This window comes from Anopheles marshallii, chromosome X (assembly GCF_943734725.1).
Source record: "Anopheles marshallii chromosome X, idAnoMarsDA_429_01, whole genome shotgun sequence".
Taxonomy (NCBI): domain Eukaryota; kingdom Metazoa; phylum Arthropoda; class Insecta; order Diptera; family Culicidae; genus Anopheles; species Anopheles marshallii.
The window spans coordinates 10979971-11119934 of record NC_071325.1 but is presented as its reverse complement, the minus strand read 5'-3'; the positions used below and the strand labels follow the sequence as shown (position 1 = coordinate 11119934).

The following is a 139964-nucleotide window of genomic DNA, read 5'->3' as shown; positions in this document are numbered from 1 at the left end:
CCCTTTTTCTGTTTAATATACCTTAAAGAAAGATTATATAAAAGTATATATCCTTCAAAAGTTCAAGATTAATTTAATTCTTGAGAACAATCAAAAACATCCCGATCAGCTGTTACTAATTGAAATGAATATTCCGAAGTCATTTTCTTCCCTTGATACTATTAAACTTCCATTTTATTTAAATGTGCTCTTGTACATTTTCATCTGCACAGTGTGGCAGAATAAATCATCTTTCTACAATCATCACTTGACGTTCCATCCCAGAACCATTTCCCCGCAATGACACAGAGAACGACAAATATTTATATAACTTGTGCTCTGCTAATTTTGTAAGCAACCCTCCCCATTGGTACTCTCTGCTTAGGCGTAGGATGGATTCATATTTCACATTCCGTGCCCGGTTTCAAGTGAATAATGGAGTAATGATGAGCAATATCTCATAATAAAAGCATATCACGGCAAGGAGTACCCGGATGACACCGACGGGACGGCACCGTTGACATTCATTTCGGTCGCTGTTGTGTTTTTTCGTACTTGCGTCTTCATTGTCTCCTTTTGTTTGTGGAATGTAAATGGGTTCCCTTCGGTTTCCTCTATTCTTTTCCAAACCCTTCAACCTTGTCAACCGGAGAAATTTGTTAATAAAAACGTTATGAGAATTGCATTCTCGACACTCACCCGTTTAATCCTCTGCATTCTCATGCTCTGCTGCTGCTTCCAGTGATGGTTGCTCCGCGAAGGATGTGCGTCATTCGCGATTGAGCTTATTAATAGCAGGATGGTTAGATAGTCATACCGGAGCTACTTGCCAGAGCTGCTTTTGCAATGCGCTTTGCTAACAGCACAATGTTGGGCAAGATTTGTTCTGCGAAAAAACACAACAAAAATAAACCAACAAGAATGTCCCCGTTCCAACAGCGTGGCTGTGAAATCGAAAAGTAGTTAAGCTAGCAATAAAACCTTCAATCATGAATGTTAAATGTTTTGTTTCTTCTTAAATATTTTTAACTAAATTTGAGAAGCATGTTAGTTGACTGACATTAGAAAAAATATTGGAACGTAATGTCCAAGGTTCCATAAAATACCTTCAAATTTCGGAACTTTGATCAGTTTCTTAGACAATCATAATTTTCAGTTATTGTTTATGTAGCAATCATCCACCAAGAATTCCGCAACTTAGAGAAGACAAAGACATGTCTTCATTATTATTATTCATTAATTATTTCTCTATTAATTATAATGACAACTTACAACAAATATTCAGAGCTCCAACTTCAATATCTGTAATGTTACACTTGAAGAATGGACACCTAATGACAGCAGAAAAATATGAACTAAACAAGAGTTCCAAATGCTACTGTTGCCAAGTTTAAAGTGGATCACAAACTGGCGACACACTACACATTTTCCAAACCCTACCGCACACAAGCGCACTTGCCAATTGTCATCAGCGTCACAATCAGCGTTCCACAATTGCATACAAAAAAAAAGGAAGAACAAAACAAACCCCTACTCGAAAACTGTTGCAAATCTTGATGCTGGAATTGGTGTTGTTTTTGTGCAGATTGTTTTAAAACCTTCGAGAGTGTAGTGTTTTTTTTTCGTTTTTGTGTGTGGTAGAACTATATTCACATTTCCCTGCGCCTTCACCGACTTTGTGCGCTATTGTACGCTAAATTAATTCACAGCCATTGCTTTACCTTTCCACCACTCGGTAGCATAAGCTGTGCTTCAAGACAATAGTGCACCGATTTGGTGCGTTATTGTATTTGCTTTGTTATCGAAGCGACGCCACTGCCCTTATCCATTTCGAACTCTTTCACCGACTCTTATCTTACTGCAAAATGCTGCTCACAGGTCGTGCCGCTTTTGCTAATTTTTGCCGTACTGCCCTCATTATGCGGCCATGCCCTGCAAACAACATATTAACTAGCGGAGCAACAATCGGTTAGCCACATACCTGCGACAGTGAACTAGTGCGACGAAGAGAAAAAAAAACACACACACACAAGTTCCGAGAGAAAAACGCTTTCCGAACAACTTCAATCGAACACAATAGCCTGGCCGAGGTCGAGTCGTGTGACGATTGTGACCCTTTTTGTAGATTGGTTTTTGCTCCGTCACATTAGAACCTCCCCGGTACGGCAGTGCCGTGGCGGTTAGGATACACTCTCGAGGCGCATTGGAGTCCTTCAGAAATCCGCGAAGGACTTACTGACGCAACGTTTCCCCTTGCTTATTTTTTAAACCACGGCTCCGTCAATCTGCACCGCGTCGCAAATAATTGCTCGAGTACCCACTGGAAAATGTATAAAAATGTTGATACATCTCAAGAGGATGCTCTCGATACGGGGCTTCGGGTTGGCACCGAATCGCTATTTTAGGGCAAACCACATTCCGTCAGCAGGTGGCGCGATTGGGTAAACCTGCGCTAAGATGCTGCACAAAACCCCGTTGCCCCGTAAAGAAAATCTTCCCAATGTGTGTCTTTGCGTGCGGCAATTCCGGTGGCATTTCTCACGCTTCATCAATTTTCCAGCTGGTGGTGTTGGTACGATGAAGACTAATGGGCACTGGGAAGCTGCTACACTCGATGTAAAATGTTAAAGTAATATTAAAGGACATTTTTGCCCATTGCGGCAACGACTTGGTCAGCTTTAAGCATCGAAGGCTATTAACAGCATTTGAAGATTCATGAGTTCTTATGAAACCCTCGCTTTTAGCTAATTGTAAATTGGAATGATAAAATTGCTCAAGTATTTCGATTCGATTTTATATAATTATAAAAAATCAGTATTTTTTTTATTTTAGGAATAACTACGCAAAACTCGTCATTCTTTCATATTCTAATATGTTATATTAATTATGTCACCATCATCAAAATAAATAAAATATTTCAATACTTGCAACATTAATTAGCGATACAATTGTGCTAATAACATAATGGATAGATAGATCCATCTATACAAGAGTAATAGTCACGAATACTCTTCATCATCTTCAATGTCTCTAACCATCATAAATTTAATCCACCTCTCAAACTCACCTATTGTCATCAGTACAACTCCCGCTTGTGATATTTTAGTTTGGTTTTAGCAGCTCATAATAGAACGCATCCTGCTGGTCCCACCAAATACTTGCTTATCCGGCGCTACAACTGCTTCGCGGTATTAGCCTGCTGCAGTAGTCTTCTAAACCGCTCACGGTCGAGCGGCTTGGTCAGCCAATACATTATCCCGGCCTTTCTGGTGGACGCATCAGCGCCATCATTCCATTTCAATTTGAGCCGACAATGCCTCCTCTGTTCATGTGGACGACCTAAAAGGACTTTACGGGCTGGGTTGTCCGGTGTCATTCTCATGACGTGACCAGCCCACCGGAGCCTGGCGACCAAATACACTGCATGATTATTCTGGGCCAGAACATTTTGTTTCTTCGTCCATAGTAAGGCATTTCTCAGATACTCCAAGTGTCCTTGAGAGTTCTTCTTACGTTCCTTTTGCAAAAGAGTTCTCATTGTGCTAATAGTCTATGAAGTATACAGTCCAAGAGTTAATGAAACGGACATTCAGTTAATCTAACGTTCCATAAAAAGAGTTAAGAGTTCCATTAAACTACCATTAAACTCTTTTGAATAAGCAAAAGCCTAAAAAATAATGCACATCTTCCCTTTCCATAGGCTTACAGCAACAATTCCCAAATCCGATGTATATTTAACACTTTTATTTGCCACATTTGATCTCTTTTTTTCGTTCCATAGAGTAGAAAAAAGAACACATAATAATTAAACAAACCCTGCGTTGACAGTAATTCTTTCCGAATATGCTCACCTCGGAACACGCATAAAACGATTCCTACAACACAAAATTAACACATCATTTCCTGCCTGGCTGTCCCTGCCACACACACACACCACAAACCAGCACCGAACCAATCGCAAAACGTGTCGTTTGTCGGTTAGCTGCGGGCCGAAACCGAAAGCCAGCCGCTCGTTTGCAATTACACTTAGCGACCAAAATCTCGGCCGACTTAATCCTCGCATTTGGTCGCTTGCAATCCAACCGTCGGCAGCGTTCCGCATCGCCCGTTGCCCGTCGACCGATTTTTCCTCGGCACTACCATAGCATATGAGCCCGTTACGTTCAAGTGCACGGCATTTCGAAAGAGTGGCTGCGCCCGGTCCCTTCATTATTGCACGGGGGAAAAAAAAGCTTCCCGAAAACAGGCTCAGTGTCAATCGGCAGACGAGGAGAAGGAGAGCAAGTGATGTATGGTATGAACAATGCAAAAGGGAGAGAGCGATGGAATAAGTGAAGCGTAACATTCCGCAATCGAGTAATAAACGAAACACCGTGGAGTATTAAGAACTCATCACGTCATACTTTGTCAGTTTTTATTGTTTGTTGTTGTCCCGACCCGCTCCTCGAGCAGAATGCGTTGCAGCACCACCTCTACGAATTATTCGCCGTGGCGTGGTAATATAATTCCCGGTGTAAATGCAACGCGCACAGATAGACTTGCCGGGATGCTATCGCGATGGAAAACACAACCCCGCCCGATGAGATCTGCTTTGACAGTTATCTCTCCTCGGTTTTTCGGTCTCATCCTTCCGGGTTGCGGACCCCTCCGGCCGGCACGTTTAAACGGTTTTGTGAACTATGGGAAAATATTGCCTATCCGACTCGCAGCAACAAGCCACGACTTCACACATGACGAGGGCAGCGACGCGTTACAAACGATAGACCTTTCCCTTTATATCGCTCCCGTTGTTTCGAGCTTCCCAGGTGTCAATCGTACTGCTGCATGGCAGTTGCACCTACAAGCAATTGATTCCCGATAGTGGCAGTCCCCGGCTGGGGGCCACGGGATGAGTCACGATGTGCTTCCGGCTGATATCCCGAGTGTCCTCCTGTCCGGCTAATTATATCGCCCAAACGGATGTGTGTGTGTGTGGGTGTGTACACCCCACGCCAAAAAGTCGTTGCGGCGCTGACCGAACGCGAAGGGTCACCGGTGAATGAACGACGCATGAATGACACGCAACACGCAAGGAAGCGCCGAGTGTAGCCTTCAAACTCGTCTCACCTACAAACAAACCAAAAAAAAAACACCTGACGGACGGGTATGCGGACGTTGAACAGGTCGAGGTTTGCGTGGTTTGCCTTATGCTGTGTCGGCCACAACTTGTGCTTGATGTTTGGGAAGAATTTCATTCAAGAACATCGACAAACACATATTGAAATAGGATACTTTAGAATTTGAGGGATATCTTGTTCAAATTACCTCGTTGCCACTACTTTTTCGACATGTTTCAACATTTTTCCTTAGACTTCCAGGTCCAGATGACCTTGAAGTATTGGAGAGTGGTCCTTTCGCTTCCAGCCCAGGAAGACGACAAGTTTAGGCAAATTTGGAGAAGCGACTTTAGATAATTGAAAATAATTACTGAGCTTCAGTATTAATCTAAATTCTAGTAATTGCATTAACAGATATTAATTTGTTGGCATTTGGACGTGGGAAAAATGAACCAAACTGTGATGTTCATGTCGAAATTTGTTGGTGCTCTACGATGTTCTAAATTTACTGGTACTGTTGACTCCATCGGGGCGGCCCAGTGGCTTGATGGTAGCGGCGCCGGTCTTTACTCGAACGAGCCGGATCAAAATCCCATCCAGACCAATCCCTCGTACGCAGGTCTGACTATCCAGCTACGAGTAAAGTTACAAAGAGCCAGAAATGGCAGGCCTTGGACCTCTTGAGGTAATTGTGCCGATAAAGAAGGATAGAATTGTCTCCATACTCTTGTATAGTACTCGATATATTCTAACGTATAGAAGCTGTTAAAGATTCTGAAGTATAATCTCTAGCCACCTTCCTCTGTGTAACCATTATTATGATACTATTCTTGGACAAGATTATTTGACCTTCAAGAACAATTGTGCTGTTGAAAATTAGCACTACCTTTACACTTATTCCCACTAGTGTATGTCTGGACGGTCGCGCACCAAAAGAACCTCTCTTCTCATTTTGCACAACGACCCACTTATGCAAATCCACTTGCCCGTCTTACAAAGCCCCACTACACTTTAGTTGGGCACTTCACTATTGGAAGAAAAAAAGTTGATTAACCAAAGATTAGATTCGAACCAACAAACTGCGGTGCCTTGACAACACACATTCTGCCAGGCACTTGGATCCAATCGATTAAATTAACGTTATTTTCATGCTGCACCCTTTCGAATCGGCTTACCACTTTTCTCGCCGACCAAAACCGTCCAACCAACAGTCAATTAATGCCGCGGAAAGCGAGAGTAAAACAAGCTCCCACTGTTCCCACCCACTGGTCCGCAACTCCCGCCACAGAGAGAAAAAAAAAACACATGGTACCAGTATCCGCATTGCAGAGAATTGTTCAACGTTGCAGAAAAACGAGACAGCAGACACATCCACGTACCGATCGAAACTCGCTAGCCGAGACAGATTGTGGGCTCAAGGTTGTGGAGCGCTGCAAAGTGATGGTGCGTGCTTAAGGAAGGAGAACTTATTTAGCTAATTATTAATTATTATCATCGTAATTAAATGGCGCATTTTCCAACAGAGGACGGAGCGTACTCACCGTCACATAGCATTGTGGAGGAATGTTCCTGTCGTTCTACCACTCCAACTTGTTTAACTATCGCTAAACCATGCATAATCCGCTCATGACCGAAACCAAACGAACAGGGAAACCAACCATAAGGAAAAGAGAACAGAACAAATCGATACGCAAGCCAATTCGCAAGCACATTATACATACACACACAAAACAGACAGCATACACCGTGACCGCAACGAAATAATGGTGCACGGTGTAAACAGGTTTCTCGCTTAAGGGTGCACACAAGTCACCGGTACCAAGCCACCGCCTGCCCGCGTTCGATAGCAAATGTGTACGGTTTTTGCAGCGTGTATTTAATTCGTTACGATTCAAACACCTTCGAGTTGGTCAAGACAAGTTTCGGCAGTCGAGGCAATTCACTTCCGCCTCTCACACCCTTCGCTTGAAAGGGTGGGGTTGTATCGATGGATGCGGGGAGGGGGTGGTGAGGAAGAGCAGGTTAGTACACGGTACCCGTGATGACCTTATAAAGAACTCCACCGAGCGATTTTATTGCACGGAAAGGCCTTGATCTCGTACCGGATTATTCTCCCTTCTCGGCTCTCTTTTAGAATGCCACCAACTCAACCACTCCTCGTTGGCTAACAAGACAAAAATGTGGTAATTGAAACTGAAAGTTTAATCGCTATTGGTACACATCGGTTTCGATTTCGGGAGGAAGACATCCGTCCGAACAGGGCGGTTTAACTTGGCGACGTTGTTTCGTGGTCGTATACTCATACTTGAAGACACTTTCAAGACCCATGTGTGTATCAATTTTCAACATCAGCATAAAATCAATTAATGAATGTAGACCTTGTTGGTTGTTTTTTTTTTTTGGGATAGTGTGAATTCTTGTCTATTTCGTGGAAATTCAGTTTTGTTCTTTTTTATGATTTTCTTTTCTCTATCTACCTATCTCCCTGTCATCTTGGAACTGTTGCCACGGTTATCACCCGCTGCGTCTCTAACAAATACTTGGTTTGTTAGCTCCCTACTGTTTAGACGTAGATTGTCCAGAATTTTTTTTCCCCTCCAGCAACGCTCCGCCAACACCTGCAGATGGTGGGGAACCGTCACCAAAACGAAAAATATAAAATTCCAGACAATCCCGGCCAAAACGAAACTTTACTCTCTGTACAAACATCTACGCGGGCCCGCTACTACAGGCGTGGGGGGAGAGTGTCTGATCCGCCACCCGAAAACTGTCACGAAAGGTGACCGGACAGGGTCGGGCCGCGGGCCAGAACCCCTGAGGAAGTGAGTTAGGACGTGCGGGAGGTAAAGGGGGTAGGGGTGGAGGAGAAAGGACACCTACATTTACAAACGCTTACATATCACAACAGGCAAAGTAACGCTTACTTCGGCTAACGGCTAAATAACACACGCTGCTACTGCTTGCAACGGGAACAAGAAATTAGGGGCATAGAACGGTTTCGACCGTACGCGATCGACAGGACACACCAAGTTCAAGGGAAGGACTAGGACACGGCTTCATCTTCAATGTCGGAAAATGCGGGGACAAAGGGAAGATAGACACGGGACGCAGTGTTGCGGGAAGGATCAAAAGATTGGGGTTTTGGCAAAAATGGGAAGTCTTCCACCACACCTAACAGATGGTAAATGGAAGCCACGACACTTTGCTGTACGGTGTGCCCATCAGTGGATGCGCACGGTTACTAGCGCCATCCGGACCATCCTAGACCTTGTTGAAGGTGTAGCTGTAGCCGTCGGGGGTTCGGTTCAGCTGCAGCTTGCCTGGTGGCTGGAAGCGGTGCGGAGCGGGTGTAGTGGTCCAGGCCGGGGCCTGCTGTGGCTGCGGGGCGTAGTTGTGCTGGTTGTACTGTGGCGCGGGAGCGACTGGAGCCGGTGCGGCATGATAGTTGTGTACCGGGGCCGGTGCCGGAGCAGGAGCCGGAGCCGAGTACTGGTTCTGGCCGAAGTTGGGATCGTTCCAGCGCGGATCGTACTGGCCATCGTCATCGTAGCTACGGCCATCGTTGTACTGCGGCTGGGGCTGGTACTGCGGCTGCGGCTGGTACTGTGGCTGCGGGGCAGGCTGTGGTGGTGCCGGCGGGGCTACTGGAAGATGGTCGCCGGAAGCCTGGAAGCTACACGCGCGTCACAGCGCCACAACATCGTGAGCATCATTCGGCATCAACTACCGCGCGGAATCGCGTGAGACTTACCCATTCTTGCCCGCAACGTAGGAGATGGTGCGTCGTTGGCCGGTCGGATCGACGTAGCTGTACGAACCGCGACGGTTACCCTGGGCATCCGTTTCCTCCTTAAAGTCGGTACCATCCTCCTGCGTATAGGCGGCACCAAACTTACCATCACCGGACAGATACCGCTGCTCGCTGAGGATGGCGGCCGTCTTGGGGTCGCGGTGGTAGCCACCGTTGTACTGCGCCGAAGCGGCGACCAGCAACGTTGATAGAAGAATCTGCACGACATCCAGATGAAACATGGAAGAACGGGAAGTTGGTTGTTACAAATCAATCTCTTCAAACTCCCATCCGAGACACTTTTGCAAAAATATGGACAAATGCAGCCTGGCGCACAGCAAATCATCAGCCACAGGTGGCACGCGCTTCAGCTTAAAACACTGCCGGGTATCTAAGCACTTCTACCCCGAAACGGGTGACGCCTCTCAGGGCGTTGCATGTGTTTGATTGAGGTGTTTTTGACATTCGGAAGATTGGTTGGCGTGCCAGCGCTGTGTCTGATGCTCTGCTGTTTGCCCCCCCCTTCCCGCCCCCATGTTGTATACTTTGTAATGTACGAAAACTCACAAATCTGAACATGTTGAACAACGGTTACTATGGTTACTGTTCACTTAAGCACAGCTTTTGCGGTAAACTGCTTCTCGGAGCCTTTACACACTCACAAAACACGCACTTGTTCTCGAGGGAAAGATCGGGAGGAGGGTTATCGGGAAGTTGGATGCGACCAGATCCTTTCCAGCACGTACTGCGGAAGCGATCAGAGTCGATTGAATGCGAAGAAAGAACTGACTTTGCCGGGCACGGGCCGGTACCTTATATACGGCCCCCGAGCGAATGCGAGTTGCGTGCAAAAAACCTTGGGAAACGTCATCGAACGGGGCACCCGAAGACGTGAGCGTGGTGAAGTGTGAAAGACAGAATGAGAGACAAAAACAAACACGGGGAGGAAGTTGTGGAGGTGGGCCCACCACCCCACGACAATGGGAGCTCGGCTGGACCAAGCGGTCCACAACCGGCACTCGTTGCGCACGAATACCGGTCAGGCTCACCGCACGAGCGAGACGGCACAGCCGAACCGCGGTAGCCTATTCGAAGGGTCTACTGCTGCTGTACCCAAACCACCCGACCAACCTCCTCGACGTACATGTTTCTTTCCTCATCCTTCCCTAATAGCAGCAATAGCAGAAGGCACAAATATCCAAACCATCGCCCCAGTTGGCATGGAAAGCGAACACAAATTATGAAGCATAAAAAAACACACACACACACACAAATCTTTTACACCTACTCCTACTCCCTGGATGCAAAACACCCGTGAGGGGCAGCTTGCGGACAGACGACGTCCGTACGATCAATAGCGCAGTCGTCGATCACCGAGAGGCTTCCTGCTTATCGGGCGTCGATCGGGCGTCTCGGTTGTTGCAGAACACCAAACCACCAGAGGCCTTTCCGCTTCGTGCTTGTAGATTTGGTTTTGGGGAGAAGGCACACCCAGGCCACTTATAGGACGCCCAAGAAGCAATGTTCTGCAATCATCTACCGGCCATCAATCAACTTCTGTGAAGCGATACGCGACCTTTGCTCCAATCAACGTTTTACCTTTGGTTGCTGTGATGTTCATCGTTGGTGCAGCACTGTTCCAAGTGCAGTATCTTTTTAAATTGAAGATATTCTTGAAGAGTAGGATACATTCAATCACATCTAATACCTTGGCGCAGCAAATTAGGTGAGTTCCAAAAAATTCTCCCTTTTTGGACTACAAATCCTCTAGAGGGACTCTTTCAAGATTTCAAGATTCCTTGAAATATGTTGACAGTAAGTTTAGAACTCTGTTGTAAATATCCGACCATAACCCAACAGAATGAAGTTATCAGTTGCAAAAGTTGTTTTTTTTTCCTCCAAGCAACATGGCACCTTCATCTTACTCTCCAATTACAGTCCGTGGCTGGCGTGAAGCGGAAAGAAGTGGCATCAAGGTCATGCAGAGCAAAAGACCGTACCTGATCCCAGACGTAGATGCTGCTGTCGGTAGAATAATGCAACGTCAAAACCGTGTGCCGCAAGACGGCGATTGCGGCGAGCCCCGAAATGTCAGCAAGCCAGCAAACCAGAACGGTACCGAAAGGACCGGGCGCACACTCGGTGCCCTCGACGCTTGTCGTGTCTTTTCTTCGGATGAGACACAAAAAGCACGCGGAAAATGAAACCCCCCGTCAGCGGGAGGAGAGTAGAGGAAATAAAAAAAAAAACACTTGGAAACGTACATCAACCCGACGGTTGTACGCAGAAGGCCACGCAAAACGTCTGGAGTCGCTCCCCCCCACGTCAGAACTTGTCCAACGGCTGAAGATTCGGATCGATTTCCGGAAACATTTCTTGTTTGGCCACGTAAAACAAGAGCAGTGGAAGCTGGAGTAAGCAGAGCATGTTTCTAGTGACGCTGGCGTGATGTTGCCATTGCTGGCAGGTGTGCTGGAATCGATCAACGCACTGTGTTAGAATAGGTAACCGCGCCCATACGATTTCGCTGCGCTCGTAGGAATTGCCTAATCGCGAGTTCCTCGTACCGGGCTGTACGCATGCCTGCACACGTTCGAGTGTCGCGAGTGACACCAAAGGCGGATGACATTGAAAGTTTGCCGCCACGCATAATATTGGAACGGCATCAATCTGGTTTGGTTGGTTCCGCCGATACTGCCTCGAGCGTGCGCATTTCCTGGCTAAAACGCTAAGTACCTGATATGAAAGTGCGCTTGCAAGAAGTAATTCCTTGTTTGATTGTCTTCCTTTAAGCAGTTCCAGTGCTGCCAAAGCGGCAAGATGTCGCATAGTCGAGCAGATTGAAAGAATTTCAATAATACGACGCAGCGGGTTAGGACACTCGGTTCCATGGACATCACAAAACAAGCATTCAATTCCACAGAACGATCATATTCATATGCATTTAGTGTTGGGAAATTCAGATTAAGATTCATGAATCTGAATGAATCTTTGAACTGAATGAATGAATCTGAATCTCAATTCCAAAGATTCATGAATCCTCAGAGATTCATTAATCCCTCCGGAAACATAATAAACTGTTTTTCATTATTTTTTCGTAAGAAATAAGAAATTTTATACACATGAAGTTATTATTAATACTGCTAGCATTAACGCTAACTTGTTTAAACTAATCGAGCTGAATTTTATTCCAGAGACCTCTGTGTTGCTCTTAGATTAATCTCAATTAATCTAATATTCTACTAAATTTACTATTAACTTCCATACTCCTAATAGGAATTTAAGACCAAGCCAATTTTTAGGGCATCGCAAAGTTACGGCCAATAGAATAAAATTCAGCTCGATTAGTTTAAGCAATTTAGCTTACGGAATGCTGCTAATAATAGTGCAGTGCTTATAACAACTTCATCTGTATACAATTTCTTATTTCGGACGAAAAAATAATAAAAAAAAAAGCTCAAAATTATGTTTCTGAAGGGATTCATGAATCTCTGAGAATTCATGAATCTCTGAGGATTCATGAATCTCGAGGATTCATGAATCTTTGAGGATTCATGAATCTCTGAGGATTCATAAATCTTTGAAGATTCATGATTCTTTGAGGATTGATGAATCTTGAGTATTAATGAATCTCTGAGGATTCATGAATCCTTAGAGAGTCGACTCCTAATTTGAATGACTCCTCGTTAAAGATTCATATGAATGACCCTTCGCAAAACATTCATTAAGCATAGCACTAATATGCACAATGCAACATATCACCAATGGCACAGAGAGCAGAGGAGTTGCTGCGTGCACTCCCGCCTTGAATACGGAAGTCTCCAACAGATGTTCCCCGAAGCCACTCAATCAAACGCATCATTGGTCGAATTACCCCACAATCGATAGTTATGTCACCGGTAGTTTAATAACGCATCGACATTATGCTACCGGAAAAAAAACGACGATCCATGATTGCATCACTCGCTGTGACGATGACACACATGTAAGGAAGACGCACCCACGAGATGGATGCATGGCCTTACCGTCCACTGCTAAAAGTTGGATAAATTTTCGTCGCCCAACAGCATTTACCTCCACGTGCAGTCCACCTATTCCGACCGAACCTGTCCCTGTATCGATCACCGTTCGGTTATCATACCGTTCCATCGGTTAGCCCACGGTGGTAAGAACTCGGTGGGGGTATAAGGCAGTACTCGTCATCGTGACAGTAATAAGCGGCATTTTCGCTCCACACCAACAGTGCAACCGCCTGGAATGGACGGTGCAGGAAAAGCCGCATAGTTTTGCCTTGCACCGCACGTGCAGCTACGGGGGTGCGGGCGTGACGGAGGTTCTTGTCAAATCTGGGACAAGCGACAATTCACCTACATTGCACACAAACGGGGGCGACACGGACCGCGCCGTGTAAGATATTTCCGTGTTTCATGCGAGGTCGGTGAAGGACTAAGCGCTGTTACTGTCCCCCCCCCCCCCCCCACTATCCCACTACTCGCGCAGATTCTTAGCGCTGGTGCCCGTAGGCGAACCAACGTTGCAACACCGCAGATTGACCGCGACTGCAACTGGGGACGGGCACGGGAGAGGGATAATCGATCGCCCGGGCCACGGCAAAAGGTGAGAGCCGAAACTTTCGCGGCAATAGTGCACGCGCGCGACTTCGCTGGTGCTTTGGGTCTCTGCGGAGCAAAACCTCGCTTGGCAAAGCAACGATCGTGGCTAGCGTGCGGGCCTGGGAACGTTTAGGTCGCGTGTAACCAATGCCTATCCCAGCGCCGGTAAGCACCTTCACCGAAGCTCCAAAACCCAACTTCCATTCGGCGAACAGTTCGATCGACGTCTCCGTACCGTACCCACTCATGCATTACGTCCACTGTGTGCCTTTGTTAGCCGCACGGGGCAGTGAAGCGTGGGCGCACGATACCTTCCACCTAGTGGGTTTCGCAGCCCCACCACGCCAAAGCTCGTCCGAAAATTTGAAAAAAAAAACCCCTGATCACTTCAAGTCTTAAATAGCTCAACCAGCTCATTCCAGACATACCACAGCTCGATGCATTCCGTACGCAGCGGATCCTGTTTTGTCTAATTACTTTAATTGCCATTTAACGTGGCCAAAAAGGTTGCCACCACGAGCAGGATAACAGTGGAACACCAGCCAGTCGCCGCTACGAATGACGTAATGCACCCGCCCGGGAAAGGGAAAACTAGCGCCCCCGGTTCTAAGTGACTTGAGCGGGGTCTCGTGGCCGTTTGGATTAATTCGACAACAACAAAAAAAAAACAGACCAACACTCCGACAAATCAGCGGCTTAGCTCCATTTACCGCCTGACGTTCCATTCCTGAAAGGGTACTCGTTCGTGCTGGCAGTTGGAAATAGTTGTTCCGCGATCCAGTTTCCGCCTTGCTGACCTTGAATCGAGCTGGTTGAGATGGCTAGAAAACCGTTCGCGTTTTCCTTTCCCCAAAACCACGACAACTTGCCCGGCCGACCAGGTCGGAACAAGGGATCCATGGCACACGGTAGCTGGGGATACGCCCGCCAGATTCCAGCCAGTTGCACTTCGGATGCGTGCGGGTCCCATGCGAACCAACCGCCGCTCACCGCGGGTCGGGCTATATATTCGGTCCATATAAATGGCCTTCAACTCCATAACGCACAGGGCACCGGGCGAGACGTTGTGCAGTCACCGCACGCCACCAAGGACAACCGGTTCCAGGATGTGTCGGGTCGCTCCGGAGACAATGCCAAACAACAACGTTGGGTGAATCTTAACCCAACCAACGTGAATAGCGGACCGACACGATCTAAGCGTACCGCCGATGATTTGACTTTGCAGCCGAACGGAAAGTCACACACCATTTTGAACGATGTTGGTGTCCTGTTTTCTGTGCTGCTTTCCTGGTTCCATCCCTTTCGCACCGCCGCAAAACGTCTGCGATGTAGCAGGCCACGACAATCCCTGCCGTTATTGTGCGCCATTTGCACGAAAACATACAAACACACCCAAGGTTGTGCCGTCTGATGTTGGGCAGGGATTTTTGTGTTTTTTTGTTTACTAAAGATCCGAGGGTTTCTTCCTTTCCGGGCCCTTCACCCGGATTTTGGATTCCTCGCACACCGATCCCATTCAATCATTCACTCAGTCAGTCAGTCAGTCACGCAGTCAGCTCAGTTCATTATCCCTCGTTCCTTTTTTTTTTTTGGTTTGTGTCGCTTCCTTCCCGTAAATCCCCGTTCGCCATTCGCCGTGCATTTGCCTGATGTGATGGACAATCCCTTCCAGTACCGGCTTTCCCCCTTTTTCATTTCGGCTGTCCCCGTGTGTGTAACAAGGACCGGCTTCCTCCCGGGTGACTACCGGCAGCCAGCATCAATGGCAGCCGTTAATCCATAGCCGTTTGCCAATAATGGGTAGCCGAAGAAGAAATGCTCGCTCGGTCTATCAGCCCAGCAGATCGCAACGAGGCCCCTTTCTGTCCGTCATTGGCAAACGCATGGTGACATTCTAGTGCCGAATGGTACTGCAGTTCGTATGCCCAACTTTCTACGGTACCGATTTTTTTTTTTTCTGTCGGAAAATGTGTTTTCGCGCTCTTCCGCGCTGAGCGAAACTATTCGCTCCCAATCGCCGGCAGTGAGGATCACCGCTCGAGGGAGAAGAAAATTATCAAGCAAATCAAACAAATAGCCGTGTCTGTGGCATCAATCCAGCGCAACCCTGGTGCCCGGTTTGGCATTGATTCACGGCAAAGCGGACAAAACAACAACAGGAGTCAGCGCGTTGCCGGAACGGTTGTTACCAACGCGCTGAAAGCTAATCCCTCCCGATGGGATTTACCACGGCCCGAATGCAGCCGTATGATACCGGAGCGTGATACGGACCCGTTACCCTACGGCTGTATGCGCTGTGGTTCATCACCATATGTCGGTGCACCCAGGCCTTCCTAGATGTACGCGCACAGGCGCGTTAAATGCGCCAGGGGGAAACATGATTGCCGCTGTCTATTAAATGGCACGATGATTCGAGCACGGTGCGCGGAGGTGACGTGCAGATAAAGGCTTCAGCAGTCGTTTAGTTAATTTGACTCGCCAGCGCAAAAGCGATCCGTGCGCCCAAGGGTGCGCGAATTGGTTGTGATGAATCTTCAGCTGCATCAACCCATTCCCCCCTCTACAAATTGAACCGGAGGTCGCATATGGATGTTTAGTTTTTTTGTCCACGGACGCTATTTCCAATTCATTCGGATTCCCACTTTTCGGTGCGATGATTTTATTGCGTGTTGTTCGTGGCTTATTCTCATCCTGTTCGGTTTATGGCATGTTTCAGTCAGCTCTAATTTGAGCCACTTGATTACTTTTATCTCTCTTTAAAGCCGTGAACCTGGGGCGGCCCGGTGGCATGATGGTAGCGGTGTCGCTCTTCACACTAACGGATCGGACCAAAATCCCATCCGGACCAATCCCCCATAGCAAGGACTGACTATCCGGCTACGTGGTAAAATAAGAGTCGATACGGTCAGGCCGTTCTAATGAAAAAAAAGCCGTGAACTTCCTATATCTGTTAAAATGCCTATCTCGCTGTGGAGCTTGTAAGGTAGACAACGCTAAAGTTAACCTTGAGATGCATTTTAAAGTTTGCCTCTGCTTCAAAGGCAAGCTCCAACAAACTTCCGCGCAGAGATCCTACGTTCGCAGCAGCAGTTTCGTGGGAAAGGACAAGAAATTCAATTCTTGCACCGTACCTTTGCGATAGATAAAAGCCCATAGACTGCGACGCGTACATCAATGACGACGGAGTCGATCACTTCCAGCGAATCGGGCAGATGCAGTCCGGTCAGTGTAGAAGCGGCGAAAGTCACTGGTAAAGGCACAATTTAGGCAACTTAACGTTGGCACCGAACCGGGACGGAAATATCCTGCTCCGGTTACACATCAGCGCAGTCTCGACGGAACGGAGAGGAAAAAAAAGTAGAATCCCTTCACCAAACCCCCGGTACGAGTGATACAAATCAAGAAATCCTCATCACGGCATACACTATCCCCGGCCGGTTACCATCGCCCGAAAAACCCTCCCAGCTTTTCGATCTGTGGCTGGCCCGTTTCGCAATGGGCAATCCCAACCGTACAGCTGCTGCTAGGTATTTTAATTTTCGCTTGTTGTTTAAGCATTGATGACTGCCTTCTTACTTTCTTACACCGCTTTTTTTTTTAGGATGCGCCTCGGTATCAGCTCACCACCAGGTCGCTGGGTACGGGAATGGCTGTTGCCGTATTTGCCGTACTTATTACACAGGCTGAAACTCCGCGCACCGCATCATTGCAACTCAACTGAATCGTCCCGTAACTCAAGTGGTTGCTAGACTTCCCTTTGCAACCACGGTACGTCGTACCGGCAGGAACGGAAACGGTGATTTCTCATCCTGCGCCGCAGGGTTTTACGGTGATGGGCAACAGCTCGATTCGACTGGTTTTTCTGACGATACTCCCGTGTATCGCCCTACCCATACCTGAGCCTAGGGTCATGGGATTGCTGCAGTTCGGTTCGCGATAAGCTCCACTGACTATCAATGGGTCGCTAATCCTTGTCAGATTTTTTGCTTTCCCTCTAATTCGGCAAGTATCCTCGGAGTGCCTCGGTTCGTCCTTAGTGGGGGTCCCAATTCTGTGTGGTGCGCTGGCTCAGTGCACTATTCTTCTTCACACACGATCAAGCTTGCACATGGGACAAACAAAATCAAAATGTTTACGTCTACGCACAGCCAAACGGCCTTCGTCGTACCGAGAGTCAATGCGACAAGGTGACAGCAGTTTTGTCAGCTGGAACACTGGCTCATCAAAAGAGTGATTCGTCAAAAAAAAAAATGACGGTCGACTTGACTCTTCCCTTTTTTTTTTTGCTACCAAGATGACAGATAGTACATACGCGTCCTCAAGCACCTCACGGACTACAGCTTTCCGGGTGTATTACACAAGCGCACACCTCCAGATGGACAGAGGTAATCCTGAATAAATAATACTCTACCACACGCTCGCCAACCCCGAGAGTGTGCTGCTGCCAAATATCCCAACACAACAAATGAAGCAAACAAAAATAAACCCAATCGACAAACAAATGGCCACTTGAAGACGATGTCTGTCGCATTCCACAACACCCGTCAGAGCGTCACGGAGAGAAGCAAATGCACCGGTACACCTGCTATTGCCGTTCGTTCGGAGGCGAACGCGAAGAATAGTGCTCTAGATTGTACGTTCATTAGTCACTTTCGCGGATTGAGTGGCCCGGTTTGGGGGCCAATGAATGAATCAGTTAACGAAATATGGTCCAATAACACCAAGCGTTTCAATATCGTTTTTTTTTTTTGGTGCGTTCGTCACGCCTTACCAAACATCGATTGAGGTTCTGCAGCCTGGAGGGAAATTTTTGTCTTCTCTGTTAGTTTTTTTCTCTTCCCCTCTCTCTCTCTCTCTCTCTCTCTCTCTCTCTCTCTCTGCCTTCCCTCCATATTTGCAGCTCGACAACGGGCTTTTAAGCGTCAAGGAAATGAAGTTATTAATGAGCTACGCGCGGGCCCTACCGTTCACCGTAACGCCAGGTATTGCTTTATGTTCGTGTCTGGTTAGCGCTGTCCCACCGAAACCGCTCTGTTTATGGCCCCAAAAAAAAAAAACACGCGCATACGCACAAGTTGGTCGTGGGCTTCCCGTACCGATGCTTAAGCTGAGCGTCGTGCAACTTAGCCGCGCTTAAGTAATCGATATAACCTGCAATCGGTAAACTATTACTGAGCAATTTTACACACAATCCAAACATAACTCAATGTATCTGGGAAGTGTTTTATGCTGTGCTGTTTAATTTCCTCAAACTGCCTCTAGCGCCTAAAAACGTTTAATATTCCCACGCGGCTAGCAGGCGATAGACGCACTGTTTTTTTTTGTCGTGTAACTCCAATACAAATGCTGCTCGTCTAATATGAGACATCTGGGAACTTCTCTAATGTACTGAAACATTAAAAGCATATAATGCTCTAATTTTTTAAAGTGTCCCAAATTAGAAGGGTGCAGCTGTACATCGTAATCGGAATGAAGAAAAGCTAGCAACCACTCTACCACGGTGTGTAAAATGACGTTCAGCTTTTGCTGCCCATTTCTTTTCCGATCTCGCTAATCAATTCGTTACCGAATCAATCGATCACACTCGGCATGTTGGGCTTAATACGATTACAAGCGGTTACACACAAGCTTTGGATTGCGTTTTTTTTGTTTGCTGTTGTGTATTTCGTTGCTCAATAGCACAAATGGACCGAATAGCAGAACAAGACACACAAATCGAGCAAACTGCTTGTGACATACCGTGCATAATAAGCACCGAACAGCCACCAAATTCCCATTCGGATCGTTTGGCGCTCTCTTTCGCCCCTTAAGCTCTGGTATGCGTGTGAATCAATCAGCATAATTACAATCAAATGAAAATGTGCATGACTATCATTCATTCCCATACGGTCTTGGTTCGGGCGGTACGGTCGATATATTGGTTAGGGGTGGTACTGAGCTAAATACAACAATGTGTTCCCCCTATTTTCCCACCGGACAAACAGCACGCCGAATGATGCTACATTATCACCGCCGGTCAGTAACATCTTCCACCCTCGTTAGATGCCCTAACAGGTTTGCCATATTGCACCTTCATTGCCCTCGGGGGAGATATACGACCAGTGACTCGGAAGTTTACTCTCCACGTTCATACCATCACAGCTGACGGACGGATGCTCCGACCATGCCACCAGCAACACAGGAAATGCATAGCAGAGCCAAAAACAAAAAGCATTTTGTTCGGGAGTTTTTCCGATTCGGTAACAGAGCAACAATCCTAGTGTACTTTAAAAATAAACAATATTACCCCAGCAGTAGTACGGTGAGATAGGTCAATTTAAATATATCAATTTGAATCTAGGATCTGATCATCATCATGTGCAACCCCTCCAATGGATGCCAACATCGCATTACGCAGTGCGGTGCAACTGGGCGAGATATAGGGGCGGTTGATGCTCACCGCTCGCATCGTTGATGTGATATAGTGTGGGAAAACACGACCGATAACACCATTTGGTACCGGACCGGTGACTACCACGTACAGCAGGTGAGGAACGCTTGGGTGTCGTAGAAAAAAGCAGATATGTGGTAGCGCAACCCGGAACACATTGTTTGGTTGAAATTGAAGATCGATTCGGATCGTTACTGTGGAAATGTTCACATTCCCATCGATCGTGGACAAGAGCTGAAAGCAGTTAGAATTACATTCTCCTATGCCTCATGGCCAATTGCAGATCCTCCTGTGCATCATGGTTGTTTGATCTTTAGAACGCTCCTCCCGGAAGCCTAAAGCGCATCATAAGTCCATCCATACCGATGCATAACACAAAGCAGTGCAGTAGCAATTAGCAAAGCCTACGGCCAATTAGCGCTCCTTTTCAGAGTGATTCTTTCACCGAACCCGGCCGAAAAACGGAGGTCCCCGGCAGTCCGTACGAAATGGCAGCCACGGTTGCTTAAAGTCTTAAAGGCAATTTTCGCTCTCATTAGGCCCAGGCAAGGCAACCTTTCCCCTCGCGGGCCTAAGCTCGGCTCAGGGGTTTTCGGCCCATGCCGTGTAATGAGGAAAGCGAAAGAATGCGCACCCGCTCAGCAACGGGATGAGTGAGGCTGATGCCTGACGGCGAACTCGGCCATGCTCCGTGTCTGGTGATGCGGAAAATGATCCGAACGGTCCGTTTCTGCGTAACCCGGTAACGATACGTCTGTTTGCTATAAGCTGTCAGCGGGAATGCATGCGAGCGTTGCTTTGCTCCGACCATCCGACGGTGTTTACAAAGTTCCTGAACCGATTAATTGCACCTCTTCTGTTGGGCAAGTATGAGCCGTGGTTGAGTTCGACAAAATCATTGCTATGACTGTTTTAATAAGATAATTCCCATAAAGATTTACTATTTTTGATGATCAATTTTCCTTCTCAAGCTGATGTTCTCCAGGAAATCTTCAGGAACTGTAAAGTTAATATATTTAAACTATTATTTTACTTTCTGAGGCAGTTGGTTGTTTGATGAAGTCACACTCTATATAAAAGATATTGACTTTAATTCTTCCCTTTTTGGAGTTTAATCGAGAGAATTGTTGATTAGAATTTTTCCTGGAGAATGTGTGAATTAAAAGTAGTGTCCTTGGTAACTTCATTGTTGAGTTCATCTTATCTACTATTTTCTGCTGGATGGGTCTACTGTTGTGAATCTAGTAACTCTGTTTGAAAGCCACATTATTTATTACATTACAGTACTGATCTTGGTGTGTTAAAATCTGCAATTCTTATAATTACTTTAGAATGAGATATTCTATAACTGCAAGAATATATATGGTTCTTGCAGTTATAGAATATCTCATTCTAAAATAATTATAAGAATTGCGGATTTAACTCATCAAGATCACGTTACAGTATAACAATACGCCTTAGTAAAACGTCTTGATAATTGATGCAGTTTAAGAAATTATTGTGATATAAATTTTCATAGAACTCCGTTTCATCAATTCCCTGAAAAGATAAGTGCTAGACATCGTACTCCATGCGCGTAAAGGTCGCAGACACCATTCAGTTCAAGAGCCCTTCAAATAATTTACCAAATCCTAGACACTGTGACATTCGCACGATCCTCAACTATACTTAACGTAATTCCGTACGATGCATCTAAAGAAGGCAGGAAAAAGTTTATCGTGAGAGACAAAAAACTTATCCAATCGAATTCGTCGAATGCTGCGTGTCGAAGAAACCGCACGACGAATGCACCGAGGGGCCGAAGTTCAAACCACTCAGGGCATTGAAAGGTGCTTGCGAGCTGTGTTTAGGCTAGTCGGCGACCCGACGATGGTACTGCGGGATGGAAAACAGCGGGAGCTCGCAAATCCCTCTCCGAAGTTGGCAGTACTTGGCGTCGATGACTTGAAAGTGTCGCCAAGAAGTTTCTTTTTTTTTACAAGCGCGTCGTTAAGGTGGCCACGAGATCTTCAGGTGAGGAATGTCAGTACGCGGGATATGTGCGGTACGCTCGGGTTTTAAGGATACTCCGTACATCCTTTCCCATACAGCAATAATTCTTGGTGGTATATCGTTTCAGCCACACCCTTATATGTTGCTGCACATCCAACGACCACCCAGCGCTGGGGTAAGGTTAAGTAAACCGAGTCGCATCGAGTGTACGTTCGTTCGGCCCCAATGCAAGTCTTTAAGCTATTGTATTGACCTAGCTCCGGTGGATTGTTTTCAGTGTGCATCCGCTCTCAGGCTCACACAGAATCAGTGCCAGATTTCGCTGCGGGTTGTCCTTAAGCCATGTTGCGATGCTGATCGACCGCCACCGCGGCATGGTGGGTGTTCTGCTGCTGGGCCCATCAACCCATTGTTTGCGGCGGAATGCGTGATTCGTCGACGGTCCCGCATGGGAAAATAGATATCCATGCGTCCACGAAAGGATGGCATGTCGTTAGGCATTCCTGGAACAGATATGTATTGCATGGAATTACTTTGAAAAAAACTGGAATATAAAATGATGGATTTACGTACAATTTGGCTTGCATTACAGTGTTTCTGTCTCACGACATCTCATCTCTCTTATATCTGTTTTGGTAAAGGACAAACACTGATTACTTATCTATTTTCTCATGGAAACTTTAGCCGAGCCTCGACAAACATCAGCAGCAACAGTCATATCATCCATTCTGTTCCGACACTTCATGCACAGTGGCATATTAATGTCGCAGATGAAAAGATTGCTCGTGTACGGGACGCTGAAAGGTGATTATGGTACACGATCAAACCGACCGATCTGCGTCCGTTTTGAGCTATTCCTTCGCGTGGGTATTGTTGCACGAACAGTAAACTACGAACCACTCAGCGCCTCAAAACCCCAACCAGTCAGCAAAGCCAGCACGAACAATGTATTCTACAGCTTTTTTTTCTGTATTTTGTGCTGTTTTCTTGTTTTGCTTACCAGCGTGTACCGGATATAGTGCGAGCGTGTGAGCATTGAATCAAAATCATCCTTCCCGTTGACACCGACTTGTCTGTTGCCAGTGAACCCGACACGTCCACCAGCGTTCGGCACGGCAATTCGGCAAGGTATCGCATTTCTCCGTCCGCCATACAAAGCACGAAGCGCAGCGTTGTGTGGAGGGCGAACCCAAAACCCGGTGCGGGATTAGCAAAAATGCTTTCAAAAAAGTTGTGTCACGTCTCGAGAATGGAGAATGCCGTTTGATGGGGGTTTATTGGAAACGTCAGTGTTCGCTCAAGGGACTAAATTATGTGCAGGTTATCCAAATACGACCGCATTGATCGTAGCGAACTGATCAACGAACGTATAGAAAATTTGAATCTTGTAAAGAAATAAACAATAAAAACACCTCTATTTGTATCTTTACCCATCATTCAGTTAACAGCTCTGTTTGTGTCATGTTTTTAAGAATGTTTCGATGTGTGGAACATGGTTCAATTCTCAAAATTTGTAGGAAAATATGCATTAACTAACCTTTGCTGAAAATTGCCCACATATTATAACTTTAAGACTTCCAAGATCCTAGAGTTCAAATTCTAAGTTTTTCCTTAGAATACTTAGTTTACTACTTAGAATACTTACTTAAATACTTAGATTTTCAGTTTTTCGCTTATGGCACGATTGTGATGGCCTTACGAATATCCTCAAAGAACCTTGATGATGATTATCATATAAAATTATACTTTTTTAGGAATTTATCTTATGTTCTGCTATTATGTGATTCGTTGCACTAGTTCAAATAAAATACCAAATCGTAATATAATGATTAACCACTCGAATATTGGATGGAGCAGCGATGTATCTTATTTAGGAGTTATATTGGATAAAAGATTGACATTTCAAAATCACATAGAAAACAAAATTATCAGTGGAGAAAAGTGTGTAAAGTCCCTTTATTGTTTCATTAATAGGAATTCATAAGCTATATAAAGCTATAATAAGACCGATCATTCTTTATGCCAGCCCGGTCTGGTCCAAATGTGCCAAATCTCACATTGCAAGACTGCAAATATTCCAAAACAAATGTTTGAAGCGCATTTTAAACCTACCACCATGGCATAGTACAAAGGATATCCATAGGATGTAGTACCCACCCAAATAGGGATAATATATAGATATAAGGACAAACTAGATGATAAGATAAGCTTTGCTTTTCCATGAACTGTGTTACTTAAACTAACTAGGTTATATTAGACATTTAGCTAGGTTACTTTAGATACAAATCAAAAAAGGATACCATGGATTTTTAGAATTTTTCCCAACGGTTTAATACTTATTCATTTAATATCAAAACATTATCCCAAATGCCACCGAGCAAACTACATTGAATAATATGGTGTTAAGGTTTCAAAAAGGAAGACCAGTATCAATCTAAGCTATAAAATGTCAAGCTACATGTTAAAATTATTAAATAATAAAAACAACAACAACAAAGCTATTATGTGATTACATTTTTTAAATATATATTACATAAAGCAACATTACAATTCCATGTACAATCAACTATGACAGAATTATTGTTAATTTCCATCCATTCGTATCGTTATTCTGAATTTATTCCAACAATTACTTTTAAATTTCAGGTGTCCAATATATAGATCATGCTATTTCTATTTCAGCGACGAATGTAGTTTCGGTTACTCAAAACTTCTCTAAATAAAGATAATAAAAGCTTATTCTGATGCCACAATGGACCTACACATTCCAGCTATCAACGCTACAGCACTGTTGGTGAATCGAACAGGATTGCCTGAGGGTCGGAGCCCAACACACATCTCGTGCTGGTAACCCTCCCAATACAGGCTCCATCTCGTCGACATATCCTTGCCTGAGAACGGTGATCCAGCAGTTGGCGTATTTCCCAGCGCAGGCAAATAATGGTACGAAAACCATTCGTCGAAGCATGGTCGAGATAATTCCAGACCCAAAGGTAGTCCTGGAGTCACCTTCCACAAACTGTCGATGGATTTGGAAGAATATAAACTACCAACTGTCCTCGTTTTAGACGTCTGCACTCTACCTGTTGGTCGACGACTAGGTACCACACGGGATGCTAATGCAGAGGATGAACAGTGCATCGTAAGATGTAATGATGTAATGATGAGATGTAAGTTGTTTTTTTAAAAACGATTTAAAAATAAAATAATTAAATAAAAATAGTTTTCCTTCCAACCACAAAGGTTAAAAGCGTCACCGTGAAAGAATTTGCTAATGTTTCATGAAACATTTCATGAAACGTTTCGTGATGCAGCTTCATTCGCTGTTGCACTTTGTGCGAAGCTTGGGGTTGCATGGAAATAGCTCTCCTCTACCCACCCCCTTGCCCCCTCACCCGCCGCCAACCATTCCACCAGAGATCAGGGTTCATTCGATCACATCCGATCCCGGTATCTTGTAAATTTACACGATCCGATCCTAACTTTGGGATAATTTCCCATCACCAGTTGCAACTAGGGGTGGCATTTTTCTTTTTGAGCTTTTTCTTGTTTTTATGCTGCTTTTTTATGCTTCGATTTGTTTATTCTCGATTTAATTCTAGAAAAAAGGATTAAAATACAAGAACAAAACGATAAGTAACATTTGAAACAATTAAATAATTTAACGAGCAAGCAATGTGAGAAAGAACAACCAAATCGATGCTTCCGTACGCAGCTATGAGTAGCCTTTTATCGCACATAATCGACAACGTAATCTTTCGTTTAATACAAAAGCAACCAGCTGATTGCGATAGAATCAGCAACAATATGCTTAAAGGCTATAGCTTTCTCAAAACCCATACCAACTGTTGAGTCACCAGCCCGATCATTGGCATAATTTCCGATCGGGCCATGCAACATGCTCATAAATTAAGCCATAACCATTCTGGCCTGTTGGTTTTGCTGCATTACCAACTCTGTTTTCTTTCTTCCACCCTCTGTGTGCTCCCTTACTCTTCTCCTCATTTTTTGCACGCTCGTTCTGGTTTCGTGATAAACTTCAAATTTAGTTGTGTGCGTTTTTACGGTTGTTGTTGATTTTTGTCCACCCACTCACCCCCACCACGCCCCACCTGCTCTATTTCCTTGCGTTACTTTCGTTCGATTTTGGTGCATTTTTTTGCGATGAACGTTTTCCATTCGCTTGCGCTCCGCTCAATGGCTAAATGGCAAGCGCAGCAACACACACAGACAGAGAGACACCCCCTCCGAAAGTGTGCGAAGGTATGAAACAAGCGCCGCGCAACTTGTACCATTTGGCGCCATGTGCTCTATCGGCCCCCGGGTCTTCCCAAAACACCCAACAGCCGCAGCAAACAATCGGCGAAGACGTAACCGTATCGTTTGGTGTGGCGCTTCCAAGCCTACCATCTTCATCCCGCCAGTGCGGTAGGGTTGGAGGGGTGGGGAGAAGAGAAACCCCCCCCCCCCCCCCAGCCTATGTGGGAAGGGGACGGTGCGGGTTGCAATGTAATCGAGCGACGCTTCCAAACACGACGCTGGTGAGGAGAAACCCAAAGCATGGCTTTTTACAAAAAAAAAAACCACGGCTAACCCTCCCGCCAAAATAAGAAAAGCCAAACCAGGCGCGCTAGATGAAGGTACGCACGGCTTCGAAAACTATACCGTCGAGGTTTGCCTCTTATGTCACATGGCCACGAAAAACAGCACTGTGGCTGCTTTCCGTGCCGTTCGCTGTGGTGGTTCGTTGGGTTTCGTTGTTGTTTAAGGTGCAGAACTGCCTCGAACCTCCACCAGCGTCGCACCGCTGTTGGCGTACCGCCCGGGCCTGGCATACCGGTCGCTCGGCAGTCTGTGTCGGCAATGGGGATGCACTTTAGCTCGCACGCGTTCGACCAAACCAATACGAATTTAACGCGACCGGGCGCTCTTTTGTTGGCACGAGTGCTCTCTCAACACCTTCACTTTGGAGCGCGGCAAACAACAACAGCAAAAAAAACAAGACGAATCCCCCGCACGGTTTCGCCGGGTGCCATTGGTAGACGTGGAGTACTAGTACTCACCAGACCACTTAATTCTTAGGTTAAGAATACATCAGCCGTTCAACACTCAGCAAATCAATAATGATTGATTGCAAAAACAAATTATTACCATAATAATTGTAGCAAAATGGCCAAAAAAAACTATTTTGTTCGTATTAGTACTAATTAATTACTTAAAAAATAAAAAATATCGTAAATAAATAATACAAAAAGTCGGCCAAATCCGTCCAGAACAAATCCTTTGGAGACATTCAGAGATGCAAGAAGAGACTAAGCACTTCTTCTTTATCGACCCAACAACCTCGAAAGGGGTTAGGCTTGCCATTTCTGGCTTGTTATACTAATTTAACCATTAACGGAGGATTGGTCCGGATGGGGTTTTGGACCGGTCCTGTCGTGTGAAGACCGGCGCTACTACCAATACACCACCGGGCCGCCCCAAGAGACTAAGTACATTAGCTTCTATTTCTTTATCTTCTTCCTTTACTTCCTTTTCTTCTTCTTCTTTTTTTATTTTCTTCTTCTTCTTTTTCTTCTTCTTTTTCATAAGTTTCCGCGCACTCAGATATTCAAGTTTTGCTATATAAAGAGCAATCTTAGAACTTTGGACTTTAGAGCCTAACCAGCCGTCGAAGTTCAAGACCATTGGGTTCTAGCAATGTGCGATGGAACAGCGCAATGTTCAAGAAGTATCAACCATTCGTACATGATTTACCATTTATCGTAGGCAGCTCAAATCTCCACCGAGATCTCCGATCCGAGATCCATGTTTTCTATGACATCCTTTGACAGATAGCGGGGCAACATTGATGTAACGTGCGGAAATATTCCATTTTGAGTTATATTAAGTCTTTGTAGGTTTGAGCAGCTCATAATGCATTATTTTTATTTGATCCCACGCTGTGTCTCACACTGTCCCATTTTAGAAAGTTAAAGTTTGTCACTAGCAGAGGAAGTAAGGCTAATCTTAAAACAAAAACTTCATAAAGTGTCTGTTTAAAATAGATCAACTGGTGGATCGAAAACGAAGTCAACTTCACAGCCTTCTCGTTCGCATTCTTATTCTAACCCTTCAGCAGTATATTTCCAAGCGCGACCCGAGCACTCCCATCGTCGAGCTGCCGGACATCATTCGTAAGTTCCTGGGAGCGCCATGCTTCGGCCGCTGCAGCGCTGAAGTCACCGAAACGGGGAGTGCTATCGCGCAACCCCCGGTGTGCCACCTGTGCCCGAAAAGGACGGCAGGCAGCGCTAGTTCTGCGTGCTGGTGTACCGCCGGAGCGCCCAGCTTCAGTGCGATACCGCGCAGAGACAGCCAGCCCGGCCGACGGTACACGATGCCGAAACTTCGACGCTCGGAGCGTGCACGCTCCCACCCCAAAAACAACAAAAATAAAACAAAACAACAGCAAAAACAGTGAGCAAACCCCCGGCGAGCGTCCACGACGGGTAGGTAAGCGCGAGCCGAACCGTGGGGCCCGCGAACCAACACGCTGCCGTCCGAAGAAAGTGAAAAGTGGTTTTTCTCATGCAGTGCGCGTTGCGGCAGGAAAAGTAAACACGTCAGATTGGCATCGTACGTCGGGACGGTAACATCGCCGTCGGTGGGTTCTGGTGCCGTGTGCTATCGTTTTCGTGCAGTGACAGTTTTCGCGTGCAGAACGTTACACAACGCCACGGGTTGTCGCGTATCCGCGGGTAACATACGGTGTTCGGAAGTTTGGTGACGGTGGGGTGGAGATGTGCTGAGAGCGCCCACGTGCGCGAAAGTGTTCTGCTTAAACGCGGGTTCTTACACCACCGGTCCACACCGAAAGGACCCGGAAAGTCCCGGAGGCCTGCCCAGTGGCCACGGCCGACAGGACAAGTCGGCGGATGAGCGTGAGCGCCAGCGCACTTATCTGCAAACCTGGAAAGACAAAGGCCTCCCAGGCCCTCTGCCAGTGGTGCTAGCAAAGAACAGGAAGATCCCGTAGCAGACGCACCGCCAGTGCAGTGTGGTTGTGCCAGTGCGAACCCGAAAGCGCTCCAAGAGACCAACCAGCGCCAAACCGTTTTGGTCATCCGCGTCAGCGTGCAGCAGGCGAGGGTTATGCAACCGGCTTTAAAAGCGAGCGATTTTCAAACGTGTGTGCGATGTGCAACTACCGGTTCACCTGTGTCCTGCTTGTCGTGATTGCTTCCCGTGTGGACGGTGACAGCAGGTCGTCCAAATCCACAATCAGCCACCATCAATCAGCGTCTAGCGATGGTAAGTCGGGACGCCGGTTACCCGTCGTCCGAAACCCTATCACCAGCAGATCCAGATTGACTGGTTTTCCTGCAAAAGCCACTTTCTCCACTCGGCATCACCTTTGGTGTGCCGTTTCCCCGGCACGTCAGGCACACAGCTTCAATAGATGCAGCATGCGGCACGGTCTTAAACCGCGCTGTAACTGCCGCCTATGATGCTACTGCGCAACGCGCCATCAAGCGCCATATCACTTTCAGATGTTTGCGCTGTGCCGCAAAGCTGTGAAGTTTGAAACTTCAAGCTTCAAGTAACTTCAGACTGCGTAGTCTTCAAGTAACCTCAAGTAACTCATCTGAAGTCTACAAAACAAAATACCCCAAACGTACGCGATGTTCAGCAGAGTCCTCCAGATACATCCATCGATCTTCACTATCGCTTCTTGAGGTACTTCTGCTGAGGTAGCTGTGGAGATGATCCATGCCTGCCAAAAGATAGGGTAGCATCTGCAGCTCACTGAGCAGCTTGTTTTAGGCTTGATGGTGCGATGACTTACGCATGGGCAGTCTTCAAGTAACCTCAAGTAACTCATCTGAAGTCTCTAAAACAAAATACCCCAAACGTACGCGATCATCAGCAGAGTCCTCCAGATACATCCATCGATCTTCACTATCGTCTCTTGAGGTACTTCTGCTGAGGTAGCTCTGGAGATGATCCGTGCCTGCCAAAAGATAGGGTAGCATCAGCAGCTTACTGAGCAGCTTGTTTTGGGCTTGATGGTGCGATGACTTACGCATGGGCAGTCTTCAAGTAACCTCAAGTAACTCATCTAAAGTCTATAAAACAAAATACCCCAAACGTACGCGATTTTCAGCAGAGTCCTCCAGACATATCCATCGATCTTCACTATCGTCTCTTGAGGTACTTCTGCTGAGGTAGCTCTGGAGATGATCCGTGCCTGCCAAAAGATAGGGTAGCATCAGCAGCTCACTGAGCAGCTTGTTTTGGGCTTGATGGTGCGATGACTTACGCATGGGCAGTCTTCAAGTAACCTCAAGTAACTCATCTAAAGTCTATAAAACAAAATACCCCAAACGTACGCGATTTTCAGCAGAGTCCTCCAGATACATCCATCGATCTTCACTATCGTCTCTTGAGGTACTTCTGCTGAGGTAGCTCTGGAGATGATCCGTGCCTGCCAAAAGATAGGGTAGCATCAGCAGCTCACTGAGCAGCTTGTTTTGGACTTGATGGTGCGATGACTTACGCATGGGCAGTCTTCAAGTAACCTCAAGTAACTCATCTAAAGTCTATAAAACAAAATACCCCAAACGTACGCGATTTTCAGCAGAGTCCTCCAGATACATCCATCGATCTTCACTATCGTCTCTTGAGGTACTTCTGCTGAGGTAGCTCTGGAGATGATCCGTGCCTGCCAAAAGATAGGGTAGCATCAGCAGCTCACTGAGCAGCTTGTTTTGGGCTTGATGGTGCGATGACTTACGCATGGGCGAATGTGCCGAAACCAAACTTCCGACGCGGAACTTCAACCACCGGAGGGAAGGGAAAGCTGGCTGCAGTACCAACAGCAAAACCCGCCTCGGTAGGGAAGTAGTGGATTACTGTTTCATAATAGGCATGTTTTTTTTTTCTCTGTTCCTCTCTGTTTTTGTTTTTTGTTACCTGCCTATACCCAGCAGAGCGCTCTTGCGCTATCCGATGGCCTCCTTTCTCTCTTCCTGCTGCACGCGTGCGTATGTACGCGCTGCTCATCGTGCACTATCACGAGCACCAGGCCGTTTTCTATTTCGTACGCTCGTCGTTGTTTTCGTTTTCATTTCGCTGTCGTAGTATTTTTTTTTCTTCGCCTGCTGCCAACCGTCCGTCATCTGTCCAGTCGTCTCGTGGTATCGTAACCATCTTCGGCACCCGGCAGAAGGCGTGCGATTTTGGGAAAACGCACACTCCAAACACTTGCCGTAATAGGCGTAGAGATGTTGCCGTGCCCCCGGCCCTGCCGAGCGCTTCCCTCTCTGCAGGTGGAGAGGCTTTGCGGCGCACCATTTTTTCTTTCCTAGTGCAGTGGCGTGCAGCTGCGCGCGGGTGGTGCAGACTATTATGTTACGTTAGACGAGCCGTGTAAATCATTCACTCTGCCTTTCTACGGCGCGAAACGCTGAAGCACTTGCTGCCGGAGCGGACAGTCCGCTTATGTGCGCAATGCCTAGGCGATGTCAAGTGACTCACGGATGCGTCACATCAGCAAGCACCGGGCCCTGTTCCCCATGCCATCGATGAACCGAAAAGGGGAAAAAAACCCTTAAACCGGTCAGCTGCGGGTGAGGTGATGCTGGGGTCGCTGCTTTAACAGCAGTAGCTCATCCGCTGTTTATGGTAAATGGCAGACGGGGCCGCTTAGAAAATGGACATTAGCGAAGTTTCCGCCGTCTATTACTTAAGCATGCAGTTGTACCATTTAGTGTACAATCAACGTTGTTAGCATCGCAAGAGTTAACTATCTGCCGGACGGTAGAATGGAGCTGCGGCACAAATAAGGAACACCTCGCGATGCCTGCAACGTGCCAGAACAGTGTCTTTGCAGCCCAAACCAACAACACAACAAAAAAACACCTCCCAATAGTGAAATTGTAAGTCACCGAAGTTGGACCTTCGATATGTGCTGCTTTGTTGTACGTTCGGTTCTCATATTGCTCCTATTTTACAAACACACCGGTACCGCCACAGCTCTGTGTGTTGGTTTTCTGTTCTCACCCACGGTGCATTACAAAGCCTCCTTCTCCTGCCATGGTTTGCTTTATGTACAGCGAGTACCCGGCCACCTTCTTTACCACTGTCGCCACAACGGGGCCAGTGCCCAATAGACGCCGAGCCGCAGCCACCGAGTTGCGCTCAATACATTCCCTCCTCCACCTCCGCCCCCCACATCTGTCACACATTTTCTAGGGGGGAAACCAATTTTCTCAACCTTACTCCAGCTAGCGTTGTGTGTGTTCTACCTTCATATGCTGCCGCTGGATTCAATTGTACTGCCACCGCCGCATAATGCCAAATTGGGTTGCATTTGTTGTGTGCATTCACGTAAACGAGGAAAACATGGCACCTTTTGTGAATACAGCAACGGGCCTACAATTATGGTGGTTAATATTTGTACCATTTACCCTTGGCCCGGACGGGGTCTTGCTGCTGACGCTGTGCACACGCTCATGTCCGTGGTTGAATACCCCGGGTCGGAGGGAAGTAAGTGATCACTCATTTCCGTTCACGGTGCATCATCAAGACGTACCGTTTTGACCGGTTTGCTGTGATGTCCGTGCTTTATGGCACATCTTGCTGCAAGTTGCGCACAATGCACTCGTCTATGGTTGGAGATATTTATTCAGCGTATGCTGACACTGTGCGGTAAGCAAAATGTATAGTTGGACTTTCAAGTCAAGTCCGGTTTGGATCACATTTGGCCCCAAGAAGGTTCTTTACATCGAGCACGCTTTAAAGTGTATCCATGAAAAAGTTGAGTTCAGGTAACAGTGGTGGTCATAGAACTAAGCCTGTCTATGTACAAAACGTTATTTCATGAAGTTCACATTTTTTTGTACAATAATGGCCGTATTACACAATGGCTTTTTGGGTGGTTATTTTCTGTCAAATCGCGTTTGACAGATTTTATCCAACCAGAAAAAAGACATAACAAAAAAAAAGACAACTATTTTTTTTTGCCATCGGATGGTTATTTTCTGTCAAAGTTAAAATTGTGTGTAAACATCCACTGTTTGGTGTGGGAATCATCGTCGTCCTCAGGTCGATCATTTCAACATTGATGTTTCGTTCAATTAGATGTGAATAAACCATGCTTTTTGTTTTAGAAATAAATTAATAACAGAAAAAAAAACTTTGGGCCAAGCTCATTGTATTACACGGTCCAGGTGGAACTTTGCGTCGAAGTGCGGATTTTGACAGAAAATCAGCCAAAAAGCCCTCGTGTAATACGGGTTTAATACGACAAATTTGTAGCAACTCAGTTCAAGAATCTCTTGTCAGGTCAGGTTATAAAAAAGGACCAGATCCTATTCCTATTGGTACAGACCCGAAAGCTGGTAGACCATCACCTAATCAATGTTACTCGGGAGACTTCGTTAACGAACTCTCTGGAATTCGAATAAATAGGTTTAATTGTTGAAAGATGTTGGATTTCGATGGTTTTCTTTTAAAGGTCCGTGATGCCACCACTTATCGACTTTTTTTTGTTACCATTGATGTCAGACCAAATATTATAGCCTTTACAGAAGGAGCGCATTCTTGAGGTTTACGATAAATCTCAAGTTTGATCAAGCTTTCTGTCAAAGAGTGCAAAATCAAGTAGGCATTCTAAACATAATTTCTCTCATTGTTTATTAAGTGTTATTTTTTTGTTCCAAAAGGACGCGAGATATTTAGCACCTGGCAGGACATTAAGGTCACATTTATGGCCAGATATCTTGTCCTAACAACACCACTGAATATCCAAGTCGAACACACAACATATCGACGCAGTGCTTTTTGGTTGCATTAAGGTACGGTACCAATATTGCTAAAAACGTGATAAAACTTTGAGTAATTTCGGCTACTATATACGTTTTCTAGTGATAAAAACACTAATCTAACACCTTGTTGCGAATATCCAGTAAGTTATCACAAGTTTTTTGCACCAAAACTTAAAGCGTCGATTGATTGTTTTGATTGCACCAAGATTGCGCTCAGATTTATCATAAATCTCTGAGATTATGCGTAGGTAGGTTAAAATTCTTCTTTTGACATATGAAACGCATACTTTTGACATAAAATTTGCTCAATTGGGCCTTGTAATAGAAAGATTGATGGGCATTGTTTGAGATTTACCGTAAATCTCAACAATGCGCTCCGTATAAAAAGACTGTTAGAGTTTAAGTGTCTTAACCATAATATTATTTTTCTCAAACCTTAATATGACATGGGACATGTAGTCATTGAACATATTGAACTCTGGAAAATAGAACCAAAGCTGCTTCTGAAAACAAACACATCTAATGCAGTTGACTTATTTCACTGACCACCACTGTATAAAACATGAAATAAATGATATTTGCCGGAAACGGTGAATGTTGGGCTCAGCCGCAGCGCAGCACCAACGGTACGGCTCGGCACGGTATGTCAGCTGAGCATGAAACAGGTTTCCAAGCCCTCCAAGATTCGCACGAGCGCTAGACCCGATCGGTTGTTCTAAATTCAATGCGAATCCGCGAGAACTTAACCAGCCAGTTACTTTCGCTTTTCGCCCGCAACACCTTTTATTTGCCTTTGGCTCTCTCTCTCCTTCTTTCGCTCTATCTGTCGCATTTTTCACTGAGAAGGGAGTCATCTGGGAGTACATAAGAAGGGGAAGAAAAAAGCATAGGTTTGATCACAAAGCATACCAGATAACGAGCAAGCTAGGTCTAAGCCGAGGTACCATAATAGCAGGGTGCGTATGACGGAAGTCAGCACTGGTTGGAGTTCAACGTCAACCAACCGCTGCGTGAGCTTTGACCTTGAGCGATTCGAAACCTTACGGGGCGCGTAAAGTTCACCATCCCAAACGCCTCTACATACTCCAAGACAGCTAATGCCTGGGGCTTACGAACTGTAGCTCAACCCTGGTTAAATTTTGATTGCTATCATGGCTGCCTGGCTAATGTTTTAGCAATGCCAAAAAGCAACTGAGTAGAATGCAAAAAATTATGTCTGCACGCCCGACGACTCGGGGCAAAGTTGGGCAAGTCTCTGTGACTTTTTAGATCTCCAAGTGAGGTACTTTTGGTTTTTGATACTGACATGTTTTTCTATCAAAAGCCTCAATCGCTGTTTTGCATTCGTTGTCTAACAAAGGTGTGCGTAATATACCGAGAACGCTGCTTTCCAATAAAAAAACCCCCTAATTGTCTAGATGGTCAATATTTGTTTCTTTATTCGAGCGCTCTATTACGCCAACCCCCCCACGGAGCTTGAAGCCAACTCTTTTCCGCATCCGTGTTTTGCTGGGCAGCTTAGGCGGGATTTTCTGCCTTGATTCCACGCCGGTTCGTGATTTCGTGCCTGAACAGCAGCGAGCTTATCCAAAGGGACCGTTTGTTTGCCGTTTGGCAACGCGTGCGGTTACGTTTCGCTCGCCGTTGTTTTGTTAGTTTGTTTCATTCGCATTAGTTCGTTGTTTCGATTACCAGTTGCGATTCGGTTCTAGGCGAAAAGAATTGCGCAAAAACCGCCGAACACAAAATACCCGATCGCAACCATGTTCGATGCCTTTCGCCGGTGTCCGTTGCACAATGGGCGCCGGTGTTGCCAGGGGCTGGCCGGGCAGATCCGTAACAGCAAACACGGAAAACCCCGACGGTAACCAACGGCGGCCGGTGGTGAGACTGGGCGAATATTACGAAGCGATGCTATTCGCTTGATTAACGATCCGCACCGTACCGTGACCGAAAAGGGTTTTGAGAAATTCCTTCTAAGCGCGTAATTGGCCGGGACCGTTCTGTCAAACTTCCTTTCTGCTGCCGAGCAAGGGTGTGCTCCATTAAGCACCTGAGCAGCGAATTGGAATTACTTAACGCATGCCACACTAATTCGTTAAAGGTGTGCCGTCCCGCGTGACGTATGAGTATGACGTATCGTTCGTTCCCTTTCGTTCTCCCTATAGCACCGCTACCCGTTCCCTTTCCTCTCTGCTAAATCCATCTTACTCTGTCACAGCGATGGATCAGCGAGCAACGCTAATTAATACAAAACCATTAATATAATGTTCCGAGATTATTTTTTTTACTTTAAACACCGTTTCTTATTTCATTCACACCCCTGTGTGGTCCACAGGGTTTCCACAGTTGCGCTAGGAGCTGTGATTGAACTGTCGTCAGGTGAATACTATCGGGATCGAAAGGGCTCGTACGTCTCCTACGCCGGTCTCCACGTAACGACACCATTCTATAATTTAAGGCTATTAGTCAAACTACCAAGGTCTTAGCCATTCGCTCGGTTACACGGCACTGAGGAACGCTGTGCGTTCCGGAGTAGCGACAAGTTCGCGGAGGCTGTGCTACATTAGCTCAGACAAGAGCACACCATCACCTCTAGATGCTATAAACATGTTTACGTTGTATAGAGAGGAAAAAAACGCTATTAACACCTTCTTATTATCGCTTCTATCAACTTATAGTTGGCTTAAAATTGGTGCTTTTTTATGTCCCATTCTAGTAATCTGGTTACTTCCAGGTCTAGAAAATCATTAGACCTTTCACTTTAGTACGATCTGATCACTAGAAGGCGATCACACTCTATAACCGGATGTATCTAAACAGTTTGAGACACTTCTTTCGGCTCATTCGTCCAGTGAAGTGAAGTTGCGCTGCACAAAAAAAAAAAGCTTGTAAAAGGAAGTAACCACCACCTTCAATAATTGGCCTTTCCAGAGTCATTCACCCCGCTGTCGCTGTACGGTGGCACTCTGTTTCCTGCGGACGTTCCCACCGATGAGCAGGTTTTCGCCCCGACGCTGCCGGTACCGGAAAAACAAGTTTTAGAGTTAGGCAACCTGCGCGCGGACAGCGAGGCGACTTCCGCGACCAGCCGCAACGGCGGCAGTACGAGATCTCAGGTGCAGCCGGATGTCGAGCACCATCCGGCCGCCCAAAAAATCTATCCCACATTCTTCCGTAACATCCCACCGTTGGGCCACTCCCGGCCCTACTACCAGTCAACGGAAGCGGCCATCGAACAGCGGTTCAATAAGCTACGCACCGGCGTACCGGCAGCAACGGAGATCGCTTCGCCCCTGCTCGGTTCGGGCGATTTCGGCATTATCAAGGGTACGGGGGGGAGGAGGGCGGCCTTCCAGCGTCCAGGCGTTACTAATGCTCTCCATTACTTTGCAGGTGGCACATTCTATTACGACACGGACGTCCCGAGCAAGGGTTTTGTCGACGATTTCTATGGCCTTGGCTACAGCGGCAATAATGGGCACGGCCGGCCACAGCTAGCGTACCTCGTGCAGAAACCGCAGAAGGAGGAACAGTTTTCCAATTTCCGTGACTTTGCGGACATCAACATCTCCAACGATCCGGCCTACTCGCACCATGCCCCGCTGTACATGGGTATGCACGGTGGTGGGCCACCGCGCCCCGTTATGCCGGCCGCATCCACCGTACCTGAAACCAGCACCGCCGGCACGGTGAAACGCGAACCGGATAACATACTGGACGAGCTGCGCTCGTTAGACGAGTCGCCGAAGCCCGATGGCAAACGCCGGCCACGGTTGCCCGGCAAGGCGAAAAAGGAAACGCTTTTCGAGCGGAAAAAGCGACCAAAGGCCACGAAAAGCACCAAGAGCGCGGCGGAGCAGTCGGAGGGTGAGGACTACATGGTGGCTTCCAGCTAGAAAAAGGAGAGTCCTCACACACCTGACCGACCTACCGGCCAAGTCTATCAGCATCTTCGGATGTATGGGAGTCATTGCGCGAATGAGTCCTACTATGTACACGTTGCCGTCTGCCTCATGGTAATGTGTACCATCACCACAGACTTACGTTAGCCTTGTGCATTAGTAATTTCATTTGTTGTTGCTTTTTTGTCTGCAAGTGTTCCAAATGAATTTTTTTTTGTCCCCCATCTTGTGCTCCAATACCTTCATTCTCATCAAGGTGGAACAGAGTAAACATTGCATGTCATCATAAGCTCCTACTCGTCGTCCTACACGTCACCATCACGTTCATCATTATCATCATCATAGTCACCTTTCATCTTGAATAATCAAGCATCAAGCCGTCAAACCATGACCCGCGGGAAAAAAACGCACCATGCAACGCACTAGAAGAATTCCATGTAGAATAATGTCTCCAACCCACGCTTCCGTCCAGGCGCAATTCCAGCAATTCCGCTCGGATCTCCAACGTATCCTTCTGCAGGACACTCACATTGGTTTGCGCACCGGACCGCTTCCAAACGGAATGCTGTAGTTCCCTTTGCGGACTGTTCCCGGATTCACACGTAGGCATGCAGGTGGATCCGGCTCCGGCCTACCATTGCACTGGGGTGATGCGTAGCAACCTATCTTACTGAGCGGGGTTAAAACAGTAATATAAAATAGTGTGCTCCAACATGACATTGTTGAATAAAACCGAACTTTTACTCAAAATGATCGACCTATGCGTTTCTTCGTGCTCTCCACTAGAGATGAGAATAATCACTTTTTTCAATGATTTGAATCGGAGTCAAAGAGTGGGTTTAAAGATTTGAAACCTTTACTCACTCTTTTGAGATTCATTAAAAAAAATATTACACTGCATTTATGTTTTTACCACTCTTTTGCTCTTAATACTCTTTAATACTCTTTTACTCACTCTTTCAGAGTGATTATAATCCAAAGAGTGATAGTACTCTTTTACTCACTCTTACGGAGCGATTATAATCCAAAGAGCGATAAAACAGTTTTACTCACTCCTGAGTGAGTTTCTAGTCGGCACAGAGAGTGAGAGTGAGTATAAACGCAAAAGAGCGGTTAAAGGAGTCATAAAAACTCTTCGTGCTGATTTCTATTCATTCACTCTCTCGAAGGTTTCAACTCACTCACTCACTCTTACTCAGCGTGCACATCTCTACTCTGCACATCCTGCACCAAATCCAATAAGCACCTCAAAAGACCATTAGAATACACCACGCACACACACACACTTGCACACAGTGCCTCCGGGAAACACTCACATACAGAGCGACACAATTCTGGGCGCAGCAAAATAAAAAAAAGGTGTGCTGTACTCGCTGTGTCGACACGCAACATGCATTCCATTGCGCAGGTCTGACCTCTCCGCGAAGGAAGGCTCTGTCAGCAGCACACTGGCAACAATCGCCTCTTTGCCAAGTGCAAGCGAACGCCAGTGCGTGCAAATTATGTTTACATACCGTGCCCAGGACGGTTAATTTGGCATCAAAATTCTACCGAAGGTCGGCAGGAGCAGCACGACGCCCGTTTTGTGAACAGTGCCATCGGACGGGGACCGCGACCGAACCGTCCCGCCAAATCAACCACGAACCCGTGTCCGCTATGAACGTCAACGGCAGTGGCGGAGGTAGCAAAAACCATACCACCAGCAGCATCGGTAACCATCACACCTTCAACAATAGTATTCACACCAGCAACGCCAACAATCAACAGTACGCCAACAGCAATGGACAGCAGCCAACGCTACGTATCAGCCGCAGCAGTACCCGCAAGAAGCCTTTCCACTTCATTTCCAACATGTGGAAGATGAAGAAAATCATCAAGTTCGAGGATATTATGTTCCATCGCGAGATGAACTGTCGCGCTAGATCGGAACCATCAGGTGTGTATGGGTGCGCGTGTGTGCGTGTGGATGATGCATACACGGCTATCGATGTCATTACACAAAACGTGTCGCTGAGGCAGGAAGTTCTAGGGAAGGCTTCGGAGATGCAACCTTATCTTTCGCAACAGACCAAGTGTCTGGTTCGTATGCCATTTTTCGTTTAATTCCACCTGAAACCTCTTCCCGTTTAGTTTCTACCTACAACTGTACCAGCAAGGGCTGTCAGCGAAAGTCATCACCCTCGTTCTCCATGCTGAGTCTATCGCCGGGGAAGTTCCAAAAGTCGGATGAGCTGGAGGTCACGCGCCTCCGATTATCCCGGAACGATAACCCCTTCGTGCAGAAGGTCCTCGCCAGTCGGGACAACGTGACGGACGTAATCGACGATACGGAGTCAGATGACGCTATACTGATATTAATGTCCGATGTATGTATCTACCTTTGCGTATGTCCTGAATTTCTCGACCTACCTTCATCCGACTCGGTTTGTTGTTTTGTTCTTTGCTGAGCAGGAATTTAACGGCGAAACGGAAACGGATCCACTAGCGTTGCCACAGGTGCATGAGCACATGATACGGTCCCCACCGCCGACATTTTGGCCCCGTTCGCAAAAGACTGTGTTTAACTTTGGCGGTGATGATCAGTCGCAACTCGGAACCGATAGCATTCCAGGGGTACGAACTGCATGTAACGCTTCCACCTCGTCCTAATACTCACATCTGCTATTGCTCTCCGCAGGGTTCGAAACACCAACGTGCGAACCAGTGCAACTACTAACGCTAACGGGGGGAAACGGTGCTATTTCTAAGGTACTATTAGAGACAAAACTTTAACATGGAAGATGGCGGCGGGTACCTTTGCGCAATTCTGCAAAACCAACAAAAAACAAAAAAACCACAAATGCAATTACCGTACGGGACACACAAAATGATGGCAACGTACGCAAAATGTTCTTATTTTAGTCAACCGGTTGAGGCATCCAGTTAAGAACGGTAAACTATGAAACATTTCTTTCCTATAACTTGTTACAACGTTTATTAGTCAATATATATAAACGATTTGTTTAAGCAAACCAATATCCATGTTTTCGACCGTGTGTATCCGTGGGGTTTATTGCGATTTGCGTTGATGGTAGTTTGTTTGTCTAAAAGTTCCCCTAAAAATCATCAGCCAAACTAATCAATCATCATCATCACCATCAGTGCGACTTCGGTGCGGTTGTCTGCAACTTAGAACCCTGTTCTGTCTGCTGTTGAAATGTGTTTCTTCCACCACTGGCGTGGTGCGTATTTATTAATCCATTTTGGAAAATCTTATTACAGAATTTATATGTCGTATACAGAAATGTTGTGGCTAAAGTTTCCTGATGTCCGTTGTTCAATAAAAGCAGTATCACACTTTCCACTTAATAATGTCTTTCGTCTAGCGTCTATGTCTAGGATAGCTGAAATTCTGTTATTACTGTACAATATCTCATTTTTTCAACATGTTTGCTACAATGTTTACTAAGTCTATAACACAAAACAGATTATTGTCGAAGAAATTGGAGCACACGTAGGTCCTCAAGCTTGCAAGCTTATCCAATACACCAACCTGACAGCATAATTTAAAATATATGTCAACAAGCAATTAATGATGGGAATTGGGAGGTGGATCGGTTGATCTGATCCAAATAATCACCATTTTGTGCTCCGGAAACACTGTTCGGGATCTTCAAGCGTTAGTTACGAGTAGTATGTAGCGAGGCTACATGTATTTATTGAAAGTGACATGCACTTGTAATGATTTTAGACATCCATCGCCGGTCGGAGATCACCAGCGATCACTTGATCTATTCCATTCCAGCCCTTCTAGAGCTATGAGTGATCCGAAATTCCCATCACTACTACCAAGTGGCCCACTGACGGCCATCAGCCGGTGTAAATTGAATAGTGTCTTGCAATTTGAGAAAAACCCTGAACAATTGATTAGCAATATAAAATTGCGATTCTCTGGGGCTCAAAAAAATTGAGCTTTCTGCTGTGTTTTTATTATGTGTAAACGTGTCCATAAATGCGTCTGACTTAACAAACACAACGATTTAATTTGGCTACCTTGATGGGTTTTTTTTACATCAACCGAAGCGAGTTGCTCACCCCTGAACCGCAAGCAGTTCGTTCCCGTCACCTAGCAACGACATATATGCGTTACACGTGTAACGATCGTTCTCTCTCTCTTTTAGCGCCTACTTGGGAATGTTTAAATTGTGTGTCAAACGCAGGGAATAAATAAAATCTGACAGACAAACTTCGGCATAATTACTGTAAACCAGCCAGGGTCAAAAGAACAACGTAACCGGCCTTCTTATCAATCATAAAAATATCTTTCTTATCAACGACGCGCACTACGCCTTACGTACGCTGTAAGTTGCTCTCCATTATAAATCCTGTCGGGTACACCGAACGCTTTCGTTTTATTTATCACCTTCACCGCCGGATTGCTACTACTGCTGTAGTCAATATTATCTGTGCTCTGTTTTCTCTACTGCACTGCGTTACGCATCTGCATGTCGCTGCTCAACCTGCTTCCGCATCGTATTTCCCAGCGACTGACTGCACTCTACTTCACCGGTAAGCTTCAGCCGAAAACATCCCATTCGTGAGGTAAACCACGACCTTCTTTCAGTATCAAGCTTCAGCCTGCAACGCCGACCACGGTCTACACAGACGAACACTATGGCGAGCATGACGGTGACAAAGATCCCAGCCCTGAAAGATAACTTCATGTACCTGGTGATGTGCAATGCGACGCGGCAAGCGGCTGTCGTCGATCCGGTCGAACCCGATCGTGTGCTGGAGGTCGTGCAGGAGCAAAACTGTAAGCTGAACAAGCTGCTAACGACACACCATCACTGGGACCATGCTGGTGGTAACGACGGTCTGTACCAGCGCTTCCGCCAGAACACGGATTGGGGTGAGCTGTCCGTGTATGGTGGGGACGATGACAGGATCACACGATTGACGCATCCGGTCCAGCAGGACGACACGTTTGAGATAGGAAATCTACGGGTGCGTTGCCTTTCCACACCGTGTCATACAAAATCGCACATCTGCTACTTCGTAGAAGGTGAGCAGGAGCGGGCTGTTTTTACCGGCGATACACTTTTCCTCGCCGGCTGTGGTCGTTTCTTCGAGGGAACACCGATTCAAATGTACGATGCATTGATCGGTAAGCTGTCCCAGCTGCCGGACGATACGAAAGTGTACTGTGGGCACGAGTATGCTCTGCAGAACCTGCGCTTTGCCCACACGATCGAACCCGACAACGAGGACATTCGGGAGATGCTGGAACGGGCACAGGCCGCTGATCTGGAAGGACGGCAGGCACTCGTCCCGTCCACCATCGGGTTGGAGAAACGGATCAACGTATTTATGCGCGTGCGGGAACCATTCTATACAACGATGTTTGCTACTAGCGATCCGGTGAAGGTAATGGAACAGCTCCGATCAGCTAAAGACAAATTTTAAGCATTTCGTCTACAAGTAAGTTTAGAGTCGTTGCTCCAAAATTGATACTCCCGGTGCAATATCAGTTTGATTGTACATCCGCTAATAACGCTACATCATTAAGATTCAAAATTGAGGATTGAACGTTGAAGAGAAGTGATCCGCAAAGCTACTTTGCTCGACGACAGAATGTCGGTCTAGTCACGCACTGTTTGAGAATAGTGGTGATAGAAAATTCTATGCCACCTGCATTACAGTCCACTCTGAGCACCTGTTGTGCCTAATGAATCTTATGAACAGTTTCATTCGATACATGAGATTCGGTTTGATCTAGAATTTATGATTCGCCAGAATGTTGGGTAAAAGTTAACTTTCTCATGGTTAATCCTTTAACTATAAATTGTGGTTTTCCTACATGAAATCCCTATATTTTTGAGAAAATGCTAGAAACTTACTTGTACATCGATTATTTACGGATAAGAATGGGTTAACTTTTTTGGAAACACAATGCCTTTGGCAAGTATTCGTTGCCAACTCGTTGTATATATCAAGTTTTATCGATCGGGTAGAGAAATGGGGGGAAATAGTATGGAGGAGGTTTAGGAATTCCTATCACGATAATTAAATTAAAATTCTGGTGTTGGGTATTTTTTCTGCCTTGATTCGTTTCACCATTGTTGGATGAGTAGGTCATGTTATAGAAGGAAAACTTGATAGATTATTATTTTCATTACAAACAAGACATTAGACACGGTTTCACCCAAATTGAATAATTTGTCTACTTCTCAGGCCATATGTTTTCTTTCGAGAGTTCATTCTATAAAATTCTCGGGACTCTAGCAAAATGTAGATTTGTTTAAACTTCCAAATTTCAGACAATAAAGCAATCAGTCACATAATTGCATTAACACTACGGAATGGGCTTAGTTAACTATTTCAGAGTTAGAATCCTAATCGGTCCAAGGACTTTATCATACTGAGAATAAGGACTGAATCAAAGTCCTTGTACTATTGGAGAATGCATTTAAATCTACTGTAAATTGCAAGAAAATCCATTTTCGACTCCAAAATAATATATGTGTAGTTATATGTGTATTTTGAAAGCTTTCTTGGGGCATCTTTGCGAAGAACAGCTTTGCTCTTCTTACCACATCAACAACTCCTAGCCTGCCCTGCATTTGAATCTATTATTTCCACACAAAAAAAAACAATATCACCTTGACATCTAGGTTTATGATGTTTTGTCACATTTCCGCACCGAATAATTATTGAATCTGAATAAAGTTTATATGTGTTTGTACACATTCGTTTTAAACTTGGTATTTTGTCTTTCTTGCAAATTCTAACGATTTTCGTAATTTTTTTTTATTTTATTGCATTTATTTTTTATGTTTTCTTATTAATTTCTTCCTCTTCCGTATGTTTTTGTTCGGGAAGTCTCTTGATACTAGTTCATGATTAATTCTTTTTTCTTCTACAAAAGTAGGAATTCTTCTAGTTGTAAAATTAATTTTTAAATTCTAGCGCTCCAACTGTCCCCACACCCCTCCCAAACGCTTGTATAGCAACAAATAATCAACAAACACACCCACATATGTGCTGTCAGATAGCTGTCAAAACTGCCAGCAGCGAGAGTTCATTTTTTCGCTTGGGTTGTCAAGCCGAGCTAAACACGAAGAAGAAGAAGAACAAGAAACGAAAGCAAACTCTCCCAAACTAAAATTTGCAAACAAATTGTGTGGCCTAGACAACGGATTGGCTGTAGTACCCGTGAGCGAACATCTGCCGAGCATATGTAACGTAAAAGTGCAATCGTGTGCAACTGTACGCCATATTTGATAAATCACGCTTGTCACACACGCCTGTCCCACCGAATCTCGCAATCAGTCCGAAAAATCTCCAAGCCCTGTTTCGGAAATGGCTATCAAAGGGTGTTGTTCCGTGGTGAAGTACCTGGTGGTGCTGGTGAATCTACTGTTTTGGGTAAGGTGTACGATATGGTTGTATTACCGTGGCCAGCTGTAGCTAAATTTCGATCTCTTTTACGAATTGCAACAGGTCGTCGGGTTTTTAATCGTTTCGTTGGCCATCTGGATGCTGTCGGATCCGACCTTCCTGATATCGATGACCCAAAACGAAAAGAACTACACGATCGGATTATATATCTTTCTGACGGTCGGTGGTCTAATGCTGATCGTCGCCTTTCTTGGGTGCTGTGGCGCATTTAAGGAATCACAGTGGATGCTAACCTCGGTATGGAATTGGAAATTAGAAAGCTACACCGTCAGGCAGGAAGGTACATTCTAAATGATTTTGTTTTTTTTTTACTTTTCCACAGTTTTTCTGCTGTCTGTTGATGGTGCTAGTTGCAGAGCTGGCGGCTGGCGCTTGGGCATTCCAAAACTCCAACAAACTCGACAATGTGGTCCGTTCGGCAGTGAAGGAAGCGGTACAAACACAGTATGGTGTTATACCCACCCGTACCGCCACACTGGATGCTATTCAGAAGCATGTAAGAAGATTTATTTTCTAAAACAATCGTGTATACTTTAATGTTCGCATATTTCCTCGCAATTCCTCGAACACAGTACAAGTGCTGCGGTGCCGAAGGACCGAATGACTGGCAATCAAGTGCATTCAACAACGTGGAACGTCCGACGCTCAGCGTAGAAATCTCCAATCAACCGGCCAGCTACAAGGTGCCGGAGACCTGCTGCGTGGCCAACATCACCCCGGAACAGTGCAAAAGAGCTACGCACATGGAATTTCTGGCATCGATGAAGACGAAGTCAGATTTATTCGTGGACGTGAGTAGAGTTTTATATTTAGGCTTAATTTTTGCTTAAACTACATAGTAGAAGAACATTATGCTGAAATTTCATAAAGAATTGAGTGCTGGTATATCCACCCCAATAATTACAGTACCCGTGATAATATCCTCATAAACCGATCACGGCATTAATGCGGGAAAGTCTCGTCGAAAGGGCGTGTGTACCGCTGCTAAACAATGTGTAGTAGCGCTAAAAATAGTACCACCGCTTCTGGATGAAGCAATGCTACCCAAACGCCACGCCCAAACCCCGCACCGCGGGCTAACGCTCTGTATACCTTTAAACAAATTTACTGATGCTTACTTCATAAAACATCGTTTCCTCTTATTGTATAAATAGCTTTCAACCCAGTACCTTGTTGGGATTTTTCTTGCTTCTCAAAATGCCCCTTCCTTGCGCTCGTATTGCTTCGATTAAATACCGGTCGCGAATTATTGATCAACGCCTAAGTTCGAAACATGGATGAAGGTGTTGTAATTTAATCCATTATTTATCCTTTGTTTTGCTTTTGCAGGGTTGCATGGAAAAGTTAGTGAAGGCGGTACAGGAAAACATCAAATTAATCTGCTACGTTGGTGCTGCCATCGTGGGTATTGAGCTGCTGACGCTGATACTTTCCTTGCTGCTATGCTGCGCAATCCGCCGGAACGATAATTACAAACACTAAAGCCAAGAAGTGCACGGGTCGATTGTAAATGTCGATTTACAAGCATGCTTTTTAGTCTCCATATGCATATTTATATGTGTATCCATATATATATATATATATATATATATATATATATATATATATATATATATATATATATATATATATATATATATATATATATATATATATACATTTATTTACTTAACGAATCCCTAGAACGTAGATCTGATAACAATGGCCATGACAAAGCTTTTATATTTTTGTTTTATAATGATACGAAATAATACTAAACGGTGTTTTATCTCCCTCTACGTTTTAAAATTAATGCGTAAAAAAACTTACTGAATGTAACTTTTAACACATATATAAGACGCACAAAATCCCGCTGCGCTCGAGATAACATACGGTGTCCTCCCCTCCCAAAGCCAAATATACATCTATATATTTGATGTTCTTTAAAAAGAAAACAACTGCAAATGGCAATTATGCTCTTATTTATATAATTAACAACAACAAAAAAACAAACAAACAAACAAACGAAAACCCCCTTTTAGTACGCACAACCCCGTAAGTGTAGCTGAATGCTAAACATATATGGAATATATAAATATTTTGTTTCTCGCAGAGGTCCGTAGCTAGTTACCGTTGTACTTTAACGAAACAAAAAAAGGGCAGTTACAGTAGGTCTCAATACTCTTTTGGGTCACGAGACTCATGCAGAAAATCATAACTATAGGACATTCTTCGTACAAAAAAAAGCAAAACACACACACACAAAACCAGATCAGGTTGTTTGATATCGAAATAATGATAAATGTCTAGAAATGATTGTGTTCTCTAAAGTTTAAGAAGAATAAAGTTTTATTTTATACTCATTTATTTACACCCGTACTGTGTTGTTTGTGATGCTATGTCCGGAAACTTGCGCAAAGGCGTGTGATACATTAACACTCGGAAAGAGCATCGTATAACCAAAACCACCAGCGACTACGACAATAAATGAGTTGTTTTATTTCCCTTTTTCTGAGTATATTATACACAAGTAGATCAGCATTATCAAATACGTTCAATATACATTGGTTGCGGTTGTTTCTTTTTGTTCGAGTTGTTTTGTTTCCAATAATACTTTGTTTTTGTTGCGCTGCGGCGTTTGCAGAGTACGAGCGTGCCGGATTCTAGGCTACGAACGCGTCATGTTTTAGCCAGGCTCATATCGATGAGCTAATATGAGCAGGAAAACAACCAATTGATACGGAGAGGTACCTTCAACGTTACCAAAACTTCGGTGATGCCGCAAGTGCAATGTTTAGATGGAACAGAAAACATAGCGTTGCTCACCGGGAGTATCTCACCTTAACCTTAGTATCACCGCACGCACATAATCGCATAAGTTTCATGTCAGCGAAGCAAGTAGTAGTACATCCGACATGTGTTAATAGACAAAACACACGACAGGTCCTCAATACGTACGTACTCCTTAATTATGTTCAGCAAATGTTGTCACTTCCACCTCTGGAAACACTTAAGCGCTATGATGGTCCTATTCTCCCTTGTTTTTTTTTTTAAGTGCTTTAAAATGTGTTTTGTTACAGAAAATGAAAATCCACTACACACAGGAAAGAAGAGGTTTCGACGGTGTCGTTCCTCATCCTCGTTTTTCCCCCTTCTCTCTAATGGCATCCGCAGCTTTTCACAACCATGTTCTTGTATTTCTTAAGATTCACATTAGACTCGTCGATGTGATACAGCACGGAAATGGGAACCAGCTTGGTTGGAGCGCAGCACGGTTTGGGCACCTAGTTGCAGATAAAAGAGAACAACAACAGCATGATAAATTCTGCACTGATTATGATCTGCACGAGATCTTCTACCAACCTTTGTTGGATGATTTAAATGTACCAGTGTCTGTACGATCGCATGGTTGGTAGCGTTCATGTGTGCGTTGAGCGGGAAGTTACATTCGCCGCTGCAGTAGTACGCTCCATAGCCTTCCGGTGCAATAATCCACTCCTGCGAGTAAGCGAGTGAGCGAGAAACGTTATACAAATACACGGTAACACTCCACACTACCTGTCACCTGGCTACCAATACGTACATGCCATTGCAGATCTTTGAAGCTAACATACAGCTGCTGGATCCGGCAGCTCTTGTGCTGATCGTACGGCTGATGATATTGGAACGGGTGCCGGTGTTCGGTTTTACCACTTTTGCGCTTGCGCGATGGCTGGCTACGCTTATTGCGCGTTAGGTGCCGTTGAAGAATCGGCTTCATCATCTGCTGCGTTGAATGAGGAGTTACAAGAGAAATTGAAGATAGGTTTTGTTTTCTTCAAACCGGAAACACCTGATTTCTAGACGAAACTAGAACGCTGAAACTCTGGAAATCTACCTACCTGTTGACTATTGGCGTACACCACCAAGAATGGCTGATACTCCTCACTTCCACGCGCACTAACGAATCCAATATCATCTAGCTTCACCTCCCGTTCTACGTGTATGGGCCGAGAAAGACAATGAAAGACATTAGGAGTCACTGGCACGGGGATCGTGACATGCAGCTTACCAACGCGATCTCCAAAGTACGCTCCAATGTACAGACCATGGTTGGCCTGTCTATTTTTTAGCCACAGGTTAACCGCACCGGTAACATTGACTTCCAACCAACCCTCGTAATCGCCCGTCAGCTCCATGCTCGAGATTTCCGTCATTTCACTTTCGCTGCAATCACATCAACAAGTTGTGGGTGAAAGCGATCATATGCCAGAAACCGACACCTCTCTTACCCGTTCAGCTCGGTGAGCGCATACACCGTCAGTGTCAGCGACGTGTTGTAGGTGGTGTACTTGTTCAGGTTCAGCTTCCGATAGAGACGCAACTCTGCCATCAGCACGCTGACGTCGTTCTCGATGTTGGTGATCCCGAACCACAAACGGCGACCCTTCTCGTGGCGCATTTCAGACCCGTGGTGATCTGGGGCACAAGAGTTCAATCAGTACTACGCATAAGTTCACATCCACATCTGGCCATTCTACGTTAGTTACTTTCCGACTACCAGACTATAACTACAACCATATTATCGTAAGACGGAGATCACACAACATCAGGTGGGGTTTCCAGAGTTCATGCAGCTTCGTCTAGAATGCAATACATGTTTGCTGCAAGCATGTAAGTGTTTAGTTTAGACCAGCGCTCTAAGATGATATTCTCTGTTTTGCCAACGGATGAGACATCATTGAATGATAGGAATGTTTCATGCCCAGCCATATATGCAGATATACGTTTGCCGCCTTTACCAAGCGCCAACCCGCTACGCCAAATACCAACTTTCCAGCGTTTCAGTTAGTGTATTACGTTTTAGCCATACGTGTTAGGGTCGGTCCGTGTCCTTCAGCCAGCAAATTACGGATTAGCCAGTTTTACGTGGTTGTCAGTAGCAAAAAAGGTTTTACAAAAAAGAAATGTCCGCACCAATGTCCGGAACGGCGTGGGGGGAAAAACTCACTCTTGTTCAAAAAGGTCATAATAATATCACTCTCATCAATAGCTTTCCTGTCGGCATCGGTAATCAGGATGTCCAGGTCTGTACTACGAACCTTTCGTATATGGGCAGCTCCACCACCGGCGGCATCATTCTCCTCCTGCTGCAGTTGATCGTAGACGTTCAGCAGAAATTGCGGCGCAGATTTGCTAGATTGCATGCCAGCGAACGAAGGAAGTTATTGCCAATTGCGTACCGTGCACCGTTTGTTTGGCCGTTGAGGTACTTACCCGACCGAGGAATGTAGATGGCGGACGGCCGGCCGTGGTCCCGGAAGCCCGAGCAGGTTCAAAATTTCATTCTCGATCTCCTGCTGCTCCTCGAACGAGAGTGCATCCTCCAGCACCGTCTGACCGACGCCGTTATCGACGTAAATTCCGGACAGCGTCGTCGTCGCTGCGGTGGCCTCGGTTGCCCACCAGCAACACCCTAGCAAACACACCACCAATGCGTACCCTAATACGCGACCCATACCCAACGCGTACAGACGAATCGAAGTTGTTTGGAATATCCCGGAATGCACGATGGACAACGGGCTATGTATATTTTTTTTTTCCTCTGCAGTGAGCTTGGAAGAACACGATCACAAACTGATCCTCAAGGTGCCTAAAACTCCGTTTCTATTTCCTTTACGCTTTGCTCGCCCTTTTGTTTCAGTCCCTGTGCCCTTTGGCATGTGCAACCTTCCCTTTCTTTGGCTCCTCGCTCGCTCTGTCTGTTTCTCTTTCTGTCTCCCTTCCTCTCTCGTTGTGCATCTCTGTTGCACTTGTCTGAGAAGCCAACACTTTGACAGCGATCGAAGACTCGATCTGTCTTGATCTTTCATCTCATCTCGGGCCTTCCATCTCCGCACAGTCGCTGAGGGGTTGTTTCCAGGAACATAGGCCGACTGTGACGTTTTGTGCGGTAGGCCTGTCAGAGCAAACCGTCATCTGGAATTGGCTTTTGCGCGAGCGCAAATAACGAATCCTCGGTAGGAGGAATTGGCATCGTAAATAAGATCGCAGTTAACTTACGATAAGCAGACGGCGATTTTCTAACGATTGTTATTAAATAAATATAAATAGCTATACGTTTCAATATACCAACAAATATACTTATGTATGCACAGTATGCGGCGCTATGCAGAATGAAAAATTCTACATTCCAGAAACATCACACTGTTATTGCTCAATAACTCATAACATTCCCACATGCGTAATAGTATTTGGGGAAACATTAATAAACGACGATTGCAATATAGGGCAAACATTAATATCAAACATTGATGCAATCGTTTGAGTAATTGTTTATAATGTTCAAGTAGAACAAATATCACTTATCAAGACTTATCTATTTTTAATCTGTTTGATTTTCACCCTAGCAAATAAACAAACCATTTCTGCGCTTATTTAACTCACTAACTATCCAGAATACACAACTTGGCATATTCTCCCCTTCTTTCGCCTATCATTGGGGCTAAGCATTGAACACGATTGTGGACCGACTGTATTTACTCATTGCGCTACGGTAAGAAACGCGTTCTAGTGTAGTAATTAGCTTAACTTGCCCAGTGTACTCAACAACGATCATCAAATTCATTTGAAAACGAAAATTGAATCGACAAAATATACATAACGCAAACGAGTTTCAAGATAAAGTTGCCAGACCATGTAATACACAAGTAAATCGAACATCTCCATAATTTTAAATTGAAAACATAGTTTTATTTCGTTGTCAGTATATCAGACCGTATATGGCCGCTCGCAGATAAAAATACTATTCAAAAACTGCCAAAAACATTTATGGCACACGTAGTTTTGATCGCTTTTTCTTTTACAAACATTGTAAACATTTGTCCTTATTGTAAAAAAAAACCTATGCATGGGCACGAAAAATTATGATCTGTATAGTTAACTGTGTTCGTCAAGGCACTTCGGTGATGTGTTGTGTATTTGTTGGTTTTGAACAATATGCTAACGAATTCGCTGTCGGTTAGCATTTGTGCGTTTTAGTGTTTTAACGTTACCTTACTGTGTATGCTATGTTATCGTAGCAAGTTCTTTAACTCCTTCCTGGTTCCATTTGTCTGTCTGTCTTTGATTACGAAAAACACTCGTTACCTCCTTAACGATGGTATACATTGAAGAAATTCTATGTGGTATTTTACAAATATTATTGCTTCGGTTTTTTTTTTGTTCGCCCATTTCTTCATCTCCATTTCCGGAAACGGTGCCGATAAACAATTTTTAAAGTGCACATCTTAGTGTATGTGCTGGACTGGGAATGTAGGAATAGGAATGTCTTGTAAGATGGAAACCAAAACAAAATCTCGTCCATCCAAAAACCGGTGTGTTTCAATTTTCGTTTTTTAAACCAAATGAAAAGAACAAACAAACAAACATTATCACATTTTCCGTAAAATCTTACTAGAAAGTACATAATACGTAATCAGCCATCTAAGATAAAGTAGGGGCTATCCATTCGAGAAACGGTAGTCACTTATATGCAAACGAAATAACCAACAAACAATGAAACTCCTTCGACCTCCCCTCACTTAAACCCGTTTCGGTTTGCTAATCGTGGCATAGTTAATGGTAGCGGTTATGTTACGTTGCTGTTGCTGATGGTGTTGCTGCTGTTGCTGTTCTTCCTGGTGATGGTCAGCGTTGAATACTGAATACTCGAACCCTTCATCCTGGTTACGTCCTCGCAGAGTACCGATACCGCCTGTTAAATTGTATCCAACCAACCCGGATGGACCATTCCCTACCGTAGGTGGTGGTGAAGGGTCGCCAATAATTTCATAATCATCCGACGGTTGTACCGCAGGATGCTGGACAGCTGGTGTTGTCGTTTCACCAGCCAACCGGATCGGCACGATCGTTTTATAGTCGGCCGAGGTGTTTCGCGTTGAGGTGCGGAAAAAGTCCAACCGATCGTACTCCAAACGTACATGCTCGTGGACAACATTAGGCGCGACCGATGCACCACTTTCTGCCACCGCTTCGGTGTGCTTCACATCGTTCAGTCCGTACAGCTTCCACGCGTCTGTTATGTCCTTCACACACTCGTAGTCCAGCTCCTTCGCTTTGGATTCTTCCAGCACATCGTCCAGGTTCGGTGTGACGTTGCGGATCAGTATTGTTTGGTTTGAGGTCGGTTGGCTAGTGCACTGCAAATTGTGTCCATTGCTTTTGATAAATACAGTCGAAACGTTGGAATGCTTTGGATCGATATCGGACCCACCCACGCCAGGCGGGACATTCCCCGTGGAAATTCCCTGTTTACGGGGTGGCTTCGTTGGAATGCTTTTAAGCTGGGAAATAGCCGCCATCGCACTGGGCGCAATATCATGCAGCAGCTCAATCGAGGACAGATGGGCGGCCATGTTTTCGTCACAGTGTACACCTGGCAGTGGACTTCTCGAGCCAGGCTCCATGGCTAGGGCAGCACACAGCTGACTGCTGAGCGCATGGGTTTCATGCTCGGACGTGGATGAAATAATTTTCTTCATCGACTTCATCTTCGTCAGCATGCAGCGGAAGATGTCTTGCGGGCTGGCATTATCTAGCTTGAATGTACCCTCGCCCGTGTTACACTTCCGACCCGCTTCGAACGTAAACTTACCCTCCCGGTAACCATACTTTCGGATGTAACGGTACGGCCATAGCGCAACCGTAACGCTCTCATCCTCATAACACTTTAGCCGCATATCCATCTGACCGAGCTCGAGTGTATACATCTTCGGTTCGATCCCATTCTTGTTGGACGCATCGGTCGGAATCAAGGTGACCGTGTAAATGCCCTCACTGTACGACGAGCAGTACAAATCATTATCCTCCTCGATCGTGTTTAGCCGCGGAGGCGGAGGCGTTTGATTGGATTTGTCTTTGAATGCCACGATCTGTAGTGCGTTTGTCCACTGGCGGGCGAGCGATTCGTCCGGTGAGTACAGTTGGATCTGTCCCGTCTTTGAGACGATGTTGATTGTGTTCTGTGGCGGTTGATCTAGCACTATTTTCACACAGTTTTCCAACGTGACGATACGTCGCGTTTTGTCGTTCTCTGCATCACTAATCTCAAGCCTTTCGATACCGTGGCGACTTGCTTTAAACAGTTGACAGTATTTAACCTGCTATTCGTAATAGAAAGCATAAAAGAAAAGCATTAAAATGATTGAACAGCATTAAAATACAGAACAAAAAGTAACGATTTTATATACCATTCCAGCCTACCAAGAGAAATCCTACATTATATCCAATCATACCTCGACGCATCTAAAACCTTAATTTACCAACATTCAACCTTATACGCAATATTACCTTTTTCGCGACCCGCCACGAAAAGCCACTCTGCGACTTGACGGTCAGGAATCCGGATAGGAACGGATTTTCCTCTTCATCCATCGTGTTGATGTTTTCCCCCTTCTAGGCAAAGCGTTGAACCATGTGAAGGAGCCGTAACTGGCAAGCAGACAAAACAGCTTCGGGACACCTAAATACACGATCTGCAACACATCGACCAACCAATGCTAGCTGATTAATGATTCCCTGTTTTTTTCTTGAGCTGCAGCATTAAAGCCACAGCAACAGTGACAAAAACTTTCTCAGATCCTTCTTCTATTTCTAATATGTCCCTCTTTCCTCTCTTCAACATATCGAAGCAATATCACACACACATACACACACCTACTTTGCAAATGACAGTTTTGTGGGGACCGTGGTGCTGCAGCTATTAAATCGTTTACAATTCACCGTCCAATTCTAATAATGGCATTTTACATGAACTAAAAAACCTTTGTCGGGGATTTTTTTTAACTACCATCGCTTTATTTTTTGCAAAAGCTTTTATTAATTGATAAAAACTTATTTTTTAGTGGATAATAATATTGGTACACATATGTCACATCCCGAAACGAAATTTTGTTCTAAATTATTACACCTCATTAGAAATACCTTGTGCTGGATGCTTTGTTGACAGCTACATGACCGAAGTAAATTTACTTGAAAATCCGTTTCTTAAAATTTGTTGATAAGCTTTAAACTTTCAAGGAGTTAAATAATGTACAATCAGCAAAAAAACGACATCATTTTCATGCAGAAAAGAAACCCGCGAACTAGGAACAACTTGAAGGATTTGAAGAAAACCTACTTTGCTACCTCATATACATCCACTTTGTGAAATAAAGGCCTTTACTTACACCTCTCATCTATACACTCTGAAAACTCTGGTCGCGCCTTTTGGTCATTGGGCTGGAAGATAGCGATGCACAGTGTTTGACTTGTATGTGTTGATGCGGACTTGTGCTGTACGTGCTGCATACAGTGGCTTTCTCATCACAACTCTTGGGAACCGAAGTCTTTTCATAAGCCCCGGCACTAGTCCAGGCTGTGTAAGTGTGTAGATGCTGACGATAGATAAGTAGCAAGTGCGACGGTTCATCTGGTGCGTACCCAAGACATTGTGGAATATTCTAATCGTGCTGCGTTTTAGCCTTATCTGGACGGCTTTGTTTCAGCCAAAGTGTCCTTAAGCTTTAGGTCTGTGTTTCGTTTAAATATAACCCCTAACCGCAACAGTCAACAATACTAGCTTGGATAAGGGTGGGCGAATGAAGCCGGAAGACGCAACGCCACTGTAAACCAAACAATCAACTACTCCAACACCTATTAACTGCATGCACTGTGTCTATTTGAAGGCATCTCATCGTATCGCTTGGTTCAACTAAACAAAGGAATTTAAAAAGTTCGTATGGTGGTTTCTTACAGCAAAACAAAGTTAAAAAGTACACTACAAGGCAACCTTTTACTTTCTTTTAAGGATGGCGACCCCGACGGTAATATCCGCCAATTCGTCAGAAGAGGAAGTAACAATGTTTGATAATTTGCACAAGAAAAACAAACGAAAACACACCAACGGTCACCATGATTCAAACCAGCCGGAAAGCAAAAAGCTCCACGAAACCGGAACAGAGGCCGGATCGTTTGCAAATTTTTCCGAGAAATCGGTACGCATCATGCAACAGATGGGTTATAAGGCTGGCACCGGGCTGGGTAAGACAGGCCAGGGGCGCGTGGATCTGATCGAAACGTCCTCACAGAAGGGACGAAGCGGTTTAGGTAGGTGTGTTGAATCTTACGCATCCATGTCCGTGTTTGGTAATGTGTGCTACGGGTTACAATTAAAGGCATGAAATTGAACGAGCTAAACACAGCCGCCGAACAGTGGGATGGTGCAGCGGAGGAATTAAAGATCCCGGAAATGTACACCTGGCTGAAGAATGCAAATGCGGCTGCGGATGATCCGGGCATCACGCGGGAACAGCTAGACGCATGGATAAAAGTAGGCCCGCGCAAGCTGCAAATCAACGACGAGCACACATACTGCGAGCCTGAGATTTTGCAACAAATTCTAGCGAGTAAGTCAGTGTTCGATAATCTCGGTGCGGATGATATGCGCAAAGCGCGGTCCAAGTCAAACCCGTTCGAGCTAATTAAAAGCAACATCTTTATCAACCGTGCCGCAGTCAAGATGGCAAACATGGATTCGATGTTTGGTTTTATGCTTACTAAACCGCTTGACCAGAACGGCAAACTGTTGGTAAGAGAGAACGATCTGTTTTACTTCGCGGACGTGTGTGCCGGTCCGGGAGGGTTCTCCGAGTACGTGCTGTGGCGTAATGGGTGGCACGCGAAAGGGTTTGGCTTTACACTGAAAGGGGCGTGCGATTTTCGTTTAGACGACTTCACGGCTGGATCGCCGGAAACGTTTGACGCGTACTACGGACCGAAGGAGGACGGTAATATTTTCGATCCGGCAAATATTGAGGGATTTTCCGACTACGTCATGACACAGACGGAAACGGGTGTCCATTTGATGATGGCGGACGGAGGGTTTTCCGTCGAAGGACAGGAAAACCAGCAAGAGATCCTTTCGAAACAGCTCTACCTGTGTCAGATGATCGTGGCGCTTGCGATCGTTCGACCGGAAGGACACTTTGTGATGAAGGTGTTCGATCTGTTTACACCGTTCAGTGTCGGGCTAGTGTATCTAGCGTACCGGTGCTTCCGGGAGATTTCCATCTGCAAACCAAACAGCAGCCGTCCGGCCAACTCTGAACGATATCTCGTTTGCAAGTGGAAGCTCCCAAAAACCGATCTCATACAGAGGCATCTTGAGGATGTAAACAGGCAGATGTTTAACAATAGCAAGAAAAACATCGACACACTCGAGCTTGTGTCGGAAGAGGTGCTGCATGAGGATGCCACATTTTTCGAGTACATCTGCACCAGCAACAACACTATCGGGGTGAACCAGATAACGGCTTTGTTGAAGATAGCGGCGTACTGCAAAAACCGTGACCTCGCCGAAACGCGCCAGACAGAGGTGAAGCAAAAGTGTCTATCGCTGTGGAAGCTGCCGGACGGGATCCGAAAATTTGCCAACAAGGGTGACCCGGACCAGTACGTGGCGAAGCTGTACAAAGAATGGAACAGCCTTACAAAGGAGGTGTGTCAGGTGGAGAAGAAGCTGCAAAATCCGGACCTGAAGATGAACTTCCAGTCCGCGTACGATTGGTGCTTTGTGCCGATCGGTAATGCAGAAAACAATGGCAAAAACATTCGCACGATTTTGCTCGGCAAGGGTGGCAAGGAGGTGTACAAGTTTGATCCGAAGCAGTGCAGTTGGATACCGATGACGGAGGTGGCGATCGAGCTGCCGCACGGTACGATCATCTACGGGGAGATTGTGCGAGAGCTGCAGGGTCAGGGAAAATCACAGATCGTCATCAATACACTGCATATCATTGATGGGTTGTTGCTTGGTGGCGAAAACATTCGCAAACTGCCACTCCGTCAGCGAATGGCACGATGTCAGCAGTTTGCCAAAGCGCTCAACAAACCGCTGAAAGGCATCAATTCTGATTACACGAACGGTAGCGCGGTGACGGTACAGATACGGGCGAAGAAGTTGTACGATCTGTGCGATATCGAAAATATCTTCTTCAAATCGTTGGAAACGTACAACCTGAAGACCGGACCGCCACGGTTGGGTTACCGGCTCCGGAACGTGATCGATGCGGACCGTTTCTACGTGCCGTATGGGTTGCTGTTTTTAAAGGAGACTAAACCAGACTATTTGAAATCACTGTCTACGAAACGGCGAATGTTTTATTACTCTAATATGAAAACCAAGGTTTCTAAGTACCCGGAGCAGTTTGATAACCACGAGGCGGAAACGATGGCAATGTTTGAAGAAACGTTCCATTCGCGCCTGCTTTGGAAGTGGGAAATAGTGCTCCAGGTCAATCCGCAAGTTACTGAGGAAAGATCCTCGGATAGTGTGTACCGGGTGGACTTTAAACAGTATCTGCAAACCAACTACGGACAAAGCGTTAATTAAACCTCTAGAATGTGAAGGTCTCAAATGAAAAAGGGAATTGTTGGCACACTGTCGATAGTTTGCTTCATTGTCCGTAATCTGTACTTTAAGTCTAGCACCCAGATCCCGATGATAGGTGTCACGACACGTTACACAGGAAAATTGCTACTACAAAGTTTTATACTTAATAGCTCCTCTTCCAAGCATTTCAACATACATGGTTAAATTTATGAATTAACCGTCATCAATTGATAACGGAGTTGGTACAAAACAGCGTCACCAATAAACAGTTTTTGTTTTTAATTGTAAATGTGGAAATAATCAAGTTTTAATCGTGAATTATTCAATGTAACTATATGTTCTAATATTAGAAGGAATTGCCAAATAAAGGGGAATATGCACTTGTAATGAAGTGTCCATTTTCACCCATAGACAGCAATTTCTGAGATTGTGAAGAAGTTACTCGTTAAGCTCTTGGTGTTCTAAGTGCAATGTTCATTTTCTAAACATTTTTTTAAATATATGAATTTTTGATGAACAGCTATACATCTTTTCCTTTGTATGTACATCCGTGTGAGCATATCATAGCGAATGGAACACGAGGAATTAGAGATTTCTCGATCGTCCACGTGCTACTGCTAGCTTGTATTTGTATGGTGATAGTGATGTTTTGCAAAACATTATATCAGCATAGGAAACTCTCATTCCTTATCTCTTGAAAGAAAACGCTAAGAATTTACAAACTGTTGCTTGTGTGTACGAGACTTTGTTAATCTTTCTTTCGATGTTTGTGATGAACCTGTATAAACTTTACAAATATTGAATATAGAAAGTGATTTAGGGGCAGAGTAGAATAGAGCAATCTCTGCTTTTGAGGAATTAATCAAGGAAATAGGTAATCAGCTTTTCTAGCTTAGAGCCTTCTAGCGTTAAGAGTTTTACTAGATCCAGTTATTGATTTATATCCTTGGTCGCCCTTAGATATGCAATAACGCTTCGTTGAGTATGAAAACCAAATCATGAACATCATTTGATTGAAGCGTGTTATCATCGATTCAGCGCTTATTTTTGAAATTGAATTCACCACCATTGTTGTCGATTTCGATTTTAATTCGTCCTTCGATCTGGGTACCACGTTTCTTTGTTTGACTCCATGTTACATCCCTTTATGTCGTTTTCCATGTTACATCCATTTTTAAGCTTGTCGTTTTCTCCAGCAGATCTTTTAGCTTTCAATTAGAACTATTTTACAAATCTTCTCTTGTTACAGACAATATAATGTTTAATGTTTCCTCAATAAAAATAACCTTCGAATTATTTCAGTTGATGACGCCGTCGTGCGTAAAATCAAACAAACGATAATTTAAATATGTGCACCTGTTCGAAGAATGGGGGTTCCAACAAATATGCAATACCACGGACCCAGCTGTCAAAATGGCCCTACAAACAAAAACGCAAGCTACAGCGATATGTCAGCTGAGGCAGTGCTCTATATGAGCTTTGCTCACCCGTCCGCCAAAGTGTCACCATTTGACAGGGCTAGATTTTCTTCACCAAAAACCATGAATCGATACCGTGCGTGAAACAAAAACAGAATTGATTGGAGCCAACGTAAAAAAAAAAACAGGGCCAAAATCTATTCGCACGCTAAATTGGCTCAGTCGAGTGTGGGTGAAAAATGCACAGTACGTAAAATGTGTCAAAATGGGTACGATAGCATCGGTGCTTCAGTGGTATTGTATGAAATGCAACTACCTGAACCCAACGGAAAGCGTACGATGCCTTAGGTGTCGAACGTTTCGGAAGGCAAATCGGAACGTCGACCTTATCCACCATCAGATACACGCCAGCAACGACGGCACCGTTCCCGTTTCGTCATCGTGCGTTCGCATGAAGGATGTGAATAGGTACGAGAAGGTGCAGTCTCAGTACACTGAACAGAACAGCAGAAGTCTGCTGTCGCTTCTTTGTGTCCTATTTGCACAATTCCGCATATCACCAAACCTAGCAAAAGATGCACGTTCCTTATGAACCAGCACATAGGACCACGGATCAAAACTTCCCGTGTTTGCTCCACACCTACTCTAGGCACCTCGTCTATGCCCGTCTGTATAGATCCTTACACTTACCCACACTTTTTTCTTCTTTCTCCATTCACAAACATTGCAGAAAGCTTGTATCGAACGATTGCTTATTTCGTGTGATAGACAGCCTAGCGCTAGCGCACAAAAACATTAACCGGAAGAAGGTTGAACGGTCGTTTGTGCATTCGGTACCGGATCCCCGCTGCTGCTGGAACCGGAAACGGTACCTATCGCAGCCAAGCATCAACCGCAAATGGAATTGCCACCGATGCCGCGTGTACAATCGTAGCGTTTCTTGGCACTGCATTAACTGTGAAGCACTCAGCGTGATCGCGCCCGTTTACAAAGACACGATCAAGAAGTCACTGACGCCGCTTACTTGCAGAAATACCGAACACGGCAATACCGAATCCGGTGGTACAGTGCCGTACGCTTCGTGTCGCCTTAAACCATCCCGCAGCATGGAGCACGTTGGATCGGCGCGGTGTAGGTTTTGCATCTACAATCAGTTTAGCTACGAAGGGGATGCGTCACAGGCGTGCTGTTGCTGCTGTCGCGGTACCAGCACGGCCCGTTGCCCAAAGGAATCTGCCGACTACCAGGGACATGACACGTTCAGTGGCATAACAACCATTACGAAGCGAACCGGTGGCTTAATTGTGGTACCGTCGACCACATCGCGGTTCATAGACAACTCCACAATCAACGTGCGGCTCAAGGAAAGCAGCAAATCCAAGGCGCATAGTCAAACAGGTAATTTTGGCAGATGGAGTTGCATTTGTTTGATTCGTCACAAGATGTCAGCTAACGTTGGCGATATTCTTCCATACAGGCAAAAAATATTCACCCTCATCGACGGGTGCACTGGAACCAATCTACGCGGTTATCAACAAGGAGGCAAAGCGAAAGAACATTAACAAAATAGCGAGCGATGCTGTAAATAATAATTCACCGATCACTAGCATCAGTCAGCAATCACATACGAAGGAACCGCTACGTGATGATTACGCAAACCTTCCGACACCGATGAGCTGTAAAAATGGGTAAAGAAAGCCCGCGAAATATCTTAAACGAACTTAAAACTGACAAAATGGTTTAATTTGTTGCATTTCTTAGGAAAGCAGAGAAAGAGGATGACCCGTTCAATAATACTAGCGCGAGCAGTGAGAAAATTGCCGCTAAATGCAAATATAATAAGCAACTATCTAACTATACAAGTAATTTTGATAAAGGTAATGGTTAATTACAGGAAAATGTCTGCTCAACCCTGTGAAGCACAATGCGCTAATGCGAACTTTGAATGTACTTGCAGTTAATTATCACGGTGGTGATCATGATATTTTTTCCGTTATGGATGAATATAGCACTCATCAGAATTCCACGATACTAGAGCTAGATAATATTCCTGCGATCGTTAAAGTTCCGATAGCGAGTTTCGAGCAGGATCTAGAGGACGAATGGTGCACGAAAAGTAAGTTTGATGTCTTTTATATGTTTGATATTATTCTTCATTATATTACTTTCTAATGCGCTTGCATCCAAAAGCATCTAAAGGGACGGACGAAAAGGAATGGTCGTGCCGGAAGTGTACGCTAGTGAACACTAGCACAGCCCTCGCATGTATTGCATGCGGTGGTTCGAAGTTGCGCAGCATTTGTAACGTTGAAGAGATGACGCTGAAGAAGGGCGAATTTTGGACGTGCCACAAGTGCACGTTGAAGAATTCGATCATGCAACCAGACTGTAGCGCCTGCAAAACGGTGCGTCCATCGGCCAAGGGTTCCGGTGTGCTGGTGAACGAATCGCTTGCCACAAACCGGTTGATACTTGGGCAATGTGATGAACCGTCGAATAGCAGTCGGTCCAGTTCGGCACTGGGTGGGCACGGTGGTGCACCGGTTGATTCCGGCGCTATACCGAAGCAATTGCAGCAACTTCAGCAACAGCAGCAACAACCACAACCCCAACCGCAACAACAGCCACCACCACCGCCACAATCGTGCGTGCCGATGAAATCTATCGTACCGTCGATGCAGGTTTCGATGCCGAAACGAACGTGGCAGTGTCCCGCCTGCACGTACGAGAACTCGCTCGCCTGTGTCGTGTGCGATATCTGCTCAAGCCATCGGCACATCGATACGGGCTGCCTGGTGTGGCAGCAGCAGCAACAGCTACAGAAGAACAACCGGCTAGAGGAGAACCAACGACAGCTGGACGATATGGAGGCGTTAAATCGCTGGAAAAGCATCATCGAGTACTGCGTTGAGAATGGACAGGCGTTCGTAGACGATTCGTTTCCACCGGCAACAAAAAGCCTCTACTATCAGCCTTCGTCCAACATTGAGTGCAACCCGGTCGCGCAATGGAGACGTCCGCACGAAATTCTCTGCGAGGGAGGCAACCAGTCGACGCCACCGTGGGCCGTCTTCCGCACGCCATTGCCATCCGACATCTGCCAGGGTGTGCTCGGGAACTGTTGGTTGCTGAGTGCGCTGGCGGTGCTGGCCGAGCGCGAAGATCTCGTCAAGGAGGTGCTGCTGACGAAGGAAATCTGCCCGCAGGGTGCGTACCAGGTGAAGCTGTGCAAAGATGGCCGGTGGACGACGGTGCTGGTTGACGATCTGCTGCCGTGCGACAAGCGGGGCCATCTCGTGTACTCACAGGCGAAGCGAAAACAGCTCTGGGTACCGCTGATCGAGAAGGCGGTCGCAAAGATACACGGCTGCTACGAGGCCCTAGTGTCCGGGCGTGCGATCGAAGGGTTGGCCACGCTGACCGGGGCACCGTGCGAAAGCATTCCACTCCAGGCGAGCTCACTGCCACTGCCGAGCGAGGACGATCTCGACCGCGATCTGATATGGGCCCAGTTGCTGAGCTCCAGGTTAGTTAAGTTTCTGATGGGGGCCAGTTGTGGTGGCGGTAACATGAAGGTGGATGAGGATGAATATCAGAGAAAGGGACTGCGGCCGCGGCACGCCTACTCTGTGCTGGACGTGCGGGATATTAAAGGACATAGACTGTTGAAACTGCGCAATCCATGGGGACACTTTTCCTGGCAAGGTACATACCCAATCCCCTTTTACTTACTAGCAATCGCACCAAGTACACCGTTTGCAATCATTGATGTAGCTCTAGTGTAGCTTCTTTTTCTTTAAGTTCTTGCTCTAGCCTGGTGTAAGTTTACTGCCGCGTTCTGTTCTGGTACACTTGCTTGTTTGTTTAATGTTGTTATGACATTTACAGCAAAACATATACTTTACGTCCTTCTCACCTAGTCCTGTTCTTTCGTATTCTATCAGTCTTTTAGCATCTATTATTTATCTTCAAAATACAACGATTACGATCGGTTCGATAACGAATAACTTCTAGTAGATAAACATACATTTTGATCGCTCAGTTATTTATATTATTTATTTCCATGCTGCTTGTCCAACTATTTATCTAGTCACTGTTTTATGCCAATGTCCCTACTATTTCCTCTTCCAAGTTGATCGTTTCTTTCTCCTCACAAATTCTAAGACTTCTTTCTGTAAGTACTACTGCCGGGTTACTAAACAATCGATTGTTTCATACCGTAGGCGACTGGTCAGATGATTCGGAACTCTGGACGGATGAGTTACGAGATAGTTTAATGCCGCACGGCGGTTCGGAAGGTGTGTTTTGGATCTCGTTCGAAGATGTGCTGAGGTAAGGCGAAATCCGTTGTCTATGAACTGTAGAGCAGTGTAATATTTTATTGCATCTCTTTTACAGATACTTTGACTGCATTGACATATGCAAGGTACGCTCGGAATGGAACGAGGTACGCTTGTTTGGTACGCTGCAACCGCTCAGAGCTTTATCCTGCGTATTGATAACAGTGCTCGAACCGACTGAGGCAGAATTTACCCTGTTCCAAGAAGGACAAAGGTACGGCACCCGATGCAAAAGAGACAAAGAGAGAGAGGGGGAAAAACGGTTGTTAGAATTGTTTACTTTGTTTTACGTTAGGAACTCGGAAAAATCCCAACGCTCACAGCTGGATCTATGCGTGGTGTTGTTCCGGACGCGAAATCCTGCAAATCCGGAGGTGGGCCGTTTAGTCGAGCACAGTAAACGACAGGTAATGCGCGTCGGGTACCATCACTGACACCTGCTGGAGTTTCAACATAGAAGAGGATGATGATCCTTTCGATTTTTTTTCGTAATTCGCAGGTGCGTGGTTTCGTTGGCTGCCACAAAATGCTGGAAACGGACCTGTACATGCTAGTTTGTCTCGCCTTCAACCACTGGCACACGGGAATTGACGACTTTATGCAATATCCACAGTGCGTGCTGGCCATACACAGCTCCAAACGTTTGCTGGTGGAGCAAATCACACCGCCCCCGTTTCTACTTGCCGACGCAATCATCAACCTTACACTGGCAAAAGGTCAACGGCACGAGGGTCGGGAAGGCATGACGGCGTACTATCTAACAAAGGTAAAGATTTCTAGAAGAAAGTCTCACACAAAAATGACTAATTCATCTGCTTATCTAGGGATGGGCCGGTCTGGTTGTGATGGTCGAGAATCGGCATGAAAACAAATGGATACACGTGAAATGTGATTGCCAGGAGAGCTATAATGTTGTTTCGACGAGAGGCGAGCTCAAGACGGTTGATTCCGTCCCACCGTTGCAACGGCAGGTAAGTTGGAGGGTGAACTCGTATGTTCTGCAACCTGCTGAATAATTAACATACCTTCCACTCCCAGGTTATCATTGTGCTGACACAGCTGGAAGGCAGTGGTGGGTTTAGCATAGCGCACCGCCTAACGCACCGTTTGGCAAACTCGGGCGGATTGCACGACTGGGGACCTCCGTCTTCCACGCACTATCCACCGATAGAGAACGTGTCCGAGCTGCACTCACCACGGATGATTACCTAGAGCTTTATCTCTAACGGCACAGTAATGTTGCGGATGGTTCTACCAGCACGACCAGAACGGACAAAGGAGACAGACTTCGGGAAGAATTCCCGAATACCCCGTACGCTCTGACTTGCTTGACTAATGCATTATACCGTAGCCGGAATAGTCGACCCTAAAAAAAAACAAAATAGTCTTGCAAGGAGGCATTGGTAGCGAGAACAAGAAGGATGTCCTGGTCGAAATTTGATCTCACGATAGACGTGTATGTGCTGTGTTGTGTTTGTAGGCAGCGACACGTGCCGGTATGGCAAACTCGTCGCACATACGAAACTCTCAAATATGCATTGCTCTGATATTGATAAAATAAAAAACAAAACTCTCCATAGCCCACAGACACACTTCACATGTTACGAAAAATCTACCGTGTTTTTAATGTGGTTTGTGTGTGTAGTGTTATTTGCATGTTTTGGAAAAGATGTTACTCTGGAACTGGATAAATTTTACTATAAACGGTCAAAGTGAGATAGATCTCTTCAGAGATTCTTCACATACTCGGGTTTCTTCCTGAAAGAGCTGTTTTTTCATATCATATCTTATCTTAATATCTCATATCTTCATATCTTTACCCACTCCACTGGATGTTTGTTTTGGTTAAACTTAGACATCAAAGCGGGCAATATGCTTCCAGACTGATGGCTGATCAATATTTGATTGCAGTGGAATGGGTGTGCGTTTGGACAAAGGGCCCGACACGAGACGGGTCACATTCATATGACCTTAAAAGACGCGACAACCTTTTTTATGTTGCCCGGTCGCACAGCTTGAGTGCCTGGTTACGACACGCAGACACATATTATTGCTCTTTAGATGCCGAAACAGCAGCTAACATTTAATCGATCTAATGAGCTCGAAGTTTGTGTTTTGCTGTTGTGTCTAACGATATTGAATTCCAACTAAATGATAAGACTTGCTGTCGCAGTACGATTATCGTGTAGTATGTGGGTTTTGGTTAACACATTTATCTTGCAAACGGGACAATTCCACCTTTTTCACTAACCACCACAATTGCGGTTTGTTTGTTAGTTCTACCCTCAATAAATTATGAGCTGTTGGGTAAAATGTTGCAGCTACAGTTTATTTATACTACGCAGTTTTCCTTAATTAGATAGAGTGATACACAAATGAGGTAAGAGCATCATTTTTATTCCTAAAACGCCGCAAAAACTATATCCCACATGCCCTTTGTGAAGCGGGTGGCGCCTAAAACCCTCCCTACCTAATGGTGTAAATAGCGTAAATATGCTCGGCGTGTCTTGTTTTTCTTATCACCTTTCGTTTTCAAAGTCAGTGTCCTTTATTACATCGAACTAGTTCATTTATAAGAGTCTTTCCATGTTTTTCTTTTCCTCTGCTATCCATTTCTCCTGAACGACACCATACGTGTACTATCATTTTTTTCTCTCTTCTATTTGTTTTGCTGGCAGCATTTAACGTGTGTTTTTGTTTTTTTTTTGTTAAATTGTTTCAATGATAATTATCACATCGCGCGTGTTCCGAACGATTTTATTGGATACTTGTTTCCAAACTTATATGCTACGTGGATTGGGATTTTAACTAAGACAATTTGGAACGAATTGTTCGCGTAACAAACATGGACTCGGGGCAATGCGCGTTATGGGAAGTTCCGCTAACATGTTTGTCTTTTCGAGAAAAATATATCTGCATATATCGAAAGTAAGTAAATGTTTGTGCATGAAATCTTTGATTCTTTAGTTTTGTTTGTTTATCTTATGAGGATCAACTTGGTTTTGAAAGGCCATTGGTCGTGGATCGATTACACTTACGAGAAAATCATAGTAACTACGGGCAAGTTGCACCAACATTAAATTTAAATGGCAGACATCCCAATGAGATGAGAAACGCATCGAGAATATTAGGACATATTAACGATTTCATCATAATCTAATTAAAATTGTTCGATTTTTAATGTTCGAAGGCATTTCGTTTCGTAAATGCTGCTGATGCGCATTTCTTTTTCCCGCATACCTGGACTGCTTTTTTTCATCTGTCGGGAATGGAATAATGTAGTACTTGAAAATCATACAGACGAGAAAGAAATCATAAAATCAAATACATCGTTTAGCCTATGTAGCTTCGTTTTTTTTTGCTATCCACTCTATCCACGCGGCAGGCGCGATAAAACGTATCCCGCTTGATATTCCGGTCTCATGTAGCAGCCCCACTAGTGGATGATATCGCTGCTTTAATAACCTTTCTTCTCGCCGAAGCGCAGCAAACGGGTCAGCATGGTAGTCGTGCACGGGATCTGCTTCTGCTGATGCATCATCGGAATGTCCGGCGTGTTCGATTCGAAATCGTACGCGACGCGCTGCGTGACGAAGGTGAGCAGCGTCAGCAGATCGTACTTTCGACCGTGCTGGGCAAGCTCGTGGCATAGCGATTGCATGAACCACGAACCCTTTTGTGTGTTGCGCCACGAGTAGAACCCGGGTATGGTACTGTACGCGATCAGGAAGTCCGCGTGTGTCGGTATTTTGAACGTCATCGAAGACGAGCTGTCCGTTTCGGTGCGATCCTTGGACGCGAGCAGCACACCACCGTCCAACTGGTCGCCCTGGCAGGCCTGTATGAAAAACAGCTTCGGTTTGCCGGCCAAAGTCGGACAGTGGTTGGCCGTGAAGTACGACCAGACCACATCGAGCTTGTATTGACAGTCCTTTGCGTACAGATAGCCAAGCTCACCGTGTGATAAGATCGTCACCAGTATGCAGTCGGCATCACTGTGATCCATCTGGGAAACTGCACGCCGAACCAAAAATGGATGGAAAAGCAAAAAAGGGAAAATAAATACAAAAAAGCGTTACTAAGCATCATCAAATATGGAACCGTTGCCCCATGCCCTTTACAACGGACAGTAACAAAAAAACACACACACACAGAGACGCGTTCATATAAGGCAACTCATGCTGAATGCATCCATGCATGGGCATGAGCGAGCCCTTGTGCGAGTCTTTGTTTGGTTTTATGCTCAACCCGCCGAACAGCTGGCTTGATAGCGCCGCTCGTTCGCTTCCTTACCTTCTTCGACACGCTTTTGTAGATCGCGGAGTTTCAGATCCTTATACACGTGCACCTCGAAGTCGAGGCCCTTGAGCGTGGCGGTCAAATTTTCGCAGTCGACGTTCGTACCCGCGCGCGCCTTTAGCTGCGGTACATCGAAGTTTTCATGGTTAAAAATCAGCGCCAAACCGCGCCGTTTGTGGCTCATGTTGTAATCGGACGCGTACCGTTCCACGGGCATCCGTGCCTTTATGCGATGATCAAACAGTTCCCTGTCGAAAAGATACCCCCAGGAAAATTTAATCGCAAATGAAAAAGGGGATATAAAGTCAAAAAAACAGGCAACATTGCATACTTACTGGCCCTTTCGCGAACCGAGTGCATCGTTAACGTCGTGCGCAAGATGTTGGTCATTGTTGTCGCGGTCGTTTAATACAAGTTCGTTGTTAATTTCATTTCGAACGTCGACAACATCGGGCATACTCATTTTGAAACTTCGTACAACGGTTCACAGCCACAGGACACAAAATGAACGAAACAAAAATGGCCTGTAATAGCCTAGTGGAAAATGGAACTCCACTAAAAGAATGCCCTGGAAAGGACGAGCTCCAGACGATGAAATAAAACACACAAACACGAAACACTAAATTGACACCGAGTTTGATCCGTCGCGTGTTGGATGCAATGGTTGATAGCAGCAACGCCGTCGTTTTTTTGAATGTGAAGTCTTTCGATAGAAGCACGTCCAATGGGAGGAATTCAAGGCGCGTTGTTTCTGAAAGCGTCGCTGAACTTGTTTAGTTTGATTTCGTTTATTCGTGGTCCTTTGAGGTGGGTAACGGATAAGCGAACAGCACGGATTATGCACATTGATAGATTGTCAAGCCGTACTTGAAGGCCAACGGTGCAATTCAACCCTGGCCAAGCCGATCGTCTACCAAGTAGAGTTAAGTTCTTCGAATAACCGATCAGCGTTTTTTTACACTCTTAAGCAAATTTATTAATTGTTTGTCGCGGATTGAATTCATGGCGGATAGTAGAATTTGCCCTAAGAAGAATGTTACCCAATTAGAAAAGACAATTCACTCTGTGGCGAAAATCTTCGATGACAAAATTCAATGCTGAATTTCATATCAGCAAATTAGAAAAATTCACCAGCAGAAATGAAACATTGAACCATCTCTATAAACGTACCTATGTTTACAATTTTAACTGTCAACGAAGCGCGATGATTAATCCGTGAGCTTTCGACAGTCCGGGGTTTTGCTTGGATACAGGATGACGACGGCAGCGCAAATTTTGGGCTGGTGTTTGGTGATTCTTGGTTTTTGTGCGACCACCGGTTATGGCCACTATCTCGACCAGTTCTATTGCGGCGCTGACAATTGCTACGAACTGCTGGGTGTAACGCGTGAAAGCACCAAGCAGGAAATAGCCAAATCATACCGTCAGCTTGCCCGGAAGTATCACCCGGATCTGCATCATGGTGCCGAGGCGAAGCAGGTTGCCGAAGAATCGTTCAAGAAGATCGCCACCGCCTACGAAGTGCTGAAGGATGAGGAGTCGCGCAACGATTATAACTACATGCTGGACAATCCGCAGGCGTACTATGCGCACTTCTACCGTTACTATCGCCGGAAGGCAAAGATTGACGTGCGGTTGGTAATCGTGGTTACGATAAGCATCATCTCCTGCATCCAGTACGTAACGCGATGGCAGCGCTACGATACGGCTATCAAGTATTTCATGTCGCTCCCCAAATACCGCAACAAAGCGCTCGAGATGATCAATCAAACAACGAGCAATGGTGCATCGAGCGGGAACGGTGGAAAACACGGCAGGACAAAGGTGTCCAAAGCGGAGCAGAAAAAGGAACATGACGAACAAATACGGAAGGTGATCGAGAATAACATGGATATCCAAGGTGCGTACGCAAAGCCTGAAATACGGGACATCCTCTGGATACAGCTGTTTCTGCTACCGTACACGATCGGACGCTATGTTTGCTGGGCAGCCCGGTGGATCTGGAAGTTTACGCTGCTGAAGCAACCGTATGGGCGTGAAGAACAGCTGTACCTTATACGCAAGTACATGCGACTGACGGAGGTCCAGTTCGATTCGATCGAGTCCGACACTGTTGAGCAGTTCCTGCGGCAGCAGCTCTGGATCAAGTCTAACTTTGAACACTGGAAGGTAGAGCAGGAGAATGAAAAAAAGAAACAAATGGCTGACAATCCACGGTACAAGGCGTATCGCCGATACATGAAAAATCACGGACCAGGACGGCTCACGTTCGAGGAGTGATTGGCGCAAAATTAGAGTCTGTCGGTTAAGCAGTTTTACGTTTAATTGTTTTTTGTTCACTTGCTTGCTTTTTTAAATATGTACTGTAAAACATTTGTAATTATTTATTGTGGATATAACAAGTGGCGATGAATAAAGTTCATATTTTCAAGATTTCCATCGTACTAGAGATCTCTCTTCGGTAAAGTGCTGTTCAAACGTGTGCGGGGATACATTCGAAATATAAATGTAAATAATATGAAGTATTAAGTATTATTGATAACAGTTCGTACCTGACTAAACCAATACATGTTACCATGATAAGCATACGTATATATGCAGCAAACGTGAAGGTAATTATGTTTCACACTGTTCGACGATGCGTAGAAACATAGTAACGGTAATTTACCGTTAGACGGTTGAACCAAGATGTTCGAACAATTTGAAACACGTAGGCAGGCCGGTCTGGTTAAAAGTTGTCTTGACTTATAGATGAGTTTATTTTATAGATGAGAATATTTTAACCTGAACCATAACTAGACGCAAATAGAATGTACCTGAGTCGAGTTAGAATATTGCTTAAGAATTTCCTGAAGGTAACTTGAAGGTAATGTAGTTATGAGGAATTGTTGGAATTCTTGAGAACCTGGGCAAGGATTAAAGACTAGTCGTGTCAGTAACATAAGTAAAAGTAGTTTCAAAACTTGTGAAATAGGACGCATTTATTTGCCCACTTTCGTCCTTTCTTTATAACCACTTTTCTGGGAACGGCTGTTCTATTTGCAGCTCATGTTTGACAGCTCCCTGCTGTCACGAATTGGTGTGGTATGGGGAACGCAAGCAAAACATAAACGTCATCGGGTCCCCGTACGTTCGATTGGTACACGACAGAAATGATTCCAGTAAAGCACACACTGTAGGCTTATTTTGATACGTACTACTCCATCCATGTAACACACGTCTAGTTTTACACACTTCACCAGAATCCAATCGTGGGCCCAGCGCACGTTGAGGTAACTAAATCTATTCTTCACTTGAATTAACTTAATAAATAAGATTCTGTCTCCCCCTCGACGGAAGACGGAACCTTGCCCCGGCTGAACGATACAGAATGTGACAACACATCAACACAAATCTCTAGTGTTTTTGTTTCGCAATTCTTTAGCACAAACATTTGCTCAGTTTAATTGGGTTTTTCTTTGTAGGATGCACAATGGCATACCAAACGATTCGCCAGGAATATCTCCAGATACCGATAGTAACACGCGTCTATTCGACGGCATGCATCATCACTACGCTATCCGTGGTAGGCTACTCGGCGACCTGCTGATACGAAACTCTGTGTTTTAAGCTGATTGTAAATTCGTTTTATGGCCTTTCAGCACCTCGACATCGTCACTCCCTTCCAGCTATACTTTAATCCAAAGCTCATCTTTGAACATTATCAACTATGGCGCATCTGCACAACATTTCTGTTCTTCGGTACCTTCGGTTTCAATTTTCTGTTTAATATGATATTCACGTTTCGGTAAGTAATAGTACTTTCCTGGGAGAATTGTCTACAGGGATACATTCTATTAATGAACTTTTGCCTTCTCCATCTAAAAAAAACTACAGGTATTGCCGGATGCTAGAAGAAAACTCGTTTCGTGGGAGAAGTTCAGATTTTGTTACTATGTTTTTGTTTGGTGGAACGGTGTTGGTGGTATCCTTTTTTCAAAATAATCTATTCCTGCGTAACATTGTTCTGTTATTGAATCAGTTTCCTTAACGAATGAGTTTAGATCTGTGCGTTGTTTGTTAATTTACTCTTTTTAGGTCAAGCTTTTACCATAATGCTGGTGTACGTCTGGTCCCGTAGGAATCCATTCGTCAGAATGAACTTTTTTGGTGTTTTGAACTTTCAGGTAGACCAACAAATACTTACATACACATCTCTCTCCTCTCATTTTTCATAAATCTCATAAACAACTTTATTCCTATGTAATCTTTTATTTTCAGGCGCCTTACCTGCCATGGGTCTTGCTAGGATTTTCCGTGCTAATAGGAAATACCATCTGGGTCGATTTGATCGGTATTGTAGTGGGACACACGTACTACTTCCTCGAGGATGTGCTGCCAAATCAGCCGGGAGGCATGAAGCTTCTTAAAACGCCACGAATCCTGTACGCTCAAACTCATTTTTTACCTCTGGAAGTTGAATGTGTATAAATCATAGTTATAACTTCTCTATTCTTTGTTGCAGCAAACTTTTGTTTGATGAAGTGGCCGAGGATCCTAACTATGTAGCTCTACCAGAAGATCAACCTGGTGGATTTAATTGGAGGCGAAACAACTAATACTTGCAACATATGCGATGAGACAAGCAAATAAATAAACGTCTGTTTGCAAGCTTATTTGCTAAAAACTACCTTCGGAATGGTACAGTAGCCGGGAAGGAATTACACGGTGCTTAACAGGATGTATCTTATACGATGTAGGTTTAGTTTTAGTCACAAACGGTTTAGTTGTAGCTTTATTACAAAACCAAACAGGCTTCCTGACGGTGTGCGCAGTGGCGGACCTATCCCTTGGAGGCCCTGGGCGGAACGATAGTTGGGGTTCCTTATTCTAAACCGCTTGTAACCGCTGGAGGGGACTGAACACTACAACCTTGATGACCGGGTGGGGAGTACACTTCGGGACCTCTTCTAGTATACGGAGATTGTTAAAGTGTCACTTTTCGGACCCAATTCATGCGGTACACCTAAACAGCTTTTTACGGGGGCCTAGACGGCCACCTACTCCGCCCACCGTTAGATCCGCCACTGGGTGTGTGATATCTTTCCATTCACCTTCGATCCATAGAGTTTGCGTTGATGTACACATTGATTTTTAAACATTTTAATTACGGTGGATAAAAAGGTTGCCTGTAACACCGGGAGATGATTGATTAAAGCGATGCATACTACTAGCCTTTGGGTTGTGCATAATAGTGTGTCTGTTAGGATAACATTTGCTTTTCGTTGCCAGGATGTCAGTAGCGTGTCACGTAGGTGATGTTGACGATAACGAGATCAAAAATCGTATTGCGCGTTGATTGTATCCTCCTCTCAACCAGCGATCCTTGCAATTCCTGCTATAATGGATGGAGCTATGGCGAATCTGATTTGCTGCTTGTTTGCTCTTATCTTATGTTAGCAAACATGTTTAATTATAAGTTCGGTAGAGTTGGTATCGGGTATAACTAGGAACTACTAGGCTCTGGTGCGTATAGATACATGGTCTGTGCCATCTGCTGATCAAATGGTAACTTATTAATAACTTCGACTAATTTCCTGCCGTTTACCCCAAGCCGATGCAAGTTTGTCCCACTTGTCAGCACGCTTGCCCCAAAGTCCTTTCAGATTATTCCATCCCGGTTCTCGTTTTCCCCAAGCCGCTTGAAGAGAATAGAGAGAGAGACAGAGAGAAAGGGACAGATTAAAAACAAATAACTAAACCAGCAATGGTGGATAAGGACTCAAGTTGCTGTGCAACACTTACCGCCAAACTTGCTCCAGCCCGAATTTCGGTTACCACCACCGGCACGCTTTCCCCAGGCAGCATTCATCTTGCTCCAGCTTCGCTTTATCTCACCGTTCATATGCGGATAACCAAGGCGTGCTGCTAGATTTTCGGCCATTTCGTAGTCTTCCGGTGCGAGCTGACCGTTGACGATACCACCATTACCGACCACGATCTGCCGATTGTCGTGGTCCAGGGTGTCCAGCAGTCCATTTACGTTCGCCACCGGCACCTTGCTGTGTTCGAGCTCCGGGTAATTGGGGTCGTTTGATAATACGCGCTCCTCCGAGCTTTGGCCGCTGCAGTGCAGCACGGACATCAACGCGATGACCGCGCAAACGAGACACCGATGTATCTTCATGGCTTTGGACGAAGCGCCAGGGAAAATTTACAATCCAGATGCAATATAGGTGATGGGTGTTGCTGTTTAGTCTTGCAAAATGGTGCTCAGATGCGTTGCTGGTAGTTGTAGTTAATAAATCTATCGTACGCATCGTATTGTACGCGTTGGAAAAGATTGTGAGAAGTGAATGGAAGGAATCAGGATCAATAGCAGTTACTTCAGGAGCTAGCCTATGTATAGACAGTGAAGAGAAATTGTGACTATCGGACTGGAGATAACTTCACTGCCAACTGTCCAGGTATTCACAATTAACTTGTGGACATATAGTTCAAGATTTGTTTTTGGGGAGAGTGTCATGGTTTCACCCAATAAATAACCGGAGTTAGCGTTTGAAGAGTAGACGAGATAGTGTCTACTCTTCAAACGTGTCCAGCTCAAGCTGTTAACCGCTATCGGTATGATATGGAGATGTATTAGCGACCCAGAAAATGCGTCTCTTCAGCAGATCCAGTGATCTCTTCATTCCTTAAAGTTCAATCGATTGTTCGTTAAGGCAAGAAGAGAAAAGAAAAACCTGACAGGTTCCATCATGAAGAAATCGGACGAAAAAAAAATCGAAATCGTCGAACCCTAATTAAGCGGTGTCGTTACGAAAGGATGGATGGCGCGCTGTTACGAAAACATTAATCCCGAAACCTGCCCAGTACGAAAGATGCGGATGGATGAAAATACTCTACTCAATCGTTGCTATTGTTGAAACTGTTTGCTTAATGCTTCTGTAATGGCTTCACCATTAAACGAACTTTGGAGGCACTAAAAACCGTTCGGTACGGGGGTTTTTTTTTGGTTACTGTGCTTGCTTGTTTGTTTCGGCAAGTCTTTTCCCACATTGTGAAGCTCAACCCTAGTGTGCTAACCCTTAACGTCACTTCACGCACTTGCAATTTGCTCTGCACAACGTTCGCGTGCGGAACTATGTTTGCACAGCATTCGTGTAATGGAGGGAGTCCTTTTTTTTTTTGGAAGGGGGTTTCGAAGTGTGACAAATATGGGATGATTGCATTCCCCTCCCCTCCCCCCCTCTCCCTCCTCCTCCACATTCGTTTGGGATTGAACATCAGTGACAACGGGCTAGTGAACTCCGACGCTGGACAAGCTAAATGGATGTTTGCCGTACGAGTGACACGCGTTGCCAGAACTTAACACGTGATTGTTGGATGCAGACGATAGCTGGCCGTATTTACGACTGTTGGACGTATTGCTAATAGCTTGGTGTGACGCAGTTTTAGGGCACTTTAGGTGGAGCTGATGTTGTAGGACGTACTACTATTATCACTGTATTACCTTTGATAGATTTTATAACTTATAGACAAAGATTAAGCATCTAACTCTTTGATGAGTGGTTTCCGCGATTCCAAACCCCCCAGGGATTACGTTTTTACTTCCAGCTGAGATGGCGAAGCTCCCACAATATTGCAGGCTTGCAGGCGTAATTTGCTTTTGACGTTATTTGCGTGGGTTTTGGAGATCCTGTTTCGCGGATTGATTAGTCCATAATCTCGCCATTAGATACTCTTGGGGGTTATTTAAGCTATGTATCCCATGTTATTAATCGGTACATTAGTAAAAGCCACCTCCGAAACGAAGGTGGTTTGAAATATTTCACCGTTCATAATTAAATCCAGCTGTCAGCTAATCCCGCAGCTTGGACATTTGTAACATGGCGCTTAAAATATAAAATATTGCACCATTACGCAAAAGAAACAAAATGCGCAACAAGCACGACAACATCAGTGGGCTCTTTCGCGCACGGCAGTGGACAGAGCGGGGGGGTTGCATTTCGTTCGCACCGACTGAACGATCGCATAAATCAACCTTCATTATCTGTTCGCACTTGGGGCCGGGCAATGGGTCCCCGCGGCACTGGTGCGCGATGCTGGATTCTGATTGAGTGTCTGCATAAGTGATGGGAAAAGATTAGAGCTAATTATGTTAATCTCTTCCCTTTTCCTACATTTTTGTTGCGAGTGCCGCGAACAAGTGCGCTTCCGCGTCCAGGCCGGTAAAGGACGGGTTGGACCGCTTGTTTTAAAGGTGTGCCCGGAGGAAATAATTGCTCTTTTTTTTTTGCTCTCACGCTGATATTGAATCTGTGAGAACATCCGTTAACTACCAAACTCCATCTTGGATGTTAACCAAAATCTCCAAATCAGGCCAGTACTTTTAGATATCTGTAAGGAGGTGCGGGTCCTCCGGAATGGTTACCAACGGTTGAATTTGATCATTTGAATTGACTCGCTGCATATCAGTTGGTTGAATGTTCGCCGAAAAAGTTGGCTTTTATCACTAAAGAAACTTCACGCTAACCAATCGCACAACACGACCTCCGAATTATTACATTAAAACGACAACTGCACGAAACGTTGGAGGCGAACACAACGACCGTAGTGGGAACCTACTTGCAAACAGTGTTCACACCTTGCTCCCGTAACGGATCTGCCACAATGCCGAACCAAGGCACCAATCACACGGACAGCGAAGCGAATGCTGCTTCAAACACTGGCAAGTCACTCAACAGTACTGTGGCAACCGCCGGCAGACAGCGCGTGCTTATATACCCGCTTTCAGCAACCAGTGCTCCAGGCGCAAACTGTGCACGAGTGCCGGGACGTGCCTGCGCACGACGTCCAGCGGCCATCAGCGGCATCGGGGTTGCAGTGCAAGCGCCCGGTCCTTAGGTGATGTGTAAGTGAATTTTTGCCGTTTTTTTTTTTGTTGTCGTTGTTGTTGTGGTTGCTGTTGCTCCCATCAGTCTGTACGTCCGTTGAGTGCTTGCAGTTGGACCGAATGCAAACAAACGAAACACAATTAGACACGATTTGTGTGATGCACACGGTGCAGGCGTTTACATTCGTAAAGGGATTTCTTTTTTTTTTATTTCTGGCAAATAACGAAAAAAGGCGGACACAACTGGGGATGCTGCAATGGGTGAATTTCAATCCCGAACGCCACGAGACACCATGCGTCTCCATGCGTTTCGTCGCGCGGGATGGAAGGCTCATGTTGATGGATTTTACACCGGCCACTTTACGGTTTAGATGGATAACCATAGGTGTGTTGTAATTTGGGATGAATGGTTTGGTTCTGTACTTCATTTTACAATTTTTTTTTATATTTTCTTTAAAGTATTTACGCATAATTTAATTGTCCTTTATAGATGATAGGTATTATTACTTGTTTAACAATTTACTTTGATTTGATGCTTTTACAGGCATTTATTTCATATAAAGAGACAACAAAATATCAAAATGCCACATACACATGTAGGCGATCCTTTTATTAGTACGAGCCACCATGCGTCTCCACTGTATTGAAATATTTCCTTGGCACGAAAGTATTTTATGCTAGGCGTAGTGAATTAATGCACTTATGGTTATCTTCTTCTTCCAAAAACTAGCTTTGATGCATCACCACGTAAACCTTTAGTAAAATAGTTGTTTTGGTAAATAGAACCACCTTAAATATTCCCACCGGAAATGTTTTCCACCAGCACTAATTGGAGAAAAATGCACTCAGACAAAATCCGGTATCTACACATCATTAAATACTATTCTACGTGCACCGTTACAACACGGACACGGATTGTAACGAACGTCATTTATTCTGTTTCCGGAATGCAAATGGCCTTGTTACGGCTGCTAGTACGAACAGGTTGGCCTTGTTCTCTCTTCCTCTTTTATTGCATATTTTACCACTTATTTCTATGCAGCTATGTCTTTTTGTATTCGCTTTTGATGCCATCGCAGAATGATCATATGGTCTGTGCGTTACTGCTCTTATATGTCGCATGAAACTGCTACATGCTTTTAAACCGTACGCTAAAGATCAAGGCGAATATAAGCTGAAAACAATTAAATGAAGCAAAGAGGCTAAATAATGGACGATTTCCCGAAGGATGTCAAGAAAAATATGAATTGTTTTTTTGAACAGCCCTTCCACAGAGCGTATAGGGAAACGTTTCGATTATTTCGTAAATCATTTTGATTATGCTTCGAGAACACCTCGCGGTAGCTGGCGCATTACAGCCAAGTTGTCCCAAAAGGCCAAAAGTCCATCCTTGGCGGTGGCACATGCTGTACCAACTGTTAGCGCGTGGTGTGTACGAGCAATTCCATGGTCAGTAGCTGTTGCCCCTTGCTGAGCGGTAATGAGGTGCAAAATCTAATCCATGTTGATGCTTTGCCAACGGCATGCACGATGTAAAAGCTACTTACACCGATCAACTTCAAACGTTTCCTCGAACGAGGAACGAACACGAGGCTTCATCACTCAACGCTCGCCACCACGCTTGCAGCTGGCGAGCGTTACCTTAGCGTCGTACAAGCATTGATTGTTTGTGTGTTGCGAATACATATTTTCTCCTCTTCCAAATGCTAACTTCAACTGCTTTAACGCACAGCAGCAAGCTGCAGGACCGACCAGAATATTACGGTGTATTATTTGCCGCAGCCACAGACTTTAATCGTGCGAATCGAGCGTAGTGGCAGCTCTCGTTCGGCTGGGGTCCGGGTCCGCTATCGGCGAATCGGAAAAAAAATCACGGGAAACTTTGTTCACCCTGCGGCATCGCTTAATGTGCTGGCTGTCCCATCACCCATCGTCACAGGCGGTTTGATGATGTACAAACGCCTCAGGTTGTTAATATATTTTGGCTGGACGGATGCATGGCTGTCGGGATAGTAGTGCAAAAAAAAAGCGGAAAACAAACATAAACAGCAAAACCATCTGGTAATGCTGGAGCTCAGTGGCAGGGAGGGAGTTTCAGATTAGCAAATGCAAGCTGAACGTGAAGAATTGTTAGTCTTTAAATCGTATTTAAGAGGGTGTCGTCGGAATAAAGTTGCTGGGAGTTTTATCTAAACTGTCTACTGAGAGCTTTGAGATTTGAGGTTTGATGAGTCCCTTGAAACATCCAAAGTCGCAACAATTTAATTAAAAGATGTTTCCAATTTCATCGCCATAATGAATGTCCATGCTTTTTTTGATAAAGTTTTTATCTAAATTCTTTAAAATGCAACATTTTCCAAACAGAGATTTCCGCTCCGATTTATCTACTTCATCACAGGAAGCGTCACCACCCGGTAGATGGCGCTAGCCGCACTGAAAGCCCAACAACGGCAACGGAGCTTTGCACATGATAAGCTCCGAGACTTTTCTTCCGCGACACAATCACCCGTAATGCTTGAATGTTTGAAATACATCTGCTGTTTTGTTTCGTTTTTTTCCTCTCTCTCTCTTTATTTCGCCCAACACGAATGACCGATGTACACCACCAGTGCGTCGTCAATTTTGCCTACCCCATGGTCCCATTTCCCATCTTCGCACCAGCGAGACCTGATGCGGCGCGTAGATATATGCCGCTAATGTTAGATAATACAGCGTGTAATTGTCATTTAGCTGTTGTCAAGAAAAACTACAATGGCGGGAAATCAAGTTCAACCTTCGCGCGAGCTGCGGCACGGTGTTCACGATTTCCGTGCGGTGCAGTGCACGGTGGAGTGAAAAAAAAGCCTGGCTAACGCAATGCCTGCCGTGGTCGCCCACGGTACGGAGTGTTTCAGCAGGTTAGAAAATGCCCTCCCTTACCTGATGGAGAGAAAAACAAAACTAATGAGCGGATATAGCAAATTTGGAGACATTTTACAGATTCATTTCTTCTCGAAGCTTGTTTTGAGCTTAATCTACCAAGCAGAACGTAAATATACAACACTTTGTCGATTAAATTGGGCTGTGGTCTATTTTTGGGTTTGTTGTTTGGCGACTATAGCCAGGAATGAGCATACGGATCTGTCAGTGTGACTAATGAAAGTACTCGGTTAGTGCTTCCGGCCCACATCCCGCGGGAAGGCTCGCGCTATCACAGCCCAATCAGCCAACCGGGAGCTAATGCTAGATATCTTGTTTGCGACAATTTACGAACGACAGTACCGTGGCTGGCTTGTTGACTTATATACACACGATACTGGTAATGATAACGGAACCCAACAGCAAACTGCTCATGTGCCGAACGCTCATCCCAACTCGGCAAACTAAGACCTGCACTGTCATGCCTGGGGCTTTCTTCTACAACTCGTGCCATCCTGGGTTGCAAAGTTGTACATTTCAATAACAATGGATGATGGCCGCTACCAACCCGTTTAGCATTTATGTTGTACAGCGCTGTAACATATCTTCCACCTGGCGGATAACACCGCAACCCCTCCGACATCTCGTGGCAAAACCGTGCGGAGTCTTGTATTTACCAGCAAAATCCGCTCCGAGTTTGTTGTAACAGCTCTGCACCGGTTTAAATACTATTGTGGAGACCGTGGAAAAAGTGAGCGAGAGAGAGAGAGAGAAAGAGAGAATTCTAGTGACAAACGGCAGAAGATCTAATTGTACTATCGTCACAAGAAATACGAGTTTTGTGATAGATCATTAATTTTTCTGTGATTTATGAAGAATTTGGGAGGCTATTTTGGTATTCGGTGGTAATTTCGCAAGTCTTTCTCGACATCAGGGAGGTTCCAAAACCCAATCGAAGGGTATTGAACAATAATACCCAAGACTAACTCAAGAAAAACAATGAACACCATAAATGAATGTCCAATATCTCTTGAGGTTGTCTACGTTGAGGTTCCACCTGATATATACTAGAAGATTTCCATGTTTTATGATATAGTCCAATGGAAGTCTCTGCTGATGTTGGCATATTGATCTCAAATTATCATTATAAGAGATGTTTTTAATAGAAGAACTATAAACTACATAAGTTTTAGAACTTTACTAGAACGAAACTATAGAATACGTTTCTACACTTACTATACTCTTCAATTCTACTATACTCTTGAAGTCATCAGCTCCCACCAGAGTAAATTTGGGAGGAGTCTCGTAGTTTCTAAGAATATACTGTAACATATTGATCCATTAGATATAAGATGTTTATTGTTGCTGATCAGTCATCCAATTTTTTAAAACATAGAGTTTGTTGATAACGTTGATTCAATCTCGTGAGTGTTATAGACTTATGTTGCTGTGATTAGCATCTCAAGGTTGCCAAACAAGCTTTTAAAGGTTGTTTGTGTATATTATAAAAATCGACTACCAGTTCATAGAAATAGACCTTGAGCTACTAATGTTATAGCGTAAATAATATGATGTAGAAGTAGCATTGGTACATTGCTCTACGATATCTTGCAATGTAAGTTTCATACACCGTGCTTGAGATACTTCGTTCAGCCCGAGATATGCACAGTAAGGACGGATCCAGTTCGTTCAAGGACGTTTCCTGCCCGTGCTGTAGCGCTTTGCTCCACTAAAGTAGCACAAGTCCGCGTGAGCCTGCGTGACGTAAAGGTCAACTGACGAAATCACATGGTCCGGTGCTACCTTCAAGGCTTATTGTGCTGGCGTCGGATTATTTACCGATTGCTTAGCCAAATCCTAAGTGAGCCATATTTATGGCGATCCCCGTGTGACGTTTGCTACCGTGCCAGAATCAGGTTGTACGCTATCTACATGGCGCTCGTTCGTGGGTGCGAGAAAAATGTACAACAGAGCAAACGGTAGTACCAATAAACAACTCAACCCCGGACGTCTCCGGACGTCGTCGGCGTCATCTCCGGTGTGTGGCAGTGGCCGAACCGTGCATGCGGCAAACGGGGCGCGCGCGGCGGTGATGCACGAGCCGGGGAATGAAAAATGACCCCGCCAACGCCGAGCAGCGCGTCGCATTCGGAACGGTCTATCATCTCCAACCAACGGGGCTCGTCTCCCCGAGCTGGGACGGTGGGCTCCCGAGTGCAGTTTAGTCGCTCGCGCGAAGTCACCAGAGAAAGACTTGCAATTCCAGCAGTGCCCGCCCGGTCGGCTGTTGGGGGTTTGAAAGTGTCTGGTCGTGTTTTGGCTGTTGAATGAAAACACCGGTGTTTTCGGCACCTTTTACCGAAGGCTTCAAACTGTTGGCAACCGTTTCAACTCTATCCCGGTGAGCCCGGCGCTCAGTCTCAGCGCGCGGTTCTTTTGTAAGTAACCCCGAAAGGTTCTTCCTTATTCCCAGCAAGCGGTGCGTTCCGTACGGGTGTTTAGTGTACCTCAACGTTTGTATACCTTCCAACGTGTGTGTGCGTGTGTGTGTGTGATTTTGTGATAATTTTTCCTGAGTGTGGGTTAATAAAGCTTTGGTAAATTTGCGACTATTGTCCGGAGGTGAACACTTGGAACAACACCTTCTGCGGCAGCATCAAGTATTCTTTGCCGATTAGTCATACAATCAAACGCGTCCTTTATCAACCTACACACACTGACTAACGGTCAGTTCAGCCTTTTGAGTGAAAGTGAAGCTGTATACGGGTTCTAGGGAGCAGCAATGCTGATTGTTCTAGTCGGTTTAGACGAATCTTAGGCTGTATTCACCATTGAGCACCAGCAAACAATATCCCAAGGTCTCTCTCAAGATACCCTCAATACCCAGCGAGTTCCTTTGAAGAAGAACCGACATATATAAGCCGAATTAATCGAGAAAGCACTTTGATGCGAAAGACTTACAAAACCGTACCCCTTCGTCATCGAACATGAATCGCGAACAATATTTCCTATTCCTAACGTACTCATGCGCACGTGATTTACGCGCCTACAATATGTGTCTCGTAACGCATTGGGGCTCGCGTGCCATTGCCAATAAATTGGCTAGGTCCAAAGAAACAGCACGATTAAGTATCCCACCACCCAGCTGACACCTTGCATATGTCCCGAACGGCTGGACGCCAAGCGCTGGCTGGAATACGAAATGATGATCGTTTGATCAGTGCCTTCCACGGATAGCGACAGCAACAAGCTCCAGTTACCGTTCGTCCATGGGCGAGAGGCGCGAATGCGTAAGAATAATAAGTCTGGTGCGGGGCGCCGGATTAACGCATGCTCAAGAAGATGCTGTTGTGAATTTTAATACGGTCCTCTTGCTGTACGCCATTCGCTGCAGGTTCACCCGGGCTACCTTCACCCAATTCTGCAATCACCACGTCAACTGCGCACGGTCAATGTCGTTTAGAATTCGCGTCCTTATACTGCCGGGTGCAAACGCTCTCAAGGCTCTCCAGGCAGACGCTTTTCGACTGTATTTTCTTAACATCCCACGATCGTTAAGGGCACATCAACATTGCACTGACCTAGGATAAGGCAGATAAATGGTGTCTTCAATATTTGGTAGCGTGCGCTGCTACCAACGCCCTACCAAACCCCTTTTACCGTAAGATAAACAAGACAATCTTATCGTGAGTGTCCAAATCTGACTGCCGATGTCCAAGTGACCAAGCGTACCGAAAAGAAGCCGAAGCCTGCTGTGTGTGGCTAAACCGAGATACGGATTGACGAGTTTGTTCATTACTTGCTAGATCTTTAACAGTAACATCAGAAGACTTTATAGTAACTACTTTGCTATTCTGAGTGACTTTCGTTCGATCAAGTATGATTGTAAGACTGTTCCTTCTATTCTACACAGAACAATCTTCTTTAACCACTCTGATCTACTGCCAACCATAAGGTGTTGAAATAACTATTTAATGAATTTCACCAACTGCAACTAAAGATGGAAGTACTTTGAGGCAGTGTTTAACATACATGACACTGCACACACCGAACATCAAGCCAAGAAACCTAACGGAGACCCGGTGATGCAAACGGTCTGGTAAAAAGATGCAATAAACAGAAACAAACCAACGAAGGGAATGTGTAAACGGTTTAAAAACATTGCTTAGATGGCTGAAACGAGATAAACGAGCAGATAGAAACCTGCTGCTACGGAGTGACATACGATGTGTGGGGTTTTGGTATTTTGCTGTGGTTTGTAATAGTGATGGGAAATTTAATTACTTTCAGGGATTTAAATCCGGGTTAAAGAGTTAGGATGAAGATTTAACTCTTTTACTAACTCTTCAAGATTTCAATAATTTCAAATAAGCAACGACGACTCTTAGGGGAGTTTACTCGTGATTTAATTATTTGCGGTGACCTTTAACTCATGATTTAAATAATGAGTTAACTCTTGTGGCAGTTAACTCGTATGGTTAACTCTTGTGGGAGTTAACTTGTAATTTAAATCGTGAGTTCAAGGTCGCCGTGAAGAATAAAATCGCGAGTTAACTCCCACAAGAGTTAGTTCACGTCGTGAAGAATAAAATTTTGATTTAAAATGGTTTAATTCTTTGGGAATGAGTTACATCGCAAAGAGTTATAAATTCTCTTCTTAGATATTAGAGTTAACTCACTCACAAGAAAGATTTAAATCATTCAGCCATTCTGAATTATTTTGCACATCACTAGTTTGTAGTTTGAGATAAAGTTCTTCTTCTTCGGATAAAGATTTACACGTAGCTGGATAATCAGTGGATTGTGGTCCGGATGGGATTTTGGTCCGGTCGGTTCGTGTGAAGACCGACGCCGCTACCATCGTACCACCGGGCCGTCTCAAGATGAGATGAATTTCTGTCGCACTAAAACTTCACACCAAGGCCGTGTGAAGCTAGAGAGTGAATTACTCAAATTAAAGAGAGCGAGCGAAACGGTGCACATTTCGTTGCTTCGTTCTATTGAGTGCGCGATCTTAAGGAGGAGTTCTGGAACGATTGTGGTAGGTTCATTGCGAACCGCAAACGGAACGATCGGAGCTGCGTTTTACGTTACCGAAATCCCATCACTAGTAGAATGCCATTCGAACACTGTACTATATCGCATCATTGGATAGCTTCTGTTCTAGATATCAGAGATCAGAGACGTTTTGGTGACAACTCTAGTGTAGATCCAACAATTCTAACATAGCAAATGGTGGAGAAAGTGAAGATTTTACTTTTAGTACTTAAATACATTTTAGCGATTCTGGTTTCATAAATTTGACATTCACGTAATGTTTCGCTTTTGCTTCTCTGCTGCCCCCTCCTTTTGTTCCATCAGAGGCCCGTTTTTACACCGCACTCTACTGCTGCAATTAATTTACTGGCAGTGAAATAAATGCATTCTTCGAATGCTACCGTTTTTTTTTTTTTGTATGCGTCACCGTCCCTTTCATTTCAAGTGTTCTTCTACAAACATTTCCCACCGTAGCATGATAGGGAAACACAAACGACCCTAAATTCTACTCCCCTCCCCGTACCGTACCAACATGTCACCGTCACCCTGCATCTCCAGCTGCTGCCACGTGGTTCGGGCTTCCGGAAATGCTAATTACACATACACCTACCCTTCGCGTCCATTCCGAGCGCACGTACCGATTTATCTGCCATCAGCATCATCTTCGCATCTTCGCAAACGCGCACAACCTGCCTGCTAGCTGCCTAGGTTGTCGGTCTGGCAGGTCGGTGCAGCGGTACCAAAAACCTTCCCCCCCCCCTCCCCTTAACCTCCCTAACAATGATATGTATATGCGATGGAAAGCCCTCTCATGTCGCGGTAAAATGATGGAAAATTATTATGTCTTTTGTCAACTTAGTTTCATTGTCAATGCTACTATCTGGGCGCGGTGTGCGAATGTCGCACACCTCTCGACGCAGCGGAGCAGCTCGACATCCGCCGTACTAATCGGTCGCGGCTTGTAGGTCGGGTTGGTTTTTACACCGGTACTTTTGATTACTTCGCACCATTTGCTGAGGGTTTTGCGAAAATTGCGCCTTTCGCCCTGCGGACACTTTGGAGCGTTGTAGCTTTTCAGGTACTTTGCACTTAAGAAATGGAGTTGATGTAATGAACGTATTAAGATGCTGCTCTGCCTGTCTCGTGTCTCGTGCGCTGTCGCAGTAGCATTGTCCGACCCTTCGGTTACGAAATATGCCAGAGTCTGTCATACTCAGCTAAACATTCGGCACAACACCATTGAACGAAAGTAATTGGAACAAATTACGCTATTACTACTTCCATTATTATAGTGCATCGCAATTACGGTGCAACTCGCGCAAGCGATCGAAATGAAGGAAATAATCGTTTACAGAAGGATACGCCATAGAACGCATTACGATACGTGATGCGTGACGTACATCTACGTGATCAGCCCACGAACAATTGCAGCTTCCCCTTTCTTTTGCATCGATTTCAGAGCAACTGGATATGATTACACGTATTTTTTGTGTAACAATAAAAGAAGCACAGCCTACAAATCCAATGTCATACGCCCAATCAGACGTCAGCGTGTTGATTTAGCCCTTCACTCGATTCTGCCCGATCTTACTTTCCATCATTGTGTCTGTTTGCCGTACCGGAAGCACCGCTCTGCTCTGAACGACAGCAGAATGTACGGTATGACGTTTGAGAGGTTGCTGGCAGTCGCCATCATAGAAGTTCTACGCCTAATCTTCGGTCTACCTGTTCGTGCGGGTGGAATATAATTGCATTCCCAATAATCAGCACCGCCATATAATTCTCAATTTCAGCGCACCACAAGCTGCCAAGAAACTCGTAACCATGCACGGTGGAGGAGTGGACACCGACAAGGTAACGCTACCGAAAGATTCCACTAACCACTATGTGAAGCTTCATTTAACAAAAAAATACTATTTCTTGCGTACAGCATAACGGAGCCGATACGGCTTCATTGCGCGAGAAGGTACAGCTGCGGAAGGGTGAAAAATGGCGTATCCTTAAAAACATCATCACGGTGTCGGTCGCGTTTATGGTGCAGTTTACGGCATTCCAGGTAATAACGAATTTAGACATCGTTTCAACATTTCCAATATATTCCAGGTCAGGTAAGAAAGTTGGGTCTATTTCTTAACTCCCTGCAAACTGCAGAGGCAGGTTTTAGATATTTGAAGTATTAGAGAGAAGATATGACGGATAGTAAAACTTCCGGACATCAGACTCCAGGAATCCTGGACTATCTCTCCCATATGTAACAGACTAGACGTGGTGGATCAAACAAGAGCAGCTGTGATATCTACCATGCGCTAACCGACCATAACATTTTGTTTAGGGAACAGCGAATCTGCAATCGTCGATCAATGCGAAGGAAGGATTGGGTACGGTGTCACTTAGCGCCATCTATGCAGCATTGGTTGTCTCCTGCATATTCCTGCCGACGCTCGTCATTCGCAAGCTGACGGTGAAATGGACGCTGTGTGTCAGCATGCTGTGCTACGCACCGTACATTGCCTCGCAGTTCTATCCCAAGTTCTACACTTTAATACCGGCAGGTATACTGCTAGGTCTGGGTGCCGCACCGATGTGGGCTAGTAAGGCTACGTACCTGACGCAGCTCGGACAGGTGTACGCCAAACTGACGGATCAACCGGTCGAAGCCATCATCGTACGGTTCTTCGGGTTCTTCTTCCTTGCCTGGCAAACGGCTGAGCTGTGGGGCAATCTGATTTCCAGCCTTGGTAAGTTTGAACCCAAGTCCCAATGTTGCCACTGTTGTACTGATCAATGTATTGCTGTGCCGCAGTATTGTCTAGCGGAGCGCACGGTGCTGCAGCGGCAGTTGGTGGCAATGGAACAAGCGGCTCCCACCACAGTGACCCGAACCTTGACAGTTGCGGTGCCAACTTCTGTGTCGTCGAAACGTCCGACAATGCCAACCTGCAACGGCCGCCAGATTCGGAAATTTTTGAAATCTCCGCCATCTACCTATCATGCATCATTGCAGCTGTCATTATTGTTGCTGTATTCTTGGATCCACTTTCGAGGTAAACCACCGTGCGCGACAATTACGCGCGAGGACTTACATTCCGTTTTTTTTTGCTGGCTCACAGATACGGTGAACGAAGACGTGGTTCCATTTCGGCAACGGAAATATCTGGCATGCAACTGCTGTCGGCAACGTTCAAGCAGCTGAAGAAGGTGAATCAGCAGCTTCTCATTCTTATTACCGTGTTCATCGGTATGGAACAGGCGTTTATCGGTGCCGACTTCACGCAGGCGTATGTGTCTTGCGCCCTGGGCATCCATCAGATCGGCTATGTGATGATTTGTTTCGGTGTGGTCAACGCAATTTGCTCCATCATCTTTGGATCTGCGATGAAGTACATTGGACGTGTGGTTATCATTATTCTAGGTTAGTGTTCTCACATTCTTCCCATTCTCCCTTCTTTCCTGAGGTAGGTAATGGCATAGTTATGTGCGTTTATCTTCCATTCTAGGAGCAATTGTTCACGGAGGATGCATTATTTACCTTTTGTATTGGCGACCACATCCCGATCATCAAATAGTATTCTTCATACTATCCGGATTATGGGGTATCGGAGATGCCGTGTGGCAGACACAAATAAATGGTATTTCTTATTGAGTAACTTTATACATTGTTTCGGTGACATTTACAACTAATATTCGCGACCAACTCCCCAGGTCTTTATGGTGCCTTGTTCCGTCGCAATAAGGAAGCTGCATTTTCGAACTATCGTCTGTGGGAGTCCGTCGGATTCGTCGTTGCCTACGCATACTCCACGAATCTTTGCGCACGCATGAAGCTTTACTTACTTTTCGGTGTTTTGGTGGCCGGCATGATCGGATACACGATTGTTGAGATACGTCAGCTGAAAAAGGTGAGCAACCGGAAGTTGTTACATGTGTAGTGTATGTTCAAGTAATGTTTGTTCCTGTTTGTTTTTCGTTTAGGAAAAGCGTTTGAAGCAGCTGGAAGAAATCCCCAAACAACAGCAAACGGACGCCGACCGAAAGGCCATCGAGGAGGATGACGAGAAGGACGAGCTGGAAGAAGATATTGTCGTGACACATCTCTGATGTTACCGAACCATCATTCCTTAGCATATCTCTTGAAAATTTGAAACGCTACTGCTGCTACGATTGTTACCACTAATGCTTTTTTTAACAAGCATTATCGTGTAGAAGTTAGTTACATAATGTCGTTCCAACAGCTAAAGAGACACTGTTCACAACAACCCCAGGCGCACTCAAATGTCCTGAGCGCTTTCAGCGATGCACTGCACTGATGAGCATACCAAGAAGAGATAGTCTCATAGTGCTTGTGTGTATTCCCTTCAATTGATGTACAATGTAAACAGATGGATAACGAGAAGGTTGTTAATAGATACATTGAGGTAAAATTTAATGTGAGAATTGTATTGATTTATGGAGAAAATTTATTGAACTATCCGAACTCACAGGTCTAAAACGTTCAGCGACACCATCGCCGTGTCTGGCTTTATAAAAAAAGACGAAAAACATAGTGTTGATTTTAATAGTTAAAAACGGTCATTTTGAATTTGGTTGAAAACGAATTGAAATAACTACATTTTGGCAGCACTGCCAGTGACAGCGCGATTGCTGTAAGTCAGTCGCGTGCAAGGAGGCGTAGTGAAAGGACATATAAGCTTAAAGTAAATGTTGGAATTCAGGAAAAATAAAAGCACAACGTAGGGCAACATAATATAGTTTGTCTAAAGAGTTACAATCACATTGAAAGAACGCAACACATAGAATTAAACCTTAGAGGTTGTTTTAATCATTTAAATGGTTGAAGATGTTCAGTATTCAAGTTTCCTATATGTTGTGTTGCAACATTAATACAACATTAATTTCTACAATTAAAAGATATAGTTTCAATTAATAAAATATATTGCACGCAGAGGAAACCGACTGTCCTTCACCACGGCACGTAGCAGAGAGAGTGTGCGTGTGTGTGTTTGTGTTGCGCACGTCATCAGAAGGCCGTTTCCTGTTACCTGTGAGTGGGTTAAGCGTAGTAGCCACACACTAGAACATCCCCAACACTATAAGCATTAAAAAAGTAAGCGCTTTTGTTGCCGCGGGAACAAATCCAGAATGCTAGTTCCGCCGCCGTGGATAGACAGAGCGAAGATTGGTCTACCTTGAAACTCTCGCGCAAGTCTTGGTTGGCGTTACTTATCAACTCAGATTGGACGTTAGGCTTTTCCGCTTCCGAAGGTGCTAGGGTCGGACAAGTAGCCTTTTGTTCTAAAATTAAATCAGAACAAGTATCTGAATGTAGACCTCAATTAAACTAGATTACCAACACAATGACTTGAAAATACAAGCTTAAGATTTGAAGAACAGGCAGTCCCCGAGATACGTTATTATAGCGGACCGCTATAACCAGAGAAAAATCCGTGTATCACGAATTTCCGCATAAGTCAAATCCGGTACTAAAATCGTTTATACTTCAACGTAAGATAGTTGACTTTCTTCTTTGCACTTAATTTATTCAGCAAACCTGGCTACTATTTGGTAGAATTCATTATAATAAACTAAACACAAATGTTTTATATGACAATGGAAGCTATTTTGGAACAATTTTACGCCTTTTTGCTTAGATTTATGGTTTCTGACCGCATTCGCAATATTCCACCCCTGATAAAACCCTGGATGTTAGCATGCTCATTCATGATATCTGATCGCGTTCGCAACAGCTTTTTAATAGATTTGTTTGCAAAAACATACCTACATCCCATCGGTGAAGGCGATTTTAAAACATAATTTTTGATAAAAAAATAAAAAAATAATCAAATAATAAAAAAAAGTTCTAAAATCCTCCTCACATATATTCACCTTGAGTGCGTAAAATATAAATTATTTTAATACCATCTGGCAACCGTTTCCAGCTAGCATGTTGGCATCACTTTTTAGTACATAGCTTCCATGTGTGTTTGCAGCGCTTACTAGGCATTGCCATTGTCTCGTTGCCAATAAGATCGCATTGTCTCGTTGCCAATATCGAAAAGAAAAAAAAGTTCGCTTGTGATCCGCTGTTGTATGTGTGCAAATAAATCATCAGTTTTGTTTGTGCACCGCGTCGGCATCTTGTATTTACTTCCCCATGAAGTAATCAAATAATCCTCAAGTAATCGAGTGAAGTTATTATTATTAGTTATCGAGTGACAAATTACTGAAACATGTACTCGCGAGTTTTCGGTTTCGGCTGCCGTGATTCGCCGGACATTTACAATAAATTCCTGGAACAGCTAGGATACTATCGTAAACATGCCGCTACCGATTCTACCTCATTGTTTCGTGTTGTATCGGAGCTACAATACGACATACAGCTCTATCACTATAAGGTTCGCCTGGAGTGTGTGAAATTTATGCGCAGAAATCGGGGAATATTCTCGAAGGTATTCCTGACCTCATTGTGTCGGGGGAAAGTGACACTTCGCAGTATGCAAGAATGTGCAGTATGATCAGATGCTGTGTTTTCTTATATTCTTTTAGGACATCAAGTACGCTTACGAATCGTACGTGAACAACCTATTGCGGCCGCGGACGTATGGCGGTTTGGTGGAATTGAAAGCGCTGGCACTACGGTACAGGTAGGTAACTTCTGTTGCATCATAATGGGATAACGTTTTCTTACTGCTGCATTTGCTAACTCGCGTTCCAGAGCGAATATATTTCTGTTCGAACCCCTGAAAGAAGGCAAATGGTTTGTGTACAACCCGAAGTATAAAGTGACCTGGAGGCTTTTCAACGGTCGTGATAATCATTTCGATGCGGTGTTCCCGATAGAAACGATGAAAGTAACCGCTGAATGTCAGGGTAATATATATACCACGCGAGTGTAGAAGATCAATAGACGAGATTAAAACGTTGTTTTGTATTTTACCTTACAGCGATAGTTTATCAGTTGTTGTACACAAGAGTACTAGGTCTGCCGGACGTCGAATACGCCGTCGAACGTATGTTGCACGATCCCGAGAACAAGTTCTTTAGATACGCAACGCAAACCGATGGTACCACTACCGCCATTACACCGGATGGACTGCAAATGCAACTATCCAAACCGGACGATACGAATTGTGTGCTGATGTACCCGCATCTATGCCATTTTCACAATCAAGATTACTTTTTTATCATAGAGGATTATTTCAAACAGTACGGATTAGATGAAGGATGTCGGGCGTACATTGGCGAATACTTTCAGGACAGACGAAATAAACCCAATCCGCTTCTTACGGATTCGAAAAATTCCTGCGTGCGACAACTTCTCGCACTCGGGATCACACCGTTCCCGTACAAGGTGGCGAAAGCGCTCGATCCTTGCATCTATCGGAATGTGGAATACGATGTGTGGCAGGAAATGCGAATGGAAAGGAATAACGCAATACTTGAGGTTTGTTAACTCGCCCGTGGTGCATTAGATAAGTGAATGTAAACTATAAATTCTGTGAATTCTTCTAGAATGAGAAAAGAATCCAAAATGAAATGAATAGTGCAAAATTGGTTAATCCGCTTGCCTTGCTGCCAACAGGTAAGATACAAAATGCCTTTCGTTTTGGTGTGAAATGTGTTTAATAATACTGTTTTGTCCTTTATCTTTTTCTGTGGTGTGCGCAGAAGTGCTTGGCGCAAACCGGTATGGAGCCGCCACCGGCACAGTTCTTGGTGGTAGTAGCTGTTCTTGCGAACAGAAAAGCCCGCAAGTAATTGCTAATTATGTTACGCAACAGAACACTGATGGCCCAGTGGCTGCGCCAGAACCTGTCCAGCATTTGGATTTTTCCGGTAGAATCGATTCTCCGTTCGAGATTCTTTCACCTTATCAGAACATATACATGCCACCGCCTTCGGAACAATATGCTGCTAGTACAACAATGATGAACACTGAGAACATTGATGGAGCAGTGGCTGCGTTACAACCTGTCCAGCATATGGACTTTTTCGGTAGAATTGATTCTCCATTCGAAATTTTTACGCCTTATCAGAGCATCTATATGTCACCATCTTCCGAACAATACGCTGCTAATAATGTCAGTTTATTGACCGATAATGTAGTCCATCCAATCAGTGTGCATGGCTGCGTTTATGCTCCTTACAGTTCCACCACGCCACCGCTGGTACGATAGAAGCAACTGTATGAGCTTGAATCATTTGTTTGATCTAACAAATTTTTTCTTTACTTTAGCAATTATTTCACACGGCAACGCAGTCACCGCTGAAACATTTTCAACAGACACCAACATTAACAACCAATGAGTCGTTGGCTGTAACGGATCTCATAACACTGCTGCCAAACCAATTGAACCCACCTATACCGAACACTCGTGTGATGGTGGTCGATTCAACACTGCAAGCGCAACAACAGCAACCGACGGATCAACATCAAGTACCGCAACAGCAACAACAAGAAAAGCATTATAATCAACAACCACAACATTCTTATCATCGTCAGCGTCAACGCCACCGACAACGACACCGCATTCGCCATCGACAGGATCAGCAACAGCACCAACAGCAGCAGCTGCAGGATCCACGGAAGATGCCTGTAACTATACCATTTGGTTCGGGGTGCTATGTGCAGTACTTTCCCATTGCAGCAGACACAAATAGTAAGTTCCGTAGGTTTCTGCTTTTTTATCAATTAGTATTAAAATTGTACGATAAGCTGGCATAAGAATGCTAAAATGTGTTTCATCATCTGTTACAGATATATCAACACTGCCATTGGGGTACGACAATAATTCATAAACCTCCGCCATAAACGCGCTCCCTTCTGCATTTTTTCACCATTTATGATTAATTTTGGTTCTATAAGACTTCATAGTGCGAATATTCTATGCTTCAGTTATTGATTTTATTTGGTATTTCACAGTATTTCATGATTACTATGAAATACGTATTATGAATAACGCAAAAGCGTTGTTTAATTTTCTTTGTTTTGTATTTATAGATTTACTACAATTTGTCATTTGTTTTGCTGAGCAAAGAGTAGGTTGACGGGCATTGAACTTAATATATCTTTTTTATTGCTGACATGTACAATTTTACGGGCATGAACTGATTCGTTGCCATAAATGATCACTGTTAGTGTCAAACGTTGCATCTTTTTTCCAAATTATTTTATCATTTCTTATGTTATAATTTTATTCTGCTACTTACTTTAGCAAACGATCCTTATATTTCTTACACAAGTTGCACCAAGTAGTGCAACAATTCTTTTACTTTATTACCATTTTTTAAATTTTCTCATTGATTTTTTATTATTTGCAAAGCACATTTTGCTGATGCATTTAAAATCCTTGTATATACTCATAGTTTAAGAAAATATTGGTTGCTGTAAACAAACTATTATGAATCATTTACGTTTTGCGTGCCTGATGTACTGTTCATGGTTATAATCAAAATAAAGTTACATTTTCTCGTTAATTGCTGAACAACTAGGCTTCTCGTGTTTTAATTGAGTTAAAAGACAGTTAAGAATCTTCGATATTGATTATTTTTGCAGGCCACTTATGCACATACATAATTAATAATAATTCATCCATTTATTAATTTATAACGAATATAGATATATCGCATCCCCGCGGATTTACTGCACACGTTGTGAAATAATATAAGCAAGGTTCGAGTTTTATTCTTTTAATAATTTATTGGATAACAAAACAAAGTTACGTTACATATATGGCAAAGCCCGGCGCGTTAACGTAAATTATAATATAAGTTTTATGCTATTTCGAATAAGATACACAGTTTTAAGGTAGTTGTCCATCATCTTGTGCCCAGCCCTAAAAGGATAAGAAAAAACCGTCTCAGTATCCGTTACACCATGAAGAAAAATTAAGTCGTAATTAAACCTACCTGAACCGAGCTGTAAGTGAAGCGATGCCGATGCGTGGTGTCATCTTTTACTAGCAAAGTAGTCCCGTCGACAGTAGAACTCATTGCGCCTACAGCGGAGACTAGATCGATTGTTTGAAAGTGGCGTAACCGTAAGGACGTGCCATCGGTTTCGAGTTGATAGAGTTTTATTCCACTGGAAACGGGAGAATCGAAGCACCCGGCAGTTGCAAGCATTATTTCTTCGAGTTTTGGCTGCAGAAGGCATGTATGCCGACAGGTTGGTCCTGGAGTTGGTATCTTGACTGGTGTTAGACTGCCTCGTACAAGATCATATTGATAGAGTGTGCTGATGGTCACATTCCGGTTTTGCGAATGTTCCGAGTTTTTGTGCCGAAGTAGAATCAGCAGTGTCGTTCGATTTACGCTGTATGCATCAACCGTCTGCAGACATCCGGTCGCTGGTGGCAAATCGTGCAGCCGTTGTTCACTGGTGCGGTTCGATGGAAGCCGTCGCAACTCCACTACAAGGGATCGTTGATCAGGCGAACAGTGTAGTCGAATGGTATCGACTGCATCCATGGTTACAAGCTCGATAAAGTTGGCCGACTCTCGCGATCGAAGCTTTACCGTGCTGGTGCGTGCGCGTCCGATATTGTTGGTGCGTTGCATTATCTTCAGAGGATGAAGGTGATCTGATCGTAGTTGCAACTCCGCGGGCAGCTGAACAGTCGGGTTTTCCGCCACAAGACGATAGGAAGCGGTCCGAATGTGGTAGAGAACGCGTGTATACAGTTCGGAAATTAGCACGGGCTTGTTGAAAATGATCGCCTCTAGTTGATGGACATCGTCCGAAGATAGTGAGTCACGCTTCACCTGCGACAATTGGCGTCCATTAAGCAGCTGCAGCGAAAGCGGTCCATCTATATGCAGGGTTCGGAATGTTTTTGGACCTGGCACTATTTGATGGGTGGCGTTGGTTGTGGAGTGGAAAATTAACTCCCCGAGTGGGATGCTGTTGATGTAGTTTAGGATCGTGGCAGTACCAGTAAGTCGCAACTCCGACACGGTCAGCGTACCAATAAAGTCTTGGATGTGGTGGAGCTTTGATTGGTGAATTGGAGCAGATTGGCGCTTTACAAATGCGTGGAAAAATCCCTTAAACGGTACGTTGTTAAGCTGTCCAGCTGTTAATAGTTCACTCACCACCACAGATTGCCCGAAATGTAACGCATTTGTGCAGGGGTATAGTGTTGGATGGTTACAATGTGCCAACCGGGACCAGAAACTATCTCCAGTGTGGCCCGGCACAAGCGTGAGATTGTATACGGTGGCTATGAGGTCCTGGGAAAATCGCTTTTCACCGACAATAGGTAACGTTGAGACCCCTTGGGACAGTGACAATCGATAAAGGTCAGCAGTCGGACCGAGACGTTCTGCCACATTCACACCAGCGATGGTGCGTGCTTTAAGATAGCCAGGCTCAGCAACGTGGATGTTCCCATGTATCGACATCATATCCGGGCCTGTCTGCAGCAGTACCTGATCCTGCTCGAACACAACGGGCAAACGTAAATCGGGGGACGTGTTCCTTCGCAAACACTGTCGGGCAGTTCGTTCGATCCGCTGAATAATACCTCCAGCAGGCGTGGTACAATTGCCGAAATGAACACTTTGTCCAGCGAAAACGAGACCACCAGTTACGGTTCTGGTTTGATCAAGCGAAGGTGTCAGTAGCAATTGATTGAGCAGATGGGCCGGATCGCGGATGTGGCTATGAATGCTGCCGTGGCAGCGTAACCGTGTGACACCGTGAGGAATATGTATCAGTGAAGAGCCCGTGTTCGGTTCAAAGATCCAGTTTGGGTTTTTTGCAAGCTGCAGCACGTTCACTTGTAGTCGTTCGATGAGTAGCTCACTCTGCAGTAGTAGCGTTTCTTCGGAGTGCAAGGCTAGCCGGGTGAGAGGAGTGCGATTAATTAACTTCGCGGTGAGATAGCTAGTTGTGACCATTCCGAAGCGCCAACGGCTGTCAATACTCTGCGGAAGTGCATTTGGACCACGAGTTACGATCCGTCCCAGGTGCGCTGTGTCGTGACTATTGATTCGGCTGACCGTGAGTCGCTTGGGAATGCTAACCGCTCCAAGCACCTGCTTATAGCCTGCAATCGAACGGCCCGGTCGACTATTTTTGGAGACTGTTTCCTGCAGAAGCCGCTGGACGGAACAAAAGTTGATATGTCCCACCGAGGCTATTGGAATCTGCTGCACATGCACTGGCGTAACGATCTTGGCAAATGATGGTACGCTACCTACGCTCGATCCGTGGTGATAGGGCACAGCAGTAACGAAGCGTTGCAGTACATCATCGAGCGACAGATCCATCGTCTGTCGAACGTTGGTCACGGTAGCATTAACAGCATTCAATTGCAACGTATGATAACGTCGCAGTGGTGGTTTGGCCAACTCCGCTAGGTCGTACGACGTTCGGCCGTTGAATCCAGCCGTTTGAAATGGACCTCGGATCTGTAGAACGCTCTGTCGCAGCTCTGTATGACCTAAAAATACTTTCGGTGCGGCATTAGTCGTCCCATACGGGACGCCTTTGCGCCAGAGAGCTTCGGGGACAATGGTACCGTCAATTGAGTGGGTATGCAGGTGTGTTACACGCAAAGTTTCGGTAAAATGTTTTACGTCACACACGCGAATACTAAGCAACGAAAAAGATGTGTTAGGAAGGATGTCACACAAAGATGAGCGAGTTGATCTACTTACTGCGCATTAACGTCGATACGGTTCTGCTGCACCGAATGCAACCGTTTGGCGATCCGACCAGGTCGCACATTGCCCTGCACAGCCACATCCTGCAGATAGAAACTATTCTGCCAATTGCGGTGTGTTAAGCTGAACTGCCATAGTGCGATTTCGTTTAGTGTATTTGCAAACAGGTACTGAAACTGTGCAGTATGATACGCAATCGGACGACTGATAACCTGTTCCGAGAGAATGAAAGAGAGGAAAAGGGCGAGAAAGAGAAAATGTAAATAGAGCAGTACAATAGCAATACAATTTTACCAACCTGTCGTTCATTGCGCAGCAGGTACTGCTGGTACGGTTTACTTGTTACAGATTGTCCCATGATCGTAACGTTCGGTGCATTTATATTGGCTACCTTTAATCGTAGCGTACCGTTCAGCACGAGTTTGCCAGTGTATAGCTGCCTGAAGTCACCCGGACTAGTGCCGATATGTGGGGTCAACTGTTGTTCCTCGTGGTTCGCAGTGAGATCACCAAGAACTATCATTTTTTCCGCTCGCACAGATGCTTAAAGGGTCACAGATGAAACAGTGCTCTTCAAAAGCTGTACGTAAAGTGTACTTCAAACTCACCTTGTATTTGCAGTGCTTCATTTCGGTTAGGTTGGGTGGTGGTGGCGTAGTTCGCCATCAGCTCTCCGTTCACCTGACGCACCTGAAGATTATGTGTGAAACCCTTACTCACGAATACGGGACCGGTAATGGTTTGGTTGGATAATCTGTCCAGCAGATCTTCCTTCGGGATATTGTTCAACGTGCCACGATACTGGAGATTCTTCACACATACTTGATCTCCCAACAACAAATTACCTGAAACATTAAACAGCAAGATCAAATATACAAAAGATGATAAGTTGCTAGAGCTTAAGCCATTAACTTACTGTTCCACAGACTTACCTTTGATATGTAAGGTATTTTGATGCAAGAAGACTAGTTGTGTCAGTGGAAATTCGTTCACACTATTCCGAACAACGAGGTTACGCGTACGACACACATCTGTCTTAATGGTTATGCCCTCGTTTGCGTACTTCAGCCCAGACTCAATAATTTCCGTCGATAGTGGGTGTCCGTTGAGATGGTGCGTATTTAACCGGAAGGATTTAACGCTGCGGAATACCTTATGTCCGCGGTAACCATGATTAGCTGCATCCGTCAGTACCTTCCGCGTTGGTACAGCGATGTGGTTGATGCTACCCTGCTCCACTCGTACGGCTTGCGTATTCAGCTCGTCCAACTGCATCGTACCATGCAAAACATTCATCTTGGAACGCAGCAAACAACCTGTAGTGTGCGAGATTACATGTTGAATGACTAGTGACAAGAAAGTTTGAGCACGAACTCCATGCTTACGTTTGCTTAGCGTTGAATCAGACACAATTTCCTTCGCCTTCACGACGCGATAGAAAGTTTTTCCCGCCACATGTACAGTGGAGCGCATTCGTCTCTTTTTAGGATCCGCACCATAACTGTCCTGAGCGTTGACGGCACGAATTTTGGAACAGCGTGTGCGTACATTGCCGGATACGTGCAGATCGCCGCGAATTTCTGTTCGTTCGCGATTTAGCAGTAGCACCTGGTTGAGGTCCGTAGCTACGCGATAGTGGCGTAGAAGAAGCGACTGACCATTTAGTATGGTACGCGAAGGTGGCAATAGATTTGGATTATTGTGCGACAAGAGCACGTTGGTCAGTGTCGCTGATGGGTGTATAAGAGTCGACTTGGCCGGATCACTTTGTGTGATCGCGTCGAATAGCAAATTCTTGCGTGACAACTGCAGTCGGATAAGGTCGATCCATTTTTTACGTTCGTTTAGTTCCTGCTTGAGCCGATGTAGACAACTGTTGAGAGTCTGAAAGCCCTGCTCCTGTGCTGTTGCTGTGAAAAAATTGACATTAGTGTTATTTACTAAATTTAATAGCTAGTTATAGCTGGATGGAAATTAACCTTCTGCTGATCGTGCGACGCTCTTTATGGAAAGTTTGTAAAGATATAGTGCAGTTGAGTTTGGGGTGTGTTCGTTTTGTGCAGGGCAGTAAAACTCCGTTGCTAGTATAACTTCCTCACTGTCCTCTGTTCGTAACCCGTAAAGCATCTTTAACTTCTCTTCGGATGATCCTGGCGTAAGTTGTGTCAAAGGTTCCGATGAGTTGGCTCCATGCAGCGAAAAGGAAGATTCGACACGCAACAGATTTTGTTTGTTGCTGTTATACAGTCGAATGTTATTGTCGAACGCAACGGCCAGCGTACTATCCCAATGTGTATAGGTTGTGATTTGTTGTGGATGCTCCGATAGTTTACGCAAGCGTACGAATCTCCCTTCGGCACTCCACTGATAAAGATATGATTTATCTGCAGGAAATAACAAAGGACTAGTGTTAGCTTAACTTCGATAATGACTTTCCTTTAAATACTAACCTCTGCTAACATGCCGGATAAGGTATAGTTCATCGTCGAGAGTAAAAGATGGTAACGAACTGTACAGGAAGAACATTTCCTGCACCTTCACTGGGCGTTCTGCATTATCCAGCAACAGAACGTGGTTTAGTGAGCGCTCTGGTAATTGGCCATAATCGAGCGCCAGAAGCAACAGTGTACTGGGACAATGGCACCGTACATCATCAATAGATAACACCTCCTTGGTACTCTCAAGAGAAAAATATGACTGCTGCCAACGGTAGACACTGTTGACCGTTAAATTTAATAAGATAAGTGATAAAGCCAGGTTAGGAAAGTGCTTAGCATGTCACGCCGCAGTAGCGGAAGCATGAACCTACCGAATTTTCCCAGTAGTAGCGTATGTGACGATCGTTACCATGTAAATGTTACCGTTGCATTCAAGTAGTTGTGCTTTGGAAAAATTGCCAGAGTATTTGATACGCTGTATAGGTTGAGCACTGGTTGGTCCAATACCAACGTTCTGGTGGGCTAAGAAGACATTGTGCCATTGGTCAGTGGTAACAACGAAGAGCACATAATCTGCTTCTCCAAGTTTAATATCAAGAATCTTGAATAAAAGAGCAAATAATTTTTTTTTCAACTAATTTTAAGAGCTATTAATAAAAAAATAAATGGATTATTCTGCGCAGTGCATACCTAAATGTGTCCATAACTGTAACGAATACAACCACTACCACACTACGGCTTACAACTACTTACGGTACTAATGACACTGCGAATATTTTAATGGCGATTACCACTATCAGCACAAACTCTACTGCAATTACTATTGCAAGCGTAATCATATCTGATACACATACCTGTAGCGTTATTGCCTCTTCGTACTTCTTAGGCAGAGTGCTAATGTGTGATTGAACAATGCCACCTGATTCTCCATTCTCAAAGCGATGTAATCCGATCGCATCGAGCAAATAGAGCTTTAAACTATTCGAAGATCGTTCGAATAAGAAGGGTTTCACCGACGAGCAAGGCAATCGGAAGATGCTGGCAGCATTTGTCTGTTCCGCTGCTCTTGGTTGTGAGATGGTGATAGTGGGAATGGTGGTAGTGACCTCTGCAGAACCGGACTCGACTGTAAGCGATTAAATATAGCTCTCATTAGCCAGAAATCACAATCCCGACCAGGAGCTACTTACGTGGAACGGTTATACTGTTTATCCTTTGTACGCAAAAACACATCAAAAGTAACTGCACAACTAAACACAAAACCACATGACGGCACCACGGGTGCGACATCTTTTTTTTTTTGACACGATGCCGGCTGTAATTTTGGCGTGTATCGTTACACTGCAGCTGCTTCGGAACTGTGAAGCGCCCGCTCCACGGCTAAATCAAGACTGCGAACGATGGCGACTCAGCAACGTTACCGTTTGTACGATTGAGATTCATCCGCCAAGTAATTCTCTTCTCTTGCACCTGTGTAGGTGTTTCAGTTGACAATCTAGTGCCATAAACGGATAATTGATTTATTTTATTTTGGGTGATGCAGGCCGTTTGGATGTATTATGGGATAATGTACTATTTTGGTATTTAACAAAAAAAAATTACCAAGGGTTTTAAACGTTTTTCATTGATGGTCACTTTGTAAACAATTTCGCTGTCCTGGATTATGTTTTAATACGTTTTTGAGTTTATACTACAGAAAAGATATGTAAAAGTCAAGCATCAGCTATGGTAGAATTGTTTTACTTCATAAATTAATGTAATGAAAATGAAGCGTTGTTGTCAAAATGACTGGTCCATTAGTTCTAGCGTTGAATTCGATTAAAACGCAAACTTGAGCTTAATCAATATTGTTAATTACCAGCTCTTCTCAGAAAAAAAATACTTGTAATGTAAAAAAACTTCCAAAGTTAAGTGGAATAATTAGCTAAATATAAATAATGTGTCAGCTATCTACGGAAGGCACGGAAGGTTTTCAATATTTCTGTAATTATTTGAATATTTTTAGGTATATTTTAATCATACAGCAAGAATATTTTATAGTGAGAGCTTTTCAACACCTGCTCAAGGCAGTTAATAGATATTCTTGAAGGTTTTATTTTCAAAAATTACAAACGAATAACCAAGAGCCACTGGACTGAGAACCGAAATACTAATCAGTGGAGACGCCTAGTGCCTATGACTTGTATTTGTTTTGGAAGCCGAAGAACGTCCCCGAACGCCAAAAGAGTTTAAAAATGAAGAATTAAAGGCAAAGAACGGTGTTGTTCTATCAAAAACGCAGGATGAAATGAGCCTGCAATTTGCCGTGGCTTAAAAGTTTTGGGAGTTCTCCGCAAGGAGGTAAAATTGAAGATGTCCAACGGAATTGGTCTCGTAGGTCGTCTTTTAGTTCTGAAGCTCGCGTTATCGTTCGCTTAGTTGAGCCACTGTCTTAGTGACCCTACGTTCCATCATTCGTTATTACCGTGTTGCCGCTCCAAGTTTATTCATTCATCTCTAAGATCCAGACGTGAAACATGAATGTCTCCGTGTCTGGCGAGCTTCCGTGCACGATCAAACCAGTCAGCGGTCGCTCATTTGGAACATCGTCTGCTGTGGCTGCCGGTGCTAATTTGTTTATTTTATTGCCGTCCAATTGTCTGCCACGTCACCAACGCCAATCACTTTGTCTTGAATTACATTTTTCTTCGATGCAAACAATTAGCAAATGACGTTGGGTATGTCTCATCCACCTTCAACTGACAATTTTACCAATTATTATACTTTTCAGTCTTAATACGGTAGTTAATGAGTAACTTGGCGTTTGGAGTTATTGCTCCAAACACATTTTGATTAATTTGAGGAGACAATTGAAGCATTGATGATGGGCTTACTCTTCTAGCAATGACATAATATGCCCCTACATGCAGATGAACCATGACTCACTCTGACATAATTAATTACTCTTTATTTGATATGTGTAGAATCCAGATCAGATCGTATCGTATCGTAACATAAATCATCCGAGCCAGTAACAATGCAGAATTTTGTTTGCCCTGCTTCATCTATCTGCTTGATTATAGGAGTGCCAATAGGAGTGTGCTATTGGAAAGACTTCTTGAGATAGTTTAGTATTATTTATTACAATATATTATTTATCAAATACAGCTTTATGAATTGGCATATATACATATATAGTAAATATTTTATACTTTTTAAATATTATATAAATATATAATATATAAATGTATACTTCATATAAAATTTATGTTTAATTATACCTTTATAGTACTTTTTATGTAAAAAGTTTTCTTTCCTCGCTTGATGTGCAGCATTAAGAGCTTCTTTAACCTAACTTAACCAAAAAGGTTGATCGTAACCGATAGTTCTAGACCGGCACCCAGGTGTCGAAGCGAAAGCAAAGGAGAGAGAAAAGGGATTCATACACACGCGAGCATTGGTGAAAAAGGCATCGCTAACGAGATGAATGATTGTCCGTGCGAGCTTAACGGTGCTGGACGTTCGTACATAAATCAACTTAGATAAAAATCAACAGCGCTTGCGGTATAGCGCTCCGGAGAGGTTTTGAACGCCGCGAAGGGAGAAATCGAAAAGTAAATATCCTGATATTCCAAACCACAACGAAAACTAAAGCTTTACCATGATGCAGAAGAAAACAATAACTTTATGAAGGAAACAATAAAAAAAAACACATCTCCGATTCCGAGCTCTCGTTGCTTTTTTACTGGCGAGGCTGGCAGTGTCTCGCGGGGTCCGAAGCAAGGGTAAGTCACACACCGTGCCTACTGGGCGAGCATTATAACCTTGTCGCAAACAATCCGTCCGTCCGACTTCGAAAGGGATCGGGACGGTCTTCAGCGCGGGATGCCTTTCTCGCTCACCGTCATCGCCGGCAGGACGTAACGGAGGGGTTAACGGGGGGTGGCGGGGTGAGAGTTGGAGGGGATTGGCCCACGAGTGGAAAAGGCAAATATTTTCCGAAAGCGATCCCTTTTTTCTTTCGAACAAGTGCAGCCGAGGCGAATGCGCACTCTGCGCCGAGCACTGCACCGGTGTATCAAACCGGAAGTGAAGTTTGACCGGCCCCGTTGGAAACACATCGGTGCTTCTGTGAGCTTTGGAGAAATGGATGAGCAGAGATGTGCTGCGGCGCGTAAAGGAAGTTTGTTTGTGAACGAAGATGCGGACGTGATGATGGAATGGTCGATGGTCGTGTGGTAACGCTAGCTGCTAGACAACGAATCATTGAGATATTTGATGTATGTATGTACCTTTTTTTTGTTAGGTTAAGGGCTACAACATTTCGAACTCAGTGAATATTCCCACGGGGTTGGCTTGTGACGGTCTCGTTTGTTTAAAGTGTGCAACGTCTCACCCCCGTACAAATCGAGATGCTGTCTTGTAGGAGTGTTCTGCATGATGTCCAATAATGCTGTAGGATGCGATAAGTCTAGGGTAATAATAGACCACACCATTAGCCATTGTGCGAAGACATGCATGAGCGTTGAATTACACGTTGAGACAGAACCTGACCTCGCGTGCTTTAAAAATCTGAGAATCAGAGCAATTACAATCTAAGTAGATAAGACTAAATAAACGAATAATTGGCAAAAAATAAGTCTATTAATGTGACTACGGATTTATGGAAGTACCGCAAAGACTTCCACTTGAACTTTATTACGTCCTGGTGCGGGGAATAGTTTCGGATTGTTCGTTCATCAACTTAACTTCATCAACTTCATCAACTTCAACTTAACATATTACTTTATTTAAACACTAACCTGTACGTTCAACGGCCGAATCCCGTCTGGGTGCGTCACCGGGATCATCTCGAGGCGATGCTCCTTCGGTGGCATTCGTTGGTAGCGTACGTCGTCGCCAACACGACCACATCCACCGGCTGTCGCCTGAATCGACAGCCAGGAGTGTCGAAGTCGTGCGACGCAGCCCGCGTCCGCAACAAACTTGACGAGGACTTGACTTAGAATTGCGTTTCGAACACATTTCTTTCACCTCACACTTCTGTGTCCTTCTTTAAGTGTTAATGTGTGTTTGGAGTACCTGCCATTACACAAACATTGATTGCCGAATGATAGACGAGTTCGGACAGTGTCTCAAGACATTTCGGCGCGTGAAACTGTCGCCAGGCCAGGAAGTACATTTGCATTTGATTTTTGAAACATTTTCTCTCCCTCCTTCTTTTATTCGATCATTCGTTATTTTAGCACTACTGGCTGTTGTTCAAGATATTACATGACGCAAGGATGAAGCGTGAGTTTTGTACAATAGGAACGATAAAATAACTTACTACGTAATATTGTTGATACGGTTGAAACGAATTTTAATTACAATAAATAGTGGTTGGCAAATAAAATACTACAAACTATACCCCGATGGTGGTGGCAACGCGTGTTCGGTTGCACTGACAGTGGTGAGTCGATTGTCGCAAAGGACACAGCGTACTCTAAAGATGACATCCGAGGATACTTAGTTTTTAGCTTTCTTCTTCCCCCCTTTACTTAGTACATTCCAGTTGTCTGTCTTTTCAATGCGATTTGTAATGGACAGGCAATTAAGTACGGATAGGAACCTAACCTAGCCGGGCATGCCTCTCGCTTCACTTACACTTATCATAGCGCTTAAGCTTATCTGCGATATATAACACTGTGCGATATTTTGGTTTTCTGCTGTTTCAATTTACAATTTGTGACACTGGAAAGCAATGCTAGCCCTTTATGAGTTGTGCTTCGCGACTTTCTGCAGAGTTTTTTTTTATTCGTAAAAGTACGTAAAAGCACGCTAAAGACAACGAATATAAATAATGTCCAATGATTTCAGGTTACCACCCAGAACGCTTAGAATGAGACGCGTTTGCCGGTAGTGTTGTCTATTCCGCAAGTAATCGAGTCTAATAGTGGGCTTCTATCACAGCGTTACTATTTTGTAGTTGTTTACTGTACAACTTACGACCACCATTGCAAGCGAGTGAGATGTTCTTGTAAGTATCAAGAACGCTTTTGTTTTGACAGAAGAGTTTGAATTTTGATTGACGCGCCGTACTATTCCGCATGTCAGATTACTGATCTCGTCTTGTCGATTGAAACACAACACATACTGGAAACTAGTGCGCAAAAGAAGAAGAAGAAAAAAAAACAAGAAACACATGGAAACAAAATATTCTACAATCGATCTTCCCACGAAAAAAGGAAAATGTTAACTTATCGAAATGCCTAACTAACTGGGTTTAAGTACTTGTACACTGTGGCGTTGATGGCGACGCCCCTAACTGTGATCCTTGTTTGGAAAACAAAACAAACAAAAAATGTAACCGTGACACCAACATCTTACGGGTTCGAGATCGTAAAACTTGTAAATTTTGTTTTGCTTCCTAACGCTGGTGACGGTTCGCATCACTAATACTAAACTGCATGTACGCGCGAATGCAGAACGCTCACAAGGATCCACCAGTACGCCGGTGCTGTATGCGTTCTGACCCGTTCAGGGGTTTGGTTTGTTTCGTCAATAAATAGTGTATAAATAAAAGCTACCGTATGCTAGTGTGCTGATTGGCTGCGGTATCGCACGGACACTGTGTCACTAGATGCGTACGGCACACATCACCCGTTTCACACATGTAAGGCACACACGACGTCGAAGGCACCCGTAGCGAGCCGAATGATCGTAACATCGCACAATTACATTCACACACCTGCCCGGTAGCACAGCCACGCGTTGCTTCGCTGGAAGCAAGACGCATCTGCACGGATGCTACCATTGCTAAAGACTAAGAGAGTACCTACTATTTGAAGCGTACCAACCCGCTGCTGCTTGCTGTGGTCTAGATGAAGACTGATCCTGCTACCGAGTAGATCACGTCACAAAGAGATCACTTGATCTTTCCGAAACAGAGTGATTTGCTATCATACAACGCCAGTCAATAAAATTCACTTCCAAATGCGTATGCGGTGCAACGCACCATCACAACCATCAACACCGAAACGATTCTGTTGCCGGTTGCTGTATCGACAATTGTTGGAATGACGGCACCCACCAGCGGTAGAGTGCAGACAAGTTGGCAAAAGTCGTATCGCGTCCTGGCGCTCGCGGAAGGCACTGACTGCCGACCGGGAGTAGAGAGACTGGCGGGCTTTGCAGGGTGTTGCATGAGCAGCCCCTAACCCTGCTGGTTTTGCACGCGACCGTTCGGTGCCCGGGTACCTTTTTGTCCTTTCGGCCGTCTGTTGAGCTGCTGCTGTTTCGTTTGGTTCTGCTGGCTGTTACGGTTGTGCGCTAGCGGTTGCTGATGTACCTTTTGCTTCTGGTGCTTCGTATTGTGCGATTTGTACTTGTTGAAGTAAGCGCAGTTCCTGCAGTTCATCCCGGTGTCCGGTCTGTGCGCTTGGTTTACCTTACCACGGAGCTGGCGCACGTGTTTGCGCATATCTTGCAGGAAGCAGTTTAACCGACACATGATGTACCAGATGTGAATCTTGATCTCGATAGCGTCCGTGATATTAAAGTTGATCAATGTCTGCATGTGCTCCGCATCAATGAGCTTATTTCGCCGCTTGGTCACGCTGCGGTACTCCTGCACCATACAGAGCAACTGCCGCGTCGACTCGTTGACGCTTTCGAGCACATCCGCCTGCACCGGGTTAATGTTGGTTTCGGAATGGTTTTTGTGAAACAGCAGTACCAGCTTCAGGTGTGCCCAGTACACGGAAAGTCGTCGCTCCCAGCTGGACTCATTTTTCTGCAAACAGGGAAGGAGATGACGGAAAGGCGAAATATTAGGTATAGATTACCAACGAATGCCGCAGAAATTCAACATCTGTGCGCTATGCTTGGGGTGCCAAGAGAAATGCTATAAAACCACAGTTTTATAGCTATTTTGACACCCTGGATTCGGGAGGTGCTCTATGTGTATATTGGGAGCAGCAGTCTGGTGCCCAAAACCTCTTTCCCCCTGCTGAAGGACGTCAGATTCCACCAGTTCTGAGGTTATAGCGCCATAAAATAGCCACACCTCGTGTCAGAACTCCCAGGGTCTCCTCAATTTCGCAAACCAAACGTTACGTTCTTAGCATTCGCTAGTAGCGAGAATGAAAAAGGCCACCGGAAAATAGCTCTTCAAGCACACACAGACTTCGCCGTTAAGCTGCGGAATGCGCTATCCACTGTTATTAGCTCCAAATTTCACCAGCTATCCTAACCCCAATTGTAGCGCAGTAGATACGGATGAAGACGCAGCTTAGAAAACTAGCAGCCCCAGCGACGGAGGCACACCACCATCAAGGAATCGTTTGCCGAAATGTCTGGCCCGCAAACCCTGGGCGCGCTCTCGCTGCACTTCAGAAAACCTCTGCACTGCCGTACACCGGCACAGGCGTCGATCATCTTCATCTCGCGCCCATAAAACGCGTCCACCAAATCGTTTTGCCAACAGAGAGAGAGAGGGGGAAAAAAAACACACACACAACAAATGTTGCAACAACACTGTTCGGGTATTTCGGGCGGGTTTTGGATCTGTAATTAAAATCATAACTCATCAAGGCAAAAGTAAAGCTGGCATAACCCCATCACAGGTATTATGATTATATCTGCGTAAATTTTGGATTAGTATTAATTTCCTCCTTTGATTGATCCCTTTTTTATTATTCTTGCTGTTTGCTGTTTGTCTGGGAAGCAGGGCGAGGGGGTGGGGTGGAGGGTCCTGCGGAGAGCGTGTGGTTGTCGATGGATTAGTGGGGTGCAGAGGAGGGGGATGGGGTTTTTGGTGGTGGGGTAGATCGTTTGGTTTTCGCCTGCGTTTTTATGCACCGTCGGATGCTGTTTCATGATTTTTGGTTTTGGAAATTCTTTCCAATTTTTTGGCGTGTTTTTTTTTTTATTTCGGTCGGTAGTTTTTGAAGATTTCTGTGACGGCGGCCCATGGCCCATGTAGCAAAAAAAAAAGGGGGGGAAAACCAAATTGGACAACGGTCAAAATCGACCGAAAGCAGGAGAAAAAAAGCCCGGTGCCCAACGGTCTTTTACTACCAGAAAACGGAACCAATCGGTCGCAATTTGCGCAACACTGCACAACCCCCTTATTTGGTGCCGCATCTCCTTGATTTTTACCATCCACCCCTCCACACCCTCTCGCCCCACCATCCCTTGCTGCTGGATGCATGTCTGCAGCGGTTGTGGCGGGATGGGGGTTAGGGCTCCAACATCAGACAACCAGCAACAGCATTAGACGGATTCGTGCGTTTGATTTATTTACAACAGAGTCGTTGGTTTGGGAGCGGATATTGTGTTTTTTTTTCTGTTGTCTCCTCTTTTATTGGCCCACAAGAAGAACCCGTAAAAGCTTTGCCAGGGTGCACGGGTGTGCAGTATGCGCTGCAAACGTTCCCCGCTCTTTGCTGATTGTCGCGCCGGTGCACAACGTGTGCTGAGGTGCGGAATAGTTTTATTGCTTTCCCATAACTTATGCTGCACTCTTTCTTCTAAGCGCGCAAGGCTGTCAGCCACGTAAACAAAACGGTAACGCGAACGCTTCACCCGACAAACACACCAAACACTGTTGGCAATTCCGAAATGTCTCGCGCATGATTCACCGCGGCAAACGGGCTGTTCTAGCGTCAGTCCGCACGCCGGGTGATGATTAATAATGAAGCAATTAGGTTCCGTGCCGAATGGATGTGCCTGTGCACGGACCGGAACTGCCGGACAAAAAGAAAAAAAAAAAAACATTGTCCCAAAGTTTTACAACAAAACGAATGAAGAACTCGTTGAGAGTTCGAAAGACAACGGATAGCGCCATTGATATCTTGCCCAGCCGCACGGTACGGCAATTGGCAGCATTTATGCGCGGGTGACCGGCCCCGGAGGCCACTTTGTGCCACCGTCAGCAGTTTTGCGTGCACATTATAGAGCTAACGTCAAAGGAGAGGGAGGGGGGGGGGGGGGGGGAGTGTTAGGCAAGGGCCGAACCGAAAACCAAACACTGCAAATACGAAAAAAAAGCGCTACGCGCCAAAACCCGAACCGAAGTGGTTCGTGCAGCATCGCCCGCCATCGCGCTGCCAGCGGTAGCTCCGGTCCCAAAAGCTTTAGACGACGCGACTGAAACAAACTCCCCAGCGGTTGCTGGACCTCATGATGCATGAGCAACAGTAATTTGTCTCATTACGCTCCGCTCCGATACCATTGACTTCATTTTCCAGCCACCCCCCACCCCTCGCGTTTCCGGGTGCCGTCCTGCCTTAGATGCATCTCGCGCTGGGGAAAGCCCCGCGTTCGGTTCCAGTGGCTAGTTGGTAAGTTGCATCGTAAGCTGCTCGTATTTCGTCACCATCTTCCCAGCCATTGGCGATCGGCCGTGTCGTGTCGGCCGGATGAATCAATCCGAATCATTCGCCAAGGGTCATGAGCGCTTGCCGGTGTACAGTTTCCGCGATGCCCAAACAAAACGAGCCTCTCCCTCCCTTCAACCCCCCCCCCCCCCCCCTCCTCCCCCTTTCCTACCTAACAGCTCTATGAAGCAAAGAGACTGCGAGCAGAAGTCGCGACGGGTGCGTTCGAATCGGATCATCAATCCCTGATGTCCGATGCCCATCGCACTGCAGATGCCACACGTCCCTTGCCCGTCTATACGCCTTTTGGGCTTCTAAAACCTTCACTACCAACCCCCCACCCCCCATATACCCCTACATGCAGAAGTGATGTGGCATACACAGGTAGTCTGACAGAGTACGGTCCATCTCAGGTTGTGGGCAAAAATGATGGTGTGTGTGTGTGTGTGTGCGCACACTTTCCGCCATTCCCACGCTTTTAAAAGCTAACCGCCTGCCGGTGCTTGGGGTTCGGTGGCAATGGGTGGTTAGGTTAGGCGCATACTTGGGGAAATTTTGCTTCCCATCTTTATTGGCAAACCGCTCGGTAATGATCCGGGCGTGAATCATCTACACCCAGCGACCCCATATCGATACGCTATCTGCTGGCGAGGTTGGCCCCGGTGTATTACCGTCGTACGGTGGACCTGGCCCACCGTTACGGTGATGGTTAGGGGGGGGGGGGGGGGGTTTGTTTGCGCCCCCCGAATCGCTTGCCGGTTTGCGGCCACAGTGACGCGGGATGGGTGACTTACCACGAAGGGTTTCAGGAACTTAAACTGCTGCATGCGAAGCGGGTCGTTCCATCTCGTGCGATCGGTCAGATTGCGCCAGTTTTTCAGATCGAGCAGCGTCAACTTGATCTGCCGCTCCATGTTAAGCTGCGAGGATACGAGGAAAACCAGGGGAGTAGAACGCGATTAGACGACTGGCCGGAAAACTTGGTGGGCACGGCGATTATGAAACGCGGAACGGCAGGCGGGTTGCGATCACTTACCAGCTTGGTGCTCTTGGTGAAGCTTTTATTCTGCACATGCTCGATGCTGCCCTGCGTAATGTAGCCGCACGGCTCCATCCATGTGCTGCTCTCGATCCTTAGCGCCTTTGTCACATTGAAGTTGTACTTGGCGGGTGAGCTCGTCGCCAGGCCGGCCAGTGCCAGGACGGTGGCCAACAGCGGCAGCAGTAGATGCCGCCGCCTCTGCTGTCTGACACTTGTTTGCCGGCGGTTGAGTGTTGGCAGCGGCATTTTGTTTTGTCTTTATTTATGGATACAATCTTACAGGAACAGGCTGATAGGATCTTGTGATTTGGTTGGTGTCTGGACGACTAGTGGACGTACAGCGCACTGTGAGACGCACACCCACCGATAGAATCACGCACACGCAAAAAAAAACCACCCACAAAAAACACTAAAATTGACGGCAGGACATGGGATGGTCCCGCCGAGGTCTTGGCACAACTGGAGCAGGTCACACCTCACCGGAGATACACGCACGGTTGCGCACTGTTAGGAACTTGTCGCACGCTACACCATGCCATTCCACTGCGTACAACACGCGTCACAATTCGGATGTCGTTCGGATGCTGTAATCTCGGCAACACTCGGCAATCCCCGGGCAAAGACACCCGCCTGCAAGATGTCCTGTTTGGCACGAGGTTTGGGAACGGTAATGGTGCGTGGCCCCCGGCTAAAACTGTGACTCTGTGGCCCAAACAATCTCCGAGTGGCGTCCTCGGTGGCAATGCGATACACGGCCCGAACGCTGCGTTAAAAGTCGACCAGTCGGACAAGAGGGCGATAGGCAACTGAACCGATGACAGCTCCGTTTAGGATGATCGTACCCGGACGGCGTTCAGAATTCGACTGACTCGAAAAGTTTATATTTTGAAAACAGAACAGCTCCCGGGTACCTGCCCCTTTTAGACCGCCGGTTCACCGATTCCTCCCGGGGGTTCCGGGTCCCTTTTCACTCGCTCCTCGTTCACCGTACCATCTCGCTCACTTATCACGCGCTCGCTCGGGCGCTCTCGTGCTGTCGGCATTCGCTCTCCCGCCCGCAGCGTGCCGTCCTGCTCGCACGGCCGCTTCCGGACGCGCTTTCTCGCAGTGGCCGATAGACGATGTGACGTCGCCGTGGTCACCGTCCGTGGCGTCATCGTCCTCGACGTCATCGTGACGTCCTAGGTACCGCACCGTCCGTATCGCAGTCATCCAGGTGTGGGGCCTCCGCAACCGTGGTTAAGCTTGTTTGAACGCGCTCTTTTCGCGCTTACTGGCCCGCCTCCTTTCACGCCCTCTTGACGTTTCCACACTGTGCCCGGTCGAACCTGAGGAAGCACACCTCGCAAAGAAAAAAAAAACCGACCACAATCATCTTCACTGCCACCCTTCATTGATCCTGCTCCGTGCGACGCACTCACGGGCGCGGGGGGATACATTTGTTGCTGGTTATTTACTTTTTTTTGTCACTCCCCATCTCCCCCCCCCCCCCCCCCCCAACGGTTTTTCACACATCCGCTGCACCCAAAACTTCTTTTTTTTATGCATTGCATCTATGGATTCGTTTTCAATCATGAATGAATGAACTGTGTACTGTGCATCTGTGGTGGGTTTTTCCGGTTGCGATCCTCGGAAATAGGCCCGGTATTTTTTTTTTTTGTGAGAAGCCCACCGCGGACGCTATTATTAGACAGCGCCGTGGAAAACTACTTCCGTGGTTTTCGCCCGCGTGCCTTTGACGTCAGGATTTCTTAATCAGCGTGTGTGCGTCAGATGCCAGGATTCGCTTGCAGTCGTTGGACAGGGGTACGCTCTAGGCAAACAAGCGGAGGAGTTGCAACAGAACTGCATCCTGAGGTTTATTATTCGCTTGTTTAAAACCAAAAACCAAAGCAGCAGATCATTTTGGCTTTGCGTTTCACGAACGATCGCCAGAGAATTCGCCACCAAAGCAGTTTGTAAACGCGATCTACAGCTGAGCTACTTTTCACACCACTCCAAGCGCCTGCACAAGATTGCAGCGATTGCGCACCGTCCCAAGGTGATCGCACACTGCTGAGAAAGTGATGGTGATAATGATGGGTAATTTTGCGCGAGAGATTTATGCAGATGTGTCTTGCGCTGAGGGGTCGAAAAGAATAGAACGTCGATCGAAATACAACCAAATCTTGGAAGGGGTGGATTTACAACCACCTCGGCGGTTACGCAAACCACACGTTAAAACATTGCAGCGTTCGTCTGGAATCTGGACAGATATGCGAATGTCTGAAGAGGATTTTTTTTTTTTTTGGTAGTGAAGGGGTAGTTGTATAAGTTGTAGAATACAGATGCTCACATGTACGGCATTCTTTCGTACCGCTCACGCTCAAATTAGTGATGTAATATTGCGACATACTTCAAACCATCTGGCAAATGACCAACAGCACTTGCTGGATCTCAAACCGCTGGATGCGTTGGTAGCGAACCGTGTGCGAAGAGTTGATTCATACAGACATGCTGCCAGCAACATGCCTAACACCACCAAGCGCTTGGGCACATTTTTTCAGATGACTCGACGAACTCTGTCCGGTCGCGCTTTGCCGTTCGCTCGTTTGCTATTTTGTGTTTCGAATGATTTTTTCGTTTGTTCCGCTCGGGCATCTCTTTCCGGTAATGTGAATTTAGTAGTTGGAACCGTGTCCCCCACCCGCCTGCGAGGGGTGGACCGAATTACTCATGGCAACTTCCTACCTACTCGTAGTGGCTCGTGTGAATCAGACACCGGCGACATCCACATTGCAGGTTTGTTTTTTTTTTTTTGTTATTTTCTCAAGTAACAGCGAGCTGCTGAGAGGAGTGGGTGCATATGGGTTACGGTGTGGCAGTAGTTCGCCTTGCGTGAGAAGGTCGGAGAAAACTATCGCCAAGCGCCGCGATAGGGGTGGGCCTTTGGGTGGGCTCGGTTCCTTGGCGCATGGTAGGTGAGGGAGGCTGAGCAACTGGTACGCGCGCACTGTTGGTGATGACGGCACTGTTGGTGTTTCTCGGCATGATTCACGAGCGCTGTGAAGCCGGACGCCGGTATTGAATGGGGCTCTCGGTAAACCCGTGATGCTGACTCGCGTGCTAGTTTTGGACAAACTTCAATCTCTCTCTCTTTCTCTGGCTCGCTCGCTCGCACACCAGCTCTCGCTGCGCTACGTACGCGCGTTTCCACCGTCAACTATCGCAAACGGTCCACGAATCCTACCCGCGACCAGCGAGCAATGCCTGCGTTATGCTGCGGCCCAAAACGCCCAAGCCGCGCGGTAACTTTTATGCCCGCCAAAAAAGGGCATCCCTTTTGCCGTGTGCATCCTGCCTGTTGCATTTGCATCATTTGCAATCTGATTTACGAGCTGATGCGAAAATTACCGATCCGCGTTCGATCGATCAATCTGCGACCGTGGATGGCCACGGCGTCCCGATCGGCCACGACCTGCCCGGTACACTCACTTCGCTTGCAGCTTTTTTTGTTTTTTGTTTTGTTTTACCGTCCATCACTCCCGCTCGCCGCCCCACTGCCTGCGCCTGGGACGGAATGGGTGAGGCGCGGTGGAACACCGTCGTGCCCAGGACACGGAAAGGTAACAACAGATGCCATAACTTAACGATTGTTGTTGCTGATGCTCCGACTGATGATGCCGTATTCCTTTGGCCATCCGTCTGCTCATCTCCTGGCGCGACTCCTGCCCTTCTGCACATGCATGTGTATGGATGTGCTGGTGGGAATCTAGCTGGGAGCGGTTTTCTGCCACATTCGGGAGCCTCGACTAAACCGTGCAGTTCGTGGCCGTTTTCTGTTGGGTTTTTTTTTTCGCGTAGTTGCTGCTTGCTTTCACATTCAACCCTTGGATGCAGTCCGTGCATCTTCACAGGGGTATCTCTTTTTAGGATAATTCACGCTGATTGTACAAAGCACTTCCCGAGGTAGTGGAGTAAATTAAAATCTTGGGCAATCCGTACATCCGGTACAAAGTATTTACCACTAATTCTAATATTGAGATACTGATCAAGGCGTTCCAGTCACTTGCGTTATTCGTAAAATTCGAAGCTGCATTTGACAGCAGAGTCAAGTTAGTATTACCGGTCAAATGAAGGTGGATGGCAAACTCTTCAAATGTTGCTACCAAGACGGGCCCAAACAAACGGCAACGGTTGGTCCGGAAATTATCTAGCAGTAGGTGTAAGAACTTTCGTTAATTCTAACTGAGCACAAGACTACAAGCACAATTACTTCACTAGGCACGTGAGATAGGAAAGCTGTAGGATCCGCCGTAAGATTCCTACGTTAGACCAAAATAGCGTCGGTTGGTAGTTCCTTGTTTGGAAATATGCTTTAGTGAAGCTAGAAAAATGAAACGATCGTATCTATTGCTGAAGGTAAATCGGCGACTTCTTAGAATACAAATACAAATATTCCACAAGAACTTTTTCATCGGTTGCAAATTGAAGGGGGTTTTCATGATGTCTTTTTACATTAATTCTACATCGCTGATAACGAGCACCGGCCAGCTAGCTTCGCAGTTCCTTACAATATTGTTCACTGTAAACCATCATCAGGAACTAGCCACATTTGACCTTGTACTATAAGTTGACAGATTTTTTTTTTGGACATCAAACATAACCCAGCAGAGCCATCCTGAAATGGGGAACTTCACCAGCAGTCGTATAGCAGTTGGACCTCGCCCGGAAGATACCAGGTTGGTATGTCATGTTCGTCTAAGGAAGGTAAATAAAAAGTCTGCAAACAGCGATTATCTGGTGTTACGGTCGATTCCAATCGTCAAACAGTTAGCAGCTGAAAGTGTTCGGTCTAAAAACCTAAACGGGGATTTACACGACGTGGTTATGTTAATTTTAGTACTTATTATTTATTATTTATTATTTTATTTTATTTATTTGTTTTAATCAACGGCCCAAGGTTTACGATTCCTTTGGACATCCTCACTGATGACTCCGACTTTTGGAACCTGTTATAGCTCATCAGAACTTTCAACGATCCCATTCCTACTTGGTTGCACAAGAAGTTATAAATCTTGCATGTCGCACACAGTGTGCGTCGCCAAAGGGTTACCTTAGGCATACAATCACTAGAAAACTGCTGTCGAAGACGAACCAGCGTCATCGAACCAACACTTCCTGATGATTTGTTTCCAGCCAGTGGGGATGCTGCTTGCATGCGGTACAGAAAGGAAGGAAGGAGCGAAACATCATAAAGTCACGAAAAATCATCCTCCCCATGTACCCGTGTGCGTGTGCCTGCCGCCACACTCCGGGAAGCCCAAATACGCCCCACGGAAATGCACGATTTCTGCTCCGTTCCGTCCGCGTTGCATCCGCCGCGCATCACTTTTGCTTCCCCCAACAGCCCCAAATCGTCAATGGCTTTAGCATTTCAGACGTGTGAGACCGATGGTGCTCGGTAAGCAAAATAGGGTGTGATCTTAGATCGTATAACACACACACACCAAAAAAAAAAAACAATGTTTTACTCCCTTTTGGGATTCTGGATGGAGGAGTTGTTTGAAGGTTAGCTATTTTAGGTAATAATTACTGTAAGCGTATCATGATGACTACCTCATATGTGCACAATGAAGAAAAAAAAGAGCAAGGAATTGCCGTACATCTCCAGTTTTTTTTTTAGGATAGTATCGTCAATTAGTCGTCACGCAGTGAAAGCGTTCGTTATAGCGGAAATGTACAGATTGACATGCAAGATGCGGATGCGTGACACATAATCGAAGTCGTCCGGGTTTGCGAGTACGCACGTGCATGAATCATTACCAATGATCACCGGAATACCACAAATTAAACACTTCCACCCTCACGAGTGGCAGCCGTCTCGGCAATGTGTGGGTGCTTGCCAATATATTCGGATGTCACTTCGACGCACGGGACCCCCGTACTAGATGACTAGATACTTTGCATTGCTTCAGCGGATGATATCCGCCGTACCGGAGGTCCGTTGATTCACTGTCCATGATTCACCAATTAACGACGGCTAGTGTGGCTGACCGGCGAAGTATTAAGCACGCCAGACAAAGGCCGCACCACCGCTGCCGGGTTCGCGCTGAAATAGTAAACAGCAACTGGGCTGCAGAAAGCTGCAGAGGACGGTGTCACACACCGTCCCCCGGTGGCTATTAATATACCGATGATCGGCAAACGAGCGGCTAGGCAAACAGCGAGGTGGCGAGGAAGACGTAAGAATGCTTTCCGCGCAATTACACAATCTCCGGCCGGAATCCATGCCGGCCGGAAGCTTGGTTTGTTCCGTTCCGTGGGGAAAGCCCAGCTGAGATCCGCGTGAATTCTAACACGTCTCACTCCCAACGGTATTGCTTGCCGGCGTGATTTGCACATTTCATGGGGGCGCAGTCTCAGAACAACCGGCTGCATCTTCTCCGGCTCTCGATTCGTTGCTACGAACGGCAATCAGTAAATAAATCAGATACGAAACATTGCATCATCTTGATGTCTGTGAAGAGATCATGCTTATTATAATTAGCAAGTCGAGCTGTACCGGCTCGCACTGGCCCCTATACTCTTTGGACACAATCTTTCAGTCGCCATGCGTAAACTTAACATTTGACAGTTGAAAACACCGTACCGCTAGTGTTTAGCATTCTTGGGCGTTGCTCTCTTGCTCAGAGCATGACTGTTGCACTATGTTGCTCAATTGTTTCCTCGTACTCCACGTTCTATATTTCTTCAGCCGTGCGCTAGTAGAATCCCCGCCGTTGCGTGACGTTTATCAATCGGCAATAGTAACTCTCCGGAATTAGAGCCCGCGCACGTTGATAATCGCTTCGAGTGGCTCGCCGCCCAGTGCCTACGGTGTGCAGTTGCGTCACGGGCTCGATGCAGTAATAGCCCTTCCGGAAATAGAACCGGACATTAATTGGTCAACAAGAAGTAAAAAAAAAAAAAAAAACGCTGAGATGCTAGCGCGATCGCATAAATATCGCCCGTTTATGATGCGTCCGGGGGGGCTTTCCTGGATGGGTATGTTTACCGTACCGAAAGCGTCATAGATGTTCGGCTGTGAATGGGTACGCCGAGTGGGTTTGAAATCGTGCCGTGCAAATACAGATAACTTTGACGTCTCTCTCGATGCCGGTTGAACGCGATGAGTGTGTATCGCTAAATTTAGCGAACAAATTGAGCGTCAAAAACGGCTAAATACTGTCAATGGCTTATTGAGCTTTCCTGATATACTCTCCATATTGTTCTCTCTCTCTCGCTGGCGCTCTTTCCTCTTCATTCACACGGTTTTGTATACCGACAGTTTATTCACAGTGCACGCGCATTAGCAAACAAACCCAGGTACGAGCTGGCTGTGCGGCACAGCATAAGGGTTCCCCGTTTCATTAATAACTTCCGAGTATGTAAATCATCTTGTTTGCCGCATACCAGATGCAGTCGACCCAATGAATCGGCCAAGAAATGCAGTAAGGGGTGCATGAGAGATAGAGTGTGTATTTTTTGTTGTTGTTATTCTCGCGTGAGAGTACGAGAGAATAGCCGCACGCGGTTTGCACGACGTCAGTTTAACGAACGGAGTGTACGACCGATTACAGCTGTCGTAGTGCGAGCAGGTGGTGGCACGGTCAAATCAGACTCGTCATACTAAACGTCACACGGTCGGGCCCTCGCTAACGTAATACGGTCGTAGTATGCGAGGCCGCTACGTCATAGCACTCGTTCCGGTTGTGTAACGATGCCATACTGATTGCCCCGATATTTACTTTACCTATAGACCCCGGCCCAGCAATGACGTTTGATGTATTAAATATAGCACACGGACTTAAAAGTAATATTTTCGTAGAATTCACACACACATTGTGTTGCTCAAACACTGTACGAAAAAGTTCCATCTTGTTTCTTCTTAGAAACGAAAGACTTGTATGCCCCGCAAATAAAACCTTCAAGAAGTATAAGCACAAGATTTTATTTTGCTTAGAATCTCTAGTGAGACGTGCGTAATATTGCAGTAGTAACATCTACCAGTTATGCCCAACAAAGTTACGAAATAAGATAATTTTGTTAACAAAGATTAACAAACTCTCGAACATGAATGGCGCTCAAATGCGCCAAAATGGACCTCAAACGGCGACGAACTTATACACGAAGGGCGCACAATGTATTAGAGCTATGAGATAACGAATCGCAGAATCTTTAACATCCCCATCACTTTTACAAAAAAAATGGATAACCTAAAGTGAAGTGTCTGTAAGGGAATTGCGGCGTTGAGTTGCTCCGACAGATTTCAAAACCTTCTATCCACCTTCAAAGCGGTAATAGCTGAAGAATTCCGGTACAAATTATTTACCACTAATTCTAATATTGAGATACTGATCAAGGCGTTCCAGTCACTTGCGTTATTCGTAAAATTCGAAGCTGCATTTGACAGCAGAGTCAAGTTAGTATTACCGGTCAAATGAAGGTGGATGGCAAACTCTTCAAATGTTGCTACCAAGACGGGCCCAAACAAACGGCAACGGTTGGTCCGGAAATTATCTAGCAGTAGGTGTAAGAACTTTCGTTAATTCTAACTGAGCACAAGACTACAAGCACAATTACTTCACTAGGCACGTGAGATAGGAAAGCTGTAGGATCCGCCGTAAGATTCCTACGTTAGACCAAAATAGCGTCGGTTGGTAGTTCCTTGTTTGGAAATATGCTTTAGTGAAGCTAGAAAAATGAAACGATCGTATCTATTGCTGAAGGTAAATCGGCGACTTCTTAGAATACAAATACAAATATTACACAAGAACTTTTTCATCGGTTGCAAATTGAAGGGGGTTTTCATGATGTCTTTTTACATTAATTCTACATCGCTGATAACGAGCACCGGCCAGCTAGCTTCGCAGTTCCTTACAATATTGTTCACTGTAAACCATCATCAGGAACTAGCCACATTTGACCTTGTACTATAAGTTGACAGATTTTTTTTTTGGACATCAAACATAACCCAGCAGAGCCATCCTGAAATGGGGAACTTCACCAGCAGTCGTATAGCAGTTGGACCTCGCCCGGAAGATACCAGGTTGGTCTGTCATGTTCGTCTAAGGAAGGTAAATAAAAAGTCTGCAAACAGCGATTATCTGGTGTTACGGTCGATTCCAATCGTCAAACAGTTAGCAGCTGAAAGTGTTCGGTCTAAAAACCTAAACGGGGATTTACACGACGTGGTTATGTTTATTTTATTAACATACCATACAGCAAATGGTAAAAAAAATGTTACAATGTCACTCGCGAACCAACGCACGGGTTTGTCCGATAGTCGGCGATGGTTTGAACTTTAATTCACCAACAACAAAAATATCAGAAAATCAAATAAATGCGCGCAAACTATTCCTCAACAGTTCCACTCACCTTCGTGACTAGCTTCCAGGTTGGGGCTCCGATTCCTTGCGCGGATATGTTTGTGTTTGCCGCTCGCCAAATACAATGAACAAACAATGGACGATGTCCTATAACAATAGTAGCAAGTATGCTGCCGTTCTGAACACCTTATAGAAACTCGATTAGGAAGCTTTTGCATGTGTAAGTGGCAGAGTTGCAAACAGAGGTGGCAAATATCGCCTCACTCCTTGAACTTTCTTTGCGAAACAAACACCGAAAAGAAAATTGTGCGAAAACAATAAAGCATACCCAAGATTACAGCGGCTAGAAGCAAAGGATGAGCCGTCTAAAAAGGGTATAAGATCTCCGGGTATGTTTCTCCCGAGTCGCACCCAAACCCTTTTGTTTTTGGTCGGTTAATATCTGCCAAAATGTCGGTTAAGCACTGGTGAGCTGGCTTAGTTTCGCTGGTATGTTTTATGCAACTGAATTTGGAGATGCCTTGGACATTAGAAAATTGGACGAAACCAAACAACGCCATGATATTCAATCGATAGCCGGAAAAGCGTCGTCACCAATTCGGTGCGTGGACGCATGGTAGGTAAGTGGAAATTTGTTAAATAATCACTGCTTTTCACAGCTTACCAGCCCAGATCGTGATGACTGTGCAGGATGGTGTGAAGGTGTGCATAGCAAGAAGGAATCCTTGGTAGATGGCTGCAAGCAATGAAGTGATCAACCACTCACCGGCCAAACGGTCGGTACGGACGGCACGAACACACATTTTACAGGTAGTGTTTTCGCTCCGGGAGCTGCAAGAAGCTGGTGGTGACGAAGCGAACCGATAGAAATCGGCAAGGCAGCGAGGGTGACAAGAAAATTAACCTAAAAAAAAGGAAAATGCTTGCATAGAAGCACTGGAAAACAAAGAAACATCTAGTAAAATAACATCAACGGGTAACAAAAACACATAAAAAAAACACAAAAACGAAACGAAACAAAAGGTAAGTGGCGTGAAACAATTGGACAAAAAAGCAAGAAAGGCAGAAGAAAACAGAAACAGATAACGAGCGAATAAGTGCAAAAGGGCAAACACTACAACGTTCAGCCACGGTTCGGCCAGTTTGTTAAAAAAAGAAAACAAATGAATAAAAACAGAGTGAACAACGGCAACATAACCAACACTAACACGCACACATAAGGGCAGCAAAAAAAAAAAGCCCATTGGAACTAATGCTAAGTACTGCATCGAAAGTACAGCAAAGAAAAGAAAAGTGAGGGAAACGATGTGATCCGAAGAGAAATTAAATAACAAAAAAGGTGTTTTCTTTTATGTCAATATTTGCCGGGATTCTGGGGAGTACGGGAAACAAAGAGCTAAAAACCCAAGTGTGCGTGTGTGTAAAAACGAGAGATAATGAATGAGTCCGGTAACTGCCGGAGACGGAGCGGACCCGTTGTACGACACCGGATCGCCCGGTGCATATGGGGCGGACCCCTCAGGCCGCAAGGCGTATTATAATTTTCAAATATTGGCCTCACGCTGTGATTTATTGCTGATTTGTCCAGGGGAACAGTAAATATTAGCCGAAAAAGCCGCCCAACGAGCATCCGATAAACGGGCGCGGGGATTGCAGCGGGCCGGGCAGTAACTATCGGCATTTTGCAATAGCAAAAAAAAAAACACGGTATAAAACGCTTCTTTGAACCGGGTGCCGAGTGCCGCGCTGCAGTTACCAGGGTGGGACTTGGAAGGTGGAGCCAGTAACAGCGGGAGTCCTTGCCCGACCCGGGAAAGGATGCTTTACACCTAACGCTTACACACACAGTCATAAACGAGGGCCCAGCAGACGGCCGGCACTGTTCGGTTCGGCGCTTTTGTGAAGGATTTTGCTGGACGATGGAATGTTCGTGTGATGTTCACGCTGAAATCGGTGGTTATCCGATATCATACGCCATACGGTTTCGTTCATTTTTCCTTCGTGCGCGCAAGAATTGGTGTCCTGGATCTCACATGTTCGTTAGCAACAAAGAAACAGAGTTTAAAGTTATGGTAATAGCTCAAGTCAAAGGAAGCGACATTGGTTTACAATAACTAACCAATGTTGCATATTGCACCAGCGAGAAGCTGTCGAAACCAAGTGATTTCTTACTTCCTTAGCTTTGATCTTAGCTAATAATTTGCTATGAGAGATCCTCCCCCTTATGATCTTTACCTTTAGTTGTTTAGTACATAACAGAACACCCGGGTGTCTGGTCCCATAAAGTACATCAAGAACAATCTTCTGGTGATGATAAGGATGTCACGTCCGATATATCTATGCATTGCACGATGTTTAATCAGTTCCCAACTCATCCAACCTCCTACGGACCGGGGGGGTGTGTTGGTAGCGTCGCCGATCTTCACACGACAGGACGGTCCTATATCCCATCCGGACCAATCCTCCGCACGCAGGAGTCGCTACCCGGCGAATGGTAAATAAAGTCAAGCCTTTTAAGGTTGTTGTGCCGATGAACAAGAAGAAAGCTCCTAATTTATCACCTCCGGCGAGTTCGTCTTACGAATGTGATGGACCACCGTGGAGTATTGTCACAAATTCTCCAACTTCTAGCTCTTTGAAGTCATCGCGTCGTTCTTCGTTCTTGCAGCAAAATTATCTCTTTTAAATTTTATACTTTTTTGGAAATATAGACATTGTTGGACTTAAATAAATATTATCTTGCACCCTGTTGTCAGACTTTTTTTTTACCAGTCCCATATACAACACCCAGTCGGTCGCTCAGAGTGCATGATTTAAAATCGCCCAAGGCGTATGATTGGCTGAACGCGGCTAATCAACTTCATGATGAGCTTAAGGCACGCGGGATATGCTACAGGAGCGTGACAACCGCCACTGGAAGAAGCGAAGGGCAAGACAAGCGTCAACAGGATACGGAAACCAAATGCATGACGCGGTCGCTATCGTGCCGAAATCGCAATTGAAGAATCGTGCCGTGGTTGCGCCGGTGACGCTCGCATGACAAGCGTCCCGTGCTGCAGAGAATTTGCAGCAAACCAAACCAAAAAGAACATTGATAATAAACAAAAAGGAAGCCAAAGCAACAAAAAAAAAAAACAAGGGGCAGTAAAAATAAAGGACAACATTGATGTGAAATAACAAAAGAATGGACAAATCGAATATAATCAGCAGGAAAAATAAAGGAACGAAAAGGGACGGTACATAAGGGAAGAACACTGAGAAATCTCCACATTCCAATCTATCCGCCCCAAAAGGGTCGTCGGGCATTTGGAGTCCGTTTCCCGTTGTTTGGGTGGGCCGGCCCCGTTTGTGAGTGTCGCTTAAGGTGGAGTGGTTGCAGTAGGTGGTAGAAACATGGTGACAATGTTGTGATGAATCGTACAACCGAAGGAATGTCCTGTGTGTTGTGCCCGTTGGAGGTCTACAATGTGTATGTGTTTTTAGTTTTGTTTTATTAATGCTGTTGCACATTTGACTTCTCTGGCCATTCGCTACAGTACGTGAACTTTTTGCAGCTAACTTCTTCCTTGCGTTGTTCATGGTCCACTCCCGTTGGAGCCCTTAGCATCTTGCGATGCTTTATTCCTGCTTTTGCAAGCGGAACATCCAGAACTTTACTTTCCTTCCTTCAAACTTTAGTGTTGTACATTAAGATTCTAACATGTTTCGAAGGAGGTCCCGGTTGCCGAAATAGCATGCACGGAGGCTTCCTCCCGTGTGGGTTAAAGTCTTTACCGTTTAAGGGATACAGGCAGATTTTTACAGACAGAGGATGATTTGGAATGTTTACCATATTGGTCGGTCTTGGTGGACTTTACTTCTTACTGCTTGAATTTGTTCACCACCGTTCACAGAAGAGACCACTGCACACCCAATGATCTCTTATTTCGACAGCATAATCACACTCAATCCGCTGCAAGACGTCGCATGCCATGCTTTAGCGAAGCGAGAAGAGAGAAGGTCGCCATAACTTTGCTTATTACCACACCACTCACATATACGCCACCGCAAACATGGTGCTGACGGCAACCATTTTGATCAGCGCACACACTTTCCGCCAATTTGACACTGATATGTAGCGTTTAAGCGTCATAATTTAATACTGGTCTAATTATGTCGTGTAATAATTTGATTCGGACATTCTATAAGTTGGAGCGATTTTACAACCCTCATAAAATCTTCATTATGCACTCAAATTTAAGATTACGAAAGATATCTAATTTAAAAAAAAAATCCTTTAGATAGCATTTTTAGAATAAACTCAGATTTACGCATTAACATCATCAATAATGTTGCTTAGCAATTTGATTTATTGACGTCCTGTCCCTGAGGGCATTTGTCAAGACTACAAAGACACCTATACAAAGTGATTAGATCTTCACGATGTTGTAGCCAGTCTCACTGTGATTGCCTGTGCCTGGCTACCTGACGGCAGAGGCCACCACTACCTCAAGAATTTCTCGATCTGAAGTCGCTGAAATTTCAAAGCATTCACTCTAGTAGTTCCAGAGTAGTTGTTCAGAAGTCTTAGATAAGGCAGTGCAATGTCTTGAACAGAATAAAGGTTAATCATCCAGATCTAGATGGTAGTCTTAATAATAATTCCACACCTACATGCATAAGACAGATCTGGTTATTAAGAGTTTAACGAAGAATTCCAGCAGTTCAAAATTCTTAGGTTATGTTAAATAAATGCACTGTTTTGTGAGGGTACAGTCATCAATACCACTTTAAGAGCACATACATACAATTGTTTCGAATTCGTTGCTTAACCGCGCGCAGAAGTCTTTCGTATTCAATGCAACGCAGTTCAACATTGCACCTCATAATTTATTCGCAAACATATTTGTTTAAATAACTTTAATGTAATTGATAATTAGATACTAGAGGATGACAGTAAATAGAAATATATACAATTTCGTTAAAAAAAAAAAACAATTTAATGAGAATTAAGTCTTTAAGATTGTGTGATGTACAAAGCTGGAATTTCGTACATTTGCCAATAACTCCGCACCGAGAAGAGATTCAAGAGTCAAATCCTCCAAACTAATTGCAATAGTTTGTTTCGCGTGAGTTTGCGTACATGTATGTGTGATATAAAAACATGTAAGTACGAAAGGTGCAGCAGCAGCCGTATAGATGGTTGCTGATTATCGTTAGAGAAACGCTGAAAATAAGGTTCGCCTCATAAAAGGAAAGAACAAACGAAAGGTAACATTCCAGGCAGCGGCAGAAGCCGAACCGGGGAAAGCAAAGGTGGTCCGCTGTAGCCGCTGGACCGAAAAGCTGTGGCCGGTGTAGCTTCTCCAGTAACCGTTTTGTTTTATTACACTTTTGTCATGTCAAACACCCCGAGAGGTTGGCGAACGGGACGGGTATCGGCGAAGGAGACGGTTGCGAGAAAGACGTCCGAAAGGACCATGTTTGTGGCTCTCGCACCCAGCCGCATCCAGCCTTCCTTCGGGACATTGGTTTAATTGCTGGCCGATTTTAACAACGTTTCAAACTGTTGCTTTTTTTTCTTTCCCTCGCTCACTCGACAAGGATCGGTTTCTTTCAGAACAGCGTATACACGCCTACTAGTCTACGCACACAGTGCATACCGTGCTGTACTGCGGAACTCTAGTGCCGCTATCTATCTTAGATTGCTTGCGGTGTTTGTCTCCGGGTTTCTGGTTCTCCTAGGACATCTAGAACGATTGTGCTCTGCACCATGTGGAATAGGATAACAAGGACCACCGAGTGCCATCTGGAAGTATTCTCAGAGGTGGGCATTTTGTGCAACTGCTTCATGATGACTTCGACAACTTGAGAAGGAACTTCAGGGTTCACTGATAATTTCACGCGTGTTAAACGCTTGTTTTGTCGAATAAGTGTCCCGACAAGGTTTCTACAGAGAATAACAACTGGCATTGAAATCACCTACGAACAGGATCTTGTTATGTTTGATGACAGTGAGATATTCTGATTTTATTAACCCGCTTCTTTATGGACTCTCAATGTTTGCCTCATTTACTTTATTAGTTTACAGCTTTAAAGGTATCACTCTTATGCATCAGTAGCTTTAATTTATATTAAAAAAATGTGTTTAAAATTGAGTTCAATTCAAATATTGCTTACAGTTCTGAAGCTACCAACTCGGAAAGAGAAGATCTAATTTTATGATCAGAGAAAAAAAAACTACCAAAAATTCATTGACGTGCATGCATAATTCAAAGTAAAGCTTCCATAACGACCAACGTGACAACATACTCGCCGTTGTGCCGATGCCGTTCCAATGGGAAACAAATGGGAAAAAAGCGAACCGCTCCCGCTTCAGCCTTATCGCCCGGGGTTAGGTGTCAATTGGTGTAGAATTACAGCAATTTTCTTCTGGACACGCCGGTGTGATGAAGCATATGTCTACGTGTGTGTTTGCACTTACACATGTTACCGATTATGAGCAGTGATTTAAGTGCGTCCGTTTCGATCCTTCCGTCGGTTTCCTTTCGTTCGGGCCTTCCGTTTTGCTGTTCACCACTCCGCCACTCTAATTGTTTGCCGTTGCATACCGAAATCGCCCGTACAGCTTCTAATCCAATCGACACCAAACACTTTCTTCAATGGCACCGAAACAAATCCCCTTTTTCTCTGGGTTTGACAATTATTGTTTTCTCCAGCCTGTCTTTTCGGGATTTGAGCTGTCATGGCATGTTTTTTTTTTTTGGTTTTGCTCTTTTATCTTCTCTTTTTTTCCTACTTTTTCGCATCATTTCCCATTTATGTTTTCTTGTTTCTTCTCATCCTATCGCTCTACTTTAGTTCACTCGATGTCGGTTGCTCGCTCCCATGGCTTTTTATTTGTCTTTTATCGTTTTTGTTTTACGACTTTTCAATCTACAACAAATGTTGCTTTTCATTCCAACACCCCCACCCCCCCTCCCTTTCTCACGTTTGCACCTTGTGCCCGTGTGTGTGTTCTTTTAATTTTTAACCCACCTCTGGAACTTTGGCTGTTTTGCCGCTGAGACAAGGACCCCCTGGGATGTGGATCTCCCGTTAGGGTATCGAGCGGTCAGTTTCGCTCCTTTCAACAACAAAATAATATGAAGAAGACGTACACCATTATCACTTGCAACAGGCGAGGTGTCAACGAGGCAGACCGTCTTGAAAGGAAAAAAACTTCCAGGGTCAGCTTAGATGTCCCGCTGATCCCCCAGGGTAGCTGAAAAGGTCCTTTTAAGCCTCCGGGTTGTCGAGGTTGAACGGGCAGATGGGCCGAATGTGTTTGTTGTTCCTCATGCTAGGTTTACGCTCGGTTCCTGATTCTCTATCACGCTCGATCTTTGGCACTTTAAAACTTTCCTCTATTAAAATGGAGTTATTGAGGAGCACTGCAAAGAAGAAAGAAAGAAGAAAACACAGACACACAAATAGAAAGAGAGAAAGGAAACCTCATACAGCTGCGGCCTTCCATCGGTGACTGGGTTGATGGCTCAATCACACCGTAATTGGCAACCTTCGACACCCTTGGTCCTCACGATTTCGACCACCATTCGCAGTACGTATTGGCGTGCTGTGACTTCTACCGTTTGGACACATCGCACCGAACCCCCAGGCAGATTCGGGCTTGGCGTGAAGCAACCGAATCGAACGTACGAAAGCATCACAATTTGACGCTTGTTACAGCGGATTCGGTGATACAATAGGAGTTCTGATTTCCAATTGCTCTGCCACCGATCACCGGCAACGATGCAACACGTGCTTGCGGCCCGGACCCCTCAGCCGAGCCCATCATTTATTCTGCTTGATCGAGCTCAATAGGTGCAAATTAGCGAGTGGTCTTGCCCAGATACGGCCATTTGAACACCATTTGTCGTCAATTATCTGGTCGCATTGCGATCGGACGATAGCGGATCTTCAGGAACTGGGACAGTCAATGTTGGTCACACTGTGTAACAGACAGATGGTCATTTGAATGTGTTTTTACAAGCACGCTATTACTCTGTTTTTATTTAGAACAACTTTGCCCGTGTGGAGGACTTCAAAAGACTTTGCGACTAAATGCTCCAAGGTTGTTCGGTATCATTTAAAAGACATGAGCAGTTCAGCGGAGTCTGACGAGTTCCGAAATACCAGATTTCATCTGATTTATATCCCCATCCTGAGAGGTCAACAATGTCGCCAGACATCATACTAACTTATCAGGCGCCACAACCAGTTCGCGGTCTTGGAGTCCTCTAAACTACTCGTGGTAGAGAGCCTGCGTCCGCCAATCCATTATTCCGGCCTTTCTGGCGGACGCATCAATGCTATCACTCCATCTCAATTTGGATCTACCACGCCTCCTCTGTCCATGTGGACGATCTAAAAAGACTTTGCGGGCTGGGTCGTCCAGAGTCATTCTCGTGACGTGACCAGCCCACCGGAGTATGGCGAGTGTAATCCGCTGTACGACAGAAATGTCGCCGTACAGCTCATAGAGCTCGTCATTGTGCATTGTCCTTTTACACATACGGGACTAAAAATCCTTCTGAGGATCTTCCTCTCAAACTAAGGCTAAGAGGGTTTCGTCAGTTTTGGACAAAGTCCTTGTCTCAGAGGCGTATGTGAGCACTGGAACTATATAAGTTCTATACAGTCCCAGCTTCGTCATCATTAGAAGCCAGATATCATAAGCAGAAGTAATGTTGCGATAGCAAAGCTCTCCAAGTCCACTGCACTAAATTAATTTGTGGCTTTCCAATACCATTAGACCCGTAGTCATCTTAACATTAAAGACAATCGTAAATCATCTGCTCAGCCTGGAAAATTTGCTTTAAATATTTTGAAGCTAAACTCACAGCGGTTAGATCGTCGTAGAGCTCGTGACTGAAGTCATTCCTGTATTCTGTTTGCACAAATACCTTGTAAGCAACTCTGGTCAGAGCACATGTCTAAGAGGCCTATTGCAGTATGGTAACTCTTCTCAGAGCATATGACTAAGAGGCCTATTGGAGTATTGTAACTCTTCTCAGAGCATATGTCTAAGAGGCCTATTGCAGCATTTTAACTCTTCTCAGAGCACACGTCTCAGAGGAAACTAATTGAAACTAAAACTGCTGATGGGAACTACAATATACTTAGAACAGTTGACTAAAAATTGACGATATATCTATGTTAATCACAGGACCTCAAGAATTTCTGAACGAAAGAATCGAACAAACAGTTAAATAATAAAGTAAAATATAAGGAAAACTGATATCATACAGAATAAAATTCAAATATTTCCCTACTGCGCAGTGTTTGGTTGGCCATGCTTTGACATCAGACATTTTTAGATTCTCAAGTCCTTGTGGGCCGCCCACACGGGCAAAGGAGGTGTGGTAGGCTCACAATTTGGCATGGCATAATAGTGGAAAGAGATAATAGAAATGCGTGTCCATCGAAGGAGCGAAATGCCGATTGGTTGATGACGATACTGAGCAGAAGAATTGTTTCGAATTTTCCAACCACAGCGTTATAAGATGCTTAGCTGTACTGTACAATACCTTCAATAACTTGTTCACAACAAATGTGTTTATTGTGTGAGCAGTGTAGCTATCGTACGCAGCTTTCCTAAATTTATTTTTAAAAAATGAGACCCTTGCGTTTGAAATTCAAGAAATTTCATTCCATATCATATCACCCATACGAAGGCGCTACGACCGCACCAAAAGGAAAGAATGTGTGCCGCAAGAAAGATTGCGAGCAACTAAAAAAAAAACGAACATCGCAGCGCTCCATGGGCGAAAAGAATCGCTCGGCATGTTCGTCTGACAGCCAGCCAGTAGAAGCGGTCCGTCTGGCCGTCATCGTTTTTCGTTGTTCTGCTGGCGTATCCAACCCGCGTACAGTTTCTTCTTGTTACCCGCGGTCGTTCGCCACTACCTGGGCTTATTATCGTGTTTTTGCCTTGCGTGTGCCCTTTTACGTGCACTTTCGTCGCGGTGTGATTGGTCCGTTCGCCGTTGCCGCACCGCCACTTCCAATCCCTACACCTTCCCTTTTAATGATCCCGCATAATCACCGGTGGATCGATTTCCTACGCTCTCATCGTCCGCCGGGTGGCGTTGATTTAATGCGCGTTCCGACGGTGTCCGCTGTATTTTTTTTTTTTCGGGGCCCGGTTCACTTTCTGCTGCTGCTCTCTGGTTGCATGCGTGCGGTGCGTGGTGAATCGTGCTCGTACAGCGTCGGCTTCCCGTTGCTATTTATCTTCGGAACCGCCCCATTTTGACACACCGAGGGCGTGTTCGAAACGGCCGAAGGATCCTGTTGCCGGGTTGTATTATAGCGGTGTCACCGCTCCATTCGCTTACTTGCACGGATTTGATTTTGTCGCAGCTCCTGTCGGGCACGTCGCTCATGTGTTTCATTTTGTTTCGGCTTGTTTGCTTTTGACTGTTTTTCCTTTTGCCATATTTTGTCGAAATTGTCGATTTTTGTTTTGTAGTGTAGGTTGCAATGCAACAAAAGCAAAGAAAACATGAAATATCAATAATGCAATATGTGAACAAACCAAATATGTGAACAGCAACTTTTTATCAATACAGTCCCCATTTTTAAATATCATTGAACTTTCAATACTGCAACATTTTATTGATCGTTTTTTTTTTGGTGAACAGCACAAACATCCGTTTAAGCAGTTGTGGATTTTACATCGATAGCATCGAGTAAATAATAGGATTTTTGATCACATCGCAGCAAAAAAAAATCTTTTATAAATGTTAAGATCAAGAAGTTTAGTTCCTTAACAAACAATTTTATTTATGATAGATTATTTTAGTAAAAGTTGAAAAATAGGTACAATTTCTAGAATTTCTTTTAATTACAGGTATGTATAGTGTAATATGCCACCTCTCAAGCTCAACTAACGCATCTCTTTGGTCAGAATATTTTGTATTGTTTTCGCGTTACCAAAACAGTAAAAATGGAATGGTTGAAGGTTTGTTGGCTAAACATTGTAAGTAACTTGGAGCTCCTGGAGTGATATATGTATCAATCAGTCTGGAGGATTGCTTTGCAACAACTGACGCTACCAACAAACAGCAGCTTTCCTGGTTAATCGGTACGTGCCAGAACAGGAATGTCTTGGGATCGGAGTGGAACACATTTTTTGTGCTTGTTACCCCTACGAACATAGAGGCCATCTCAACCAACTATCCTTGCCTAAGAACAGTGATGCAACAACTGGCTTCCTTACCATTGCTCACCAACATCAGTCACCTGCCGCAAACTGGCGATGGGTCTGGAAAAATATTAGCAACCACCAACTGTCATCGGCCCAAAGGTCCACGTTGTACTTGTTGCTGAGCAACAAGATTCCACATGGCGTACTTATGCAGAGGATGAATCGAGCATCCTCGGCCTGCTCTGTATGCTCCGCGGTAGAAACCCTGGAGCATAAATTTGCATCATGCTTTTGGGTATTATTTGCTTGGAGGAAAGGAATATATATAATATAGGAAATAGCAGTAATTGTTCCTGAACATTCCCTAAACTTCCTTTCGCTCTTCTTACCTGTTTAAGTTTTAGTTCTTATCTGTTTTAAGTAACGTGCCGTAATTGATGTAACAGTCCTTACTTGTTCTTTGTAATCTCTGTACATCATTCCTACATGTTTCCCATACAATTTGTAAACAATTCGGTAAGTTTGTGTGTTTTTTTAAATAAAAACGTTTATAAAAACAAAATTAGAAATACTTGGGGCACTGGAGAGCACTGGAGCATAAGGGCACTGATCTATACGTCCAATAAATACTGCTTTATATAGTGGTACATATGAATTCTAAAGATTCCAAAGCAGACAACCAATGTTATCTGCGACTGGTGGAATAAATTCACTCGACCAAGGAGCCATCTTAAGCTCAATTTTACCTCTAATCAAGGAATTTTTCAACAAAACAAATATGCGACTGTTTACAAGACTCGTTATGATTCACACTACGATTATCTTCATGCAATATGAAAACCTTACAGCGGTAATATCACGGCAAAGCTTTGCAATCCCTGTAAGACCTGTTCAATGAAACTCCAATACACTCCATGCCGCTCAGAAGACATCGTGCTTTAATCTTACCACAACCATTACTGATGGTGTTGGGCGCTCTATTTCGACAACCGTTGTGTTCTCGCTTTCGCCCCGGGAATAGTAGTTCGTTAACCGTATCATATAATAACACCCAATAAGATCCGACACTGGTGGCCGAACACGGTGTCAGATGTTGTGGTTGACGTATTATCACGTAAGTAACGCTGTTAAAGCGTCATTTTCGGAACCCCCGCAAGCGTCCCTTTCTCGATTCCATTACAACCGAATCGGCGGGATGCTGTTTTGTGTAAGGCGAAAGGGGGTGGAAGGCAGGAGTGGGGGGGTCGGCACGGAAAAAACGCTCCAGAATACGGCGGTGAGCGACAAGTGTCAGATTTCGTCACAGGGTGGCGCCCGTTTCACACACCCCCACCATCCCCCCGAAAAACCAAAGATTGATCTGATTTTATTGAGAGTCCATGATTGGTTTGTTTATTGAAGTTTTTTTTTTTTTTTTTTGGTTTGCCTTTTGTTTTCTTGTTTTGTATCTCCGGGGACATCACAAGACATCGCACTGAAATTGTATCCTACCGCCAGCCAATGCTGTGAAAGTATGCGCATATATTAAAGCTATTGTCCGTGCAAATAAGGAAAGGGGTGCTCTTCTCGGTTGCTTCGGTATGCTAACGCCCGCTCGCGAAGGCCTTTTTAAACCTTTTAATAAATTACATTTGACAGTCTTTCACAGTAAAAGACTTTCCGCCAGCCAGCCGAGATGTGCCTGAAAACCCGCCTGCCAGGCGAGATTTCATTACTTCCAAGACGTTCTGATAACACTAATAGTCTAACAGGTGGGCTGATAATTGTTTTGGTGTATGATAGCAAAACACAATTGTTATGTAATTTTATTGTTTTTTATTCATCATACATTCCTTCACGGGTGACACACCGATTGTACCGGTCTTTCAATTTTTCGATACTATTTTTGTAGTAGTATTTGTCCTTTGCTTCAAAAAAGGCCCCAGTCTCGGCGATCACCTTCTTATCCGACAAAAGTTTCTTCCCAGCAAGCATCCTTTTGAGATCTGAGACAAGGAAATAGTCGTTGGGAGCCAGATCTGGGGAATATGGTGGGTGGGGAAACCATTCACAAGCTTAATTCATGATTTTTTCTATTGTTTTCACTGATTTGTGGCACTGTGCGTTGTCTTGATGAAACAAAACTATTTTTTTCTTCAAATGTGGCCGTTTTTTGGTGATTTCGTCCTTCAAACGCTTCAATAACTTGGTACAGTAGTCGCTGTTAATGGTTTTTCCTTTCTCGAGCTGGTCGATTAAGTTTATTTCTTGCGAATTCCAAACAACTGACGCCATAACCTTGCCAGCTGATTGTTGCGTTTTTCTCCGCTTTGGAGCAGATTCCTCGCGTCCAGTCCACTTGGTTGACCGTTTATTGGACTGTGGAGTATAGTGGTGAAGCCAAGTCTCATCTATGGTAACATACCGACGCAAAAACTCGGATTTATTTCGCTTAGACAGCTCCAAACACTGCTCCGAATCATCAACTCATTGTTCTTTTTGGTCAAATCTTAGCTCGCGCGGCACCCATTTTGCACAGAGCTTTCTTTTATCCCAATATTCCTGAACGATATGTCGTTCTTTCGATATCTTTCGGGTGTCAACTGTCTTGATCAACTTCACATTACGGTTGCTTTTGTGTCTCAAATCGATCGCGGGTTCCACTTTTCAGCATCTACGGGGCCCAAATATTCACCACGTTTCAAATTGGCATACGAATATTTGATGGTTGATTTTGGTGGAGCAGTATCTAAACACTCTTCATCAAGCCAATTTTTGGCTTCGAATATATTTTTCCCCTTCAAAAAGCAATACTTTATCATACTTTCTGTATATTGTCACTATGATGCGTTGCTGTCCTGTTTCAGATGGTTCAATCAATTTTTCGATCACTTTGACTTCAATTCTTCCCAAGCCTCCTTTCGTGTTCGTGTTCGTTCCTCTCTTCATGTCTCCTAGTGATATATTTTGTTGTCTGTTCTATTGCCTATCCACTCCTGCTGTGAGCTTTAGATAGTTTTTAATTAGGTAGTGATAGAGATAGTTTAGATAGTGTAATAATTTAGTAAATTAGTACATTAAGATTCATTGTATGACCTTTACCGACAAAGCAATGATAAATAAAATAAATAAATAAAATAAAACAAAACGAAACTCCTTCTTTTACATGATTACTCCAAACACAAAAGTTACGTTACACAAAACGCGCTAGCGCACTAGGTTATTGTCCGAGTGCTGTCAAATTTTGACAGTACTCATGTCAAGGTTGGTACAAACTAAAAATGATATGAGTCTTGAAGGAGGATTTAAATCTGCTAGCGGCATCTATGCGTCAGGCCAAACAATTATTAGTCGACCTGTTAGAATTATGTTTATCTGACAACTATTCTACTAGATATTGTGGGTTTTCATGCAATATTCATTTTCAATTTGTAGCTGATTGATAGTTAATAGTATTCTCAATCCTCTTAAAATGTCATCTGTCGTAGGCATCTCCATCTTTTATTTTTGACAGCAAAACCTCAGAGGGGAGCCTTGGAGTGCCATTTCTCACTTTCCTTGATGTTAATTGCCCGTACTTCGTAACTCTATATTACGTGAGAGAAAATATTCTTGATGAGGACTAGGGTGGAAACCGGTGCTACTATCTCCAGGCCAAGCGCTTGTGTACTAAAATTCCTCTGCTTCACAAAAGCATTACGGCTAATATTCCCACGACATAATATTGATCATCGATAAGAGCGGAAATACATTCGGTGGTTTCCCTGCCCAATGAATCATTGTAACTCACATCAGAAACCAGAGTTCCCAGACTGCGTTCCTATAACAGTTCATAAACTGCAAACTCGTTACAAAGTATTGCCAAAGCATTGCATTGCTACTGACTACAACGCGCTGGAATGTGTGACCTCGGGCTAAGTATAAATAGCGCACGATAACAGTGTTTGAATAGCTTAAAATTCAAAAAGGCTATCCGGCCCGGCATCCGGTGGTCGAGTCAGCGTATCAAAAATTTTGGCAGCGTATATTTGTTTTATTGCTGTTATGCTAAACGGGGAAAAATCCCCATACCGTATTATCAGCGGTACATCCCAAACCCCACTAATCGGTTCAATCGGGTAACGTTTGTATTATCCACACGAGATAGCAAATGGTCGTTAATGGTATCGGCAGAAACGATTTCATCCTACCGAAGCAGGCTCAAACCGAATGAGCATCCGGTATTGTTATGTTTTCTGTTCTACATGCACGCTGACAATGAATGGCCGAGTGGTCGGATTATCCGGATCCCGGATGCTTAGCTCTCGAAGATGACCAACCGAAGAGATGCGAATTGGTTCCGCCGGCCATCAGCCTTTACCACCCGCAAGAAACTTGACACCTTGGACGATCTTGGACCGGTGCGTTGCTAAAATCCTCAACCGAGAAAGTACAAAAAGGGCCTGCGTATCCAGACACTTTCCGGTGCCCGCTGCATTGTAGGCGATAAGTGAAGCGTGCTTTATTTGGACGATTATCCGTCTCGGGCAGGTAATCGTCTTAGGGGTTATGTTTCTTTGTGGTGCGTTTTGCTGTTGCGGGCGGCAGTAGCATCCGGTACGCGTTCCGGAAGACTCGTGGGGTTCAGGTTTCCGTTATTTATTGAGCTGCGCCCGTACTTATCGCCCGTACCGGTGATGCACAGCGAGATATGGGCGCCAATTATCGCGTGTCGAATTACCAAGCAAAACGGTACGGTCGCTCGATCCTCAATTCGAGGAACTGCAAATTAGCTTCCAAGCTGTCGATTGCTGAGGATCGACGTTGGTAGTTAGTTTAGCCGTGGGTCTTTAGCATTGCTGTTCTCCAGGATGACTGTTTCGATGCGCATTTGGCAAAACACGCCACCCAGCTATGTTCCACTTCGGGGCATCGGGAGAGAGTGAGATTTTTAGTTGCTATAGCAACGCTGCAGTGGCTTTAGAAACTCTTTTCCGAGCGCCAGCAATCCAATCGAGCTGGTGTGATCGTTATCGTAACGCCAGCAGTAACGTCCGCACGGCGGTGTGCGATCCTGTGCATCTAGGAATACAGATACGGGCGAAGGAGAGCTCGGCTAATGGTCAGACGTGAAAGGTGCCACTGACACGGTGGATGAAAGGCAGGGAATTCTACTTTGACACAGCGTTTATAATTTCTTGATTCCTTTTCTTTTTGGGTCTTCGGGTAGAAACTGTGGTTACATGCGACCCAATCTACACCGCCCAGCTGAGGAGACCGCCAAAGAATGAACCCCGGAATCCGATAGAACAAATCTTGACCATGCTTTCCCAACCCTGGTGCCGTGTTGTCCCTCGTTAGCTCCTTGTTTATATCTCTATTAGTAGATCTTCAGAACTTCCAGCATGGGTGAGAACAGTCCCAAGATAAAGCAACCTTCAAGAGCGAACGGGAGGGAGGAAAAGAGCGAGAGCGCGTACAAGTGACAGTAGTAGCAGGCGGGTTAAGAAGATTAGGAATGGTTTGCCGGAGTTTGGGAGGCAAGCGAAAACAGTAAAAGGAAAACCCCTAAACAAGGTAAAGAAAAACGACAAAACACATCACAAAACCGACAGCCACAGCCAAAACTAGAGATCAGATATGAAACAAAACCAAAAAAAAAAAAACCACACACACACTGAAAACAAAACAGTTGAAAGAATGTAAAACATTGAAGCAATGAAAGGGGGAGAAAAAAAAAGAGTGAACAAGTAAAAAAAAAGGTAAAGGCAAGCGACACAACAATAAAACACTAGCGTACCGAGCGAAAGATGACGAGATGCAGCGTGTAAGTACAAGTTTTCAGGTACCTCTCGCACACCCCTCTGCTCCCTTTCCTTCCACCGGCCGGCCTGGGCAAGCACCACTTGAGGTTAGGACAAACAAAACCAACGATAAAATTTCATTATTCTGCTAACAAATTGAATAAATGAATCAGTGTCGTCCTTCCATTCTCCTCAAGACCACCCCCCCCCCCTCCCCTCCTTCTTCCCCACCCATCATTCTTACCACCCAGATCAACTTTGAAGCTTTTCTGCCCTATTTTTTTTTTCTAGCATCCAACTCCTTGTCCTCCTTCTCCACCCATTACCACATGTCCTGCGTAATCCTAGCTGAAAACGCCGTCAATGACAGTGACAGTGGAAAAGACTTGAACGAGATGATGAAATAATGCTTCAAATAATAAACTTCACCGTACCTTTGCTTAACAAGAGAGAGAGAAAGAGAGAGAGAGAGAAAGAGAGGGAGAACGATGGACAGCGGGGGATTTAGTGAGTGAAGGAATGGGGGAAGGTGATGCAACAGGTCTACCCGGGATCTCACCACCCGAGCAGTACGGGTAAGACGTGTAAGTGCACAGTTTAACCGTGTGATAACTCAATTATGTGCTTAAGGCTCTCCCTTTCTTTTCCGTTTTTTTTGTTGTTTTGTTAACAGTCGTTAGCCACGAATTGTTTGCCACGCTGTGCTTGTGCGCCCACTAGAACCTTGCGCGGTGTGCGCCTGTGTGGCTTGGTTTTTTTTCTCCCTCCTCATCCTTTAGCAATTGAACATAACTCGCTTCCCTGGCACCTTTGGCGCTCTCCCCCCCGCCCCGCACCACTCCCTTCGTTTGTTGCTCGTTTTCTAATGTTGCGCTTATTATTGCCACCCTTGCGCTCTTATTGATGCTCTTGTTTCGGGGGGTTTGGACGTCGCGTTTTTCTCCCGTGTCTTTCTTTCCTGTTTTCCTGTTATTTCTTTCTTTTGTGCCCTTTTTTTTCATTCTATTTTCCCCTCACGCTTCCACCTTTGCTGCGACGAACAAGAGCATGTTTCGTATGTTGTTGTTGTTACCGTTTGATTTCGCTGCCTTTTGATTTTGCTGCTTTATGCCGTCATATTATGTTTTATGCCCCGTTTATTCCACTGTGTTTTTTTAACGTTGTTCTGCCATGCTCAATTTGAAGGTTTCTTTTTTTTATGCGACCAATCTGGCGTCGGCGTTCGAGCTTCGAGGTTTGGCCGAAAACGCCACTGTTGTCGTAGCGAATTGCTGGCCGCCGGTTGCCTTGTTAGCGCACCGGTCCTGGCGTTCCATCGCTGGCATTAGCCGGCGTATAATAATGTCCCTACATTCCGGCAAACAATCCGCCGCCGGGCCCGCTAGGCCTGCCGGCGAGGGGTGGCGAGGTGCAGTATGTAGAATTGATCCCGCCGTATCCGAGATTATGGGCGAGATTATGGTTTTGCCGGTGGTGTCAAGAGGGCATTCTGGTTGTGTCACCGCCAAGCAGACGGCTACCCAGCCCGTGAGATCACCACGGGAACCGCTGTACAGACCGTGAAAGGTGTTTTTGATCCGTTTAAAACGCCTCGCACGGAACGGCGAGGGAGACATACAAATCATTAATTTTAATAGCTCCCGATCATATTTTTTTGTTTTGTTTTTTTTTTTTTTTGGGGGAGGCTAGTGCCGCTCGGAAGCGAACCGGAATCGGTTGAACCGATCCAATAACCAACACCCCCCCTCCCTCCCTTCCCCTTTTCCTCCCCCAAAAGATCATCGCGGGCAGTCATCTTTGTTGTTAATCTTTCGGGTTTCATTCTTTATCCCTCACTCAAATACGGCCAAGTCTTTTCTATGTCTCTCTCTCTCTTTCTCTCGT

General features: G+C 45.1%; 17 protein-coding genes across 17 annotated transcripts; 10 read left to right on the top strand and 7 right to left on the bottom strand.

Annotated features, from left to right (window-relative positions):
- Positions 1 to 8336: 8336 nt before the first annotated feature.
- LOC128706669 (larval cuticle protein 1) lies at positions 8337 to 9444 on the bottom strand. The gene is made up of 3 exons (XM_053801979.1): positions 9433 to 9444; positions 8827 to 9083; positions 8337 to 8748 (listed from the first exon to the last, which is right to left on the bottom strand). Exons 1-3 carry the CDS (start codon positions 9442 to 9444, stop codon positions 8337 to 8339), a joined length of 681 nt encoding a protein of 226 aa, XP_053657954.1.
- A 19634-nt stretch (positions 9445 to 29078) lies between these two features.
- On the top strand, positions 29079 to 37609 carry LOC128709326 (uncharacterized). Its single transcript, XM_053804317.1, has 3 exons — positions 29079 to 29193; positions 36645 to 37040; positions 37107 to 37609. Exons 1-3 carry the CDS (start codon positions 29079 to 29081, stop codon positions 37607 to 37609), a joined length of 1014 nt encoding a protein of 337 aa, XP_053660292.1.
- Positions 37610 to 39271: 1662 nt separating this feature from the next.
- Positions 39272 to 40331, top strand: LOC128712525 (uncharacterized). Its single transcript, XM_053807421.1, has 4 exons — positions 39272 to 39551; positions 39746 to 39981; positions 40067 to 40228; positions 40293 to 40331. The coding sequence occupies exons 1-4, from the start codon at positions 39272 to 39274 to the stop codon at positions 40329 to 40331; spliced, it is 717 nt and encodes a 238-aa protein (XP_053663396.1).
- A 1768-nt stretch (positions 40332 to 42099) lies between these two features.
- Positions 42100 to 43060, top strand: LOC128718804 (hydroxyacylglutathione hydrolase, mitochondrial). Its single transcript, XM_053812423.1, has 2 exons — positions 42100 to 42163; positions 42219 to 43060. The coding sequence occupies exons 1-2, from the start codon at positions 42100 to 42102 to the stop codon at positions 43058 to 43060; spliced, it is 906 nt and encodes a 301-aa protein (XP_053668398.1).
- Positions 43061 to 44956: 1896 nt separating this feature from the next.
- Positions 44957 to 46537, top strand: LOC128711537 (CD81 protein-like). The gene is made up of 5 exons (XM_053806421.1): positions 44957 to 45022; positions 45098 to 45292; positions 45378 to 45551; positions 45628 to 45846; positions 46385 to 46537. Exons 1-5 carry the CDS (start codon positions 44957 to 44959, stop codon positions 46535 to 46537), a joined length of 807 nt encoding a protein of 268 aa, XP_053662396.1.
- Positions 46538 to 48192: 1655 nt separating this feature from the next.
- On the bottom strand, positions 48193 to 50577 carry LOC128713459 (protein 60A-like). Its single transcript, XM_053808323.1, has 8 exons — positions 50291 to 50577; positions 50025 to 50209; positions 49306 to 49492; positions 49086 to 49240; positions 48916 to 49010; positions 48618 to 48800; positions 48398 to 48532; positions 48193 to 48318 (listed from the first exon to the last, which is right to left on the bottom strand). The coding sequence occupies exons 1-8, from the start codon at positions 50530 to 50532 to the stop codon at positions 48193 to 48195; spliced, it is 1308 nt and encodes a 435-aa protein (XP_053664298.1). The 5' UTR covers positions 50533 to 50577.
- A 2019-nt stretch (positions 50578 to 52596) lies between these two features.
- LOC128713448 (docking protein 3) lies at positions 52597 to 54448 on the bottom strand. Its single transcript, XM_053808312.1, has 2 exons — positions 54365 to 54448; positions 52597 to 54177 (listed from the first exon to the last, which is right to left on the bottom strand). The coding sequence occupies exons 1-2, from the start codon at positions 54446 to 54448 to the stop codon at positions 52597 to 52599; spliced, it is 1665 nt and encodes a 554-aa protein (XP_053664287.1).
- Positions 54449 to 55863: 1415 nt separating this feature from the next.
- On the top strand, positions 55864 to 58445 carry LOC128719616 (cap-specific mRNA (nucleoside-2'-O-)-methyltransferase 1-like). The gene is made up of 2 exons (XM_053813247.1): positions 55864 to 56161; positions 56230 to 58445. The coding sequence occupies exons 1-2, from the start codon at positions 55864 to 55866 to the stop codon at positions 58443 to 58445; spliced, it is 2514 nt and encodes an 837-aa protein (XP_053669222.1).
- Positions 58446 to 60128: 1683 nt separating this feature from the next.
- Positions 60129 to 65415, top strand: LOC128712148 (calpain-D). Its single transcript, XM_053807408.1, has 12 exons — positions 60129 to 60331; positions 60594 to 61261; positions 61341 to 61551; positions 61625 to 61740; positions 61821 to 61979; positions 62054 to 63568; positions 64087 to 64195; positions 64262 to 64417; positions 64499 to 64610; positions 64703 to 64969; positions 65028 to 65174; positions 65242 to 65415. Exons 1-12 carry the CDS (start codon positions 60129 to 60131, stop codon positions 65413 to 65415), a joined length of 3837 nt encoding a protein of 1278 aa, XP_053663383.1.
- Positions 65416 to 67660: 2245 nt separating this feature from the next.
- LOC128709010 (caspase-like) lies at positions 67661 to 68965 on the bottom strand. Its single transcript, XM_053803997.1, has 3 exons — positions 68838 to 68965; positions 68497 to 68750; positions 67661 to 68217 (listed from the first exon to the last, which is right to left on the bottom strand). Exons 1-3 carry the CDS (start codon positions 68963 to 68965, stop codon positions 67661 to 67663), a joined length of 939 nt encoding a protein of 312 aa, XP_053659972.1.
- Positions 68966 to 69729: 764 nt separating this feature from the next.
- On the top strand, positions 69730 to 70782 carry LOC128719982 (dnaJ homolog subfamily C member 25 homolog). Its single transcript, XM_053813630.1, has one exon. It carries the CDS (start codon positions 69757 to 69759, stop codon positions 70780 to 70782), a length of 1026 nt encoding a protein of 341 aa, XP_053669605.1. The 5' UTR covers positions 69730 to 69756.
- Positions 70783 to 71974: 1192 nt separating this feature from the next.
- Positions 71975 to 73100, top strand: LOC128706668 (derlin-2). The gene is made up of 6 exons (XM_053805331.1): positions 71975 to 72067; positions 72144 to 72289; positions 72379 to 72466; positions 72546 to 72668; positions 72763 to 72926; positions 73007 to 73100. Exons 1-6 carry the CDS (start codon positions 71975 to 71977, stop codon positions 73098 to 73100), a joined length of 708 nt encoding a protein of 235 aa, XP_053661306.1.
- Positions 73101 to 74057: 957 nt separating this feature from the next.
- Positions 74058 to 74668, bottom strand: LOC128712307 (allatostatins MIP). Its single transcript, XM_053807206.1, has 2 exons — positions 74287 to 74668; positions 74058 to 74182 (listed from the first exon to the last, which is right to left on the bottom strand). Exons 1-2 carry the CDS (start codon positions 74666 to 74668, stop codon positions 74058 to 74060), a joined length of 507 nt encoding a protein of 168 aa, XP_053663181.1.
- Positions 74669 to 87136: 12468 nt separating this feature from the next.
- LOC128707766 (UNC93-like protein) lies at positions 87137 to 89410 on the top strand. Its single transcript, XM_053803094.1, has 8 exons — positions 87137 to 87166; positions 87243 to 87368; positions 87645 to 88050; positions 88116 to 88356; positions 88423 to 88724; positions 88810 to 88941; positions 89015 to 89211; positions 89285 to 89410. Exons 1-8 carry the CDS (start codon positions 87137 to 87139, stop codon positions 89408 to 89410), a joined length of 1560 nt encoding a protein of 519 aa, XP_053659069.1.
- A 2129-nt stretch (positions 89411 to 91539) lies between these two features.
- Positions 91540 to 94108, top strand: LOC128719606 (protein ovarian tumor locus-like). Its single transcript, XM_053813236.1, has 7 exons — positions 91540 to 91758; positions 91856 to 91953; positions 92025 to 92179; positions 92254 to 92753; positions 93187 to 93477; positions 93546 to 93969; positions 94068 to 94108. The coding sequence occupies exons 1-7, from the start codon at positions 91540 to 91542 to the stop codon at positions 94106 to 94108; spliced, it is 1728 nt and encodes a 575-aa protein (XP_053669211.1).
- Positions 94109 to 95112: 1004 nt separating this feature from the next.
- Positions 95113 to 105272, bottom strand: LOC128719595 (uncharacterized). The gene is made up of 13 exons (XM_053813225.1): positions 105198 to 105272; positions 101607 to 101796; positions 101271 to 101542; positions 100788 to 101017; positions 100429 to 100694; positions 99958 to 100362; positions 99364 to 99888; positions 98911 to 99294; positions 98587 to 98823; positions 98277 to 98521; positions 97973 to 98190; positions 95219 to 97907; positions 95113 to 95145 (listed from the first exon to the last, which is right to left on the bottom strand). The coding sequence occupies exons 1-13, from the start codon at positions 105270 to 105272 to the stop codon at positions 95113 to 95115; spliced, it is 5769 nt and encodes a 1922-aa protein (XP_053669200.1).
- Positions 105273 to 107590: 2318 nt separating this feature from the next.
- Positions 107591 to 112044, bottom strand: LOC128712536 (uncharacterized). The gene is made up of 3 exons (XM_053807432.1): positions 111793 to 112044; positions 111551 to 111676; positions 107591 to 108169 (listed from the first exon to the last, which is right to left on the bottom strand). Exons 1-3 carry the CDS (start codon positions 112042 to 112044, stop codon positions 107591 to 107593), a joined length of 957 nt encoding a protein of 318 aa, XP_053663407.1.
- Positions 112045 to 139964: the final 27920 nt, after the last annotated feature.

Coding starts and splice junctions, on each gene's coding strand:
- LOC128712525 (XM_053807421.1), top strand. CDS start 39,272: ATGAACGTCAACGGCAGTGGCGGAGGTAGCAAAAACCATACCACCAGC. Junction 39,552..39,745: donor CGCTAGATCGGAACCATCAG/GTGTGTATGGGT, acceptor CTTCCCGTTTAG/TTTCTACCTACAACTGTACC. Junction 40,229..40,292: donor GAACCGATAGCATTCCAGGG/GTACGAACTGCA, acceptor TGCTCTCCGCAG/GGTTCGAAACACCAACGTGC.
- LOC128713459 (XM_053808323.1), bottom strand. CDS start 50,532: ATGGGTCGCGTATTAGGGTACGCATTGGTGGTGTGTTTGCTAGGGTGT. Junction 48,801..48,915: donor TGTACGCCAATAGTCAACAG/GTAGGTAGATTT, acceptor CATTCAACGCAG/CAGATGATGAAGCCGATTCT. Junction 48,533..48,617: donor TCAAAGATCTGCAATGGCAT/GTACGTATTGGT, acceptor GCTTACTCGCAG/GAGTGGATTATTGCACCGGA.
- LOC128719606 (XM_053813236.1), top strand. CDS start 91,540: ATGTACTCGCGAGTTTTCGGTTTCGGCTGCCGTGATTCGCCGGACATT. Junction 91,954..92,024: donor GCGCTGGCACTACGGTACAG/GTAGGTAACTTC, acceptor CTCGCGTTCCAG/AGCGAATATATTTCTGTTCG. Junction 93,478..93,545: donor GTTCCACCACGCCACCGCTG/GTACGATAGAAG, acceptor TCTTTACTTTAG/CAATTATTTCACACGGCAAC.
- LOC128719982 (XM_053813630.1), top strand. CDS start 69,757: ATGACGACGGCAGCGCAAATTTTGGGCTGGTGTTTGGTGATTCTTGGT.
- LOC128712148 (XM_053807408.1), top strand. CDS start 60,129: ATGGGTACGATAGCATCGGTGCTTCAGTGGTATTGTATGAAATGCAAC. Junction 61,741..61,820: donor TACAAGTAATTTTGATAAAG/GTAATGGTTAAT, acceptor ATGTACTTGCAG/TTAATTATCACGGTGGTGAT. Junction 64,418..64,498: donor CTGTTCCAAGAAGGACAAAG/GTACGGCACCCG, acceptor GTTTTACGTTAG/GAACTCGGAAAAATCCCAAC.
- LOC128713448 (XM_053808312.1), bottom strand. CDS start 54,448: ATGGATGAAGAGGAAAATCCGTTCCTATCCGGATTCCTGACCGTCAAG. Junction 54,178..54,364: donor CGTGGCGGGTCGCGAAAAAG/GTAATATTGCGT, acceptor TATTACGAATAG/CAGGTTAAATACTGTCAACT.
- LOC128706668 (XM_053805331.1), top strand. CDS start 71,975: ATGGCATACCAAACGATTCGCCAGGAATATCTCCAGATACCGATAGTA. Junction 72,068..72,143: donor TCATCACTACGCTATCCGTG/GTAGGCTACTCG, acceptor ATGGCCTTTCAG/CACCTCGACATCGTCACTCC. Junction 72,467..72,545: donor TTGGTGGAACGGTGTTGGTG/GTATCCTTTTTT, acceptor GAATGAGTTTAG/ATCTGTGCGTTGTTTGTTAA.
- LOC128712307 (XM_053807206.1), bottom strand. CDS start 74,668: ATGAAGATACATCGGTGTCTCGTTTGCGCGGTCATCGCGTTGATGTCC. Junction 74,183..74,286: donor GGGCTGGAGCAAGTTTGGCG/GTAAGTGTTGCA, acceptor ATTCTCTTCAAG/CGGCTTGGGGAAAACGAGAA.
- LOC128718804 (XM_053812423.1), top strand. CDS start 42,100: ATGTCGCTGCTCAACCTGCTTCCGCATCGTATTTCCCAGCGACTGACT. Junction 42,164..42,218: donor GACTGCACTCTACTTCACCG/GTAAGCTTCAGC, acceptor ACCTTCTTTCAG/TATCAAGCTTCAGCCTGCAA.
- LOC128719616 (XM_053813247.1), top strand. CDS start 55,864: ATGGCGACCCCGACGGTAATATCCGCCAATTCGTCAGAAGAGGAAGTA. Junction 56,162..56,229: donor GAAGGGACGAAGCGGTTTAG/GTAGGTGTGTTG, acceptor TTACAATTAAAG/GCATGAAATTGAACGAGCTA.
- LOC128707766 (XM_053803094.1), top strand. CDS start 87,137: ATGCACGGTGGAGGAGTGGACACCGACAAG. Junction 87,369..87,644: donor TGCAGTTTACGGCATTCCAG/GTAATAACGAAT, acceptor CATTTTGTTTAG/GGAACAGCGAATCTGCAATC. Junction 88,725..88,809: donor TGTGGTTATCATTATTCTAG/GTTAGTGTTCTC, acceptor CTTCCATTCTAG/GAGCAATTGTTCACGGAGGA.
- LOC128709010 (XM_053803997.1), bottom strand. CDS start 68,965: ATGAGTATGCCCGATGTTGTCGACGTTCGAAATGAAATTAACAACGAA. Junction 68,751..68,837: donor CTCGGTTCGCGAAAGGGCCA/GTAAGTATGCAA, acceptor TCTTTTCGACAG/GGAACTGTTTGATCATCGCA. Junction 68,218..68,496: donor ACAAAAGCGTGTCGAAGAAG/GTAAGGAAGCGA, acceptor TTCGGCGTGCAG/TTTCCCAGATGGATCACAGT.
- LOC128706669 (XM_053801979.1), bottom strand. Junction 8,749..8,826: donor TACGTTGCGGGCAAGAATGG/GTAAGTCTCACG, acceptor ACGCGCGTGTAG/CTTCCAGGCTTCCGGCGACC.
- LOC128712536 (XM_053807432.1), bottom strand. CDS start 112,044: ATGCCGCTGCCAACACTCAACCGCCGGCAAACAAGTGTCAGACAGCAG. Junction 111,677..111,792: donor TCACCAAGAGCACCAAGCTG/GTAAGTGATCGC, acceptor GTATCCTCGCAG/CTTAACATGGAGCGGCAGAT. Junction 108,170..111,550: donor AGTTCCTGAAACCCTTCGTG/GTAAGTCACCCA, acceptor CCCTGTTTGCAG/AAAAATGAGTCCAGCTGGGA.
- LOC128719595 (XM_053813225.1), bottom strand. CDS start 105,272: ATGCCACCGAAGGAGCATCGCCTCGAGATGATCCCGGTGACGCACCCA. Junction 100,695..100,787: donor GCTACTACTGGGAAAATTCG/GTAGGTTCATGC, acceptor AACGGTCAACAG/TGTCTACCGTTGGCAGCAGT. Junction 99,889..99,957: donor CGTCGCACGATCAGCAGAAG/GTTAATTTCCAT, acceptor ATTTTTTCACAG/CAACAGCACAGGAGCAGGGC.
- LOC128711537 (XM_053806421.1), top strand. CDS start 44,957: ATGGCTATCAAAGGGTGTTGTTCCGTGGTGAAGTACCTGGTGGTGCTG. Junction 45,293..45,377: donor CACAGTGGATGCTAACCTCG/GTATGGAATTGG, acceptor ACTTTTCCACAG/TTTTTCTGCTGTCTGTTGAT. Junction 45,847..46,384: donor AGTCAGATTTATTCGTGGAC/GTGAGTAGAGTT, acceptor TTGCTTTTGCAG/GGTTGCATGGAAAAGTTAGT.
- LOC128709326 (XM_053804317.1), top strand. CDS start 29,079: ATGTGCAACTACCGGTTCACCTGTGTCCTGCTTGTCGTGATTGCTTCC. Junction 29,194..36,644: donor TCAATCAGCGTCTAGCGATG/GTAAGTCGGGAC, acceptor TGGCCTTTCCAG/AGTCATTCACCCCGCTGTCG. Junction 37,041..37,106: donor CGATTTCGGCATTATCAAGG/GTACGGGGGGGA, acceptor ATTACTTTGCAG/GTGGCACATTCTATTACGAC.